Here is a 144,179-nt window from a genome sequence, read left to right on the forward strand (position 1 = left end):
AAGGGGATCACAAACAGATCGGAGAAGGTTATCATGCCGATGTACCGGGCCATGGTGCACCCTCACGTGGAATACTGCGTCCAGCACTGGTTGTTGTACATGAAGAAGGACACGGTACTACTCAAAAGGGTCCAGAGAAGAGCAACTAAGATAGTTAAGGGGTTGGAGGAGCTGCCCATACAGCGAAAGATTAGAGAAACTGGGCCTCTTCTCCCTCGAACAGAGGAGATTGAGAGGGGACATGATTGAAACATTCAAGGTACTGAAGGGAATAGACTAAGTAGATAAGGACAGGTTGTTCACCCTCTCCAAGATAGGGAGAACGAGAGGGCACTCTCTAAAGTTGAAAGGGGATAGATTCCGTACAAACGTAAGGAAGCTCTTCTTCACCCAGAGGGTGGTAGAAAACTGGAACACTCTTCTGGAGTCTGTTAAAGGAGAAAACACCCTCCAGGGATTCAAGATAAAGTTAGACAAGTTCCTGCTGAATCAGAATGTACGCAGGTAGGGCTAGTCTCAGTTAGGGCATTGGTATTTAACCAGAAGGCCGCCGCATGAGCGGACTTCTGGGCATGATGGACCATTGGTCTGATCCAGCAGTGGCAATTCTTATGTTCCCTTTTTACAGCATAATTTTTGAAAACAGTGTTGATAGGTTTATGAATGAGACTTGTATGCTGTGATTTTGTTTAGTGTTCTATGTATGTAATATTTGTAATCTGCTTTGGATAAATGCGGAATAGAAATAATAAACTATAAACCAGGGGTGTCCAATGTCGGTCCTCGAGGGCTGCAGTCCAGTCGGATTTTCAGGATTTCCCCAATGAATATACATGAGGTCTATTTGCATGCACTGCTTTCATTGTATGCTAATAGATCTCATGCATATTCATTGGGGAAATCCTGAAAACCCGACTGGATTGCGGCCCTCGAGGACTGACATTGGACACCCCTGCTATAAACTATTCAGTTTAGTTAAAATTTAATATACCACCCTTCAAGTCATGTACCATAGGGTCTGCAACTATTATAAAATAAATTAAAATCATCCGTGAATTAAGGGACCCTTTTACTAAAGGATACATATTAAGCCCTAATAAATGTTTGGGATTTTAAAAAAAACAAAAAAACATATGCTACCACAACACACATAAGCCTGCATAAACTATTTTTCAAAAATTCATTTGTAGACAGGTGTGTCATGGAAAAAGACTGGGCATAGAAACATTAATCAGCTAGCACATTCACTGAGTTAATGGTAAGTGTTCCTGTGTTCATTAAAAAAAAAGGTCCTGTTCACTAATGAGAAAATTAGCATGGGACCTGCAAAAACCAAATCCTAAATACTGCCACACTGAATCTGGACTTCACACATAGGTGCTAAACCTAGATCCCAATGTTCTGTGGTTAAAGGGTCCCTAAAAGAGAAAAATAATATTAGAGAAACCCAAGGGAAGCAGAAAGGTCACAATAATATCTAATTATAAAGAAAATTAGCAAACAACTAATAATAGGTAGATAGGTAAGATAGGGAATTAAGCTGCCTTGTAACTTCTGAGCAAGTATTCTTTTCCAGGTCTCATATATAAAGAGATTAAACACAATGGGGTAAATTAACCTGTCCTATCTAAAGTTTAAAGGATTAATAGATTAGATACTTTGTGGCCCAAGGGCCTTAATAGGTCATTGGAATGGCAACATTTTTATTAGTAGCCATTCTTTCAAATGTGGAACGTGCATTTGCCACGTTCCGATGATGTCAGCACGTTGCGACGGTAACTAGACTATATAAAGTTGTTGCTGCCATTTTGGCACTGTTTGAAAAGCTGTGACCGAATGCACTGATGTGAGTGTTGTACTATTTAAATTTTTAAAAAAACAACGTTTCTTTTTGGGGTTTTTTGAATGTGAATATATTTTTGTTTGTATTTATTTGTAGTGAGGATGTGTGTGGTAATGTCCAGGTGGCCCTGATGCAACGGATGTATGCAATTCCCGCGAAACGCTGGCCGCGTTGGCGAATGGACATGAATTGAAATTTTACTATTAAGACTCCGACAGTGAAGACTACTAAACAAATAAGATAAGTTTTTCTGGTCGAGTTTTTCAAATTTTGATATTACACACAGTATTTGATGTAGATTTTTTGAATAAGCATTACGTATTTAAAACCACATCTTAAATATTGAGTGGTGTAGGGTTTATATTATAAAATAGTGATTAAAAAATAGCACTTAAAAAATAGTTTTAAAGGCCAATGATTGGAGCAGGAGTATTTCTACTACACGGATTGTCTCAGTTTGTGACTGCATTGCTGTGCGTAGGCTCCATTTCTGAGGCCGTATAGGATGCCTTGATAGATGAAGGCTTGACAATACTGATGTGTATTGTTTGATATAGTGGTATTTCGCTATTATTTTTGTACCTATCTAAAGTTAGCCCAGTAGAAAAGGATAAACACATCGAAGTTATAATGAAATCAACCACAAGATGTCAGTATTGGTCTTTATGACAATCTGTGATGCACAAGACCTCCAAAACAAGAAGAAAAACTGTGGTCTCGATGTTCCTTGGTCATATGATTTATTAGAAATATAATTCACTCTTAATAACACTTTATTTCACACAAGCAGTTGCAATACAGAGCTACACAGACACAATTCCGGCATGTATTATTAGGTACCGATAGGCACTTTAACAGTGCTTTATTTTGCCATTTTAAATGACGTTTGTTACGTAGGCACTGGTAGGGCACCAATTAGTGTCTAAATTTAGCCGCCATTTCTAGAATGTCCCCCTTTGTGCCATGTGCCTACCAAGTTATGTGCATAACTTTCAACTAACTTTAATTAGGTGTTAATTGCCAATTATCAGTGTCAGTTAGACCAATTATGTTGTGCATTCAGATCAGCTAGGTGCACAGATGTAACTAAGCACACAACTTTACACGCAATATGCAGAATTTGAGGGTAAACAAATAAATGCAGATGCTTCAATTCCAAACAACAAAATAAAAATTTAAAAACAGCACTGAGTGACAAGAAAGACATATAAAAGGCTATTTTTCTGGTTCATAGTCATTCGCAAGCGGGACTTCGGCGTGCCGACATTACAGCGCAGACAAATCGGCGCAAGACCCCAGCGCGCTGCCTAAAAAGTTACTTTTAAAGAGCTCTGACGCGGGGTGTGAGTGGGGAAACCCCCCCCCCCCCCGATTTACTTCATATTCTTCACGCTGCCGTTGGGGGGGGGGGTTGGGGAGTTGGAACCCTCCATTATAGAGTAAACTTCACTTTTTCCTGATTTTTTTAGGAAAAAGTTGTTTTCTCTATTATGTGGGGGGTTGCACCCCCCACACTCCCCCCCTCCCCCAACAGCAGCGCGAAGAGTATGAAGTAAAGTGGGGGAGTTCCCACACACACACCCCATCGGAGCTCTTTAAAAGTAACTTTTTAGGCGGCACGCTGAGGTCTTGCGCTGATTTGTCTGCGCTGCAATGTTGGTGCGCCAAAGTCTCGTGCGCTTTTGGCCTGTCACCATTTTTCTCATGTTTCATATTGCTGACTAGTATATTACCATTGTCATTCCATAACATTGACCCCACCTCTTTTACTAAGCTGATGCGTTAAATGCTCCGACACCCAGAGGAATTGAATGGACGTCGGAGTACCTGATTGCTATTCAAAGTATTGTAAACCGCTTTAGGTGAATCTTCATGAAAAAGGTGGTTAATAAATCCAAATTAAATAAATAAGGGGTCCTTTTACTAAGACACGCTATGGGCGTATTAGTACGCGTTAGTGTTGAGCGAGCGCTAAATATTAGCACGCACTAAGACACACTAGTAAAAGGATCCCTAAATGTATACATTATTGCAAAGTAAACCATCATAAATAATAAAATAAGTTTGTCAATCTGGCAGATTTGTCAGGTCTGTCTATCACATAACTAGGGCGTCTTTTTTCAACATCAAGTGTATAGATCAAAGGACTCAGGCACTGTGCACACTGCAAATAAAATCAGTACAAAAAACTTATCCTTCCGGCTTCTTGATGTAGCATAGCGAAACACAGACTGTGTTAGAGCCGTGAACTGACCTTTTCAGATAAGTGGTCTACTGTTAAACAGCTTTTGTAGAGCCATAACATTTGCCACTCCAGTAGAAGCGAGAATCCTTGCTCCATGCAATGTGTTATGATTAAAATTCAAGCACCTTTTCAGCAACATTGTACCGCTGCTGTGGCGCCTTGCTGAAGAACTTATGAGCACATTTAAATATTTAAAAGCCTTTAAATGCTACATGATGATATTATTTGAGAAACTTGCCCAGTATTGATGAGAGGGAGGTCTTTTGTGTTTTGTTCTGTCACATAAATAGGGCACAAACTATAAAAGAACGAATAGCAAGGGAAAAAAAATGAACTTCATCAGTTACAGTCCTTAGCACAGATCAGCACAAACAGTTTTGTAGAAAGAAAAGAACAGGATTTTTACCGAAGTAGGCTGGGGAAAAGTAAATTAAAGAAATCACAAGTTTTGAACAATATTTTAAAATATCATTGAATAAAGTGTCTGCAAAAGGCATTGTGGAGTTTCTGATTTTTTTTACCTCTGCTATAATTACCAATATCTAATAAATATGCCAGTTAAAAGTCAAGGAAAACAAAAGAGGCGACCTCTGGTGCTCAATCCATTCTCCTTTTTTTGAAGCCATATGGTAACCTTATCCTTGCCCAATTTCAGGTATGAAGATTTACACCAATTAAAACCTGATGTAAACACCAGTCCCAGTAAAGATCCAGCAACTTTCTGGCACTCCTGGAGGATGATGCCAAACAGGACTGCCAGAAAGTTGCTGCGTTACTGCCGCCGGTTCTTTTTCCTCAAAGGTTCCTGAGGAAGGGGCACAGTTCCTTGAAACCCAGCTTGGTTGAACCTACATTACGAGGGGAAATTTTAAATTGAGAAACTGCTGGCGTTTGTGGACTCGGGCCTGCATATAAGCTAAGTCTAATATAGTGACTATTCCACCTTTCCTACAGTATGTCGGGTTGGATGTAGGTAGAAGCGCTGCTCTACTAAACTGTGTTTGTAGATTTCATGAAGGCACATTATTATTTTTACTCTATTAATCACTATTAAGCACACTCGGTGTGCTTGATGATGGTCTGTGGCTAAGAAGAGCAAGATGCTCACCTTAAAAGCTTGGCTTTGTTAAGCATTGAACTGGGCTTCTTAGAGCTTACAATCCCCACACTGAGGATACACTTCACCATTTCATACTTAAATTAAATATAATCATTGGTGTAGTGGTTACAATGCTCCTACCTATGTATAGGGCTTTGCTGCATTTGTTGGTGACTTTTAAGGACTTACAGCAGCTTGTGGTCTTTTGTTTTTTTGTATTGTTATAGTTCTCTGAACAGTGGCAAGGCTGGCTATTGGTGATAACCTGTAGGTATTAGGACTTTGCACCTTTTCCCTGCCACAACATATATAGAATTAGGACAAAAATAGGTGCACTATCAACATTTTTAGGTGCCCTTATAAATATCCCCATAGTACTGATCATCCCAACATACAACTTTTGAAAGAATAGGATTGCAATAATCAAGGAAGCTGCCTATCTGGAGCATCCTGCCTATGTGAGAACAGGAAGTCATACCAGAGAGAAGGCTTCCAGGGCAGGCTGACGGCAGCAGACTCACCTTTCTGCTGGATGACCCAGTGATCCAATTTTAGCCGAGCAGGAGGTAAGTGGGGTGCAGGGCAGACAGGTTAGGGCTTTAGACAATTTTTTCCCCAGACAGGGGAGAAATCAGTCCGGACACCTAAACAGTCCTCTAAAAAAAGGACATATCCGGACATCTGGTAACCCTACATTCACTCCCTCAACATTCAGGTGGTCTAACACCCAGAGTGGAATAACAGATGTCTTCCACAGATTTCAAGTATCTTATCATAACACGTACATCCTCTCAAACCTTGGAATCCATGAGAAGTTTCATATTATTCAGCTAACAACACCAGGGCTGCTTGGTAAGCCTTGCACTATCCAAAATCATTCCTAAGAAAATAAGAGCTGCTCCACTGAGTCAGATCAAGGGTAAATCTAGCTCAGTATCTTGTTTCCAACAATGATCAGGCCAGGTCACAAGTACCTGCAAGGTCCAAAAAGTTAGTTACCATACGGCTCCAGAAAAAGTAGGATGTCTCTATCCAGATGTTCTCTCTGACTAACTGCCTTTCCTGCCAAAATTCAAATTGGTGGACTGCCCTGTTCCCAATCAGGTCAGTGAATCCATATTTCCAAAGTCACATTGCAAACTTCAGAGCATACCCTGAAGAAAGCCACAGTATGGTGGCTGAAACATCAGTTTCTACCAGACAAAGATGCAGCAAGACCCGGAAACCTGCAACAAGCACAATGCCTGAGAGAACATCTAACTTAGCTCCATGGGGAGAACATCTTTAAACCATGGACTTTCACAACAAAATTCAAATTTCTGACCAACTGATTTTCCTGCCAAAATTCAAATTGGTGGACTGCCCTTATCCCAATCAGGTCAGTGAACCCACTATTTCCAAAGTCACACTGCAGATTTCAGAGCATACCCTGAAGAAAGCCACAGCATGGTGGCTGAAACGTCGGTTTCTACCAGAAAAAGACATAGTGAGACCTGGAAACTTGCAATAAGTAAAACCCAGATGTCTCAATCTGTCTTCCTTTTTTTTCTGGAGCCATATGGTAAATACCAAAAGTAGCAAAACTCCAGGCTACTTAACCTCAGGGATAAATAATGGCTTTCCCCAGGTCTACCTTAATAATGGTTTATAGGTGTTTTCACCAGAAGTTTGTCCAAACCCATTTTAAATCCAGCTACTATGGTGACTAGCACAACATCCCAGTGTTCCTAAGCTTCTGTACCTAATTCCCATAACGAAACCTCAGAATAGGGTTAAATCCTAGAAGAGACAGCCAGAAGGGAAAGTTCCATTTCCTTTAGACCAGTGTTCCACAAACCTTTTTTTTTTGCTCTGGCACATTAACGGAGCAAATGGTTTTCTGTGGCACACCCACAACCTCACCCCACTCTTCCCCCCAGCCCCATCCTACACAAAGCTTATCTCATTTTCACTGAGCTTGGGGCAGTGTCTGGAGGGCTTCCGAGCTTGCACAGATGTCAACACGATGTCATCGCACACATGCGTGCATGCATATGATGTCATCATGTTGATGTCATAATCTCAGTCAATACTCTGGCATTGGTAAACCATTCATAATACCACAACTATATCTCTCAATGCCACTCTCTCTTTTTAATAAATTGCTTTAATCAAACTATCAAATTACCTGATAGTTTGATTAAAGCAATTTATTAAGAAGAGAGAGTGGCATTGAGAGATATAGTTGTAGTATCATGTTGATGTCTGTACATGCTTGAAGGTCCTACAGACATGGCCCCGGGCTCAGGGAAAATGAGACAAGATTCGTGTTACCAGATGTTCAGAAAAACCCAAATATGTCTTATTTTTAGAGAGCTGTCTAGGCGCCCCAGAGGAATTTCCAAAACCCGGCAATTTGTCCGGGTTTTGGAAGACCCGAGCTCGAAGGCCGCCTCTGGAAGCAATTGCACATGCAAGACCGTCACCATGAAGACATCATACGCATGTGTGCACGCGTGTGACATCATTGCATCAATGTCTGTGCATGTGCAAAGGCTTCCAAACACGGCCTTCAAGCTCAGAGAGGTTCATATGGGGGCGGGGCTGGGGAGGACTGGGGTGGAGCCAGAAGCGGGACTGGGGGCCGAACAGGGCGGGCCAGGCATCCTCTTTTTTCAAAGATGAAATCTGGCAACCCTAGTGTGGGGAGCAGAGAAGAGGAGATGCACCAACGCTGGAAGTGACTCAATCCCTGGAGGCACACCCAGAATCTCACCACAGCATACAGTTTGTGATTCACTGTCTTAGGCTTATAGAAAAAACAGTCAAATGGATTGACTTGAGTAACAAAGTATACCCCATGAGTGGATAGGGCCATAAGTTTGCTCAAGGTACTACAAATGCTCAGAAGCAGTGCGGGTTGACTGCAAGGGAACAGCAGTGCAGAAGGAGGTTGCCTCTTATCAAGCCTGGAAGCCTGCCCAAGTCTTGCAAGAAGAGAGCATCTTGCATGGTAAAGTAAATGACTATGTTCCTCCCTTGTGCATGGACCTAGTTGCTCCCCCCCCCCCCCCATATGAGCTGCCCTTCAGCCCCGTGAAGCCTGATATCATTCACCACTCCTTCCCCAATCGAGCAGCATTCCAGCTCCATGGGGTCCAATATCCCTGGTGCTGGAGCCTGCCTCTATCCTACAACTTCCTATTACAATGTAGTTTGGAAGTTGTAGGACAGAGAAGGGCTTCTGGAGCAGGCTGAGAGCAGCCACTTTCAGTGCAGGGGGTGGAGCGCGTGGTGATACAGTGCTCCCCTGGGCTGGAAGGCTACTCGATTGAGGGGGGAGCAGGGAATGGGGAGCGATATCAGGCCCTGCAGAGCTAGAGGGCAGTTCGTTGGGGGGGGAGGCAATGCCTCCCTTCAGCCCTCAAACTATGCCCATACTTTGCATTTTTTGTTCTGGGCACATACATTATAATACACTAGTAATATATGATACATATTATAAGTTTTATGTCCATTGTTTCTAACTCCACTCAAAATTGCTAGTGACACTGACTTCACACTCACAGCCCTGCTAGGTATTCTAATAACATGAATTTTTTTAAATGTAGTGTCCTGTAGTAATCCATGTTCTTCAGGTTTTCCAACATAATTTGGAAATTAGTGTTGACACGGTAGATGTGCTTTAAGTCCTGAATGGCATTTTTCTAGTTTGAATCTACTTCATAATATGCCTGGTACTAAGAGGGTTTAAGCTGATATTACTTCGTTGGTGTGTCTAGAGATTGGCATAATATTGGCAATGCTGCAATTTTATATGACTGTGCTGTGCTGGTTACAGGGCACATGGAAACTGTAAGGGTGTGGATAATATAGAGGCAGAACCATACTCACACCATTCTCTGTAGGTTAGCCTTCTATGAGTACCATCACTTTTTTTTTTCTTGATTCCTAGAAAGAATTGAATCCTTCTGCGTGTTTCTGTCTTAGTTTGTGTTTAAAAGTTTTCTTAACTTGTTTTAAGATTTTATGTTTGTAACAGTTTTGTGAACCGTTTTGGTTTAAAACGGTACAGAAATTTTAAAATAAATAAATAAAAATAAAATAATTTTCCTAGAAACCCCCCCCCCCCCCAACACTGCCCCTGGACATACACATGAGACCTCCTTTATGAAATTGAAGTCAGTATTGAAAACTCACTCTACTTCAGTTAGGCCAGGGGTTCTCAAACTACAGCCCGCAGACTGGATACGGCCCTCCAAGGTCATTTACCCAGCCCCCGCTCGAGAATTTACTGCTCATGTTCCTAACCTGCTCCATTATGGCTTTCTCACTATAATGCTCTGGGCACATACATTATAACGCTCTGCATTTCTCACCGCTCCTCACTGCGTGCCACCAGTAATCCCCTCACGTGAGCTGTAAGGCCAGACACACAATGCTGACGTCAAGCTTCCACGCCGCATGACCCATTCGCTGAGTGTGTGGGCTGGTGTGCATAGCCCTGCTGCCACTGGGAGGGTTTCTTGGAAGTTTGGTATGGCTGGCAGGAAACTTTTGGCATTAGTGAGTTGCCAGATATTTGGGCTACTTGATTGCAGGGGCTTGGTAGTACTTCACCAAACGTTCCAAACTTCAGTATGCTGTTTCGGCTCTTTTTGTGAATTCCAAACCTCATTCTGGCGCTCCAGTAGCTTTACTCAGTATATTTCAAGCCTCATGTTGGTGCGACAATAGTTTCTTCCCGTCCTCCTTTCTCTGGAGCCTTATGGTAACCCTAGGTCAGGGGGACACGGTGATGTGATGCACTGGGGCCAAGGACATATTGGTTAAAATTGTTCTTCATTTTACATATTGTATTGTTCTTTCTGTGGGGGGGGGGGGTTGCACTACAAATAAAATACGTGCAGTGTGCATGGGAATTTGTTCATGGGGGGGGGGGGTTCAAACTATAGTCCGGCCCCCACCAATCTGAGGGACTGTGAACTGGCCCCCTGTTAAAAAAAGTTTGAGGACCCCTGAGTTAGGCCTTCTCTAACTAATGTCCTAGGCCCATGTGTTCCATCCAGCAAGATATCCAGCTTCGGTAACATCCCTTCAACCAGGGCAGGATTAACCAATAGGCCAAGTAGGCATGTGCCTAGGGCCCGAAGTTGTCAGGGGGACATGATGAAACAGAGGACTCGGTTTGTTTGTTTTTTCCCTTGGCAATGCGGGCCCCCCAGGAAAGATCAGCAGCGCTGCCCCCCCCATCCCCCCGGGAGATCGACAACACCGCCCTCCACCAGCATCACCATCAACCAACCTGAATAAGTGACGTCGGAGGGGGTGGACTGGAAGATGCAAAGAGTTGCTGCAAGGTCTCGCGATGACTACATCTGCCGGCTCTGCTCAGGGAAGAGGTAAGTGACATCAGAGGGGTTGGACCGGCAGATGCAGTCATCACGAGACCTTGCAGCAACTCTTTGCATCTGCCGGTCCACCCCCTCCGACATCACTTATTCAGTTTGGTTGATGGCGATGCTGGGGGAGGGCGGTGTTGTTGATCTCCCGGGGGGGGGCAGCGCTGCTGATCTTTCCGGGGGGGCAGCGCTGCCAATCTTTCCGGGGGGGGCGTTGCCAAGGAAAAAAAAAACACTGAGTCCTCTGTTTCTTCAGCAGGCCCCCTCTGACCTAGAAGGGTGGTGGAAGGAGAGAAAGGGGACAGGGTGATATGGAAGGGTGGTGGAAGGAGAGAAAGGGGCAGATGCTGATGGAATTGGTGTGCAGGGGAAGGGGGAGAGATATAAGGGGAAGGATACTGGATGGAATTGGGTTGGAGGGAAAGAAAGGGGCAGATGCTGATGGAAGTGGGGGGAAGGGAGAGGAGAGAGTGAAATTCCAGACCATGGGGGTGTGGATGTGGGAGAGGGAAGGGAAGGGAAGAAGAGGCGAGGAGAGAGATGCCAGACCATTGGAGGAGGGAATGGAAGAAGATGGATTCCAGACCAATGGGAGTGAAGGGAAAGATGGAAGGGTGAGGCATACAGTTTCTGGAAGTGGCACAGGACAGAAGATGAAAGGAAGAGAGTGACGAGAAGATGAGGAGAGCTGAAACCAGACAAGACAAAGGTTGAAAAAAATTTTCTATTTATTTATTTTTTTGCTTTAGGGGACATGCATTGCTGTTTCTGTGGTGTTTCATTGTATGCAGAGTCCAGCGTCATGGTGGTTTTATTTTAACCTTTGTCTATGTATTTCTATTTTATCCCCCCTTTTACAAAACTGTAGAGCATTTTTTTAGCACCAGCTGTGGCTAAAAACCATACTACAGTTTTGCAAAAGGGGGGAGAGGTTAGTTTGTGATTACTTATTCCATACTAAGCAAAGGTGTTTTCTGTGTTCTGTTTGTATGAAAGACATGGTTTTTTGTTAGCGTTGACTAGCCTTGTTTGGCGAAATGCATCAGGCATGGTTCTTGGGAGCACCTTGAATTAACCTGATTTGAATCTCCTTATTTTCTGCCAATCTTCTTTTGTTTCACGTTGGATTCTTTGGTGGACTGCTTGCCTTGTTGTTTCGTTGCAAATTAACATACATGGAGTGGAACGTACTAGAGGAGTTACAGATTTGGTTGTTTATATATACATATGGGTTACAGTTGGTTGATGTAGAATGAGGCAGTTGAGAGGCGTTGTAAACTTGATTATTAATATAGACTTATATTTCAGATAGTATTACTGCTCTACAAATATTTGAACACTTTCATATATGTCTGGAAAGGGTTCAGAGTTAAATTCCTGGGTAAGTAGGTGGGAAGGGAAAGAAGGGGGATTTGTTCAGAGATGTTTGGGGGTTGCATAGAAGAAAAACTGTGCACTGGTATACTAATCTTTGTTTGTTTTGAATTAAAAAAAAAAAAAAAAGAAATACAAGTGGAAATAAAGAAGTAAAGAAGAAAACAGATAAATGGGGCGGGACATGAATGGGGTAGGGGCGGGGCATGGGCAGGGTGGGGGCGTGGCAGGGCCAGGGGGGCCCAGTGTACTTGTGTGCCTATGGGCCCTCGAAGAATTAATCCTGCCCTGCCTCCAACTGCTTAATTCTATAATTTTATACTAATACTAGTCTTTAAGCCCGTTAAATTAACGGGTGCTAGAATAGATGTCTGTCTGTCTTTCTTTCTGTCTGTCTCTCTGGCTCCCTGTCTGTCATTCTTTCTCTCTCTCTATCCTTGGCTAGTATTTGTCTGGGGAGGGGGAGGTTTCTTTCTCTCTTTCTCTGCTGTCTGTCTGTGTTTATTCTATCTGTCTCCCTGGCCCCCTGTCTTTCTTTCTGTATGTCTCTCTGTCTTTCTCCCTGGCCCCCTGCCTACCTGTATTTATCTGTTGTTCCATGCCTGACTGTCTCTCCGTGGCCCCCTTCTGACTACCTACCCCCTCCCGAAAGCAAGCCCGTTACATTAATGGGTGCCCTGTGCAGCAGCATTAGCGTTTCCTCTACCCCCTTTCCCTTCCCGCGGTCCCGACTACAAAGCTGGTGATTCCAGCAGCGTGTGCAGCAGTCTTCACACACTGCTTCGGGCCCTTCTACTGCCCTGATTTACTCTGGCACGTCCCTGATGACATCATCAGAGACGCGGCAGAGCAAATCAGGGCAGAAGAAGGGCCCTAAGCAGCATGTGAAGACTACTGCACACACTGGAATCGCAATGTTCTTAGTCGTGTCCGCGGGAAGGGAAGAGAAGGGTGGGGTGGCAAAGGACTCGGGTCCCGGGTGGTGGGGTCAGTTTTTCGGTTCGTCCCGGGGGGGGAGAGGAGGCGCTCTTTGTACCCCAGTCCCGGCTTGTGGAGGCGATCGTCGGCTGGCTGGGAGCAGGCTTGTGGAGGCGATCGTCAGCGTGTAAAGAAACTTCCGTATTGTGAGGTGGAGAGCAGAGAAGCTTGTCTGGTGCGCATGCGCACTCGAGCTGTCACGACGGATCAGGGAACACGACTTTTGAGTGCGCATGCGCAGCCTAGCATTTTATTATATTAGATTTTTATATACTGTTTGTAACCTAGGCCTCCTTATATTATTTCAGGGTTTTTTCTTAGTCCAAAATCTTATTTTATATTGTAAACTGTTCAAATCTGCTTGGATTAACAATAAAGATGAAATACAAAATGTAAAACATGCATAGAGAAAGTTCATTTAAAAGCAAATGACTGTCGTTAGTGCTTGTTGCACTTTTTTACATCGGGGCAGGCAGTCCCGCTGCTGCCCGACCCAGCCAGCTGAGAGGGTCCTTGGAGAGGAGCCTTAAAACACCGGCACAGCAGAGAGGGAGCCTGTCGCTAGTGCTTGTTGCACTTTTGTACATCGGGGCAGGCAGTCCCGCTGCTGCCAGACCCAGCCAGCTGAGAGGGTCCTTGGAGAGGAGCCTTAAAACACCGGCACAGCCGCGGTACGCGGCCCGTGGTCGCGAGCCCCGGTCGCGAGCTGAAGGGGCTCAAAAGGGGCTTTGAGCCCCTTCGGAGCCTAAGAGGAGCAGGAAGCAGGGCTATCGAATCTTCAACATGGGTAAGAGGAAAGCTAATGCAATACCATCCTCTGGAACAACAGGCCCAATGGATCGCCATCTTGTGGTTCCTATCTTGCCACATATTGAGGAACAGGTAACTTTTAACATTCAAGCTGTCTCCTTATCTTCTGGGGAACCAACACCACCTCCTCAACCATCATATTCCTCACAGTTAGAAGAATCTCCTTCCCCTTTTAAGGAAGGAATAATTTCTTCTTCCCCTCAATCATCTTTACTATCTGGTCTGGAGGTTTCAGGACAATCCCTGGGGCAAACTAAAGAACTAACCCCAGTACAGATGATTACTGGGCAAAGCTCGGACACTCTCCCCAGGGATAAAGTGATCACTCTAAATGATGTTTGGCTTAGTATTAACAGAATAGAGTCATCTTTACAAAAAACCGTTTTGAACTTATGTCAATTTTCATCTGATGTAACTGTGAAAATTAAAGAACAAGATAATAATATTGGAGAAACAGCTGTGAAGGTTGAAAAGCTAGATCAGGTAGTAGGTAATTTACAAGCTAGTGCTGTTTCTAATATAAAGGATAGTATGATGATACATGCTAAATTAGAAAAAATGGAAAATGCTATCAGAGTTAAAAATCTTCGCCTGTTAAATTTTCCAATCACACATTACCTTTCTCCAATGGAGCTCTTGAGAATGTATTTGAGGGAGATATTACATTATACTAAAGTGGAGACCTTTGAGGTTGATAACCTATATTACATCTCAAGAGACTCCAAGGAAAAGGTAGATGAAGGTGGAATGGAGAGAATAGTGTCACCTGATAGTTTGAATGTATCACAATTTTTGGAGTCATCTAAAGACATAATTGATAAACGAGCAACTCTCCTCGTGACCTTTAAGACAGAGCTTGAAAAACAAGATATTTTGAAATTATATTTCCTGAAAAAACAAGAGATGTTTTGTGGTCAACGGGTGATAATTTTTCCAGATGTCTCTAGACAAACTCAGTTCAAGAGGAAACAGTTCCTTCAGCTAAAGCCAAAGGTTTTGGCAGTCGGAGCTACTTTCTTTTTGAAATTTCCATGTAAATGCTTGATTTCATATGGAAGTGATAAATATGTGTTTTTTGACCCAGTCCAGGTGGAAGATTTTATTAAAGAGAAACCTTTGCTGAAAGTTTATTTTTGGAGGATGATGTATAATATATATATAAAAGTCATTTGCCTGCTCCTAGATAGTAGACAGAAAGATTTGATTTGATGTTTTATTTTAAAATACTGGCGATCAGCAATAATGTGGACTAGGATATGGTTGATTAGTTTCATTATATATTATGTTGTTCCTTGTAGGGAATTTACATTTGTACTTTTTGTGTTCATTCATGCATGTTTGTTACTAAGGTATTGTAATGAATAATCCAATAAATAAAGAATAAAAAAATAAATAAAAGCAAATGTTCTAGACTTTTTAAAAAAACAGACTCCCAAGATCTTTTTCTTGGGTGGTGTCTCCTAATGTAAAACCAGCATTATGTACCTAATTAGGATTATTTTACCTGTATGTATCATTTTGCATTCCTCCACATTAAATTTCATCTGCCATTTGGACACATGGAGAGATATTTTGGAAAGAACGTCCAAGTCTAAATTGGGATGTCCCACTCATGACATCCCAAAAAAAATCATCCAATCTGGCAACCATTTTTGAACAGGAAAAATGCTGGGACTTCCTGTTCAAAAACATGAGAGAGAATGTACAAAAAAAAAGAACAGCCATTTTCCAAACTAAAACATCCAAATTATGAATGCCAAAAATAAATAAATAAAACAAACAGAGACAAGGACATCTGTCTGGCAGCATTTGTACAAAAATGGCCACAGAAATGTCTCTGGACAACCTCATGGTGAGTGAAGTGACACCCAGGTTCATATTGCACTGCAATTCTGTTGTTTTCAATGGTGAGCCATCCAGAGACAGAGAAATACCTACTACATAAAAACATAAGAATAGCCATACTTGGGGTCCAATAGGCATTATAAAAGAGAAAATATAATGATTGCATGAGATTAGTGGGCAGGGTAGGACGTTGAGAATGTTCCAACTGCTCAGATATCATTCAGTAATAGTGAATCTTAACTATATATAATAAGGGGAATTTTGTTGCCTGCATTGTGATCAATTTATTGGGTCTCCATAGGAACATAAGCACATAAGCATTGCCTCCGCTGGGTCAGACCAGAGGTCCATCATGCCCAGCAGTCCGCACACGCGGAGGCCCATCAGGTCCAGGACCTGTGCAGTAGTCCTCTATCCATACTCTTCTATCCCCTTTTCTTCAGAAAGTTGCCCAATCCCTTCTTGAACCCCACTACTAACTAGAAACGCCTTCACCGGATCAGACTTTAGATCCATCTATTTTGGCGACCCGCACACGCAGAGACCAAGCCAGGTGCTCCCAGATGGAGACCCTGATTACCCATATCCCTCAATGTGATTTGCAAGGAGGTGTGCATCCAACTCACGCTTGAAACCCAGAATGGTAGTCTCCGCCACCACCTCCTCTGGGAGAGCATTCCAAGCGTTCACCATTCACTGTGTGAAATAGAATTTCCTGACATTTGTCCTGAGCTTGCTGCCCCTCAGCCTCAGTCCATGACCTCTTGTCTGTGTCACTTTTGACAATGTGAACAACGGTGTTTCTTGCTCAATTTTATCGAATCCATTCAGTATTTTATAAGTCTCAATCATATCTCCTCGCAGTCTCCTCCTCCCGAGGGTGAACAGTCCCAGCCCTTCAAGTCGTTCTTTGTAGCTCAAATTTTCCATACCTTTTACTAGCTTCGTGGCTCGCCTCTGCACCCTTTCCAGCAGGGTTATATCCTTTTTTAGGTATGGAGACCAGTGTTGGACACAGTACTCCAAGTGTGGTCTGACCATTGCTCTGTAAAGCGGCATTATAACGGCCGCCGATCTACTCGTGATCCCCTTCTTTATCATACCTAACATTCTGTTTGCTTTCTTTGCCGCCGCCGCACATAGAGCCGACAGCTTCAGGTTCCTGTCTATCAGTACCCCCAGGTCCCTTTCTTGATCGGATTTGGCCAATGTTACACCTAACATTTTATATTCATGTTCCTTATTTTTCCTACCCAGGTGCATCACCTTGCATTTGTCTATGTTAAACCTCATTTGCCACTTTTCCGCCCATTCCTCCAGCTGATTTAGATCCTTCTGGAGATCTTCACTTTCTTTTTGTGACCTAACTGCCCGACATAGTTTTGTATCATCTGCAAACTTGATTATAATACTTGTTGTTTCCTCTTCAAGGTCATTTATGAAGATATTGAATAAGATGGGCCCAAGAACCGATCCCTGGGGCACGCCGCTAGTCACCTTCTCCCAGTCCGAGAATTTCCCATTTATGCTTACCCTCTGCAATCTATTCTCTAGCCATTTGCCTATCCATCTAAGTACGTCCCCTTCAGTTCCGTGGCTTAGTAGTTTCCTTATAAGCCTTGTGTGCGGGACCTTGTCGAATGTTTTCTGGAAGTCCAAGTAAATTATATCCACCGGGTCTCCGTTGTCGATTAGTTTGTTCACCTTCTCGAAAAATTGAAGTAAATTTGTCAAACATGACTTCCCCTTCCTGAAGCCATGCTGACTAGCTCTCATCAGGTCATGATTCTCCAGGTGTTGCACTATGCTATCCTTGATTAGTGCTTCAACCATCTTCCCAGGAACCGACGTAAGACTGACAGGTCTATAATTGCCTGGTTCTCCTCTCGATCCTTTTTTGAAGATTGGGATGACATTCGCTATCTTCCAGTCATCAGGTATTTGCCCGGTTCTAATTGACATGTTAGCTAGGGTTTGTAATAGTTCTCCAATTTCTACCTTTAGCTCCTTTAATACTCTCGGGTGAATTCCATCCGGTCCGGGGGATTTGTCACTTTTCAGTTTGTCAATCTGATAGTATATCATGTCCAATTCGCACTACTTATTCTCTGTTTATGGCTTCATATAACTATTATTCTTTATCCATTCTACATAGGTGCTTGTTGTTTTCCTGTTGCACCTATGCATATGTTTGTAGCATTTATACAATATGTTCTACTTATGTAATAATTTTACATAAAACTTTCAATAAAAAGAATAATGAAATGAGAATAGCCATACTGAGTCAGAACAATGGTCCATCTTGCCTAGTACAGTATCCTGTTTCCATAGCAGCCAATCCAGGTCACAAGTACCCGGCAAAAACCCAAATAGCAGCAACATTCCATGCTACCAATCCCAAGGCAAGCAATGGCTTCACCCATGTCTCTCTCAATAGCAGACTGTGGACTTTTCTTCTAGGCACATGCCCAAACCTTTTTTAAACCCAACTACACTAACCGCTGTTACCACAGCCTCAGTCAATGAGTTCCAGAGCTTAACTATTCTTTGAGTGAAAAAATATTTCTTCCTATTTGTTTTAAAGTATTTCCATGTAAATTCATTGGTCTTTGTACTTTTTGAAAGAGTAGAAAATCGATTCACTCTTACCCGTGCCACACCACTCTGGATTTTGTAGAACTCAATCATATCCCCCTCAGCCGTCTCTTTGTCAAGCCGAAGAGCCCTAACCTCTGTATCCTTTCCTCAGACAAGAAGAGTTCCATTCCTTTTATTGATCACTCTCTCCTCAAAAATGGATTTCCTGTCCTATTAACCCTCTTTCTTCCTCCCCTCTTAAAGTCAATCAATTTGTACCTTTGCTTAATCTTTGTAAACCGCATAGAACTTCACGGTATTGCGGTATATAAGCTGTTATTATTATTATTATTTATCATTTTGGTCACTTTTCTGTAAACTTTCTCTAATTCCGCTATACAGTATATTTTTTTGTTACGGTGACCAGAACTGTTTGCTTTTTTGGCAGCCACTACACATTGGGCAGAAGGTTTCAGCTTATTGTCTATGATGACACCTAGATCTTTTTCTTGGGTGCTGATTCCTATGGTAGGGTCCAGAGAATAGCGACTAAGACAGTTAAGGGGCTGGAGGAGTTGCCGTACAGTGAAAGATTAGAGAAACTGGGCCTTTTCTCCCTCGAACAGAGGAGATTGAGAGGGGACATGATTGAAACATTCAAGGTACTGAAGGGAATAGACTTAGTAGATAAGGACAGGTTGTTCACCCTCTCCAAGGTAGGGAGAACGAGAGGGCACTCTCTAAAATTGAAAGGGGATAGATTCCGTACGAACGTAAGGAAGTTCTTCATCCAGAGAGTGGTAGAAAACTGGAACGCTCTTCCGGAGTCTGTCATAGGGGAAAACACCCTGCAGAGATTCAAGACAAAGTTAGACAAGTTCCTGCTGAACCAGAAGGTACGCAGGTAGGGCTAGTCTTAGTTAGGGCACTGGTCTTTGACCAGAGGGCCGCTGCGTGAGCAGACTGCTAGGCACGATAGACCACTGGTCTGACCCAGCAGCGGCAATTCTTATGTTCTTACCATATGGCTCCAGAAAAAGGAGAACAAATTGAGACATCTGGGTTTACTTACATTGCTTTCAATAGATGTCTCAATCCGTCCTGCTTTTTTCTGGAGCCATATGGTAACCCTACCCTAAGATGAACCCTAGGATCTGGATCGAGAGTCATTGCCATGGATAATTCTTCTAAGATCCAAGCATCTTGAGTATTTCACTTTATCTGTACACCTTCCATTATTCCTTACCTTAAGATGCATGGAACAAAATTCTCATGAAAGCTCGCCTAAATTTTTTGTGGCACAATGGGTACAAAATGGGATTAACAGAGGAATTACTCCATAAAAGCCACGCTGCGATCTCATACCAAGAGTGATCCACACATATACATTGGCTGATTGCACTTATTAGGAAAAGCAGTCCATATGGTCCCCAGCAAATAAAATAGACACCCACAATTATTGCAAGAGACTTTGCAATTTGTTTATCCTTTTCAAGTTTAGAAAGATGAGAGGCATTCTGATTTTTGGTATTGCTTTGCTGCCTGATTGATTCTTTGGGTTTTCCAGTGAGTGAAGTCTGATTCTGAGTCTGCTCCATAGAAAATGGCTTCTGTTCCTCTGCCACATAATAAGAAGGTGATAAAGGGTCTTCTTCAGACAGATTTCTTTCTTTTATAAAGAAAACAGTTGCCTGATCCTTTTTTCTTGGCAAATTCAACATGTGTTTTTTGTGTCTTCGTTTTCTTATATTCCAGTAGATGCTTAAATTGAAGTATATGACACTGATAAATGGTAAATAAAAAAATAATACCAAACAGCTAATCATAATTTCCCAGGCATTTAAAAAATCATACACACATTGCTCAGGAACATTGCTGGTTCCACTATCCCATAATATCACTGGAATAAATGAATAAAGAAACGCTATGCCCCAGGCAGCCCCTATTTTGGGCAATGCATTTCTAGTCGCATTGTTCGTTCTTTGTAAGACCTTGTAGGCAACCTGCAAGGAAATAAAATGTTACTATCAGTGGAAGACACTTTAGGGCTCATAATCAAAACTGAAACATATCTAAAAACCCGCACAAGTCGGCAATTGGATGACCTACAAGAAGGTCGTCCAAGCGCTGATAAGCAAACCGACTTTCTGAACGTGTAGTGGGACTTTTTATGTCTCTGAATGCTGCTGTGCACCCAGAGCTGTGAAAACAAGTATAAGTGCCAAAAAAAAGTATCCAAAGTGACCAGATAACCACTGCAGAGACAAAGTAAAGACCCCCCCATACACTCCCCCAGTATTCACTGACCCCTACACACTCCCAAAATGAACAGAATTTAAAAAAGTACATACCTGTCTCCGGAACATCATCACCTGGTAGGGGGAAAGCCTAGTAGAGCTGCACACGTTTTCTTAGCCTGGGGGTGGGCTAGTGAACCATAGAGAGGAGGACCCAGGCCCATAAGGAGAGGAGAAAGATGTCAGACCACTAGATAGGGAGAGAGAGGGAGAAGATGCTGTACAGGGATGGAGAGGAAAGGGAGAGAGAGGGAGGAGATGGTACACATAGATAAAAGGGAAGAGAGGGGAAGGGAAGAGAGAAGGAGGAGATGGTGCACATGGATAGATGGGAAAGGAAGACAGTGGATACTGTAGATTTGAGAAAAAAAAATTGAAGAAAGTTGAATATTAAAAATTAATGCCAAAGATGAATGTAAGGCAGTGGTCCATTGTGCCCAGCAGTCTGCTCCCGCGGCAGCCCTTAGGTAAAGCACCAGAGCCCTAACTGAGTCTAGCCTTACCTGCATATGTTCTGGTCTAACAGGAACTTGTCTAACTTTGTCTTTAATCCCTGGAGGGTGTTTTCCCCTATGACAGCTTCCAGAAGAGCATTCCAGTTTTCCACCACTCTCTGGGTGAAAAAGAACTTCCTTACATTTGTACGGAATCTATCCCCTTTTAACTTTAGAGAGTGCCCTCTTGTTCTCCCTACCTTGGAGAGGGTGAACAACCTGTCTTTATCTACTAAGTCTATTCCCTTCATTATCTTGAACATTTCAATCATGTCCCCACTCAGTCTCTTTTTTTCAAGGGAGAAGAGGCCCAGTTTCTCTAATCTCTTGCTGTATGACAACTCCTCCAGCCCCTTAACCATTTTAGTCGCTCTTCTCTGGACCCTTTCGAGTAGTATCGTGTCCTTCTTCAAGTACTGTGACCAGTGCAGGACACAGTATTCCAGGTGGGGTCTCACCATGGCCCAGTACAGCGGCATAATAATCTACTCCAATCTGTTTATGATCCCCTTCTTAATCATTCCTAGCATTCTGTTCGCCCTTTTCACTGCCGCCGCACATTGCTTGGATGGCTTCATTGACTTGTCAACCAGAACTCCCAAGTCTCTTTCCTGGGGGGGTCTCTCCAAGTACTGCACCAGACATCCTGTATTTGTGTACAAGATTTGTGTTACTGACATGCATCACTTTACACTTATCCATGTTAAACTTCATTTGCCATGTCGCAGCCCATTTCTCGAGCGTGTTTATGTTCTGTTGCAGGTCATCACAATCCTCCTGCGTCTTCACTATTCTGAATAACTTCGCATCATCTGCAAATTTAATCACCTTGCTTGTCGTTTCAATTTCCAGGTCGTTTATATATATATATGTTGAAGAGCACGGGCCCAAGCACCGAAGCCTGCAACTCTCTACTGGTGACGCTTTTCCAGTTCAAGTATTGTCCATTTATCCCCACTCTCTGTTTTCTATCCGCCAACCAGTTTTTGATCCATATATTTCACCCTCAATCCCATGGCTTGCAATTTTTCAAAGTAGTCATTCATGCGGGACCTTGTCAAATGCCTTCTGAAAATCCAGATATACAATGTCGACCGGGTCACCTTTGTCTATCTGTCTGTTAACTCCCTCAAAGAAGTGCAGCAAGTTCGTCAAGCAAGATCTTCCTTTGCTGAAGCCGTGCTGGCTGGTCCTCATCAGATTGTGACCGTCAAGGTGGTCAACGATGCAGTCCTTTATCAGCGCCTCTACCATCTTTCCCGGTACCAAGGTTAGACTCACCGGCCTGTAGTTTCCTGGATCTCCCATCAAACCTATCATGAAGATTGGCGTAACATTCGCCACTTTCCAGTCTTCCGGAATCCTTCCCGATTGGATTGACAGATTGATTATTAGTTGAAGCAGTTCAGCTATAACCCCTTTCAGTTCCTTGATTACCCTCAGTTGGATGCCATCTGGTCCAGGGGATTTATCATTTTTAAGCCTGTCAATCTGCCAGCATACCTCTTCTAGATTGACCGCCAGCCCAGTCAGTTTCCCATCTTCATTTCCTAGGTACAGTCTGTCAGCTTCTGGTATGTTGCGTATATCCTCTTCTGTAAACACAGATGCAAAAAATGTGTTCAGTTTGTCGGCGATGGCTTTGTCCTCTTTCAGCACTCCCTTTATTCCATGGTCATCCAACAGCCCCACCACTTCCTTCGCGGGTCGTTTCCCCTTAATGTATCGAAAGAATGGCTTGAAGTTTTTCGCCTCCTTGGCAATTTTTTCCTCGTAGTCCTTTTGGCCCCTCATTATGGCATCTGCTTTGATGTTGCTTGCGCTTTTTCCATTTTTTGTCCACTTTTGACCTTTTCCATTTTTTAAACAAAGCCTTCTTGTCTTTGATTGCTTCTTTCACCGCTACAGTGAGCCACGCCGGAGAGAAAACAGCAGGAAGGAAATTCAACCAATGGTGGATTTGAGAATTTACATCTGCTGTCTATATTTTGCACTGTTCAGGAAGAAATGTATTTGTGTCTATTTCTCTGGTATATTTGTGTCTATTTTTCTGGTGTTATACTCCATGCAGAGTCTGGCATCTTAGGGTTTCAATTGTGTATATTAGTACTTTTAGTTTGTGGTCCTGTATTTGCATAGCATTTATCTGTTCTGCATATGTGACCAAGGCCAGGTGTTCTGGTAGGTATGAACGCCAAGAAGTGTTATTGGTGTTATGGCCCATATTTATCGGCTCTCCTTTACCCCTTTTAGACCCAAAACGGCCCTTGCTTAAAAATTAGCTAAGACCATTGCACTACTATTGCTACTATAGTGGCATACCAAAGGGGAGCGGCAGCCCACCCTGGGTGCAGCTCATCAGGAGTGCCCCAGTCCAGAGTTTGGTCTCTCCATGCTGCAGCCTACAAGTTTCAGGCCACCAGTTGCATTAATGAGCTAAACACACTGCCTTCGGCAGTCCCAGATGCTTTCGCTCTTTTGCAATGTCCTGCCTCTACAGGGACAGGAAGTTGAAACAGAGGGAAAGCTTCCGGGTCCACCAGCTCATTATCACTGCCGGCGTCCCGAAACTTACAAGTGGCAAAGAGAGAGGTATGAAAAATGTCACACCAGGTTGAAGGGAGGGAGGGAGAAAGCCACTAAATTGGAAGGGAGGTAGGAAGGTAGACCAGAAGGGAAGGAAGAGGAGAGAGAGATGCCAGACCATAGGGAAAGGAGGGAAGGTAAGCAAAGAAGAGGAGAGAGATAGAAGGGAAGGAGATAAAGATGCCAGACCATGGGGTTAGGTGAGATGGGGAAGGAAGAAGATGAGAGACATGCCAGAGGAGGGGGAGGAGGGGAGAGAAAGAGAAAGGAGAGAGAAAAATGAACAGAGGGGTGAAGCTGGAATTAATCATGTAAAAAGGAAAGAGGGGCGCAGGCTGAATGGAAGGGGAGAGGGTAGACAGTTTCTATGTTTCTTTTTTTTTTGCCAAATTTACATCTACTATGTTTATATTTTGCATCTACTATGTTTAGATTATGCATCCCTGTTTAAGTGGTGTTGCACTGTATGCAGAATCAGGCTTCCTGGCAGTTTAGTTTAACTTTTGTCTATAACTAGATCCTACTTTTCCCTCTCTTGGAAACCTTCTCTGATCTAACATTGTAACCCTTCTTCCATAACTCTTTTTGTAATCCGCTTTGAACCGAAAGGTAATGGCGGAATAGAAATCTGTAATGTAATATTTCTAATTTTAGTTTGTGATTACTTATTCCATTCTGGACGAGGGTGTATCTGTGCTATGCGTGAATGAAAAAGACATGGTTTTCTGTTAACATTGACTTTGCAGGATCATTCTGTACTAATCTGGTTTGTTTAGTTTTATAATGGGTGTGTTGACGTTCTAGTGCTCACTGCAGTGTTTAAGATGCTGCCTTTTCCTAGTTACACCCATGTAGTGTGACTCATGGATTATTACTAACATTAATTTTTTCATTTAAAGGAGGGGGGTGTTAAAACATGATCAGCCCCGGGTGTCAAATATACTAGGTAAACCATTGATAATCTTATTGAATTTGAAGTATAATTGGAATTTGTAACCTGTGGGAATGTGCATCTCTTCTCATATTTTACACAGTACAGAGGAATGCATTTCTATTTTTCCAGTTTTCTACTGCATAAAACATAGGCATTAGAACAGGAGAGGCCATAGGGGCCATGACCTTCCCAAAAATTACTGGCTAGAAATACCTTTTCCAAGGCTGCAGTAATATACCTAGGCAGACAGCACTCTCATGGGAGTGCCATCTTGCTGCTGGCCAGCGTACCTGATGGTTGTTTCTCTGCCGCGTCCCTTCCTAACATCTACTCCTTCCCAACACACACACACACTCCTGCCACCGCCGCCATGTGTCTACCTCAATTTTTTTCTAAAAACACAATACCACCCTGATGTCAGCCCCAGCATCTTCTCTCCATTATGGGCCGCCCTCTTTGACATCTTCCCGTTTCCGCTGGGGTGGGCCACAGTGAAGAGAAGACACCAGGGCCAACATCAAGGCAGTGAATGGCCATCTTATTCCTTGAAAAATACCTAAAAAGTCATTTTTCTGTCCTGGGGACAAAGCTACTGCCTGATGCTTCCAAGGACTTCTTTTCAGGGCAGGCCAAAGTCACAATGAGCTGCCCTCTGATACATTCTGAATCACAAACTCCCTCCTGAATTATACCCCTCATATATGAGCCCCCTCCAAAAGGGCCCCCCACCAATTCTAGGCCTTCCTCCCAAAGGCCTCTCCAATGCAAATGCCTCTCTTCCCAGAAGACCACCCAATTAAAGACCTCACACAGAAGCTCCACCCCCAATCAGCCAGTGTTTCCCCCATCCTTTCATGGCCCTCCACCCAGGTCTACCTTGAAATATCCCTGAGGTATAGTGGGGGCAGACATGATTAATCCAAATTACTGCTGCCCTTGCTGGTGCCAGGTTCAAAATTGCACCTAGGGGTCACTGGCAGCATTTTAAATTTGGAGCCAGCAAGGTAGGAGTGGCTGAAGATCATTCCTGCCTGGTCCCACCAGACCCTAGGGATATTTTAAGGAAGCCCAGTGGGTAGGGTTACCAGATGTTTGGATTTACCCCGGACATGTCCAGATGGCTTTTCAAATTCGGGCACTTTATCTGGGCTTTGAAAAGCTGGTGAGATCAGGGCCAGAGTTGGAGTGCATCTGCGCAGATACACTCCAGCCCCAGCCCACAGAGACGAGGTTTGTGTGGGGCTGGGTTTGGGGGCAGAACAGGGCAGACCCAGGGCTGAACAGGGCAGTCCTGGGACAGAACAAGGCGGGGTATGCATCCTCTTTTACCAGATGGAAACTCTAGTAACCCTACCAATGGGACTATAGAAGAATGGAGGAAATTTACTGATAAAAGACTGACCCCTCCCCTCCCCCCAGGCCTTCTGATTGAGGTCCTAAACTGGAGGAGTCTTAGGAAGGAGAGGATACAAACTGAAGGGGGCTTCATGAGCAGGGCCTTGAATAGCTGGACCTTTTGATTAGAAGGTACTTGAATTTGGAGAGGGGGCTACTCTTCGGGAGCTAATATATGGGGTGGACTTCAAGAAGTGGAAGCTTGTAATTGGGCAGGTATCAGGGGCAGCTCACTATAATTTTGACCATTTAGTAATTACCTTGTGCAACTTTGATAGAACAAAGAGTTGTCAGCCTGTTGGCGAATACCAATACTTTTAAAAAGATAAGCAAATTCCCTTTCAATGATTTCATACTGTTGTCTCTTTCTAAACATAACCTCTGTGTTTTTATTCACAGTCATCATCAGACACCACATTCGAAGAACACTGAAAGGTTGTCATGACTGAAGAAAACAAATATTGCGGCACTACAAAATAGAAATATTTGAGTGTTTTACGTTGTGGATATTCTCTGCTGCAACAAAATTTTTTTTTTTTAACTATTTAGATCGTCATACAGATGAGTGGGCTAACCTATTATTCACACCTGAGGTGGCTGACCCAGTTTTCCATTGGCAAATAAAGATATCCCATTCAGTCAAGTGCAAAAATCTGCAAAACGTGTTGGCATTTAGTCTAGTCCACTTGTTCACTGATAAATATTGATGTTTTAATGCACTACTAGAGCCACAAAAGCTGCAAATCTGCAAAATTGAGTGTTAGCCCATTTGTCCATAGTAGCATCAATTTTGCAGTTGCAATTATTAGGCAATAAAATCATCTAGAAGGTGATGTCATTCATGCAGCATTAGTGTTAATACTTACAGCCTTAGTCACAGATAAAAAACGATCGTGGCTGATGAGCACAATGCTGTACACTGAAGATACGCACAAAGTCGAATCCATGATTAACCAAAATTTACAAGCAACCGTTCCAGCAGTCCATCTTCCAGTTAGCGTGTAAGGTATACTCCAAGAAATAGAGAAGAATCCTTTAAAAAAAATGGCATAGTGTTATTGCTTTCCCCTTTATATATTATAAATCCATTTTTATATAGACCAATGTTCAAGTTGGGATATTCACCGAGGCTCATTTTCAAAGCACTATGGTGACAATGCAAGGGTGATTTGTGGTAATATACAATGGCACCATCAGTGGCGTAGCAGGGGTGAGTGACGCCCCTCCCCCAGCCGCGCGCGTGCACCCCTTCCCTCGTACCTCTTCATTTTCCCCTGCATGAGCAGCACTACGAACTTGCTGCCCGCATTGTGTCAGCTATCTCTCTGATGCCACTTTCTAGGCGCCAGGCCCAGAAGTGATGTCAAAGAGAGGCGACGTTGACCATCTCGCAACCATTTTCAAACAGGAAAAACATCTGATTTTCTGTTTGACTATATGTGATAAGGACGTTCTTGTGCTGAAAACATCCAAAATGAACAGCCATTTTCCCAAATGAAACATCCAAAATACGAATACCAGAAAAGCAGGCGCAAAAACTTCTGCATGGCATTATTTGTTCAAATATCCTTGCAGAGCAGAGGGGCAGTACAGTGGACTTAAACAATGAGACCCAGGTACAAATCCCACTTTAATTCCTTTATATGTCATTGTGAGTAGAGAGCTGCACGGGAACGGGGATGACGGGAATCCCGCGGGACCCGCGGGGATCCCGCGGGTTCCCCCTTTGGGTCACGGGGATCCCGTGGGGACGCCCCCTAGGGTCGCGGGGATCCCGTGGGGACGCCCCCTAAGGTCGCGGGGATCCCGTGGGGACGCCTCCGAGGGTCGCGGGGTTCCTGCGGGGTTGGATCGCAGCGGGGTTGGTCGAGCCGCGAGGGTAGTCTCCTTCTCCTTACCTGCCCTGTCGCAGCACACATCCGAACGGAAATCTTCCCGATGTCAGCGCTGACGTCGGAGGGAGGGCTTAAGCAAAGCCCTCCCTTCCTCCGACGTCAGCGCTGACATCAGGAAGACTTCCGGTCGGCTGTGTGCGGCAGGGCAGGTAGGAAGAAGGCAATGGCGTACGAAAGAGGGGGGATGGGGCGGAACGCCCCTGAGAATGTGCACAGCCGGTCAGATCCCCCGATCGACCGACAACAGGCCCGGCCGACAAATCTCCCTGCCCTGTAGCCGCGAATCTAAATTACCTCTTACAGCAGCTTCACTACTCCAGCTGCTGTAAGAAGGTAATTTAGATTCGCGGCTACAGGACAGGGAGATTTGTCCGACCGGGCCTGTTCTGTTGTCGGTCCGGTGCAAAAGCGCCACAAAGGTGGAGGCAGGGAGGGAGGAAAGGTGGAGTGGAGAAGAAAAGACGCTTAAGGGGGGAGAAGGCCGCTGAAAGCACTGGGGAAGACAAAGGGGTGGAAGAGAACGCTGAAAGGACATGGGGTAAACGGGAGGAAGGGGGGGGGGGGGAAGGACCCTGAAAGCACTGGGGAAGACAAAGGGGTGGAAAAGAACGCTGAAAGGAAATGGGGTAAACGGGAGAAAGGGGGGGGGAAGGACCCTGAAAGCACTGGGGAAGACAAAGAGGTGGAGAATGCCACTGAAAGGACATGGGGAAGACAGAGGGGGGAGAAGGCCGCTGAAAGGACATGGGGAAGGCAGAGAGGGGAGAAGGATGCTGCCTGACAGGACATGGGAAAGATGTTGGGGGAGAAGGACACTGAAAGGAAATGGTGAAGAGGGAATGGGAAGAAGACGCTGGCAGGGAAGAAGACAGAGGTGCCAGACTATGGGGGGAGCGGAGGGAAAAAGATGGGTGCCAGACCAATTTGGGAGGGGGGAGAAAGGGAGAGGCACAGTAACAGAGCAAATGGAAGACACAGAGAGAAGAGAGGCAGTGGATGGAAGGAATTGAATGAGAACATGAAGAAAGCAGAAACCAGGCAATAAAGGTAGGAAAAAAATTCTTTTTTTTGCTTAAGGATAAAGTAGTATATTAGTTGTGTTGATAAAAATTTATAAACATTAGAGGCTCTGGTAGAAACCCGTTTACAAAGTATGTATTCTTCCCAATTAATATTTCCAAATTAATAAAGTCTTTTTGCTTATTTTTAAATGGGTTTCTACCAGAGCCTTTAATTCAGTAGCATAATTAAATGAAATAACTATTTCTGTAGTTTATAGTGACGGGCGGGGACGTAGGGGATTCCTCGCGGGGACGGGCGGGGACGGAGGGGATTCCTCGCGGGGACGGGTGGGGACGGAGGGAATTCCTCGCGGGGACGGGTGGGGACGGAGAGATTCCTCGCGGGGACGGGTGGGGACGGAGGGATTCCTGGTGGGGACGGGTGGGACTTTGGCGGGGACGGGTGGGGACGGGTGGGATTTCTGTCCCCGCGCAACTCTCTAATTGTGAGCCCTCCAGGAACAGATAAAATGTTTCAGTACCTAAAGGTATAATACCACAATAGCCACCATGCTTGCAGGTGTCATAAATTCAGCTAGCACATGTTCCAGGAGGGCTCACGTATTTCTACAGAAATAAAAGACTTAACTTGGGAATTACACTTGGATCCCATTGTTTAAAGTCCACAGTACCAGCAGGGAATGTGTGGTGCAGTGGTTAGAGCTACAAACCTCCGCACCCTGAGATTGTGGGTTCAAATCCCACACTGCTCCTTGTAACCCTGGGCAAGTCATTTAATCCCCATTGCCTCAGGTACATTAGAAAGAGTGGGAGCCCACTGGGACAGTTAGGAAAAAATGCTTGAGTACCTGAATAATTTATAATCTGCATAGAATTGTAGGATATGCAGAATACAGTGGTGCCTCGCATAACGAACGCCTCGCACAGCGAACGCTGCACACAACGAACTTCATGTCTTGATTCATACAACGAACTTCGTTTCACACAACGAAGTCGCCCGAGCTTCCACAATCGCTGCCGATGTATTGAATCCTTCCGCGCACGCACTGCAGGCAGTCATTAGTCACTGCGCTTAACGCGTTTCACATAACGAACTTTTCGCATAACAAACTTGCTCCTGGAACGAATTAAGTTTGTTGTGTGAGGCACCACTGTATAAATTATTAGAAATCAAATCAACTACTAGGCTACTGTTTACTGCTTTATTAGGAATGGCCATATTATCTAGAGCCGTCATAGAGCCTGGGATCCACTTTCACTTCTTAGGGGTTGTCAGGGGATTAGTAACCACTGGGAGATTAAAGAAGGATCATGCCTTCAACCCTCCAGTGGTCACCTGCTCAATCAGGGTACTTTTTTGTACCCTGGATGTGATTGAAACAGGTGTAGATAAAAGCATCCTTCTTTATTACCCTAAGCATTACCCTGGACATTATCACTGAAAGTCGTTCTAATTTTGGGACCGCCCTAGTCCCACCCAAAGCATGCCTCCAACATGCCACCATGTTATCTGAACAAACTGTGATGCAAAACATCCAGATTCTGTCTTTCAAAAATCATGAACTGGATATTTTTATCAGATGTATATATTTTGGCCATTTGGAGACATATAGGGGTCCTTTTACTAAGGCATGCTAACCTATTTAAAATGCACTAGCACGTGCTAAATGCTAAGGCGCCCATAGAATATAATGGGCGCCTTAGCATTTAACATGCAGTAAGGCCCGGATTCTGTATAGGATGCCCGGGAGGGGCGACCTATACAGAATCTGGCCTACACTAACCCCGATTCTGTAACCAGCGTCCATGTTACAGACGCCGGTTACAGAATCGGGTTAGAGTAGACGTGATAGGTATAGCGGCTCCAGCCACCTGTCCCCCACCCACCCCCGATTGCTGGCAGGAGGGTACCCAACCCTTCCTGCAGGAACGCCGCCCACTCGACACCCCTGATTGCCGACTGGAGGGTGCCCAACCCCTCCTGCCGGAGGACGCCCCCCCAGACACCCTTGCGCTAACGCTCCCCCCCCTGCTGTGCTAACACTCCCTGATGACCCTCTATAATCTCCCACCCAAAACTAACCTTCCAGCCGGCAGGCCCGCTTCGTCGAAATGAGGTGGGCCCGCCCCATCCCTGCTAAGCCTAAGGCTCTATGAGCCTGGACCAATTAGACATTAGGCTTATCGGGTTCGCCCATCCCCACTAAGCCTAAGGCCTGATTGGCCCAGGCTCTAGGGGCCTGGGCCAATCAGGCCTTAGGCTTAGTGGGGATGGACGGACCCACTATGCTTAAGGCCTGATTGGCCCAGGGTCTAGAAGCCTGGACCAATCAGGCCTTAGGCTTAGCGGGGATAGGCCGGTAAGAAGTGGGCCCGCCTCGTTTCGATGAGGCCAACAATTAGAGGTTAGTTGGGGGGAGGTTAGGGGGGTCATCTGGGAGTGTTAGCACAGTGGGGAGGGGGCGTTAGTTTGGGGGGGTCCAGAGGGGGGCGTTCTCCAGCAGGAGGGGTTGGGCACCCTCCTGCTGGCGATCGGGGGTGTCGGATGGGCGGCCTTCTGGCAGGAGGGGTTGGGCACCCTGCTGCTGGCGATTGGGGGTGTAAGGTGGGTGGTGTTCCAGCAGGAGGGGTTGGGCACCCTCCTGCCTGCGATCGAGGTGGGGGGACAGGCGGCCGCAGCCACTATACTTATCGCGGCAGGGAGATCCCTTGCTGCGATAAGTATAACGGCCGTGTCTACTTACAATGTAGGCTAGCATTTTGCTTACCTACATTGTAAGCATCTCTTCCTCTACTAAGGAGATGCGTAGGGCTGCCTAGGTTCGCCTAAGGCCCTTAGGCAAGCTTAGGCGGTCTTGCGGGCCTCCCTGGGCTCCCGGAGGTGCCTTCAATATAGGCGGCCTGCCCGGGGAGCATTTTTTAAAAAAATGTGCATCCCGATTGGCTGATTAGACAGCTGTAGAACACCTACTGCTGCCTAAAATCGGGATGCACTTTGCAGAATCAGGGCCTAAATCTGTTAGCGCACCTTAGTACATGGACCCCATAGTCTATTTTAGTTATCCGTGCATTTGTAATGTGTGAATTCACATATCCACAGTTATATCAATTGCAACCTATATTCCTCATTTACACTGCCATGTTTGTATATTTATGGACAGGCACTCTCTTTATTTTCACTTTCACCTCACGGTCAGGCTTTGCTTCCAGATATGGCCCCCAAATGTCCAGAGAATGAATTACAGGTACTTCAAGCATTGTCCCATACAGGAATCTAACCCTATTCTTCCAATAGGATCCACTGTTCACTTTTCATGGTTTTGAGGCGCAAGGTGTACTGCTGGAACCTAACCTCTATTTTCCCATAGACTCAGCATTTCTTTATTTGTGATTTTGTGGTTCGAACCATACTACCACGAATAACGAGGACAGACTGTAAGAACATAAGAGTTGCTATATTGAGACAGACCAAAGGTCCATCAAAGCCTGTAACCTGTTTTCATCAGTGGACAACCCAGATCACAAGTACCTGGCAAAATCACAAGGAGTGATCCTGTCACTCCTCTATTAAAAGAAGCACATTGGTTACCCATAAACTATAGAATCACGTATAAAATAGCACTACTTACATACAAAACATTAATGAATAAAGCTCCTGTATTTTTAGAAAGACTTCTGATCCCTTACATTCCAAGAAGATCTTTTAAGATCCAAGGAGAAATCTCTCCTCTCAGTCCCTTCACTAAGATTCATTTATATGAGGAGGGACATGATCTTCTCTATTATGTCACCTTAAACTTGGAAATCGCTTCTAATTTATATTAGGGAAGAAAAATCACTTAGTAAGTTCAAAGGTCTCTTAAAAAGATGGCTCTGTAAGGATGCTTCAACTGAGCTGCTTGAATTCTATAAAACTTAAACTCCCTACAGTTGACTAAAATCCTCTAAATGAAAATTAAGTAGGTAACTATTCCCATCCTACTGTTTTAACTTCTATGTTCATTTTATTTGTTTATGAATTGTAATTAAACCTGTCTTCCTTCTGTGTCCCGTAGTGTCATAGTTTTAACAATTGTGTGGCTTTTATGTTTTTTATTTTTTACCATGACTATATTATTATTTGTAAATCGCATTGCATTATTATATTGCGATCTAATCAAATTTTTAAATAAACTTGAAACTTAAACTTATCCTAGGAATAAGCAATGATATCTGCAATTCCATCTTAATAATGACTTATGTACTTTTCTTTTAGGAAATGATCTACACCTTTTTTTAAACCCTGCTAAGCTAACTGCTTTCACCACATTCTCCAGCAACGAATTCCAGAGTTTAATTACATATTTAGTGAATAAATATTTTTTCCTTTTTGTTTTAAATCTACTACTTAGAAGCTTCATCGTATGCCCCCTAGCCTAGTATTTCTGAAAAGAGAAAACAAGCAATTCACATCTATCTGTTCCACTCCACTCAGTATTTTATAGAAACATAGAAACATGACAGCAGATAAAGGCCAAATGGCCCATCTAGTCTGCCCATCCGCAGTAACCATTTTTTCTTTCTATCTCTGAGAGATCCTCCTTCAGGTTCATCCCATGATTTTCTTTCATTGCTCACCTGAGTTATTCCTAAAATGAGACATGTCCTACCAATGTTAAGGGAAATACCCTATATTTCATTTTCTCTTATTTCTCTGCTCCTTTATATCCAAGCCTCTTTTCTACTTCTACACATATTCCTCTTCTCCTTTCCATGTCAAATGTTTTCTAACATCAAGAGACTAAGAACAGTTTAGCTCCACTATTCCAAAGAAACTTTCTGACATCTTCCTTGACCAATATCTTTTTCCCATCCCCACCTCCTCATTAGCCCAGGCCCATCCCTGGCTATGCCCCTGGTTTATCTTAGGGCAGGATGCACAACACTCCAACAATAGGGTAAAAAATACCGTGTTGGGAGCAATTTTTTACAGGGCTAGGCACAAACAAATAATATACATGGGGTAGCCCTGTAAAAGAGGGGAGGAACTGTGCCTGGCACCTGTTCAGAAGAGCTCCTCCTCATGCATGCAGCCCCCTTTCTCCTCCTCTACCCAGCTGATAGTAGATCTGGAGCTGCCTTCAGCTGACAGCTGGCAGAAAGGAGAGCAGCGGCTGCTGGCTCAGCTGATTTGCAACTACCCCTGCCGGCTCCAGAGCCGCAATCAGCTGATAGGGGCTTCCCCTGCCGGCTCTAGAGTAAAATAAACAGCCCAAACATTTATGGAGCTTAACCATTCCTCACCTTTAATCGTATACACAGACTCTTAATAATCTTATAGTCTGACATTAAAATCGCTTTAGAAGTTGAATCACCTGTTACTAACTGTTCGGATGAACTTACCTTGGATATTATAATTCTCAGATCTCAGCACCCCTGCTTTATTCTTTCGAATTGTCCTCCTAAACTTATTGACACTATGTTTGTGACTGCCCTTATGCATATATTAAAGAATTGGAAATCCTCTTCATCATTGGATTATACTTTTTGGTGGAAATCTTTGTGCATGTATCATAAATTTGAATCATATGCTTATGAGAAGAAAAATATTGCTCGACTATCCATGAACATGACACTATGCAACTCGCCTTGGAAATTCTTAGACTCCTATGTTAGTTCTGTTTCATAGACACTCCTGTCTTTCTCTCTTTCTCTTTCTCTCTCTCTTTCTCTTCTTCTCTTTACTTTCTCTTTTCTCTCCTTCTTTCTTTCTTTACTGTTTTCTCATAAGCAGTCCAAGTACTTTGGTTCTCTTAGAAGATTTCAAACCTAATTACAATTGATTGTAGTTACTGCTGTGTTACACTAAATGTTATTAGTTTCGAGATCCCAGTGTCTTACATATATCTGAATATATATTTGGACTGTATCTTTTCATAAAACTTAATAAAAAATATTGAACTAAAAAAAAAAAGAAGTTGAATCACCCGCCCATTGCCTGATCCAAAGCATACGATGGGTGGAGATATAATCAGAGTCATGGGGAAAGTCTGTCAGAGTTAAGGTTACCAGACGCCAAGATTTCCCAGGACACGTCCTCTTTTTGAGGACATGTCCGGGGTCTGGAAGGCTTTTTAAAACCTGGCACTTTATCCGGGTTTTGAAAAGCCTCCTCTCAATTTCCCCCTGCCTGACCATAGCAGGCAGCGGGAGGCGGAGCTAGGGTGGGAGGGTGGGTCTCGGGTGTCCAGATTTTACAATCATAAAATCTGGCAACCCTAATCAGAGTGCATCCACCACATAGACTCTGAGTCACTATCTTAGCTTGTGTCGGCAGGAAAAGACTGTCAGGCTCTGATTTCGTAGCCTAGAATGACAGACACACGCCTTATAGACCTCTATCATATCTCCCCTGAGCCATCTTTTCTCCAGACTGAAGAACCGCTTTAGCCTGTCCTCATAGGGAAATCCCATCTGCTTTGAAAATGAGCATCAATGCCACTTCACAGAACAATGGTCAGACCACACTTAGAATACTGTGTCCAACACTGGTCTCCATACCTTATGAAGGATAAAATTCTGTTGGAGAGGGTGCAGAGGCGAGCCACGAAACTAGTCAAAGGCATGGAGAATTTAAGCTACAAGGAACGCCTCGGAAAACTGGGACTGTTCACCCTCGAAAAGAGAAGACTGCGTGGGGATCTGATAGAGACTTTTAAAATATTAAAAGGATTTGACCAAATTGACCAGGAAGCAACATTACTGACATTTTCAGATGTGAACGGACAAGAGGTCATAGCCTGAAACTGAATAGCAGCAGGTTCAGGACAAATGTCATGAGTTCTGTTTCACACAAAGAGTGGTAGGCGCTTGGAATGCTCTCCCGGAGGAGGTGGTGGCAGAGAATACTGTGCTGGGTTTCAAAAGCAAGTTGGATGCACACCTTCTTGCAAATCATATTGAGGGATACGGGAAATCCGGGTCTCCAACAAGGAGCACCTAAATGGGCCTCCGCGTGTGCGGATCGCCGGACTAGATGGACCTTGGTCTGATCCGGTGAAGGCGTTTCTTATGTTCTTAATGATTCTAAAGGTGCAGAAAACAAATATATGTAACTGCCTTGTACAAATAAAACAAAAGTATTCCATAAGTAACTAGGAGAGAGAAACTCCAATATACAAGGGTTCTTCAAAAAGTTTTTGCACTTTCATATTTTCACGCTCAACCAAAAACGTTCTTTTCTGATGACAGTAAGAAGCTAGTAGGACACTGGAAAAAATATATCGCAAAACAGGGTGATTATGTGGAAAAGTGATATAATTTGCTTTTGAGATACTTAATAAATAGAGTTTAAAAAATAAAAGTGTGGAAACTGGGCTTCTCAAGTTAATCAACAGGCAAATATTCAGAGGGACTTATCTGGGTAAGAAAGACTACCTAGATAAGTTCCGTTGACCAGCTCGTATTCAGCTTTTAGTTGCATTTATCTGGATAGCGCCACTGAATAGCTGGGCAGACCACTACAGCACTATCCAATTAGTGCTGGGATGATCTGAGGAAGAATTGGGAAGGACATGACAGTTTTGCAGGTGTTGCCAATATTCCATGCTGAAGCATGGATAACTAACTGGGCAAATAGGCCCGCACAAAATTCAGTTAGAGGTAGTTTCACGTTTATTTTATTTGATATACCGCTTATAAAGCCTAAGCGGTTTCCATAAAAGTCATGTATTATACAATAATAACTTAATATGGGTAATAGCTGCCAGAGTTAATTTTTTGTAAAAATTGGAATTCATGGCATACAAAGATCAGCATTTCACAACCTTGGCATCACTAAAACAAATTATCATATTAATGTTTTAACTTACCCACAAGAATGTCGCAGACCGCTAAGTTTAAAAGAAAGTAACAGCTGTGATTTCTGAGGTTCTTGTCCACAACAAAAGCTAGAATGACTAGTGTATTCCCTAGCACCGTTATTAAACTCAACATGGACATAAGGAAACCTAAAATTATAACGATGCTGATTTTGAAGGGTAGATCTTGGTCTTTTCCTCCAGAGATAGAGAAGTTTGTCAAGATTGCAACCGTAAGGTTCACATTGCTGTGAATGACGAACTCCATATTGATAAGCGTAGCAGAGAAGCGACGTGTTCAGTGAGGTTACCCTCTCTTGTCTTCTCTTCTAGTAAAAGATTGTTTAAATAGCATCCAGACACCTGCGTTCAGTGATTAGACTGAACTAAAAAAAAAAAAAACACTTTCATATTCTCATCGGCATGTTCCCTGGCTCCTTAGTTTCAGAGGTGTTAATAATCCCATTCTCACTTAAACCATATAGAATACTGTTGTTGAATCATTTCCAATATCTTATGCTTGTTTGTATCCTTGATGTTTAAGCTTTCCCAGACTGCACCTCCTTTCCCCTTTGGTTTTATTTAAATTATTTTTAATGGTATCCTGCAACTGGCTAATTATGAGTTTATTTTTATTTCCAAGTTGTATTATATTTCTTTCAATTCTTCCCCAGTGACAAACTAGTTCAAACCCACGCTTCTCCTTGTGACCTTGGGCAAGTCACTTAATCCCCCCATTGTCCCAGGTACATTAGGTAGATTGTGAGCCCGCCGGGACAGAGAGGGAAAACTGCTTGAGTACCTGAATAAATGCATGTAAACCGTTCTGGGAGAATGGTATAAAAAATTAAATAAATAAAAGTGTAACTAAGGTGGTACAAGATCTATCTAAAGGGACTGATTTCCTCTAGGAGCATTATTGGTGAAAGATTTGGATAAAATTGGTGTATTTAGAGTTATTTCTCTAAGAAGGAATACTTCTTTTTGTGCTCACAAAGCACATATTTTCTCAGATTAGGAGGAATCAGTTTTTGCAGTTAAAAGCTTATATGTTGTCATTGGTGCTTCCTCGCTTTTACATTTTCTGCGCAAATTACGTATCAGGGCACAAATTAGGTATACGAAACTCTCTTAATGGGAGGCTTTTCTGTTTCATAATTGCAAGGTGTACAGGCCCAATCCTAGAAACAAACTTTAACCAGTTGCTGGCCCTAGACTGGAAGCACCGCTGTGGGGTTTTAGCAGAAGGGGAGGGAGACAGTGGCAGCACTGAGGATTGTTTGGTTTTGAAAAAGGATTTGTAGTGGGGATTGGAGAGGCATTGAGAATGTGTGGAGGACCGACTGTGGCATCAGCAGGAGCTAGCTCACTCAGCTTTGCTGTGCCTCATGAGACTGTCACAGCAATTTCCTTATGGTTCTGTCATTCATCAAGTGAGAATTGCTTCCTTGCGCTGGGTTTTGTCACTGGCCTCAGGACTGGGGCTAGGCCTGCTCTGCATATTGACATGCAGTTAGTCAGGGCTGAATGTGAGCTTCACATGTAACCCCCTGTAGTGGTTGAAGGGGCTGGAATTGCTGGCATGATGGGAGGGGCCATGTCTGAGGGCTGAAATGGGCTGTCACTTCTGATAAAAGTGCTTTGGGGCCTTCTGCTTCCTTTTTGCGATTGGCTATTGGTTCAGGTGTGCTTTACCACCTGTGTTGGGTCCTGCTATTTGGCAAGGACCTAGATGACCTGATGGCCAGTGTGGAAAACTGTTCCCCCAAGTCCTTACCAGACATCAGACCCTGAACGACCCAGAGTTCAGGACAGGGCAATTTTTGACACTCCCAAAGATTTTGTGCATATATGGGAGACCAAACAATGCAGAGACCCCTTCGTGGACCACATCAGAGATTAAGCAGAGGCAGGATACAGCAAGCCTCAGGCTTCTGTACCTCACCAGCCCCTAAGAAAGCACAATGATACCAGAACAAGGGCTGTGCTCCCCCAGAGAGTGGGCAGATTGTTGGCATTTTAGTTATTGTCTCAGCTTGGTGCAGACCACTGGGTTTTGGATGTTGTCCGGGAGAGGTATAAAATTGAGTTCTGTGCCCCCCTACCAGACCACTTTGTAAATTCTCTGGCCAGCCAGCTGACGAGAGGCCTCAAAGTTGGGCTATGGTACAAAGGCTACAGGCTCTTCAGGCAGTAGAGCTGATCCTGGACACAGAATCATGCTCGGGCAGATACTCCATATATTTCATTGTGCCAAAGAAAGACTCTGACAATTGGAGGCTAATTCTGGACCTCAAGGGGGTGATCATTAGCGAAGACATGAAGACTGCCAATCAAGTGGAGAAGGCTTCATCAAAGGCAAGACAAATGATGGGTTGTATCTGTAGAAGTTTTATCAGCCGGAAGCCCGAAGTTATAATGCCGTTGTACATATCCATGGTGAGGCCTCATCTGGAATATTGTGTATAATTCTGGAGGCCACATTACCAAAAAGATGTGCTGAGAGTTGAGTCGGTTCAACGAATGGCCACCAGGATGGTCTCGGGACTCAAAGACCTCCCATATGAGGAAAGGCTGAATAAATTGCAGCTATACTCACTCGAGGAACATAGAGAGAAAGGAGACATGATAGAGACATTTAAATATATCACGGGCTGTATTGAGGTGGAGGATGATATCTTCTTTCTTAAAGATCCCTCGGCCACAAGAGGGTATCCGCTGAAAATCAGGGGTGGGAAATTTCATGGCAACACCAGGAAGTTCTTCTTCACCGAAAGGGTGGTCGATCGTTGGAATGAACTTCCATTTCAGGTGATTGAGGCCAGCAGCGTGACAGATTTTAAAAGGAAATGGGATACACATGTGGGATCTCTAGAGGGGTAACAATGGAAATGGGATACACATGTGGTATCTCTAGGGGGTAAAATCAAGGGGGTGGGGTCGTTAGAGTGGGCAGACTTGATGGGCCATGGCCCTTTTCTGCCGTCATCTTCTATGTTTCTATGTTTCTAATGTGGCACTGAAGGTACCACACTTCCACATAGAGACCATGCAGTCGCTCATAGCAGCAGTGGCACCAGGGGAATGTTTCCCCTCCCTCGATTTGATGGAGCCTATCTTCACATTCCCATCTTCCAGCCCACAGTAGGTACTTGTGATATCATGTTCTGGAGCAACTCTTCCAGTTCTTCACACTCCCACGTTGGCCTGGCCACAGCACTTCACACCTTTACCAAGGTGATGGTGGTGGCAGTGCACCTCCGCAAAGCTGGGATTCAGGTGCAGCCATATTTGGATGATTGGCCCATCAGAACTTCATCCAAGGAAGAAGGTGAGCTGGTGGTTTCGAGAGTGGCGCAATTCCTCAAAGACTTAGGCTGGATAGTCAACTTCAAGAAAGCTGGAACCGACTCAGCACCTGGAGCACCTGAGAGTCTTGTTCAACATGGCCATGGGCCAAGTGTTTCTTTCAGAGCCATGCAGACTGAAGCTCCAGAAGCAGATTTTGGAGCTACTACAGAAGCCAGCTCTCACAGCGTGGCATTATCTTCAGGTGCTGGGGTCTATGGTGGCAACAATAGAGGTAGTTTCATGGATCAGAGCGCACATGAGACCCTTCCAAGACTTCTTTCTCACTGGTACCCTCAGACGGACTTGCTACATCAGCTGCTCAGCTGGCTGCCTACAACGAAGAGCAGCCTGTGGTGGTAGCTGCAGACAGCTGACCTTTCTAGGGGCATGCCTCTTCGCATCTCCTCCTGGGAGATACTAACAACTGATGCCAGCCTTTACAGTTGGAAGGTTCATTGCAATAGATGCTCAGCAAAAGTGGTCCATAAATCGCCTAGAGCTCAGAACCATTCATCTAGCACTTCTGGCACTTGAAAAATATCTGTAAGGCAAGGCAGTAAAAATCTTTTCAGACAATGTAACAGCAGTAGCATATGTCAACATATGTCAATAGGCAAGGAGACACCAGAAGTGCCCAATTGCACCTAGAAGATCAGCTCTTCTTCCGGTGGACAAAAGCTCTCCTGCAGGCTCTCTCAACCGGGCATGTGGCAGGAGTGGAAAATGCGCAGGCTGACTTTCTCAGGTGGCAGTCTCTTGACCTGAAGGAATAGTCACTGTCTCCACAGGTGTTCGATGTCATAGTTCAGCGGTGGGGGCCGCCACAGATGGAACTGATGGCCTCAGCAGTGAACACCAAGACGCCTCACTTTTACAGCCCCAGATACGAGCTTGGAAGAGAAGGATTGGATGTGTTAGTCCCATCATGGCTGGAGAATGAGTTCTTGTACGTGTTTCCCCCATTCCCCATGATTGGTGAAATCATCCACAGGATTGTGATCCATCCCATATTGGTTGATCTGGTAGCACTCAATTGGCCTTGCAGACCATGGTATGCAGACCTAGTCTGTCTCCAGAGGGACTAAGGCCACAGACTGCTGGTCCAAGTGGATATTCTCACTCAAGACTGGTTCCTATAGAAAATCCAGAACACTTTGTGCTTATGACATGGCTCTTGAGTGGGCAGCCCTGACAATCAAGAGTTATTCAGATGTGGTCATTGCATTGCTCAGAGCTAAGAAGCCATCTACGATAGCAGCCTATGCCAAGGCCTGGAACTCTTTTCAGTGCTGGTGTACGGTGAAGGATATAGAGGGTGGCACGTCAATCGCACACAGGTCATTGGAGCGCCGACAATTGCACATCAACACCTGCACGTAGGGAAATTGCATGCCATCATTTCCAGTGCTTTTACGGCTTACTGGCTTACTGGTAGCGTTATGTGGGGGGGAACCCCCCACTATACTTATAAATGCTCGCGCTCCCGCTGGGGGTGTGTGGAGAGGGAACCCCCACTCCACTACACTGAAAACTCCCGAACAGCAAGAGAACCTAGGTTTTCAGTGTATTGGGGGTTCCCCTCCCAATCCCCCCCCCCCAACGGAAGCATGACTAGTTACAAGTGTACTGGGAGGGTTCCACCCCCCACCCCCTTAGAATGCTACCGGCAAACTGGAAATGGCAGCACGCAATTGTTCTCGCTTTAGTTACGGAACCATATAGAGCACTTGCAAGCTCCATTTTCGGTAGTCCTGGACTTTTTTGCAGGAAGGGCTTCAAAAGGATCTCTAAATTCTCTGAAAATGCAGATAGGAGGACTTTCTTTTTTCCTGTTTCCAAGCTCGGGGGGCAAGTGGCTCCTTGTCCCCTCACCCAGATGTTGCCTGGTTCATTAAAGGGGCTCTGTGGTTGTGCCCTCTGGTACCTTCCCCTTTCCCTTCCTGGAACCTTAACATTGTGTTATAGGGTCCATATAAGCCCTTAGAGGAGGTTGCTCTTTTGGATCTTACAGTTAAGAATGAGAATTTGTGGAGCGGAGCAACTATCATGGAGAAAAGCATGATAATTTTGATACTACTACTACTACTAATAATAATAACTTTATTTTTTCTATACCGCCATAATCTTGCGACATCTAGGCGGTACACAGTGAAGAGAGCTGTACAATCAGCGAATTACAGTGTACAAATAGGGAAAGATGTCACTGAGCAGTCAGTGATTATAGAGTACAGAATAGTAAGAATTATAATATTTGTATGTTACAATATAATATTAACATGTGACAGTGAAGGAGGCTGGATAGCCAACGAATTTCAGAGTACAGTTCGTGAGGAAATCACTGAACGTTCAGTGAATACAGGTACAATTAGAGAGACTACACAGTATCAACATGATGAGTATTAGGTTTAAAAAAGGAGGGAGTTGTCTAACTAGGTAATAAATCTATTGAACAGAGCGGTCTTAATTTCTTTCCGGAAAGCGCCGTAGGTCGATCTGGCTTTATCAATGAAGTTGCCTAACCAGGATTGCTGTCTACCAGCTTGAAACTTAAAAGTTCTGTCCAGAAAGGTCCTGTATTTGCAATCAGTGATCTTCGGATAGGAGTAAAATATGTGCTTTATAAGAAAATATAATAATGTGTTTTATAAAGTTTATAGCATAGCTGGCCTACCCAGTGAGGTGTTCCTAGTGTGGTGGTGGCAGCGTGTCAATGTGTTGAGAGGAAGAGGTGGTCTGGGAAATTCTGCTGAGCAAACTCCGGGCCCATTTCCACCCCCCAGTTAGTCCACTCCATTCAACTGGTTCACACACTAAGTGGGTCTTTGGGTGTTGTTTTGGAATTTCTTCCAGTGGTTTATCAGTATCTCCTTCTGGTCCAAGGAAGGAAACTTTGTTGTCCTTAGCATTGACCTACAGAATATGTTTGTAACAGCGCTGCTTGTGTGGCATTAGGCTATGTAGTGATCGAAAGAAAAAAACAGACCTTTGCACATTTTTGCATTATATGGTAGGTGTATGAGGAGATTCACATTTCCTGCACAGCTAAGTCCATGTGAAGTTACCTTGTGCTGTATTTGACATCTAGCAAGGTCTCTGTTTGAAAGGAAAGATCTAAACTTAAAAATGAAGTGGCCAGAAGTTATGGTAAAAGCAGATAGTGTAGCTGGTTTTAAGAAAGATTTGGACAAATTCCTGGAGGAAAAGTCCATAATCTGTTATTAAGACATGGGGGAAGTGTCTGCTTGCCCTGGATCGGTAGCATGGAATGTTGCTACTCTTTGGGTTTTGACCAGGTATTAGTGTCCAGGATTGGCTACCATGAGAATGGGCTACTGGGCATGATGGACCATTGGTCTGACCCAGTTAGGCTATTCTTATGTTATGTTCTCATCTGTAGGGGCCTTTGTTTTCACTTCTTATTTTAATGTATTTTTTTTCTGGGAACTTATCAGTGTTTTTTATAATGGGAACAAAAATGGAAGAGAATTAATGTGTGTGGGATGAGGGGGTAACTAATTTCTTCAGCTAAATAATTCAATCCACCTCAAACAGACATAGGAGAACTCGCACACCATTCACACACCCTCCAACCAAAAACGTCAAAAGAAAAAACTGTTCGACAACCTCCTAGCCATTCGAGCCGCAACACTCGACCCCCAACTCTACAACCTATTGACCTCGACCACAGACTGCAAAACCTTCAAAAAGAAATAAAAACCCTTCTATTCAAAAAACACATAAAACCGAACTAACACAATCAGAACTGTCCCAAGCATCACCTGCAACTACTCCATATGTACTTCTGATGTCATGACAATTCAGACATAATTTATGTTATGTTATGTTTGGAATATAAGAAAATTTTCACTGCCTGTTTCTATTCTGACCATTTTTTCCGTTTCATGGTCATTACAAAAAATATTTTTTTACATAGGGGGGGTGTCAAAAAATGATGGGCCCCGGATGCCACATACCCTAGGTACGCCACTGAGAGAGGATAAGCTCAGGAGTAATCTTAGAAAACATTTTTTTTACAGAAAAAGTGGTAAATGCATGGAATTGTTTCCCAGTAGAGAGGTGGAGAAAAAGACAGTGTCTGAATTCAAGAAAGCATGGGGCAGGCACGTGGAATCTCAGAACATAGTGGATGCTGTGGATGGGCAGACTAAATAGGCCTTTTGACCTGTATCTACCATCATGTTTCTAAGTTTCGTAACTATGCTACTGCAGGAAGATATACTTACATGGGTGGTATAGTCTTCCTAGCATGGTCAGTAACAGGAATTATATAGTATATTGTCTAAGCAGTAATATTGCTTTTTAAAAAAAGTTTTTTTTTAATGATAAAATAATTTCTAAATAATATACTAGTTCATCTCCCTTTCCATGCTGAAAACATGTGCAAAATGTAAAAAAAAAAAAATCAGTCACTTTGCCTACGGAACTATCATATTGGGTCTACGGAACTATCAAATTCAAAAGTGTGATTAGAAGCATAGAATTGTTCTTGTATAGGATAGAATCTTTAGGAATGCTTTCTTAATTTTCTTATGGCATAAAGGATATAAAACAGGATTAATGGAGGAATTTATCCATAAGAGCCACAATGTAATATCATACCAGTATGGTTCTAAGCAAAACCCTTGGCAAAATCCACGGATACTCTTAAGGAGTGTGTATGGTGCCCAGCAAATACCATATATGCACACAAGAATTGTAAGATACCTTGCGATTTTATTATCTCTTTTTAATTTTACATATTGCATGGTATTCAAAGGCACATCCGCACTCTTTTTTCTAATATTTGGAGAGTTGTTTGTTTCTGTTTTGGCTAAGTCATTCAACCTTCTTCCCACCACAACTGAATTAGAAGAATGAGATATTGCGGATACAAACACTTGTCCTTCAGCTGTAAAGCAAGAAATGTGGGCATCATTGTTTCTGCTCTCATCCTTTTCTTTTCCACAGGCAGCAGGGATGCTTTCATTTGTAGTAACACTTTGCTGGCTCTTCAATCTGTTTTTGTTTCGCTTTCTGATATTTGAATAGATGCGTAGATTGAAATAGAGAACACAAAGGAACGGAGAATAGAAATCAAGAATGGACGTTGTGAGCAAGAAATTCCAGGCATTGTCAAATTCATAGGTACATACACCCTCGGGAACTCTACTCTCTCCTACAAAACCCTCCCAAAATTCAATTGCTGGCCCATAGAGAAGGTAGGAGAGGATCCACAAAACCGCTATTCTTAAAAGGGTATAACATGACGCTTTCTTTGTTCCTTGTTGCATCCTGTAGGTGACCTAAAAGAGAACAGTGATGAGATTATTAATGAGGGCTGTCACATTCATACTTCAAAGCTCCTTCAGTGCCTTTAATAAGTACTGAATATTAAATGCACAAAAGGAAACAACACAGAATTAACTCACAGTCAGCATTCCCTCTAAACTGTTCAGGACACAGCCTGTGCTCCTGCCCATCAGTGTGCTACGGTAATTTTCTGGTTTCCATCAATCAGGTAAACGAGCAGGTTCTTCTGAACTTTGAGGAGACCTACCTACCTACCTACCCTGCAAGATTGCTGCAGCACACAACAGTAGGAACAAGGGAGAGAACATTGCGCACAATTACAGAAAATGAGAAACTGATTCATTCTATGTACTGTTAATCTCTAAAACAGTGTTTCTCAACTCGGTCCTGGAGTACCCCCTTGCCAGTCAAGTTTTCAAGATATCCACAATGAATCTGCATGAAAGACATGTACATATAATGGAGGCAGTGTATGCAAATCAAGTTTATGTACATTCAATGTGGAGATCCTGAAAACCTGACTGGCAAGGGGGTATTCCAGGACCAAGTTGAGAAACACTACTCTAAAATGTGGCAATTTGGAAAGGAAAACAAGTTGGAAAATGCACAGTTACAATGGGTCAAAATGGTGCATTTTACCTCCTTTTTTGACAGACTCGTACATGTTTGTGTAGAGGACTTGGTAGAAAAGATGTAGTAAATTGCATCTCTGTAGAGTGGCACATGGTGTTGTAGGGGTGATTCTTGACTAACACTTAAGGCCTCACACCTAAGGTTAGGCCTCACTCATGTCAAACAAGCCTGAATCATCTTTCCTCATGAACCATCGTTGCTGCCTGATGCATTCTGGATGTGTTTACAAGAACTGTGTGTTTCCAGTCAAGGACATCTGCCTTTTCATATATGCCCAGCTCCTGTGAACCTGGAGGAGTTATGAACTATGTTATGATCTGTGTTTCTGTGCTTATCATCTATGGCGCCTTCCAAGGCCTCTGCACAAGAAAAGACTATTCATTTTTGCTGTTCTACTTGGATTGGTCCTGGAGGGTCATCTGACACGACCTAAGGAGAAATATGTTTGTGGGGATTTAGACTATGTTTGGAAGTGAGGGAGCTTGGATCTAAACTTAGGTTTCTCTGGACCCTACACTGTAACAATAAGAACTGATAAAAGTTACCTCTTGTGACCTGCTCTCGGACGAGAGTGAAGACGCAGAACTGTCTTTTAAACAGATCTGGTTTCTATCACAAAAGGAACTCTAGCTAATATATATTACAGCTTTTTCCAATGACAAGTGGACTTTTCTGACCAGAAGACGTTCTATCATCTGCTACGCTGAGGAAACAGAAGAATTCCATCTCCCGGATCTGCTGAGGCATAATCTAAAGGGTGAGAAAAGGAATTATCTCTTCTTTCAGCTGGGCTAGATAGAATTGTATTGGTTACGGATAGGAATGTTAGGTCCCCTTGGTGATAAGCTATAATAGATTGCTGCTATTATAAGGACTTAGTATTGTAAGGAATTATACTTGTATGTAAGAATTAGTCATATTTACTAATTTACTTAGTGATTACTGCGTAATAATTGTGTGCTGAAATATATGTATGTATTCAGATATATTGTGAACAATAATTAGGTGGAGGAGCATAATCAAAAAAAACCATCTAAGTCCCTTTTTGGCCTAAGTCCTTAAACGTTCAAAGCAGAAGCAGGGAAAGTGTCTATAACCAAAACAAACGTCCTTGTTTTGATTATGGCCTGCCTCTGCTAAACGCCCAGATCACCACTACGTCTACAAGTACACCCCAACGACATCTACACTTTTTGCCCATAATGAACCAAAAAACTGCCTAAGCCCCAAACGTCCAAAAGAAGGGCTTTCAGGCGAAGGAGGAGCCAGTCCTTCGCCTAAAAGCTGGATTCTGTAACCGGTGTCTGTCAAAAACAAACACCAGTTACAGAATCCCCACACACACACACAACGATCCAGGCAGGAGGGTGCTCAAGCCCTCCTGCCACGTCGAACCGCAAATCCCCCCCCCCCCCCCCGACAACACCGGGGCAAGAGGGAGCCCAAGCCCCCTTGCCCCGTTGAACCGCGACCCCCCCCCCCCCCCGCCAACATCGGGGCAACAGGGAGCCCAAGCCCTCTTGTCCCGTGGCAGCCGCGGCACCCCCGACGATATTGGAGCAAGAGGGAGCCCAAGCCCTCTTGCCCTGGCAATCGTGCCTCCCCCCCGACTCGATATGGCCAGGAGGGAGCCCAAGCCCTCCTGGCCCCTGTGACCCCCCACCATCTAACACAACGGGCCAGGAGAGAGCCCAAGCTCTCCTGGCCCCGGCGACCCCCCCCCCCCCCCCCCCCAACGATACAATGGGCCAGGAGAGAGATCAACCTCTCCTGGCCCCGGCGACCCCCCCCCCCCCCACCTACATGAACGGGCCAGGAGGGAGCCCAAGCCCTCTTGGTCCCCCCACCCCCTACTACAATACAGGCAGGAGGGATCCCAGGCCCTCCTGCCCTCGACACAACCCCTCTCCCCCAACGACCACCCCCCCAGAACCCCCGATCGCCCCCCCCCACTGACCCGCGACCCCCCCCAGGCCGACCCCACGACCCCTCCACCCCCACCCCCCTTCCCTGTACCTTTAATGTTGGCCAAACGGACGGGTGCCAAGCCCGCCCTTCCGGCAGGCCAGCCGGGTCCAGAATGGGGCAGGATTGGCCCAGGCGGCAGAAACCCCACCCACATGTGGGGCCTGAGGCGCCTGGGCCAATTTAGGACACTTTTTAGACATTTGTTTTTTTTTATTATGAACCCCTTACTATTTACTGCTGGCTTGTGAATTATATTTTCATATCTATAATAAAATATTTCATATAGCATTGGTTTCTGTACTCGTATAAGTTGGCAAAAATCCAAATCCTTGGGAGCAGTTATGGGATATCCTAGAAATGAGATTTGCATGTGACTTGTTTATGTTGCATTAATTAGTTATACCCATAAATCTGCCTACAGTGTGAAGACCGGGCTGTATGTACTGTATATGTGTCTGTGTGGGAGGGGAGATTTGAGTGTGTCCACAGGATGGCTTAGGCTGTAAGAGTGAGGGTGTTTGTGTGGAGGGAATAAGTGAGAAAGAGAATTATGTGGGAAGGACATGCAGATTATGGGGGTGGGAGAGAGAATACGGGGAAATGAAAGCAAAAGATATAAGGTCCTTTTATCAAGCCACATAAGTGGGGTTAGCGTGTCGGACATTTCATCACGCGCTAAACACCGTGTCCAGCTAAAAAACTAACGCCTGCTCAATACATGCATTAGCGGCTAGCGCAGCAGGTGGTTTAACGCGCGGTATTACGCATGTTAAACCCCTATCGCAGCTTGATAAAAGGACCCCATAATGTGGCTGGTTTAGAAACATAGAAATAGACGTCAGATAAGGGCCACGGCCCATCAAGACTGCCCACCCCAATAACCCTCCCCTACCTTTCTCTGTGAAGAGATCCCACGTGATGATCCCATTTTGTCTTAAAATCAGGCACGCTGCTGGCCTCGATTACCTGTAGTGGAAGATTATTCCAGCGATCAACCACCCTTTCGGTGAAGAAGTATTTCCTGGTGTCACCGTGTAGTTTCCCGCCCCTGATTTTCCACGGATGCCCTCTTGTTGCCGTGGGGCCTTTGAAAAAGAAGATATCCTCTTCCATCTCGATACAGCCCGTGAGATATTTGAACGTCTCGATCATGTCTCCCCTCTCTCTTCGTTCCTCGAGTGAGTATAGGTACAATTTTTTCAGCCATTCCTCATACGGGAGATCCTTGAGTACCGAGACCATCCAGGTTGCCATTCGCTGGAATGACTCAAGTCTCAGCACATCTTTGCGGTAATACGGCCTCCAGAATTGTACACAGTATTCCAGATGGGGTCTCACCATGGATCTATACAATGGCATAATGACTTCGGGCTTACGGCTGACGAAACTCCTATGTATACAACCTATGATTTATCTAGCCTTAGATGAAGCTTTCTCCACTTGCTTGGCAGTCTTCATGTCCTCACTGATGATCACCCCTAAGTCACGTTCTGCTACAGTCCTCGCTAGGATCTCACCATTAAGTCTTGCATGGATTTTGGCTGCCAAGGTGCATGACTTTACATTTTTCGGTATTGAAACTTAGTTGCCAGGTCCTGGACCAGTGCTCCAGTAGGAGTAGGTCGTGCACCATACTGTCGGGCATTGAGTTTCGCTCTGGCACTGTGCTTTTGTCTGTTGTGTTCTTGCCTACTACATTGCATAGTTTGGCGTCATCGGCGAATAGCACTATTTTACCTCGAAGCCCCTCAGCCTAGTCACTTATGAAGATGTTGAATAGGATCGGGCCCAAGAAGTAGGTATGTGTGACTACAAGGGGGTGTATATGGGGGCTATGTGTGAGAGATGTGAAAGGAAACTGCTATAGGGTATGAAAAGAGGGTATGATTTGGAAGATACCGGTGAGGATGTGAAGAGAGTGAGAATGTATTGGAAATTGGAGTGTAAGTTTCCATTATGCTTACATAGGGATAAGCAGTGTTTAAAGTAATGAAAGTTATATACTTACAGCTTTAGTAACTGAGAAATATCGGTCATAACTGAGGAACAGAATGCTATAGACTGAAGCTAGGCATACAGTAGAATCCAAAGTGAGCCAAAATTTACAGACACCCCTTCCAATAGTCCATCTTCCAGTTAGTGTGTAAGGTATGTACCAAGGCACAGAGAAGGAACCTTTACAACAAATAAAATATGTTTTATTTTTGCAAACAAGAGCTCGTACATCAGCTGAAATATTAGAGCATAACAAGAATATGGTGTACTGCACTTTTGCGTGCTTTAGAATGTGCATGGAGTTAAATACTAACATGATGAAACCTTCATAGTGGGATCCTATCCTTCTGTGACCATTGATCTTAACATGACTTGAACTCAGAACCCAAATGCTTTATATTCCCAGCACTGGAAATATTAATACTAGTGAAGACTCATGAAAATCCCACCTTCTTTGCTTGTATAAAGCTTCTAGTGATTTAGGAATGACTCAGAAAATAGCAACCAGGTCTACATTAAAATGATAAGCCAGGACTCCAAAGGTTCACCCAAATGTGGACCATATTCAGAAAGGACTTTTTCCCATTCTGAGACTGCAGGGAAAAATCTTTATTGGAAAAAAAAGCCCAATTTCTGAGCAGTTCTAAGGCCTGAGAAAATCTCAAGAAACTGAAATAGTTGCATTCCAGAGGTTTTAGGAGAGAAACTCTAATGCAAAGGGTTCTAATAGTCCTGTCCCCTTACTGGTGAGGCGTAGCTCTACAGACCCATAGCCCTGTCAGAAAGAAGTTGATTTAGTTTTTCAGATGATTCACAATGGAAAATATCTATGATTTAGTGAATTCAGAGTCCAAAGTCATCTGGAAATCTGAAGATAGAAGGATTGAAGTAGCCATAAGCAGCTCTATGAAGGAATCTTTTACTGATTTCTAGTAAAAGGTAGTATTTCCCATCCTCCTTGTTCCAGTGGTGACTGCAAACCAATCTGCTGAGAAAAGTGGAGTGGTTCAAACTCCTGGATATGTGGGTTGTACTGTAGAGGAGGTTCTGTAACACAATAACTGTAAAAATAATTTCTTCTAAGTCTAGCTGAAGAAGAAAAATCACTGGCTTGAGAAGATTCTCATTCTAGTGCAAAGCTGACCTAGATTATCAAAGGAGAAGGAGGAACAAGTTTGGATTCAGATACCAACAAAGGAAGTCAATAGCCTTTAAGGTTTCTAAAAAGTATTCTAGTGGGAGTTTGAAATCCAGAGGAAAACCTTTGCTACTGATTGCTGATAAACTATATTTCTGTGAAAAGATCCATATTTTGTCAATGACATATTAGAGAATGACACAGGCACAAATTTGTTCCTGTCCCCACAGGAACTCAATTTTCCTGTCCCATTCCCACAAGTTTTGTTGCTGTCCCTGCCCCATTCCTGTAAACTCTGCTTTAACCGCACAAGTCTCGAACACTTATGATTTTAAAGTGTTTGAGGTTGTGCAGATGAGGACAGAGCTTGCAGGAATAGGGCATGGACAGGAAAATAATTCGCAAGGACAGAGAAAAATTTGTCCCCATGTTATTCTCTAATTAGCATTTTAGAAGAACCCCATTAAAGTTTTATTTTTCAAACAAACCAAAATCTGTGTCTCTTACTTTTTGGAGGTTGAGAAAATATCCAGAGGTCTAAGGACCCTGTGGTCAGTATTCCCACCTATCTGAAGAACCTAGGATTCCTAGGAGGTGCATCATGGTCCTTGCTATGTCCCTCTGTCAGAGCAGAGAATGAAGCAGGTTTTATACATACATAGGAATAGACATACAAGGGTGGTTTGAAAGCTGGGTATAAAAGCAAGTTAAACAAATTAGTCTCCATCGAGAGCTATACAAAATAGGGGTCTCATCTTATATTTGGGTCAGCGCACACCACCCCTCTCCCTGACTTGTTGCAGGACTCCATCGGTCTGAAGTATGACCTGATGGGCTGGGACAGGAAGGATCCCTCCCATCTCCTGTCCCGGCCAACTCTGACAATTTTTTAACCTCCCTCCCGCCTCCCTCCATGTACCTTTTTGAATCCCTGGTGGTCCAGCAGTGTACTGGGTAGGAGCGAGCTTTCCATGCTTCTGCGCCACACTGAGCCCCTCTGAATGGCTGCTGCAGGTTCTTGTGGTCCAGTGGTGTACCAGACAGGAGTGAGCTTTTTGCACTCCTGTCCAGCGCAAAGACATTCATTAAATGGCTGCCACCAGTTCTCGCAGGACTCGTGAGAACTGGTAGCAGTCATTCAGGGAGCGGCTCAGGGCTGAGCAGGAGCACAAAAAGTTTGATCATACCCGGTATACCACTGGGCCGTGAGAACTCGAGGCATCCATTCAGGGAGGGGCTTAGCATGAGGCAGGAGCACAGAACACTTGCTCCTGCCCGGTACACTGCTGGACCACCAGGGATTCAAAAAGGTACACGGGGGGAGGTGAGAGTGAGGTAAAAAAATTGTCAAACTCAGCCAGGACAGGAGACGGGAGGGATGCCTCCTGTCCCGGCCTACCACTAGACCACCAGGTCATATGGCAGGCTCAGTGGAGATTGGAGGCCTGCAGGACATTGGGAAAGAAAGGGGACAGTGTACAGGGAAGAGAGGTGGGACTGGGTGCAGAGCCTGGCAGGGAGCACCTGGCAGGACAGAGAGTGAGGGGGGCTGGGTGCAAATCCTGGTAGGGCAGGGCACATGAATATTTTTTTTAAAACCTTGGCTTATATTTGAGTCAACCTTTTTCCTCTTTTTTTGGGGGGAAGGGCACCTCAACTTTTATTTGGATCGTCTTATATTCGAGTATATACAATACATTGTTTAACATACTTTTATAGCAAATTTTTCAAACTACCTTCATATCTGTCATTGAATTCTACCTGCTATTTCAAATCATTATAAAACAAATCAACCATAAAGTCCAAAACAAAAGTAACATGCTTCAGTGAACGAATGGAAAAATAGACATTTACAGATATTTCTTAATGGTGAGCTGTAACAACTTACCAACAAGCAGATCACAGACAGCCAGATTTAAAAGAAAATAATAGCTGTGTTTTCTGAGATTCTTGTCAACTAGAAATGCCAGAATAACAAGCATATTTCCAAGTACTGTAGCTAATCCCACCAGAGACATCAGCACAGTAAGAACTATTACAGTGCCAAACGAGTATCTGGAAATAATGCCTTCAATGAGGAGTGAATCTGTGTCTTCTGTATCAGAGAGTGAAGCGTTTCCAAGGAGCATTGATATGGCACTGATATTAAGGTACATATTAGTACTGGTCATTTGCCTGACCCTGTTGTTTCTAAAATGTGTACGGTGAGAACTCTGCAGTACTATGTGCTGCTCTTCTTGTGAAACAACTCTATTTAATAGATAGTAATAGGGGTGCCCAGGGAATTTATGCAACCCTGTAAGGCTGAAGTGCAGAGTGATGATATTCCCATTTGACAATGTTTTTACTTCAGTTTTCTTTCTGTGTATCTCAACTTCCCATGTTAAAAAGAATAATTATAATTGTGTCTTCAAATTATTGAAATTGCACTATATTTTCCTTCAGCAAATGCATGTTACAAAATTTTTTTAGATAGGACCTTAGCATTCCAAGCAGGATTAATGAATTTACGTTTGAATCTTCTTGTTTCTCCATTTCTATCAATTTCGAAAAGATCTTAAAACCTACTTATTTAAACAATATCATATAAATTATTGATTTTTATATTATCATGAAGTTATAATGTACTTTTAATCTTTTTATCTATACTTATTTTAGTTTATATTGTGGGGTTTTTATTCATTAGTTTTAATGCTTGTATTAGTTACTTAGAATTTTATTATGTATGATGTTATTATTATATTGTATGCTGAGTACCTATTGTGTAAACTGCTATGAACTGCTGGTTAGGCGGTATATAAAAATAAATTATTATTATTATATTTTAGAGAGAAATTAATGCGAGCAAAACTATTTTAGCAATATTCACTGGAGCTAAACATACGTTATCAATGAATTCCATTGATGTTAATAACCTTGAACAGTGGCGTAGCAAGTGTGGTGGTACCCCCCTCCCCAGCCCTCTTCTCTGCTCCCCACCCCTACACGCTCCTTCCCTGCCTTCCCCTCCCCCCTGTCACACTTGCATGCTGCTTCCCTTCCCCCATATCTCTGGAATATTTCTGGTGCAAGCAGCAACCCCCAACCTGCTGTCTGTGCTCTTAACTGTATGGCCAGGGCCTTCTTATCCATTTGCTGCTTTTCTCTCCTTCTTCACTTTCTGCCCTACATCCATCTTTCAAAATAGAACAAAACACAAAAGACCCCACCCCCCCTCTCATCAATACTGGGCAAGTTTCTCAAATAATAACATCATGTAACATTTAAAGGCTTTTAAATATTTAAATGTGCTCATAAGCTCTTCAGCAAGGCGCCACAGCAGCGGTACAATGTTGCTGAAAAGGTGCTTGAATTTTAATCATAACACATTGCATGGAGCAAGGATTCTCGCTTCTACTGGAGTGGCAATGTTATGGCTCTACAAAAGCTGTTTAACAGTAGACCACTTATCTGAAAAGGTCAGTTCACGGCTCTAACACAGTCTGTGTTTCGCTATGCTACATCAGGAAGCCGGAAGGATAAGTTTTTTATATTGATTTTATTTGCAGTGTGCAGTGCCTGAATCCTTTGATCTACACACTTGAGAACACACTGAATTGTTACAGTACAAGTGGGTTGTGCAGTCCCTCATAGAATCAGTCTATTCTCAGTCTACAGCTGGTAGAGTGGTAATCCTGTGCATTCTTCTAAATTTAGACCTTAGCAGAGTCTATTGGAAAGGTTAGGCAGTGGCCTTTTTTTGTCTATCCCTATTTCTGGTCCAACTGAGCTGGGGGTCCTGCGGGAACATTACCACCTTGGGGGTATCACACTCAGTCGAGTCCCTCCCCTCACCTTCCCATTTATTCAATTGTACACCTTGCCATAGTCAGGCAAAGACTACAGTTTTGGGTGCCTGTGGGGTCTGCTCCTTTTAACTTTAAAAACCCCCAGTCCTGAGGCAGTGCTTTCTCTCTGTGCCGGTTCCATTCAGCTGCTGGTTTCATTATGCCTGCCTCGTGCTTAATATGAGCACTTCTCTCAAGCAGATGAAGTGTGGAGTATGTACCTGCCAAGGAATTAATGCGTTCGGCCTTTGTTGTTTTTGCTTGTGGCTGGAAGGGGAACCCTCGTTAGCTTCAGAGCTGGCCGGCTCAAGGATTTCCCCCAACAGCCAAGATGGGTGCATCAGCAGTGGGCAGGCCCATGGTTCCCTAACCACCGACAATGCTGGGAATTCTCCAGCCATCAAGGCTCCTGGCCGGGGGGGCTGGGGAGAGAGGAGACCAGGTTTCCCTTACCACCAAAGGTACATTGGGCTTTTCTGGGGATTCCTTTACTGCGGCTTTGTTTTCTCAGGCCTCAGGGTTGCTTTTTTTGGTGGGAAACCACCATTTTGGCTGAGTCTTCTCAGGAGCTCCCACCAAGATTGGAAGGGCAGGAACAGGTCTTGCAGGCCGCTTCCTCTGCTGGAGAGTGTGATTCTGTCCTGCCCATGGTATTTCCCCCCGGATTTTGTTCTCAACATGTACAAAGCATATTGCATGCACATGGCTGGTGGCCCTGTCCCCTCCAGTGGCTTCGGCCTCATCTGGAAGGATCTTCTTTGTTGGTGCCTGTGACTCCTCCGCCTAAGTGTTTTGTGGGAGGACAATGTGATCCTAGAATATGTTTTGTTTCCTGGTAAGGACCTGGGTCTCTCTGGGGTCCTGAAGGACCCTTGGGGGGAGGAGAGGGGACAATGTGGGTGTCTGAGCTGCCCGCAGGAGAGGATTCATCTATAGGGCGCATTTTTCTCCGGATAGTTTCTACACTTTTTTGATCTCGCTGTTTATTGACATCTTAGGCTTATGTGCACATATGGTGCCTCTATGGAGCCTTGTTTTCCAATTTTGATTTTTTTAATTTATTCATTCAGTTTTCAATACCGTTCTCCCAGGAGAGCTCAGAACGGTTTACATGAGTTTATTCAGGTACTCAAGCATTTTTCCCTGTCTGTCCTGGAGAGCTCACAATCTATCTAATGTACCTGGGGTAATTGGGGGATTAAGTGACTTGCCTAAGGTCACAAGGAGCAGCATGGGTTTGAACCCACAACCTCAGGGTGCTGAGGCTGTAGCTATAACCACTGTGCCACACACTTAGGTGGTCATTCCCTTGCGTGTGTCTCTGCCACACATCTTGGAGTTTGGCAGGATGGCCTGGAGTGTGGCCTTCCTTGGTCCTCCCTGAGGGTTCAAGTGGCAGCCTTGTCTTCTTTTAAAAATTACAAGGGGCATATGGTTAGATGTATATCTGGCACCCTTTATTGAAGGTCACAGAATACTAGGATTAGGGGGCATTTAAAACAAACCAGAGAAAATATTTCTTCACACAACATGTAAATAAACTCTGTAATTCATTGTCAGAGAGTGTGGTGAAATCAGTTAGCTTAGCAGGGTTTTAAAAAGGTTTGGATAAATTCCTTAAGGGAAGTCCATAGGTCATTATTGAGATGGCTTGGGGGAATCCACTGCTTATTCCTAGGATAACCAGCATAAAATCTGTTTTACTACTTGGGATCTAGCTAGGTACCGGTACTTGGGACCTGGGTTTATAAGGATATAGTGTACAATAATCTACTGCTATTTCTCTGCTCTTGAGCACAATAATTCCAACCATCAACAACTTCACATTAACTTTATTATCCATGGTCCTGGAAGAATGGCTTGAGTTCCGAGCATTAATTACCCACTAATTATTGTATTCTAAAGAGGATTAATTAAACAACTCATGCATTATCCAGCGTGTGACTTGGACAACTTGAGTATGTGATATCTCATTTAGTTTAGACAGTTTAGACATTTATCTCTCTCCAAGGATTCTGTAATTGGAAAATTAGCAGGCAACTGAGTTCAAAGTGATTTTTTTTTCCATTGTTATTTTTCTTTTACTTTCAGTCATACATGAGCCGTTGTCCTTGTATTATATTTCAAAGTCTGTGATTCAATTGGAATGGAGGGGTGCCTTAGTAGCTAACAAAATGGTTTTTTCAACCAGGATTCAAATCCTGCTTCCGCACTGACACTTTGTGACCTTAGACAACTCATTTCACCCTTTATTGCCTCAGATACAATTAAATTGTAAACTAATAGAGGTAGGGAAATAAATCTCTGTACCCAAAGACACTATATACATGGCCTTGAGTTAAAATTTCAATAAAGCATATATGAAATCCAAGTTAATCACAATTATTTTTTATTTCAATTTTTACTATGATTCAGGACTTTGCAAGCTGCGGTACTTGACAAATATACAGTAACAAATGTATAGGTGAGGAAGCCTTAACTGAACGTATGTTTCAAGTCAAGGGCTTTCTATTCCACCACATCATGCATTCTGAGTAGATTATGATAAAACATTTGAACATAAGAATTGTCATACTGGGACAGGCCGAAGGTCCATCAAGTCCAGCATATTATTTACCACAGTGGCCAACCCAGGTCCTAAGTACCTAGCAAGATCCCAAGGTGTAAAACAGATTTTGTGCTGCTTATCCTAAGAACATAAGAATAGCCTTACCGGGTCAGACCAATGGTCCATCAAACCCAGTAGCCAATTCTCAGGTTCTAACTGATTTCACTACCTTCTCCAGCAATGAATTCCAGATTTTAATTACACTTAAGTGAAGAAATATTTTTTCTAGTTTGTTTTAAATGTACTACTTAGTAGCTTCATCGCATGCCTCCTAGTTTTAGTTAATAAATCCCCTAAAGTAGACCCTAGCATTTGGTAACTATGATTGGATTATTTTCCCAATGTGCATCACTTTGCATTTGTCCACATTAAATTTCATCTGCCATTTATAAATATATTAAATAGCACCGGTCCCAGTACACATCTCCCTCTGTGATAGGGGATTAACAGAGCCGTGAATAACGTGGTGGGAGATCTGGCCTGTTCCTGAAGAAGAGGCAAAACATGGTGAAGAAAGTGCTGGGAATCAGTGATTTTCTCTATAAACACTCTGTAAAGCGATTTTTCTCTATGCAAGCTGATGTAATTTGGGGGGAGGAGCTAGCAAGCTAAAAACCGCAAATAATCAAAACCGTGATTGCTGAAACCGCAAATATGGAGGGAGAAGTGTACAGATTCCTATGGCACTCCACTATTCACCCTCCTCCACTGAGGAAAATGGCCACAGTATGAAAGGTTTTTCTAGGATCAATGAAAGACAATGGAACCTATAAATCACAGACACTTAAAGAGATTGTGCCTGTGTAAGCTGCTGAGATCAATTTTAGCAAGAGAAAAAGGGTTATCCTAGATATGAGAGACCTTTCCATGAGGGTTTAAAATATTACATGTACATTGGAGATATACAAATAAAACACCATTTTAAAGCACTGCTAATGTGGGTGGCCATGATAAAAATGTGAATCACTTTCATTTTGTTTTGAATGTATTGTAGTGTTGGCACTGTGTAAATACATCTGTTTTAGTCACCCCCGTTAGTGACCCCCTGATGAAGTCATATGGAATGTTGAAACCGGTCCCATCAAGGAGTGCTTTGCTTTAAGGAGTGCCTTATTAATTCAGATAAATGTGGTTTTCTATTTATGAGCATTAATTGAAGAAACATTTGTCAGTAAAAAACTGTTTTGAAGATGTATTGAAAAATTAAATGTGCACACTTTGAATTGTTAAAGATATATACTGCCCTTCCAGCAAAATCAAATCAAAGCTATAAGAATAAACATAACACATATTACAAATAAACTTAAAAAAAATAATAATCAAAGTACCATATAATTAACATACCACAGCCTGGACTGCATGAATCTAATCATGAACACAAGAATGCTAGTGTGAAAATGTGGGGGTTTTAATAATTTCTCATACAAAACTTTGAGTCTGGACTTATTAAAGTAGGTTTTCATGACAAATGATACCTCATTTATAAATAAATGGGGCAAGAAATTATCCTCTTTCAAGAAGATAGTTGACAAAACCAGCAAGTGAAACCATCCATCAGAATGGCCAAGCTGGCAATAGTGAAACACAAAATAAAACCAAATCACAGTTTTCATAAAAATAAAAAAAAATACTTTTCAAACAAGAATATTCAGCTAGGACAGTTCCTTTAAAGATTTGCAACGCATTATCCACTTCAGATGAAAAACTTCACTACTGGGTTTTAGCTGCTTGTAACTGCTTGCGCTGCAGGTGGTCTCTGAGGTTTACTCAGGCACTGTGATGGCTTCATATAGGTAAGTACTTCAAAAAGAAAGTTGTCCCTTTTCCTTCTTGTTGAAGAGGTGAATGTGGTCTGGCTTACACAAGTGAGAGAAAAGTTTACACATTAGCATTCAAGTACAAAAACAAATAACTGTCAATCTTCTTGGTCTGACTTTATGACTCTCAAAACTTCTCCCCAGACCCACATTCACAATAGCTCACACCTGGCTAAGATTACTGCCAACCTGAGCAGTAGGTACAACACCCCCTCCTCCTCTAAAAGAAAAACCTCACAGCCAGAAAATGCAGTAAAAGAAAAAACTCAAAACACTGACAAGCAGAGCAACCTCAATCTTCTGCCATTCCCTCAGGTTTCTTCAGTGTTAATTCTTAGTCCTTTTTTTAGGGGAAAAGAAGAAAAAACAAAACTCCCCAAAAACCAGCTTCTTTGCTTCCTCCTACAGAAGCTTATGCTTCTCAGCCCAGCTCAAACAAACAGGCAAAGAAAAAGAAAAAACCCCATACAGTTCAGAGATTTAAATTTTTCACGGACCCACATCCGAAAATTCTGGCCTCCTCTGACACACAGGTCCTATCCATTGCTTCCCAACCTGGTATTTCCCTGGAGGTTTGAAGTAAAGCCATTCCTTCCTCAAACATTTCCACTTGTTGGCCCAACCAACCATGGCTCAGCAGGGCACTGCTCTGCTCCCTTGGCTCCAGCTTCCACTTGCTCCTCCCCCCACCCCTTGCTGTTTCAAGCCCTGCACTTTATGCTTGGGATAGCCATGCCCGCAGCACCTTCCTGGGGACCGCCTTAAATTAACAGGCTTCTCTTTAAAAGCAGTAAACCTTGTTGGCTCAGAAATAAACCCTTCCTATGGTGTACTTTGTGTGTGGCTACGCGACCAGTCCCTGTCCTGTTCTGCCTTACTGTCTGGGGTGTAGCCAGCTGACTCCTGACTATGGCTACTGGCCTTGTCAGCTCTTCTGGTAAGGGAATGTAAGTTCTTGATGCTGTATTCTCTTGGGAGTAAGCCAGCACTGGTGCTGGCTGGGTTGGTCACAATGCACATACATGAAGGAGAGGAACAGGGGGGAGGGGCAGAAAGGAGGAGGGTTGCATGCCCTTAGGAAGACTTCTGCCTCTCTCTTTCTCTCTTTATATCTCTCTCTATTTCTCATTCTCTTTCTCTTCCTTTATATTTCTCTCTCTTTCTCTTATCCCTCCTGCTTCTCTGTCTTCTTCTATTCCTTTTATAAGCAGTTCCAGATACTCTGGATCCTTCTCATTAATCTAGTTTTATTCAAATGATTGTAGATACGAATATTTGATACATGATTTTTATTATGATCTATATGTTTGAACTGCTTTCTGTTTATAATTCCTATAATATTCAATAAAATCATTGAACTAAAAAAAAAAAAAAAAAAGGAAGACCACACACCCCCAACACCTTTCTTACTATGCCACTTTCTGTGCACCATACAGTATATGAATTCAAATAAGAACCAACTTAATACAAGCTCTTCAGCTGCTCAGTATTGGTCAAGCTTCTCATGGTATTATGATGTATTAATATTTTGCTATTGAGATCTTTGTATTATTTCCTGTACAGCAGATAAGTGGCATATAGCCTAATAAGTTACAGAATTTTTTCTTTTTCTCACAATTACATCTTTATACATTTGTATATTTATGTTCCAGTTCTTTTACAAACACAGAATCATGGGGGAGCATTATTATCTTTTGAATTTATAGTTTTTCAGCAGGCATGTGAAAAGGATTTTTTGTATGTGGAATCATGCTTTCCCCATCTCAATTGAGGGTATTCTGAATTGTTTGCAACACACCTGGAATGAATTTGGAAAACCTTTAATGCACATTCTAGGTATTCCTAGACTTAGCCTACTTTCACATCACAGGTTTTGGATCTCTTTATATGATTTTATATCCAAGATGGACATTAGGATATAGACTTTGGCTCCTTTTACTAAGGTTTGTTAGGGCCTTAACATGCGGAATACCGTGCGCTAAATTGCTGCGCGTGCTAGACCTTAACGCCAGCATTGAGCTGGCGTTATTCTAGAAGTTTACTGCACGGTTTAGCGCACGGTAATTTTGTGTGTGCGCTAAAAACACTAGTGCACCTTAGTAAAAGGAGCCCTTTGTTTTTAGTTTTTATTATTTGTACAATAAAGTAACTGGTTGAATATCCAACATCTCATTTGTACTTTCATTCTAGAGAAGGGGTGTCCAACCTGAGGGCCGCATGCGGCCCCATGAAGTATTTTGTGCGGCCCCGGTCATGCAGTGTTTTCCTTTGCTGCCCCCGGGTGTTTACCATCTTGCCGGCTCCCTCTTGTGTCTTGCTGCAGCGTTTGAAAGTTTGTGCGGCCCCAGAAACTTTTTTTTCGGCCAATGCAGCCCAGTGAAGCCAAAAGGTTGGACATCCCTGTTCTAGAGTGAAAACAACATCATTCTGATATTTGTTCACAGTTTGTTAATAACAACCATTATGCATAGTCATCACTGTATGTCAAATTGCTGGGTTTTTGAGAGATGAGCAGCTACAAACTTGCTAACACTTCTGATCTTTTAGCATTAGATATCCCATTCACAGATGTCACAGATACAATTGGGGTTTTTTAAGAGAGCTAGTTAAGTCATAAAATATCATTCAGAATACTTCCAAGGCCAGCTGGGACTGCCAGGTAAAGGTATGTGTCTAGCCATTAATCAGTGGTGACACCTAGTGGTCAGACTGAAGGTCTGCGTTAACTTGGTTCTGGAGGGTGCTGCAGTGTATGTTGCCCCTGACCAAGGACTATTATGGCTTGTGGCCTGAGTCTGATGGGGTATATACAAATAGGAGGAAAATACAGGTAGTTGTAAACAAAAGCTCATGTCATCCTAACACAATAGTGGTTGGATTTTATTTGTGCTGGAAGATCAGAGAGGCCAAACTGCTTTATGAAAATGGCATAGGGCTAAAAGCGCACCACCTAATTGAGCTCTGTAAAGCTCATTCTTAACTGGATCTAGCAGGGTTCTGTGCATATGTGTGGTAATTCTATTACATGGGCGCCTACATTTAGGCAACATAGACATGCAGGAACCATTAGACTGTCAACATGTAGGTGTAACTATACACATATTTTTGATAGCATATAGTTCTTGTAGGTGGGTGTACAGCTATGCCAGCTTTGTCTGATGCAAGTGCTTGTGCGTGCATGAATATATTTGTACTGATATTCTATAAAGGAGCATCTAGATAAGCACATACTGTATAGTCATAATCCCAAAACAGTACTTGATCTTCTCATAAGAATATGTACCCTCTTCCCACCCCCCACCCTTTTTTTTTTTTTTATTAAACTGTGATAGTGGTTATTAGCGCAGGGAACGGCAGTGAATGCTCCTCACTGCTCCCGAAACTCTATGAGCGTTGGGAGCAGCGTGCAGCATTCAGTGCAGCTCCCAACGCTAATAACCACTATCACGGTCTATTAAAAGGGGGGTTAGTGAAAAGTGTTGTTTCCCTGTAAATCTGAAGTGGTGTCATGTACAGACATCACTATGAGAACCTAGCTCACTTCATCTGCCTTTTGGTTTTTTCAGATATGCGTCTTTAAGCTCTTTTATTTATTTATTTATTTATTTCACTTTTATATCCTGTCCTATCCAGGAGCTCAGAACGGGTCACAGTAGTACATTCATAGTGTTTGGGGTGTAAGGGTAGTGGTACATTCTATATTATAGGGAAGAAACAATACAATCATAATGTTTTAGAGCAGTGGTCTCAAACTCGTGGCATGGGGGTCACAGGCGGCCCACCAGGTACTATTTTGAGGCCCTCGGTATGTTTATCATAATCATAAAGTAAAATAAAACAGTTTCTTGATCATATGTCTCTTTAGTTATAAATTACAATATTATTATTAAGACTTAGCCAAAAGGAAAGATTTATAAAGAGTTTTACCTCATGCAAAATTGTCATTTCTTTAATAAGACATTAACTATTTTTTTCTGAGGCCTTCCAAGTATCTAGAAAACCAAAATGTGGCCTTGCAAAGGGTTTGAGTTTGAGACCATTGTTTTAGAGGTACATGGTTAAGAGAAGTAAGTAAGAGAAGTCTCCAATGAATTGATTGACCCCTGGTGCAGGTGTTTGATGCTGAAACACTTCCTGTGTTGAGTGCATCAATAAACTACTTCTGATTATCCTTCACTTGATGGCTCTTGGTGCTCTTTTAATTTTGTCTTATACTTACATAACATTTGGAGCTTATAAAAGAATGATTTGAGGTTTCATTGTGAGCTTGGAGTACAGAACAATTCTTAAGAAACTTTTGCCACAAAAGGTATTAGGTTAGTTCACTCACAGGATGCTACTTAAGCTAATATCTTTAAGGGTTTTATTTAATATCATTGCCTCAGTCTTCTCCATAGTAAATCCAGCTGCATAAAAAGCAGTCCTACCTTTGGTCGCTTAGATATGTGGATACCAGCAGTCACTGGGGTCCTGCCTACACAAACATTCACCCCCCCACCCCACCCCCAACATGACCGAGCCCACCCTCAAACCTTTCCACCATTAAAAATACCCTCCTCTCTGACACCAACCCTCCTAATTTCTGATTTCCCCCCCCCAACAACATAATACAAATTCCTTCCTCCCCATCCTTCAATACTGACCACCCCCCCCCCCCATGATTTCAATTCTCCTGATACCAAGCCCCCTCTCTACTCCCATACTCGCTCCTGCCCCTAGCGACTGCAGCTTTATGGATGGCTGACCTTTAATGGCAGTATCACAAGACTACCACTAGAGTCACAGGTGCCATTTTAAAGCCACTAGGCAGGAGTAAGTGGAGTTCCCTCATGCCCTGGAGACCCTCTTAACCACCAGGGATGTAAAGGTAGGCCCGGGGCCTACTGACACATGGGATGGCTTGATATCAGGTGAATCAGAATTGGGGGGGGGTGATGAATATTAGCTAGAACCTGCATAAATCCAGGTGCCAAACTAATTTAGCTGGTGATGATCAACATTTAAAAAATAATGCTGACTGCCACCAGCTGAATAGTATGTTTACAGTCTTTCTATCAGTACCCTAGTACAAGAGGCATTTAGTATGCATGTCAAAATTCTGGATTTTTTCTGCCATACTTTGAGCAAGGGCAAAATCCTGATTTTGATGACATAATGGGCCCTATTTTAAGACTATGGGAGGCAGCCTGACTACCTCCTTCAGCAATCCTGGATATTCAATGCCGAGGCCAAATCCGGCCACCAGTATTGAATTTCCAGGGCAAAGTTCACTTCCTCGGACATAGTTAGCCAAGGTGATATTCATCGGCTGGCCAGCTAAGGCAAAGCAGTGAAAGATAGACCTGCTTTTCAGGTGGTTCTATCTAGGCGCTAGCCTTAGCCAGCCAGCCAGCAAATAAATATTGGTAGTGACTGGCTATGTTACGCAACATAGCCAGTCGCCAGTCACTCCCGTGAGCCAGATATTCAGTGGGAGATAGCCAGTTTTTGCTACTGAACATTGGTGTATAGTTGGTTAAGTGGTACATAGATGGACGGAAGCCATTCTCAGACAGCTAAGTGCCATTGAATATCAGCCAAAATATGTCTTCTTTCTGAAAGTATAAAGAAAGGCAAAATGATTGGAAATGCACCAAAAATATACAATTTTACTTATAATAGGAGAGCTTTTTTTGCAACAAAACGGAGTACAGAGGCTGCTGAATAGGATGACTGTACATGCTCAGAGTGTGGTGCAGTGGTTAAAGCTAGGGGTCCAGCACACTGATGTTGTGGGTTCAAATCCACACTGCTCCTTGTGAGCCTGGGCAAGTTACTTAATCCCCCCATTGCCCCAGGTACATTAGATAGATTGTGAGCCCACCAGGACAGACAGGGAAAATTGCTTGAGTACCTGAATAAATTCATGTAAACTGTTCTGAGCTCTTAGAGAGGATTTCTATACCCACACCATTGGATAATGTCACTCACTTGTGGTCCTGACACAGCCCATCATGATGACAGGAAAAAAAAAAGAGAGATCTGAGGACAAAGACTGAAAGTGGCCACAACCATTTTTCCTTTTCATGCATTTTATTTTATTTCAAATTTTTACAGATGCAGAAAACAAGTAATCATTTGAGACATCTTTCTTAGATAAAGACTAAGAGGTCGCTACTATAGAGCAAGCTTAATATATGTCAACAAAGAGTTATATAAATTATTTCATATAGACCTGTGATCATAAGAACATAAGAATAGCCTTACTGGGTCAGACCAATGGTCCGTCAAGCCAAGTAGCCCATTCTCACGGTAGCCAATCCAGGACACTAGTACCTGGCCCAAATCTAAAGAGTAGTAACATTCCATGCCACTCTTTCCTCAAAGCTGTGTGGGAGTCCTCTACCTACAGGGTGGTTGATCGCTGGAATAGTCTTCCACTACATGTGATCGAGGCCAGCAGCGTGCCTGATTTTAAGGCCAGATGGGATCGTCACGTGGGATCTATTCACAGGGCAAAGGAAGAGGAGGGATCTATTCACAGGGCAATGGTAGGGGAGGGACATTAGGGTGGGCAGACTGGATGGGCCTTGGCCCTTATCTGCCGTCTATTTCTGTTTCTAGGTTACAGACCTATCAGTAGGGGGTGCTGTTTCACTATCACATTTTTCAATAACAAGGGACAAGCAAGTTTTGCAAGACACTAGGGAACCTGTCCCTACTGATTGAAAACACAATATTGAAGCACCACCCCTCATAGGCAGCAACACAGTTTGAGGGTCTCCATACAGCTTGGAGGGATCAGTGCTTCATCCAGTTTATCCCAAATAGCCCTGTTGTCCTTGAATTGCATGCATTAGAATGTAGCCCTGCATCTCTTAGGACAATCAGAATTATAACTCCATGTGTCCAAGGGGGCAAAATTAATACAATAATAGCCACCATTAATCTGAACCATATCTGAAATGATAACATTGGAATAGCTTCCATTTACTTGTCTCCTTTTGTTATGCCATACAATCCCTTCCTTTATTTTCATTCTTGCTAATGTGAGTGTCATTAAAACTATTAAATTTCAGTAACAATGGAATTGTCTGTAGCAGATAAAGTTTTTAAATATATTTTTAAAGGCTGGGTAACAAAGAGGATAGAGAAATGGATTAATTGATGAATTGAGCCTAAGGAAGCATGTTGCAATTTCATACCACACTGGTTGAATGCACTTCAAGTTACAGAATTCACGGATGATCACAAGCAATGATAGTGGTGACCAACAGATGCAAAATATGGTTATTATTAGTAAGAGGGATTTTGCCATTTTCATATCCCTTGATAGCTTAGAAGATTGGGAGGTTGTATTATTGTTTGCAATGGTACACATTTCTCCGGATGTCTTCAGAAAGTCATGACAGTCTCCTTTATTCTGTGCAGGAAAAAGTTGGCTATTTGTCACTTTGACATTAGAATTCTCACACAAAATTGAACTTGACTCTATCTGTTGTGCTTCTGTATCACTATATGAGGCCTTGTAGACTTCTACACCATCAGTCTTTACATAGAAAATTCCTGCTGTTGACTCTTCATCTCTGGTCTGCATTTGGGTTTTATCTACATTACTTGTTTTACTCTTTTTATGTTTACTGATGGTGAAATATATATTGAAATTGAAATAAATAATGATAGTGAAAGGCACAAAGAAATCTATAGAGCAAGCAAAGAAGCGGAAATATCTGTTGTAGAGGAATTCAGGAGTACATTGCCCATCTGGAATAACACTGAAGCCCACTATAATGTCCCAACATGAAACAGCCGGTGCATATATAAGGACTGCCAAGATCCATACTGTGAGCATCTTTATAAATGCTTGCTTGGTGATGCCTTGCTGGGCTCTATATGCAAACTACAGTAAAATAAAATAAAACAAAAGGTGAAATATTTTTATATGTCATAGAAATAAAGGTATGCAATCACAAACTAGTTATTTGACTGATTTCAATTGGTACTTACAATCTGAAAAATTTACAGTGATACAATTGTGCTGATAAAAATATTAGAATTGATCAAGGGGCTTATTTTCATAACAGAAAAAACATCCAAAAAGTGTTAGATGGATATTTTTCTTCACCAAAACGTCCCAATTGCTATTTAAGAATCCCAGTTTGTAGATGGTTTTCTATACATTCATCTTCAGTGCATCTAAATCTCTAGTGGGCGTGTTGTGATTTTTGACATTTTTCTGCACATCCAGAGCAAAATTTGGACATTTGAGGCTAAACTTGTTTCAATAACAAATAAGTGCCAAAAAGGTGCCCAAACTCAGCAGTGACCATTGGAGGGATGAAGGTATGACACCCGTACACTCTCCCAGTGGTCACTGAACCCCCTCCCACTCCCAAAAATGTATATGAAACAATACATAAGCAAAAGAAAAATCCAACAGGAACTGCAGCAAACCAAGCAGCAAAGCAAAAAAAACAAAAACTACTGCAGACTATGTACAAGATGCAGGCACTGTTTATTTCAAACTTTAATGGTATATACAACCTTATTACCAAACCAGGGATCCGACACGGTTCATATTTCGGACAACACGCCTTCTTCAGGGGTCGTTTTTTTACTGCATTCGCAACGTTTTTTTATAACCCAGCACTACTTTTCTTTGGGCACTCGTTTGTTCCTTTTAACGCTGTTTGTCATAACACCTTATCTATCATGGACCCCTGAAAAAGGCGTGTTGTCTGAAACACAGACCGTGTCGGGTCCCTGGTTTGGTAATAAGGTTGTATATACCATTAAAGTTTGAAATAAACAGTGCCTGCATTTTGTACATAGTCTGCAGTTGTTTTTGGTTGTTTTGGGGTTTTTTTTTTGCTATGAAACAATACATACCAACCAGTACATACCAGCCTGTATGACAGCATCAGATGTTATAGCCTATCCTATTAGAGCAGTAAGCAGATTCTTGGAGTAGCCTATTGGCAGTGGCGTAGTAAGGGGGGGTGGCGGGGAGCAGTCCACGAGGGGGAAAGGCCACCATTTTGAAGAGGCAACCCTTCAAGCCAGAAAGAGTGGTTATCCTTCCTGCCTGATTTTTGACAAAAGGAGTGGGGGGTGTTGGGGATAGAGGTTTCTGGAACTCAGGGGGGTCTGATCTGAAACCCCCCCCTCAGCCCACTAGACTACCAGGATTTTGTGGGAAGGTGAGGGGTGATCGGAAGGCGGTGGCACTTGGTGTCAGGGGGGGATATCAGGGGGTCCTGGTTTTGGCTGCAGGGGAGGGGGTGCATGCGGTGGGGGGCATGGAAATGCACTTCCACCCAGTTTCCCCTACCTTTGCTATGCCACTGCCTAGTGGTCACTATAGTGGACTGTAGAGATGGGTACTCAGACCCATATCCCTTTATAACTAGAACACTTGTGGTAGAACATGTGAGCTCTCCAAAACCTACTGTACATCTGTACCTACATTTAGGTGACACTGACAGTCATAAGGGCTATTGGTATGATATAGTTAGGTCCAGTAGGATTTAGGTGGGTTTTAGAGGGCTCACCATAAAATATAAGGAGGTTATATGAGATGCGTACCTGGAACGGTTTATGTGAAGTTCATGGCAGTATCCACTGCTCTGCTGTTTTGAGGGTTTTTTTTTTACTTTTAGCTTCTTAATTGTTTTACAAATACATGGAAAATATGGTCCAGACAGCTACCTTTGTTATTCACCAGTCTCTCCTGCACGGCACGGGTTGCAGCAGCTTCAAGCAAGAGGGACTGGGCATCCCTCCTGCTGCAATTGTTATGTGGGTGGGGGGGGGACAGGTTGCCTGGGCCATTGAGCTGATTGCAGGAGCCGCATTCAACTCAGCGACCCGATCCAGAACATATACCTGTTTTGAGTCAAAACATATAAGTTCCGTCCAGGCAACCTGTCAAACTTTTCAATTATGGCTGCCGGATGACTAAGTCTAGGTTGGCCCACATCCTGCCCTACTCACTCCTCCAAAAACACCCCTTTTTTGCTCTGGGCACACAGAGGCAGTGAAAAGGCCTAAGCTGGTTTTAGATACATCTATAAACCTGTTCGATTATATTGGTACTTGGACGACCTGTTGTTTTGATTGTCCAAGTGCCGATTTAGGTGGGTTTTTAGACATTTGTTGTTTTGTTTTGGGTTTTTTACAATAAATTATGTACCTCATAATGTATAAATTTCAAATGACCCAACACGGGCTGTGTTTCAGCAAAATAAAAATGCCTTCCTCAGGGTCTTAAGGGGTCCTTGGCTATTTTGAATATAAAAATTACAAAAAATCCAAGTAGTTAAGAGGCTACAAACAGCACAGCTCACAAGACTCCAATGTAGGCTGGTGTTTGTAGCCTCTTAACTACTTGGATTTTTTGTAACTTTTATGTTTTTATATTTAAGACAGCCAAGGACTCCATAAGACCCCTGACAAAGGCATTTTTATTTTGCCAAAATATGGCCCATGTTGAGTCATTTGTATTTTATACATTATTTGGCTTTTATCTTGTGGGTCACTTGTGACTGTATACACCTTTTTGTGTTTAAGTTATTTGAATGCTTATTAAACTACAAACTGGTACATTCTATCTTCTGTTCCACAATATTTTTGTTGTTTTGCTGCTTCATTTCCTTTGTGGAACCTTTTGGTGCTATTTGGATTTTGTTTGTTTGCGATAAACCAGTCTAGCCATAAATTAAAGTTTGCAATATTAAAGAGAATGCAATGTAAAGTGAGACCACCTGGGGGATTACTGTACTGCAAAAGGAGAAAACATTTTCTTTCATTCCTTTTCCTTTGTATTTTGTATTACATTTTTTTGTTTTGGAGTTTTTGTTTTGCTTTTGGTCCGCTATAGCAAAATGATAAACACTCTTATATAAAGTCTGTTTCAGATTCCTGCTACTTCTTGAGTATGTTAGAACAAGCTTACTCTGTAAAATATAGAGAAACTTCCATGAATATGTCCAATCAGTGTCTATAGATGGTTTTTCTTCAGTAAGGAAAGTTATGAAGCTAACTTTGCTTTTAGGAGAAATTCAGCAAAATGGGTTGATAACTTATTCCTTGAATTTGTTGTCTAAATGAAATAACAAAGAAAATTTCAAGTTAACAGTACATATCCCTTATTTACCTACCGCATCTGTGACAGACAGAAAACGATCATGGCTGACGAGCACAAGACTTAATACGGAAGACCAACAGGCTGCATAATCTATAGCTAGCCAAAGTTTGCAGAGTCCTCGTCCCAGTATCCATTTTCCATTTAGCACATAGGTTATATATATGGGTAAAGAGATGGCTCCTTAAAAATAGACATTGATGGAAAACAATATGCCATTTTAATCCTTGTGCATTTATACATTCATGAAAATGCATATTTTGATGTATTTTTCCACATTCCTCTTGGAAAGGTTTAAAGTAAATGAGTTAGCCTTCCTCTACAACAGTGGTCTCAAACTCAAACCCTTTGCAGGGCCACATTTTGGATTTGTAGGTACTTGGAGGGCCGCAGAAAAAATAATTAATGTCTTATTAAAGAAATGACAATTTTGCATGAGGTTAAACTCTTTATAGTTTATAAAACTTTCCTTTAATAGTTAAAAGGAAAAATATATAAACTATACAAAATTGTCATTTCTTTAATAAGACATTAACTATTTTTTCTGCGACCCTCCAAGTACTCTATTTTTTCTGCAGCACTCACATTTAAAGTTTAATATCTTTTCTTTCTCAAAACTGGCACATTACAATCACTAAACTGAAAATAAAATCATTTTCCTACCATTGTTTGGTAATTTCATCAGTCTCTGGTTGCACTTTATTCTTCTGACTGTGCATCCAATACTTCTTCCCTTCTTTCAGCCTCCTGTATGCTTCCTCTCCTCCAGACCTCATTCCCTCCCCCAACTTTTTCTTTCTTTCTCTATGTCTGTCTTTCTCTGATTCTGTGTCCCATTTTTTGCTTTGTTTCTAGCTCCCTGTCCCCCCGCCCCTTCTTTCTTTCTTCCATCCTGCCCTCCCCATGCCACCGCCACTGGGAAATAGGCTGCTGCTGCTGCCGCCGCCATCGGGAACAGGCCGAGATCTCTCTGCTTCTCTTCTCCACGGGGCCAATTCTAACATCAGAAAGGACGTTCCGGGGAGCAAGGCAGTGATTGGCTAGCCAGAACGTCCTCTTGACGTCAGAATTGACGTCGGGTGGAAGAGAAGCAGGGAAATCAAAGAACATGGTGCCGGACTGTTCCCCGATGGCAGTGGTGAGAAGGGAAGGGAAGCAGGTTGGGCACCACTGATCTAGATGAGCCGCGAACCGCACTCTAGGGAGAACAGTGGACCGCCCCTCCCCCCTTGGTATGCCACTGGAGCAGCAGCGTGTCTGGCCGGTTCTTCCGTGGATAGCGCAAGGAGCTGCCAACCCGCGGCTTTGAACGGAACAAGCCGGCCAGACACGCTACTGCTCCAAAACAAAGAGAATGATCGCATTCAGACCGCGGGCCGCAAATAAAACTTGAAGAGCCACAGCGGCCCGTGGGACGCATGTTTGAGACCGCTGCTCTACAATGTGTTGTATCATTTTTCCTATTGTAAGGGCCAGACTCTGTATAGGACACCCAGTCACAACAGCTGCCTAAGCGGCTATTGAGAATCGCACCCACATGTCCTATATAGCAGTGTTTTTCAACCTTTTTTGGGCAAAGGCACACTTGTTTCATGAAAAAAATCACGAGGCACACCACCATTAGAAAATGTTAAAAAATTTAACTCTCTGCTTATATTGACTATATATAAAGTAAATCTCTTGAATAGGAATCAAATAAACACAAAGAAAGTATTTTATAATTACTTTATTACGAAATAAAAATTATAAAAATTATAAAATACTTTATTCAGTGCGAAACCTGGGCCTGTTTGGCTGAACACAAAGCTGATATTCTGGCTGGAATCGAAGAAAGACACACACGTAGCTCTTCGTCAACAGCTCTCAGTCTCTCTCTGTATTTGGTTTTTATAGCATACAAAAATAGACAAATATACCCTCCATCCTTTTTATTAAACCACAATAGCAGTTTTTAGCGCAGGGAGCTGCACTGAATGTCCAGCGCTGCTCTTGACGCTCATAGGCTCCCTGCGCTAAAAACCACTATTGCGGTTTAGTAAAAGGTGACCATATTGTAAAATATAGACAGCAGATATAAATTCAGAACTGTGCATAGTAAGTGAAGGGAAGTTTTCATCTCTGGGAATTTACCCAGTTAACTATTAAGTTATTTGGGCAAATTCCTTTGAAAACTGTGGTAATACTGCCTCCACTTTGCTAAATTTAAAATCAAATCATTTTTCCTACCTTGTCTGGTGATTTCTGGTTGCACTTTCTTCTTCTGACTGTGCATCCAATCTTTCTTCCCTTCTATCAGCCTGTATGCTTTCTCTCCTCCACACCTCATTCCCTCCCCCAACTTTTTCTTCCTCTCTCCCTGACCTTTCTTTCTTTTTTTCTGTTTCTCTTCTTTCCTTCTGTTTCCCTGCCTGCCCCCTTTCTTTCTTTCTCCCTGCCGTTCCCCAAGCCACTGCCACTGCCGCTGCCGCTACCATCGGGGAACAGGACCCACCAATGGATAACAGGCCCCAAAGCCGACGCGGACGCATGCTCTCCCTGACGTCAATTGTGCAATCGGAGAGGAAGTTCCGCCCAGCCAGGCAGCGATTGGCTGGCCCGAACTTCCTCTCCGACTGTAGAATTGACGTCGGGGAGAAGAAGACTTATCGGCTCCATAGATTAGATCGCCAAGACAAAGTGAGTCCTGGGTGATCGACTCACTTTGCCTTGGCGAGCTACTGGCGCCCCTGCCTCGGGCCCCCTGTCAGCTCCGGGCCCGGCGGCCCTGCGGCACACCAGGCAACATCTCGCGGCACACTAGTGTGCCGCGGAACACCGGTTGAAAAACACTGCTATATAGAATTGCATCTGTCCTGATAGACAGACGCCTAACCCCATCTAACCACCCCGATTCTCTAACCAGTGTCCATTTCACAGGTGCCAATTACAGAATCGCGTTGCCGCTGAGCTGATCACCACAAGGGAATCTCCCTGCGGCAATCAGTTTAGCAGCCTTAGCCGTGGCAGGGAACCCATCCCCTCTGCGAAGTTGGCTGGCAGGAGGGATGCCTACTCCCTCCTGCTGGAACCCCCGAAGCCCTCCCCCCCTGAATGTCCATGGCAGGAGGAGTGCCCAGTTCCTCCTGCCACCCCCCCCCCCCCCCCGAGACATCCCCCGGCAGGAGGGATGCCCACTCCCCCCTACCGCTGGCTCCATCATCCCCGAAGCCCCCCCCAACAGTCCCTGACTCCACCCCACAATCCACAACTCCACCCCTGACACTCCCCGATACTCCCCGACACCTAGGAATAAGCATTGCATTTTTACTGCAAGTTCTGTGATGCAGAGAGCCACACACTTGACCAAGCATCAGTTTTGTCAGGACAATGTTGAAGGGAAGACAGGTCAAAGTTAGAAGGATTTGGGGATGATACCAACAAGATATTGTCCGCATAGATATAAAAGTTTGTAGCTGTGGATTGGATCAGTGATGGTAGGGAAGAAAAATATTAAAAAGAGATGGGAAAAGTAAAGAGCCTTGTGGAACACCTCATTTGAGAGGAAGCAGAGAGGACTGAGAGTTGGGAAGTGTATCAGTGGAAGTACATCCATTCAAGAAAGAACCAAATAGAATGTTAGGAATTATCAGAAAAGGAATGGAAAACAAAGATGAAAATGTTATAATGCCCTTGTATCGTTCTATGGTATGGCCACACCTCACACACTATGTGCAATTCTAGTCCCCTTATCTCAAAAAAGATATACAGGACTTAGAAAAGGTACAGACAAGGGTGACAAAAGTGATAAAAGGGATGGGACAACTTCCCTATGAAGAAAGGCTAAAGTGGCTAGGACTCTTCAGCCTGGAGAAGAGACAGTTCAGGGGTGATATGATAGAGGTCTATAAAATAGTGAGTGGAGTGGAAAGGGTAGATGTGAATCGCTTGTTCACACTGTCCAAAAATACTAGGACTAGGGGGACATGTGATGAAGCTATTAAGTAGTAGATTTAAAACAAACTGGAGAAAATATTTCTTCACACAAAGTGTAATTAAACTCTGGAATTTGTTGCCAGAGAATGTGGTGAAATCAGTTAGCTTAGCGGAGTTTTAAAAAGGTTATTTCCTAAAAGAGAAATCCATAGGCCATTATTGCGATGGCTTGGGGAAATCCATTGTTTATTCCTGGGATGAGCAGCATAAAATCTGTTTTACTACATGGGATCTAGCTAGGTACTTGGGACCTGTGTTGGACACTGTTGGAAACAGGATACTGGGTTTAATGGACCTTAAGTCTGTCCCAGTAAGGCAATTCTTATGTTCTTTAAGTAGTTAGTCCTCCCTTAATGTGGGCTAGATGGAAGCAGTTTATGATGTAAAGATTTTCTTTTTTTGATCTTATTGAGATTGTAAAATTCCATTCCTTACTGTTCTAGATGTAGAACTGTTGTAAAAATTATAAATAACAAAAATTTTAAAAAAAGAATTATTCCCTGGATCTATAAAGAAGCCTTACACAGGAAATGACAGGCTATACACAGGAAATGAAGACGGGAAACTGACAAGGTTGATGGTCAGTCTAGAAGAGGTATGTAGGAAGATTGATAGGCTTAAAAATTATAAATCCCCGGGACCGGATGGCATCCATCCTAGGATAATCAAGGAACTGAAAGGGGAAAGATGGTATAGGCGCTGATAAAGGACCGTGTCATTGATCACCTTGACAGACACAATCTGATGAGGACCAGCCAGCACGGCTTCAGCAAAGAAAGATCTTGCTTGATGAACTTGCTGCACTTCTTCAATGGAGTAAACAGGCAGATAGACAAGGGTGACCCGGTCGACATTGTATATCTGGATTTTCAGAAGGCGTTCAACAAGGTCCTACATGAACGACTACTTTGAAAAATTGCAAGCCATGGAATTGAGGGTGAAATACACACGTGGATTAAAAACTGGTTGGTAGATAGGAAACAGAGAGTGGGGGTAAATGGACAATATTTGGACTGGAAAAGTGTCATGAGTGGAGTGCCACAAGGATCGGTGCTTGGACCCGTGCTCTTCAATATATTTATAAACGACCTGGAAATTGGTGCGACAAGCGAGGTGATAAATTTGCAGATGATACGAAGTTATTCAGAGTAGTAAAGACACAGAAGGATTGCGAAGACCTGCAACGTGACATAAACACGCTCGAGAAATGGGCTGCGACATGGCAAATGAGGTTTAATGTAGATAAGTGTAAGGTGATGTATGTAGGTAAGAAAAATTTTATACACGAATACAGGATGTTCATGCGGTACTCAGAAAGACCCCCCAGGAAAAAGACTTGGGAGTACTGGTCGACAAGTCAATGAAGCCGTCTACACAATGTGCGGCGGCGGCGAAAAGAGCGAACATAATGCTAGGAATGATTAAGAAGGAGATCACAAACAGATCGGAGAAGGTTATCATGCCGCTGTACCGGGCCATGGTACGCCCCCACCTGGAATACTGCATCCAGCACTGGTCGCCGTACTTGAAGAAGGACACAGTACTACTCGAAAGGATCCAGAGAAGAGCGACTAAAATGGTTAAGGGGCTGGAGGAGTTGCCTTATAATGAGAGACTAGAGAAACTGGGCCTCTTCTCCCTTGAAAACATGATTGAAACATTCAAGATAATGAAGGGAATAGACTTAGTAGATAAAAACAGGTTGTTCACCCTCACCAAGGTAGAGAGAACAAGAGGGCACTCTCTAAAGTTAAAAGGGGATAGATTCCATACAAACGTAAGGAAGTTCTTCTTCACTCAGAGAGTGGTAGAAAACTGGAACGCTCTTCCAGAGGCTGTTATAGGGGAAAACACCCTCCAGGGATTCAAGACAAAGTTATACAAGTTCCTGCTGAACCAGAACGTACACAGGTAAGGCTAGACTCAGTTAGGGCACTGGTCTTTGTCCTAAAGGCCGCCGCGTGAGCAGACTGCTGGGCACGATGGACCACTGGTCTGACCCAACAGCAGCGATTCTTATGTTCTTATGTTCTTTGAAGAAGGAGAGAGTGACTAACCAAGTCAAAAGTGGCACTCAGATCCAAGGAAATAAGAAGAGTGAAATTACTCCTATCAAGTGATATGTGAAGGTCATTCAAGACTGCAGTGGTTACTTGTTACTTTTAAAAGTAACATCAGCGGTATGTACTATTACTTTTCTTACCCTTTCCTTCAATTTCTTTCCTTTGACAATTGGCATTCTTTCCTCTCAGATTTAGGTTTATTGTCTATTCATCACTGCTTTGTTATCTCCCCAGGATAGATGGTAATAAGCAATAAACCATAACATATTACTTACCCCCTCTTTTATTAAGGTGCGCTAAGCGTTTTAGTGTGCGTTTATCATGCGCCAAATCAACGCGTGCGTGCTAAATGCATCCATAGGATAACATGCACGCGTTGGCTTTTAGTGCATTTAGCATGCGCTAATATTTAGCATGCGCTAAAAAGCATAGCGCACCTTAGTAAAAGAGGGGGTTAGTTATATATTACAGTACTTGCTCTACTCTGCTTATGCCATATCAATGACAGGCATAAGTTGGCACATCTTGAGGGTCCCTTTACTAAGGCACGCTAACCGTTGTAGCGCATGCTAAACACTAATGCGCCCATAAACTATAATGGATGCGTTAGCGTTTAGTGTGCACTAAAACGGCTAGCGTGCCTTAGTAAAAGGACCCCTTAGTGTGACAAGTGAACACACATAACTGGAAGACATGCCCATAGACCACCCATTTTCTGTTCATGTCTGCAGTCTCCTTAAAGTTACATAGAAACATAGAAATAGACGGCAGATAAGGGCCACGGCCCATCAAGTCTGCCTACTCCAGGTGCTACATTATAGAATAATGCCTAGTGCAGATAAGCACCTGTCAAGTAATGGCAGCTTTGATGTGTGCATGTGGTGCATACCTCTAGAACAGGGTGTCCAACCTTTTGGCTTTCCTGGGCCGCATTGGCCGAAAAAAATGTTTCTGGGGCCGCACAAATGCGCAAACGCTGCAGCAAGACAGAGGAGGGAGCCGGCAAGACCCAGAGGCAGCAGAGAAAAATACTGCATTGCCCTCGACCGGGGCCGCACAAAATACTTCACGGGGCCGCAGGTTGGACACCCCTGCTCTAGAACCACCAAAATAAACCAAAATGACACTGGATATAATTTCTTTTCTCTTTTTTCTCTATTTATAGATGGAGACAAGCCTCAGAATATTGAGTATTAGATTTTCATCCATTCAGGCTTGAACCCATCCTCTAGAAGCCGGTTTATAAATTTGCCCCAATTGAGCTTTCAGAAAAATTAAAATATTAGCCAACCTTTTTCCCCCATCCCCACCCTCTATATTTAAACACCATGATCAGCAATGACTTCAGACTGTGACTGCACTATTTATACTTGGATATCTGAGTATTAAGGCTGCACTCTACCCTGGACCACCCTGATACTATCCAGATAGTGCTGGGTGAGTCTTTGAAGATTTTCAGCAACTTTATCCCGATAAAGGTCCATCAAGCTCAGTATCCTGTTTCCAACAGTGGTCAATCCAGGTCACAAGTACCTGGCAAGATCCCAAACGAGCAAAACAGATTTTATACTGCTTATCCTAGAAATAAGCACTGGATTTTCCCAAGTCCATATTAATAATGGCTTATGGACTTTTCTTTTAGGAAATATCCAAACCTTTTTAAAACTCTGCTAAGCTAACTGCTTTTACCACATTCTCTCGCTACAAATTCAAGTTTAATTACACATTGAGTGAAGAAATAATTTCTCCAGTTTGTTTTAAATTTATTCATTAATAGCTTCATTGCATGCCACCCTAGTCCTAGTATTTTTGGAGAGTATACAAGCACTCCACTCAACTCAGTATTTTATAGACTTTTATCAATGTTCCCTCAGTGGATTCTTCTCCAAGCTGAAGAGCCCTAGTTTTTTTTAGTCTTTCTTGATAGGAAAGTCATCCTATTTCCTTTATCATTTTCATTGCTCTTATACCTTTTCTAATTCTGCTGTATCTTTTTTGAGAAGTGGTAAACAGAATTGCACACCAAAGTATCCAAAGTGCAGTCACACCATGCAGCAATACAAAGGCATTATAATAGGGATACCATATGGCTCCAGAAAAAGGTAGGACAGATTGAACATCAGGTTTTTACTTCCATTGAAAGCAATGGAAGTAAAACCCGAATGTCTTAATCCGTCCTCCTTTTTCTGGAGCCATATGGTAACCCTACATTATAATATTTTCATCTTTGGTTTCCATTCCTTATCTTATCTGCACACCACCATCTTGACGCCTCCTTCTTTTCCATCTTTAAAGTGGTATCATTATTTGTGTGCAAATAATAATGATATGTGACATTTATCCTTTGGTGAAAGTTAGCATTTTTAACCCTTAATCAGATCCTTTAGCTCAAGGCTTCCCAAACCTGTTGTGGGGACTCTGCAGCTAATCGGGTGTTCAGGGCATGACATCAATTTGCACGCATTGGAAACATCAAGCTTCAGCGGATTCTCAGCAGGTATCTGCTTTCTCACTAATGGCTCACATTATATTTCATGAGTTTGTAAATCTCACTCTTAAATTAATTTCAATTATAGAATAATCTCTTCCTCCACCCTCAAAACCCCTGGAGAGTTTCACTGACAATCTGCTGTTGTTATGCAATGTGAGTATAGCAAGCAATATTCCTGGAGATTTTTTTAAAAATTTTGTTTCTTCTGAATAAAATAGAATTGAATAGATGACTGTGAGGTCCTTTTATTAAGGTGTGCTAATGGATTTAGTGCGCGCTAAATGCTGAGACATCCATATCCCTGTGGGCATCATAGCATTTAGCGCGCACTCATCTTTAGCGCGCGCTAAATCCGTTAGCGCACCTTAATAAAAGGACCCCACATTTAAGATTTGAAAGTGAGCGCCCTGAGCTCCAGCTTTGAGAAACACATGGAAGCAGCCAGCTATGGGCAAATGCAAGTAGTAGCACAAGTTAAAATGATGTACGTGAATTTTCTTTTAACTGCTGTGTGCTGCATGTTCTTAAGGAGGTAAAAGGAAGAGCAAATTGGCCAGCACTGCACTTTCTCTCCTTTTTATTGCTTTCCTCCTCTTTGTGATTACTTTAGACTCTCACTTTGAAGCTTGATTTTTAAGGTACACTGCCATGTCGATTTGTTGTCCACTTTTAATATATTTCAGGACTGAAAACACTGCTCCATACAAAGGACATACTCACGTTCTGCATTTTTACCCATATGCTTTATAGATTTGGTCGTTCCTTTGCCTACAAGAGCATTTTAATACACATTTCTCTGTACAGTATTTCTTTTTAGCACCCTTGCTGTTTGTATTTATGCATTATATTGATATGTATTATGTTTTCTAGTGTTTCTGCAGTTCATCTGTATGAATGCATCTATACCTGCTTATAGTGGTATGTCTTTCATCTTCCAGGTGTTTGCAAGTTCATATATTCTTTTATTATTATTATTATTATTATTATTAGCACATTGTTATTTTTATTTTCTTATAATTTGTCTGTTCTTATTGTTTAATATGCATACATTGAAATTCAGATCTGTATAAAATAGGTATTATCTTGAATGTTCAACATAGATGTACTGTTATAAAGTTACTTCCACAATGGACTAGGGCAGAGGTGTCCAAAGTCCCTCCTCGAGGGCCGAATCCATTCGGGTTTTGGGGATTTCCCCAATGAATATGCATTGAAAGCAGTACATGCACATAGATCTCATGCATATTCATTGGGGGAAATCCCGAAAACCCGACTGGATTCGGCCCTCGAGGAGGGACTTTGGACACCCCTGGACTAGGGGGTGCTCCAGAATCTACTTGAGAAACACCGATATTGAAAGGATTATTTATCTTTAATACAGTTTTATCATCATTATTATTCCTGTAAGTTTTAGGATAAAGTAAAAGCAAGCTGTTAGTTTAATGGTATTGGAACTTACCGACTAGAAAGTCACCAATTGCGAGATTAAGAAGCAAAAGGTTGCTGTGCTTTTTAAGCTTTCTGTCTACTTTAAAAGCAAAAATAACAAATCCATTTCCCAGGACTGTAATTCCAACTGTCAGCATCAGAAAAATGGAGACAATCAGCCGTATGCTGCTTGAGAAATCTTCCCAAAGACCTTTGCTGACCCTGGAAAGATTAGAACTCAGCATCTTATACAAGACAAAGTCATTTCAGTACTGAACAAATCTCATATTACTTCTGGTTGTGCTCAAGGATCACTTGCTTCTCTTGTTTATTGTGCTATTTCATTGGTGACCTGATGAAGAGAGGATAAGTCAAAAGCATATTACAGATGTATTTAGTTAGTTTCATAAAAGGTATCACTGACTCTTATTTCTTGTTTATTGCAGAGACATATCTATGTCATCAGAAGACTATCATACTGCTTCGGTGCAAGAAAAATTGTATATGATGTTTTCCAAAAGCCTGCAGTGGGATAAGGTAGTTTTCAATGTAAAAGTGAAGATAGAGGCGAGTCCAGCAATATTTGAAGCTCCAGTGGAATAATGGATTGCAGCTGCTTCTCTTCCACATCTACTGATATATATAGGAGGCAGAGGAGGAGGCGACTCCAGAAGTACCATCAGGTGAAACAATGCTAATTAAGTCGGTTTTGCATTTCTGAGCTATGGGTACAACCATAATTATCTGGCAATAGCTAAACTAATTTGATTACTGTTTAGAGGAAGAAAGTATTTTAAAATAAGCAAAGATTTAACAGCTGACAATTGTAAGTACACTGAAAGACGTAAATATCCTTTCATTGACGAATCATGTCTTCAATTCTGGCACCAAAAAAGAAATCCAATGTATAGTGCATTATAGAATACAATCAGTTGTGCACGTTGCATAGTACAGTGTTTCTCAACTCAGTCCTGGAGTACCCCCTTGCCTGTCAGATTTTCAGGATATCCTCAGTGAATATGCATGAAAGAAATTTGCATATAACGAAGGCAGTGTATGCAAATCAAGTTTGTGCATATTCACTGTGGATATCCTGAAAACCTGACTTGTAATGGGGTACTTCAGGAATGAGCTGAGAAACACTGGCATAGCGTACATAGGTACACCAACTTATACCAACCATCGAGCTGTCATAAGTGGGTTGACATGCCAGCATGGCTTTGCACTCCCCTTCTGGCACTAAGTTATAGAATTGCCCCCTTAATCTTTATACCACAAGTGCCCCATGACATTGGGGAGCTGGGGCAGGCTCAAGATGGCAGCAGGTGTACTGACTGACGTCTCATTACCTTTAAGGCCTCACTGTTGGCAAAAGACAGGGAAATCTTGGCCCTATTCCTCAAATTACACAGCTACTCCCGTATATGGACCTAAAGATCGTTTTCTGGAGCTTAGAGAAGCTCAACGACAAAAATCTGGGGAGTTGCAACAGCTTGGAGTTTCTTCCGATAAAGGAGGACTCCGTGATCATGGACCTCACCCTCAACCTGGATTGGCGAACACCCCTACTGCAGCCAGGAACTTCATCGCCTGCAGGCGTGAGTGCTGATGCTGTTCTTGTTTGACAAAGGGGAGCTTTTCATTTGGGAGAGATCAGTCTGTAGTCTATGCACTGCTAAAGTATAAGCATGTACATTGTCATTTACCATGTGTTATGTAAAAGCAGGTCAGCATGTGCACTATACTTCTGTTCAAACACTGTAGCACATATACAGGCAGTCCCCTTGTTACAGACGCCTGACTTAAGTATGACTCATACTTAAGAACGAGGTTGTGGCTTCATTTGATTTCACTGAGCAGTATTTCCAGAAGCAGACTCCACTTCTCCAGCAGCAGATTCAGCATGATCACATTGAGAACAGCGTGTGGATGGGCATGCTGTATAATCTCATGAGGAAGAAGAAGAGATGGGATTAATTTTTGTTCAAAAATATACCCCCCTCGAATCCAGGATCAATTCTTTAATCTGAAAACATTGGCATGTGGCCAGAATGGCCCTTTCAGAGTTAGTTGAAACTCCCATGTTCTCTTACAAACGCACCAGAAACATTGGTGAAATGGTGAAAGACAACTTATACACTCCTAGAAATCAAAATATTTGTGGCAGATGCCAATGGTGTACATCTGCCATGACAGGGGAGTGCTGGGTTCATCCAAACACCGGAAAAAATGTTACACCTAAGAAATGACAGATTGTGATTCAACATATGTAATCTACCTGATTCATTGTCCCTGTAATAAAATCTACATTGGATGCACGATGTGATCAATTAAAGTGCGTCTCAATGAACACAAATCTAGGGTGCGTACAGAACAGGATACTGCTCCGGTAGTAAAATACTGGCAATTGATGGGTCACACTTGGTTTGACATTAGATGGAGAATAATAGATCTTGTCTCAGTCGGGTGGGAGCGAGGTAATTTTCAGAAAGCATTAGCATTAAAAGAACAAAAATGTTTACAATACTTTGTTAATGGTTTCCACACATCCTGAAACTTCTTAAAATATCCCCGTTGTAATGCAATAAACCTTTCCATTTTATAGATATGGCATAAAGAATTCCACCAGAAGTTGTAATTTAATCTCCTCCAATTATATGTAATTATTTGTAATTTGCTGAATGGCAACACTAGTCATTATAAATAGTAATTTATTATTATTCGCAGAAATCTGACTTTTTGCTCTCATTTCCATGCCAAATATCACAGTATCATAGGATAATGCCACTGGGTTATCTATTAAATTATTAATTATTGTATTAATTAAAGTATTGTAAAGATTAATTTGAAATTGTTTCCCTTATATTTATCAACTTAAGGTGTAGGGAGGGGGAATTTTATTATTATATGTTTTATATGATAATGGAATATATGGATGGGAGGGATGGAAAAGGTGAAGGGATAAGAATTTATGAAATGTATCGATTGTTTGCAAGTGATATATTTATTGTTAATGTGAATGAATATATTTAACATTTAATGTAATTTTGAAAATGAATAAAGAATTTTTTTTTAAAAAAAAAAGAACAAAAATGTATATTCCATTTGAAGTCTTTAATGCCTGATGGTCTAAACCAGGGGTAGGGAACTCCAGTCCTTGAGAGCCGTATTCCAGTCGGGTTTTCAGGATTTCCCCAATGAATATGCATTGAAAGCAGTGCATGCAAATTGATCTCATGCATATTCATTGGGGAAATCCTGAAAACCCGATTGGAATACAGCTCTCGAGGACCGGAGTTCCCTACTCCTGGTCTAAACGAAGAAATCGAATGGCTATCGATCATTTGATTCTGTCATCTCTATAATACTTCTGTATAACATCAGCTGTGTAAATTGTGCAGGTGAATAAGCTGATGTGCTAGTGCAAGTGCGGCATTTACAACAGAATATCAGCTGAGAAGATCGTGTGGGTGCACGAGCTGCTTCACTGAATGTCAGCTACTCTTTCCCCATTGGTCATGATTATGACGTTGCACGAGGCACGTCAGTATTGCGTCAACTCAGCTGTAATAAAATGGTCTCAAATTACAAACCGCGGCCATGTTTGACTCTGGATGAAGGCCCCCTCAATGGGAAAGTGTGTGAATACTTTTATCTCTCTCTCTCTCTTTTAATATTTTAGGCAGGAATAATTTTTTAGGCAGGAAAAGTTTAGAAGGATATATTAAGTTTAGAAGGATATATTAAGACTGTTTCATGCTATCTCTGAGGCACAACATTCAGTAATTAGAAGCTATGATATTAAGATCTCTGTGTTTATGTTTCTAGCTCCCCTCGTCTCTGAAGAAAGTTTCGTTTGAAACATGCATATTGGGAGAGGTAGCTTTGATGAGATTTGAAATAAAAAGTGGAAAAAGAAAGATTAAATCAATACTTAAAGCTAAGTGGCTTAAATTCATAATTGATTCAAATGGATTTTTATATGAGTAACTGCATTATTAAGATGGATTGATATATGAAGATAAAGATAAAAAAGATGAAAAATGATAGCTAGATTCTTTCAAGTTTCAAGTTTATTGGCATTTGATGAATCGCTTATCACAATATCTAAGCGATGTACATAGTAAAAGCCACCAGATGGTGGTTTAACATACAGTTTAAGCAGGTTAGACATAGAACAAACAGTTTACTAATAATATTATTAAAATTGACAGAAAGAGTCAAAGTAACATAAATAAAGTTAAAAATTGTTAAAAATCTAGACAGACATGAATTAGTAGGGAGGAAGGGGAAAAGTTACAATGTCATTATTTGTTGAAATTTTACATAAAAGGGGAAAAACAATAAGGAGGGAAGGGATTTAATAAAATTTTGTCAAATTATTATATGATGTAGGAAATTTTAGTATGTCATTTTATGTATCAAATGCATCTTGAAATAGAAAAGTTTTTAACATTTTCTTAAAAGAAATGAGGTCTTTTTCGCTTCTAATAAAATTTGGTAAGGAATTCCATAACGTAGGGGCCATAACGGAGAATATGTCATTTCTTCTTGTGCCAATGATTTTCAAAGAAGGGATTGATAATAAATTCCAGGAGGATGATCGTAGAGAACGTGTAGAGTTATATGGAATTATCATTGTAGATATAAATTGAGGTTCATTGAAGAGTATTGTTTTATAAACCAAAAATATAATTTTAAAAGTGATTCGGTGAGAAACGGGAAAGCCAGTGTGATTTGATCAATAATGGGGTGACATGATCGTATTTTCTTGCTTTATGAATTAATTTTATTGCGGTGTTTTGAATTATTTGGAGTTGTCTTTTTTCTTTCTGAGTTGTGTTAATTAGGAGGGAGTTACAATAATCAATTTTTGAAATGATTAGAGAATGAACCAGAATATTAATTGATTTGGGTTCTAAAAAGGTAGAAATCAAACGAATAAGACGTAGTCTGTAAAAGCAAGATTTTACTATTTCACTGATATGGCTATGAAATGATAAATCTACGTCAATTGTTACTCCAAGAATTTTCAGTTTGGGTACAGATTCTAGAGGAGTATTATTTAGGGTGAATGGTATATTTGGTATTAAGTTTCCTTTCCAAGTGAAAAGCATTGTTTTTGATTTTTGAATGTTCAAAGCTAGTTTATTACAGCTTAACCAATTTTTTATGAGTTCTAGTTTGTCATTGATGGCTTTTATTTCTTCATCTTTTTCTGGATTGAAGGGGTGTATAAGTTGGATATCGTCTGCGTAAGAGAATGTTGTGAAACCTAGTGATTGTGAAATAGTAAGAAGAGGAGATAGAAAGAAGTTAAATAGAAGAGGTGATAGTATTGATCCTTGTGGTACCCCATAGGTTGAAGAATAGTTTGAAGAGTAGGCGCCATTGAATTTAACTCGGGAGATGCGGTCTGATAAGAAAGAAGTTAACCATTTTAGAACTTGGCCTTCAATGCCTAATGATTGCATACGATTTAATAGGAGTTCGTGATCAATAGTATCGAATGCGGCCGATAGATCTAACGAGAAAAGAGCTACAGATTTATGGTGGTCTAAATAATAGTGGATATTCGTTACGAGACCAATCAGTGAGTATTCGGTGCTATGATGTTTTCGAAATCCGGTTTGGTTGGGGTGAAGAGCGTTCGAGGATTCGACAAACTCTGAAAGTTTCAATAAAAAGTGGACTGATGAAGAGTTTAGCAGTTGGAAGGATTCAGTACCCAATTGCAATCTGAAGGTCCATACAAAAATTTTCTTACATGTGTAGCTACTAAATGCCAGGTAGTCTACATATAGCTATAAGAGTGCAGTATTTTAGTACTCTTGGGAAAATAATATGTGATTAGTACTACATAATTTTCAGAGTGATATAGTACCTTAGAAGGAACACTGGCCCTTTTGTCAACTGGGAACAGAGGTAAGCAGCAAGAATCTTAAAATCTACAAGTTCTGAGTTACATACAAATCTGACTTAAGAAAGGCTTTAAAAACGTAGCTCATTCTTAACCCGGGGACTGCCTGTATTCTAATATTAGCAATGCTGCATGTGAATTAGTTTGTAGATGGCTGTCCTCTATATATTGTGTTGCGCATACCTGCTGAAACCTACAGTATAATTTCACACTTGCCCTGGAGCAGGAATTAAAATTTTTGCAAACATGGTGCAACTCAAAGGGCTCCTTTTATCAAGGTGCGCTACGGGGATTAGCGCATTGGACATTTCATCACGCGCTAACCCCCACGGCACACCAAAAAACTAACGCCTCGTCAATGGAGGCGTTAGCGACTAGCACGGCAGGTGGTTGAACACGCGGTATTCCGCGCGTTAACCGCCTACCGCAGCTTGATAAAAGGAGCCCAAAGTCTCACATGCTAACTAGCATAAGTGAAAGGGTTGTTTAACATGGGGGATTTCATCTATCAGAAAGCTGTTGATAAATTATTATACTCTATTGCCAGTAGAGTCTTAGGGCTCCTTGTACTAAGGTGTGCTAGCGTTTTTAGTGCACACTCGAAATTACCGCGCGCTACACCATACGTTACGCTTCTAGAATAATGGCAGCTCAATGCTGGCGTTAAGGTCTAGCGCGCATTATTTCGTGCATTGAGGCCCTAATACACCTTAGTAAAAGGAGCCCTTAGTGTTCTATAACAGTGTTTCTCAACTTCTTCAAGCCAAGTATCTCCTAAGTCTAACAAATATCAACAGAGTACCCCCTCCCAGGCTCCGCCCTTGACCCCACCTCCATAATAATAGTACTAATTGTAATGCAATACCTTTCATCCATTTTTCATATACACAATATAATCTTAATACATAATGGTAACCACAAAATTTAAAAAACACAAAGCACACTGTACGCACAGAAAATGTTAATTATCATTTACTGTATATTCTTTTTTTTCCCAAAGAGATCAAGGCAGATGACTTTAAAATATGCAACATCAACTCAGTAACTATAGAAAAAATAGACAAATATAGTGTCAAACCCCTGGTGGTGAAAGGTGGTACTACAGTTGGTGCATTTTAAATTAATTATTGTCACAGGTTTTTGAGTTTCCCAGTTAAAATTTCACCAGCCAGCGTGTTGTACAAGAAAGATATATTTATTTTTACTAGTTGTTAAAATTTCAAAGTAACAAACATGCAAAAATATTACCATACAAAAAAATTATATTAAAATAAGATTTCATATTAGATGAGAATACTAACAGATTTCAAACAATGTCAGAAATTATTCTCTCTCAGTTTCTTCAAACCCAGATTATTTTTAAAAGAATCTGTGACCTGGGTCAGTGTGCACATTTTTTAAAAAAATTGATTTCAGTCATTTAGGGCTCCTTTTACTAAGGTGCGCTATTGTTTTTAGCGCATGCACAAGATTAGCGTGCACTATAGCACACACTAGCTGAAAAATTACCGCCTGCTTAAAAGGAGGCGGTAGCGGCTAGCGTGCACGGCATTTTAGTGTGCACTATTCCGTGCGTTAAGGCCCTAACGCACCTTTGTAAAAGGAGCCCTTAGCTTTCTCCTCTTCCCAGAGCTTTCTTGAAAGTTGGGCGCCTTTGTCTTTGCCTTCTGGTCACCACGGTCAGGAACCTCCAGCACTGATCTCAGCAGCACACCTACTACCCTATTTGTACCAAATTAATAAAACAAATCTACTTCCCTAACAATATGTAATTCAGAGTATCCTGGCATTTTCTAAAATGTCTATGTGAGGGTTGCTTCAACATAACTGAATAAATAGCTAGCCCAAGAAATAAAATTTAACAAAAACAGTCCCTGACTTTCCCACCCAGAAGCCCAAATCATAACTTCCTCCCAACTGACTCTCTTCAGCAACTGCAGCATCTAGAATGTTTACACCCTGGTTACCAGGGCGACCAGCAAGTGCATGGCTGCATAGAATAACTTTATCACCCCTTTACAATAGTGCAAAATAGAGACAGCAGATATAAATTCTCAAAACGGACACATTTCGATCACTAAATTGAAAATAAAATCATGTGCAGACATCAATGTGATGATATCACACATATGTGTGTGACATCATGTCAACATCCGTGCTCAGAGACCCTCTAGGTACAGCCCTGAACTCAGGGAAGACAACATGAGGTTTGCGTGGGGGCGGAGAGGAAAAGAGGCTCCAGTGCCAGCAGTGACAGACTCGTGCACACATCATGTGTTCTTGAATCCCTGGCCTGGGGGAGGGATTTCTGAATGCTATTGATATGATCCAATCAGATTGTAGGTGGGCGGGTCTGGGAAATTCTGAACAATGTGATGACATTTGTCTCAGCTGATCGGGCTCCCTGCCTTATTTAAAATCAAAGTAAAAACGCCGCCACCATTTCTGAAGATTCAGTGGTCACAGATACTGGCGGTTTACTTGTCAGGTAGATGAAGGAGAGTTGTGATTTGAATAAAGTTAAAATTATAACTCTGTTGATCGAATGTAGAGCATATTTATACAAATAAGGTTGTTTTCCTAGGGGTCAAGCCTTGAAAAAGCTGCTCACGCGAAACATGTCATCACCAGAATTCCTAGCGAGATCACTAAGCTTTAAGTTAAGTATTTGTTAAGCACTTACTTATAACAAAAAGTAAAGTAAATTGATGAAAACAAAAAAAATTGCAATAAATCTATGCTCTTGAAATCAGTTTAAACTATAGATCTAGTGACGAATAGGCACATAAAGCTTAGGGCAGTGAGATGTATTGAGCCCTACGTGGTGTCGCTGAGGATCTGGAAAATAGCTACTAGGGATGTTATGATGACAGCTAAAAAGTTAAGACTGTCTCTATTTCTATTGTTATTGCTACACTTCCCTTGAAAAGCATATATAAATTAGTGCATTACTAGCTTGAATCCCTGGTGGCACACTCAGAATCTCTTTGTGGCACAGTTTGCAATACACTGGTGAAAAATGACTCTATAGCATGAAAGCGTGGTAGGTCCTCTATGTCCTACACTTCCACTACACTTGGCTAGCCTATTGCTTATAAGGCTATAGTTTGGACCCAACACCTACAACTTACTCTCTTCTCTCCTCTATGGCCTTGTTGGCATGCACAACATACATTAAGTTTGGGTCTAGCTATGCTAGAAATGTGTGGTAGAGTGGGGCAGTAACTTCTAAATGTGGCAGACCTACATGCTTCACAATAGAATGATGAATGTCTGGCAGCTCATTGAAACTAAGAGGCATATCATTGAAACGTCAAGAAAAGTGTGGAATAACTTGTAAGTTTCATGGCTCCACATCATTCTCTTCTTGGTTGGTCTGAGATCTTTTCAGCGACCTCTCATACATATAGCCTCTGTCTCACTCTGGGATCCTACAGTGGGGTTCATTAATCAATTTCTTTAAGATTAGCACCCATCACTTGTGTGGGGAAAGGCAAGGAAAAAAAGACACAGTGTGGAACAAACAAGCAAGCAACTCTGGTGGACAAAGACTTTCCTGATGTTTTAGCATGTGTTGTACAAAGTGAATAAAAGGGCATATGCTTACCAGAACAATGGAAATGTGTGTGTGAAGGTAAGTGCTGACTAGTGCTGCCCGATTCAGAAAGAAAAATTTCGATTCGATTCAGCCTATTGAATCGATTTTTTGATTCAATTTTCCTGCCCAATTGGGTGTTTTTTTCAAACATCCTGGTGGGTTTATTGTATAGCCTCTTCACCCCCTTTGCCTTCTCCTAACCACAATGGTGCTATGGTGTAAACAGAATAAACAAACAAAAAGGAATTTTCCTCTCTCGTTAAATCCTAGCTCACATTTGCAGTCTAACACCAGCTCTGGCAGGATACATGTTTCAAATCTGACGTATTGTAATCATAAAACAGAAAATAAAATTATTTTTTCTATCTTTTGTTGTCTGGTCATTATTCAAATCTTGTTGGACTCAAGCTCTGGTTGTCTTCTGATAACTTGCTTGCCAGGGTCTCCTTCTTTCTTCTTGCTAACCATCCATCTGCCATCTATGAACTCCCCTTCCATTTCCCTCCCCTCCCCCAGAGGTCTGGCATCTTTCCCTTTTTTCGCCTCCATCCACCTTTTCTCAACTACCCTTTCATCCAGCATCTCTCCCTCCTTCCCCACCACCCCAGGGTCCACCATCTCTCCCTTTCTTTTCCCAACTACACTCCTATCTAGTATCTCTCCCTTTCTGTGCCTTCCCTCCCTAAATCTCATTGTTCACCATCTCTCTCCATCTTCTGTTTTTAAACCCATTATTTCTTCCCCCCTAAAGTCCATCATATGCATGTCTCTTTGAACCCCCTTCCCTCCCTCCCTCCGTGTACTTCTACACCATGGCCCCCCTCCCCTGAAGGTCTGTCCCATCCTGAAGGCCTGCACCCCACTCCCGAAGGCCTGCCTGTCCCCCTTGAAGGCCTGCACAACCCCCCCCCCAAGGCCTGTTCCACCCCAAAGGCAACTGCGCATACCCCCTCCCCATACCGGAAGGCCTGCGTGTTCCCCCTGGCCTCCCACACACCATTTGCCTAATATAAGCAGCCTGCAGAGAAGATTGCGGTGCTAGTGATCTTTGCAAACTGCCATAGGTCTTCGGAGCTGTTTCCTCTGCCGCAGTCCCACCCCTCCTCTGACAAGATCGCTGCAGAGGAAACAGCTCTGAAGACCTATGGCAGTTTGCAAAGATCACTAGCACCGTGATTTTCTCTGCGGGTGCTCATATTAGGTAAATGGTGCATGGGAGGCCATGGGGGAAGCCGGACACCAGCACTTTCCGACTGACCCTCCCCCCTCACCGAAGTGCAGCAGTGGCTGCCCATCAAGAGCAGCGCTGCCGCTCCTGCTTTAGGGGGCAAGGGGGGAGGATCAGTTACCGAATTGGGAAGCTGATTTTTTTGTTGTTTTAAATCAATTCGAATCGATTCACCCAAAGTGAATTGGTGAACTGATTTGAATCGTGAATTGGGCAGCACTAGTGCTGACCTAGCAGCCATGTGATTTGACTACTCTCAAATTTGTCATGTATTCCTGAGTGAATTACTATGTAGGCCTCATGACAACAGCTTGGAAAACTCAGGAAGATATCAGTGATGAGACCTATGGCAAAAACAGAGGTCCATTTTTTCTTTAAGCATTCCAGCCCATTTCAGACTATCAGCATGTTAGGGTAAAGGCCTTTCTGTTGTAGTAGCTAGCCTCTCTCCCTCATGATGGTCTGATGATTGTGCGTGTGCAATCAATTACTTTTAACACTGAAGGAAAATGAGCCATCTTATAGTAACGAGTCATCGTTTGCTATTCTTACAGCACATCCTGAGGGAAAACAATATAGCATGGTGTGGGTGGGAAAAGGCCTCAGATATTCAGTAATGCCAGTGGTGGCCACCAGAGTGGATTGGAAGATGTCAGTGCCTAAAAAGAAACATTGGCATACATTTTCCATACTGTGGTTGGCTGGAGCTGAAATTCTAGTTGCTGGCATAGGTGTAGAATGGTTTCCATGTCAAAGCAGAACCTGAACATGCATTCTTTGGCACTGAGGTTCAGAAACTTGGTTGTAGCATGTATATACTCTGATAAGGGTTTCTCCTTCTGGACCTTCTTTGCAGAATGTGGCTCTGGAGCATAAATGTATAGAAAATCCAATTATTCAAGTCATTCATTCAGATCCCTGAAGTCCAGCACCACTATCTCCTGCCTCTGTGCTCCCCGTGATCCCATCATGCACACAAGCATAGATAGACATGTAAAAATGGTAGGACTTACATGTAAACACATGGAAAACTCAATTTTGGAAAGCAGATGTGTAAATCTGTACTGTGTGTGTAGATTGCAAAGGAAAATGGTGTAAGCAGGGCTTGATATTTCAGAAAGGAAATCTACATGTATGCCCCAATACGTCAACCTCAGGATTTACAAAAGCTCCTTCACATGTGTATGTTTTTAAATAGTGCTTGTTTTCCCAGCCCTATATAAGAAAGACTAGGGGGTTTCTTCTCTTAGCCCCTCTCTCCACCCCCCATTGCTAAATTCTACATCCAGACTATAAATAAATAAGAATTATGGCATCTATTGTAAATTAATAGTATATCTTTGAGAGGTTTGTAAAATATCAAGTATACTGATGTGAAAATACATTTATTTATTTTGTACAATTTAATATATCACTTTACAACTAAATATATCAAAATAGTTTACAGTCCAAAATTGTTCCAGATATATAAAAAATTAAAAGCAAAAATAAAATCAAAATATAATACTCAATGAGGGGCATTTTCGATAGTACATCTTAAGTCCAATTTTGGATGTTTCCTGCAAGACGTCCAAAAGTCAGGTCGGGGAAACGTCCATTCCATTTTCAAAACTACTAGAGGCCCAATTATTTTTTTTATTTTTGACAATGACCTATTTGGGTGTATTGGTAGTCAGAACATCCAAACTTAGGACGCCTGCTGTAGTAGGGCTTTCCCATACTAGGTGCTGCTGTTCTAGAATCACGTATGTACTGTTTCATTAAGATCATTAGGGGGTGAGAGGTGTTCAGTGATAACTGGGGGAGTGTTGGAGATCATTACTTAATCCCTCCAGTGGTCATCTGGTCAGTTTAGGTACTTTTTTAGCACTTAGATGCTTTTTAAACAGGACTAGTTCCAGACATTTGAGTTATTATCACCACAAGATGTCCAAATGTAAGCATATCCAAAGCCCCCATAACACACCTCCAATACCCTCCCTCGAACTTTGGATGCACAGTAACTAAGACGCCTAATAAGATATCCAAGAAGTCGGCTTCAAAAATGGCACCTGGACATCTTGTCAGGTAAGACGTCCAAGTGCCACTTCATGGGGCTCATAATAATAAAAAAAAGTCTAAAAACCGGCCTAAACCAATAATCGAAATGGGTTTTAGACGTACCTAAAAATGACTTAGGCCTTTTTAGTGCTGCTGTACGACCAGAGCTAAAAGGGGCGTTTTAGGAGGAGTGGTGAGGGCAGGATGTGGGATGATCTAAACTTAGTCGTACTGCAAGTATAACCAAAAGTTTAACGTGGCTACCAGGACGGAAGTTGAACATTGTGACTTAGGCCATGTAAAACCAGGTCTAAGTGGCAAACAGGTATCCAAAGTGACCATATAAGTGCTGCAGACACAAAGTATAGACTCCCACACACTGCCCCAGTGATCACTGACCTCCCACACCACCATAAAAATCAGAATAAAAATGTACATACCAGCCTCCAGAACATCAGCACCTGGCATGGCAAAGTCTAGTACAGCAGCACAGAGGTGGCTTAAGTAGTGTGTGTGGGGAGGGGGGGGGGCTAGTGAACCATAGAGAGGACCCAGACCCATAAGCCACTCTAACCAATGCATTTATGGTGGAACATGTGTGCCCCCCAAAACCTCCCCAAACCCTATTGTACTGCCCTATTGTGCAGCCATGAGGACTTTTGGGGTTGTAGACAAGTGGGTATAGTAGGTTTTGGGAGGTTCACCATGACCTATAATGGAGTTGTAGTGAGATGTGTATATGGCACTCTTTTTGTGAAGTTCACAGCAGTGCCCTGTAAGGTGCCCCACTACTGTGTTGCCACATTTGGGTATCCAGTCCATCACTTTGCTGGCCCCTCACACATCCAAAAGGTCTTGTTCTAGCCATTTCTGACTTGGAGGAATTTTTTGACAAAAATGGGGTATAAAGACAAATGACTTAGCGGTCTGGGAGATCAAACGGCTGGACGTACAGTTAGATGATTCTCAAAAAATATATATATTTTGGATGTATTTTTTGAGAATGGACTTTAGGCACTGCTGACTTTGGGTGACTAGCAACTGAAGTCCAAAAGGGACTTAGACGTTTCTTTCGATTATGCCACTCCATGTCATTTATGGACATCTTTCATTTTTGAAAATAAACCCCAATAGGTTAGGGAATGTCTGTTTCACAACAAATCTTCGCCAAAAACCTATGCAAATAAAACAGTGACACATAAGAACATAAGAATTGCCGCTGCTGGGTCAGACTAGTGGTCCATCGTGCCCAGCAGTCCGCTCCCGCAGCGGCCTTAGGTCAAAGACCAGTGCCCCGAGACCAGCCCTACCTGCGTACATTCCAATTCAGCAGGAACTTATCTAACTTTGTCTTGAATCCCTGGAGGGTGTTTTCCCCTATAATAGCCTCCGGAAGAGCGTTCCAGTTTTCCACCACTCTCTGGGTGAAAAAGAACTTCCTTACGTTTGTACGGAATCTATCCCCTTTTAACTTTAGAGAGCGCTCTCTCGTTCTCCTTACCTTGGAGAGAGTGAACAACCTGTCTTTATCTACTAAGACACAATAAGTAACTTGTTCCACTAGAACCACTCACCAAAAATTGTACTAATCTAAAAATCTGTTGGAAAAGCCATGTTTTCAAAAACATTTTAAATTGGACAATTGAAGATTCAAGCCTCAGATCAAACAGCATGTTAGCATGTATATATGTAAGTTGCCAAGGCTCTTCCATTTAATATTTCAACATGTATCTGTGTAAAATGGCTGCTCCTGTTTCAGGTACCAGCAAATAAATGTATTTTACAAAAGGCTCTATGTTGACTGATACTTTTCTAAAATTCTACTGTAATTATAAATATTTTAATACTGTGCATGTTTTATTTATTTATTTTGATGTATATCCTATCCTCCCAGAGTGCTCAGGGCAGGTCACATGAGAACATATATAGTTTCAAAAACAAAGGGCAGCCTATCTAGAACTCATAAGGGCATACATAGTTTCAGTAAGAGGAGAGAAGCATCTTTACGACACATGGAGGAAGAGAAAAACAGATGACAATCAGGCGGCATACATGAATGATCATGGTGATACTTGCATAAAGAGACAGTTGATATATAGGTCTTTGGATCACATGTGAGTGTCAGGTCTGTGGTTGAGTCATTGGAAGAGGAAGATTTTTATTGCTTTTCTGAAGACTTTCCAGAGACCTGATCTACGTGGGCAGCAAGTTCCATAGTATGGAGAGGAAGTGAGTATAGGAACGCTTGTGTACTATTTCCAGTAGGAGGGATCTTCGGGGGGGGGGGGGGGGGTATTCTGAGCAAAGGGAATAGCTTGGTTTATATGGCCCACTTAGATTGTGACCAAAATCTAGGCACATAAAATTTTTTATTTTGAATAATCATAATACAGCTGTATACAGTATATCACCACTCAGTGAGTATCAAATTCCAAGCCCATCAATAGGTTTTCTTGGAGCCTCAGAACACCACTCCAGGCTCACACAGTTCACAGCCCTAAGCTTTATATGATGATGAAAAAAACAGCACATTTGGTCTGTGTCTTACCTTTCTCCACATCAGCATATATGATGATTACATTGATTAAAGAATATTTGCATATTCTCCATTTACATGAGGTTCTTTTACAGAGCCCTGTTTGCTTTTAAATGGGGTAAGACGATTGGACAAATGATGGCCGCGAAGACCTCCAATAGGTAGGAGTGATGTATCACATACCATCTGTGGGATGTGCCAGTGGTGTAAGATGTCCATCACTGGACACCAATGGCAGGATCCCCAGATGAAAAGAATTATTAAAGCAAAACATACTACAAATTGTGTGACATCATTGGTGATCTATATTATTGTATGCCCCTGTCAATTAGTATATGTGGGGCGGACTAAACAGTCTAATCAGACTAGGTTAAACAAGAATAAGTCTAGAATACACACAAATAATCTAATGGCCCCTTTAGTACAATATTGGGTTGATAATGCACATTCAATTGATAAGATAAAATGGAGAATAATTGACCATTTTGACATAGGGAGGGTAATGTTGAACAACATCTAAACTATACTGAACAACGATGGATATATGATTTGAAAACAGTGAAACCGTTGGGTCTTAATGTTGAACTAGAATGGGCATCTCTCCTATGAATCTGGCGGGGGAGGGGGGGAAGGAAGGAAGGAGTGTTTCTCTTTTTTAAAACTGAAAGTTTTCTCTAAACTGAAAGTTAATGTAAAAGGAATGATACCAAATTGTAGTATTGTATGGCACGGGAAGTTACAAAAAAATTTTGTTAAAAACTTGCTGATAACCATTTAATAATAATAATAACTTTATTCTTGTATACAGTTTGTGGGGTCAGCTGAGTTTTACGTTAGGGGATTTAAACAATCAGGTTGAACGCCGCCACCATCTTTGATAGAACTGGTCTGTGAAGCTGGCGGGAAGTTAAATGGGTATGTACACACTGTTTGGGTGGGGTACCTTTATATATTTTCAAACATTTGAAACATTTAATATTTTATTGCAATGATCTCACCTTGAAAAAGCTCCGGTGAAACATGTCGGTGGCCTGAAATGATCCCGATACTTTGAGACCACACATTAAGCTAAGTACTGTACTACCTTAAAACAGCTTTAAAATGAAATTAGGCACTGTTTGAACTTTAAAAATATTTACTATTTAAAAATTAAAGTTCATATTTAAAAAGTATATTTGGAACCTGTGAGGAACATACACATAAAGCTTAGGGCTGTGAACTGTATGAGCCCGGAGTAGTGTTCTGAGGCTCCTAGAAAACCTATTGATTGGCTTGGAATTTGGTACTCACTGAGTGGTGATATACTTTATACAGCCACTTAGATTGTGTGCATAAGCGGGATATAAATTTGATAAATATAATGTCAACTCTGACCTCTACATTCTTTCTAACCTGGACCTGCACATGTTGAGAGATTTTTAGATTTGTACTGATGATAGCTATTTGGGTAACTAACCCCCTCTTCTACGAAACCGCATTAGCGATTTTTAGCACAGAAAGCTGCGCTGCTCCCGACGCTCATTGAGTTCCTATGAGCGTTGGTGCAGCATGGGCCATTCAGTGCGGCTCCCCATGCTAGAAACTGCTAGCGCAGTTTCGTAGAAGAGGGGGTAAGAGATAACATACTTGAACTAATGTGTTAATCCCAAGATTATTTTTCTTCAGGATATATTGTTTCTACCTAAAGAAACATGCTGCTCTGCACTCACTAACTCTCCAGTTCGTTGTAAATGTTTCCCTGGTCCCTGGATCTCTAATGACTAAAGTGGCAACATTTCTGTAATAAGCTTTGAGAATTGAAAACTTTTCCTTAGAGTGGATATCATATAATATTTTTAATTTAGGTAATCTTCTTAAAACACTCAGGGAGTCAATTTTTAAACCATCTGGGCTTGTTTTTCTTACTCTTAATTGCGATAATTGAGTTCCACTTTGGAATTTAGATACAGTGATGTGAACTGTGTCAATAATTACAAGTTATACTAATATACTTTATGTCTACATTCAGTGTTGTTACATTTTGTCTGAGGGAAGGTTTTGCAGTGTAAGTTTCAGAAAAGCCTTTTTAGAGTCCTTCTCATTACAGTCATGCTCACTGACAGTATAAGATACTATAAATGTCATAGGTATTGGTAGCCACCTAAGAAACAGCCACCGGATCACATGTCACACACATGTAGGTGCTGTTCATAGAATCACGGCTGTTTTTTAAAACAGGCGCCTTAAATGTAGGCCAGCATTTTAAAAGCCTACATTTAAGATGCCAAATTGCCAATCTCACGCCTAAGGAGGCACATTGGGACACCTAAGTATGCCACTTCTGGTGCAAACCACACCCCTACCAGCTTTAGATGTCCCTCTGTGCTGCCGTAGAATGGCGCCTTCCATTTGTCAGTTAGGCAGTGTGTAGGGTGCCTAGCACTGCCTAACTGCAGCATGTCATTTACAGAATTTGAACTAGGGTGATCATTTCAATTACTCACCAAGGGGTCTTTTTACATAGCTACCATAGAAAGTGGTCTTAACAAATCCTTACTTGGGTCTTTCCCAAGCGCAAAAACCATTTCTACCAAAGCAAGAAAAAGGCTGATTTTCCATATTAATAGTCATGTGCTAAAGTTAATAAAGTATCTACAGGCAAATTCACTAGCCATCTTACACACAGGGACATTCCTGTATATACACCACAATTCTTTATAATTTTTTAGGACCATCAGAGGTGAATCATCCACAAATTTTTATGAAAATTTATTTCACCTTAAACTCATCAACAGTTCCAATTTTTAAAGAATGGAACTGTTGATGAGTTTAAGGTGAAATAAATTTCCATAAAAATTTGTAATATCAATATTTCTTCAATAACCTATTTAGAAAGCTTTTTTACTTAACTTTAGTTAACATCAAACGTCAGGGAAATGATTGTCGACATGTATCCTTGGCCAAGAATAGTGGGAGCTGAGGCCAATTCCAGACAGACCTGAATGGTCTGTTCCACAAATGGAGAGATACAAAGAGTGGTCATATCCAGCATGGGGCAATGGAGGCCAATGCCAAACAGACTTATATGGTCTGTGTCCCACACATGATGCGAGACAAAGACGAGTGGCCAAATCCAGCATGGGGGAACAGAATGTAGGGTCCCTGCAATGCATTCATTTGACATCTGCTTGGAAAAGAGCCTTTTTGTATGCAGGCACATTTCATTGGAATACTTTGCCCAAGGAAATTTAAGAATTACAATACATTACATTTCGTAAGATGTTGAAAATATGGCTCTTCTCTTCTTTCTATTATGAATCATTAAATGTCATTGTTAATAGACTGTTCTGTCAATATTTTTACATTAATAATTGTTTATGAAATAAATTATAGGTTATGAATTGATTGTAAACTACTCTTAAACAATGTATATAAGGCAATATATAAAGTAACTGAATTGAACAGAATCACCCTAGAACTAGCTGGATAGTGCCAAGTTGGTCCCAGGGTATAGCCCAAGCAAAGTCAAAACAAATCCATATAGTGGGGATATTCTGAGCTGGCATTCTGAGCTGGCTGAACTGAGATCCTAAGTTATCAGTATAATTATGTGGCTGTTGGTGTTTAATATTGCCATCATCTGAATAATAGCAGTGCTCAGCATCATGTCCAGATATTCAACACCAATATCTGGAGAGCTGCCTAATCCATATATCTAAGGTATATGTTTAAACGCTAGGAACTCAAAGGCCTTGAGCATGCGCAGATGCTCAAGGCCCAGCAAAAAGGACTGCAGATCTTTGGGCACCGGCACCAGCATGTCCTGTGCGTTGGTGCCGGTGCCGGGTGCCAGATGGAGGGTAAGCGAAGTGTTCGGGTGGGTGGTGTGTGCCGTATTGCGGCATGGGGGGGGGGGGTGCCAGATCGCGGGTGAGACGCTCATACATCGAGGCAAGCTCGGTTTGCGAGGCACTAATTTTGCGAATGTTTTGGACTTTAGCAAAGCATTCGATAGCGTACCACACTGCAGGTTGCTAAGCAAGATGAGTTCTATAGGATTGGGCGAGACATTGACGAAATGGGTTGGGAACTGGCTTGGAGGTAGGCTTCAAATGGTAATGGTGAACGGCACCTCCTCTAAAACGATGGAAGTGATCAGTGGAGTGCCCCAAGGCTCGGTCTTGGGCCCGATCCTATTCAATATCTTTATAAGAGACTTAGCAGAAGGGCTCCGAGGTAAAATAACATTATTCGCCGATGACGCCAAATTAAGCAATGTAGTGGGCAAAAGCACAACGGACAAACACTCAATGCCCGACAACATGATGCACGATCTACTCTTACTGGAGCGCTGGTCTAGGACCTGGCAACTCAGCTTCAATGCCAAAAAATGCAAAGTTATGCACCTGGGTAGCCAAAATCCATGCAGGACTTATACCCTTAATGGCGAAATCCTAACAAGAACGGTAGCAGAGCGAGACTTAGGGGTGATCGTCAGCGAGGACATGAAGGCTGCCAATCAAGTAGAGCAAGCTTCATCCAAGGCAAGACAAATCATGGGCTGCATACGAAGGGGTTTCGTCAGCAGTAAGCCGGAGGTCATTATGCCATTGTATAGATCCATGGTGAGGCCCCACCTGGAATACTGTGTGCAATTCTGGAGGCCACATTATCGCAAGGATGTGCTGAGACTGGAGTCGGTCCAGAGAATGGCCACCCAGATGGTCTCGGGACTCAAGGATCTCCCGTACAAAGAACGGTTAGAAAAATTAAAGCTATACTCGCTCAAGGAGCGCAGAGAGAGGGGAGACATGATCGAGACGTTCAAGTATCTCACGGGCCGCATCGAGGCAGAGGAAGATATCTTCTTCTTCAAGGGTCCCACGGCAACAAGAGGGCATCCATGGAAAATCAAGGGCGGGAAACTTCGAGGTGACACCAGGAAGTTCTTTTTTACGGAAAGGGTGGTTGATCGCTGGAATAGTCTTCCACTTCAGGTGATTCAGCAGCGTGCCTGATTTTAAGGCCAAATGGGATCAACACGTGGGATCTATTCACAGGGTAAAGGTAGGGGAGGGTCATTAGGGTGAGCAGACTGGATGGGCCGTGGCCCTTATCTACCGTTTATTTCTATATTCTATGTTTCTATGTCTTGCAAAACACTCGCAAACCAGTGCACTCGTAAACCGAGGTACCACTGTACATTTCTTTGTAATCTATCAGTCCTGGGTGGGGGAGTTATTAAGGCACATTAATGTAAGTTATGCAGATGTGTTAATGCACACTGGTATGTGAATTCAAATTAAATGAATACAGTACTTAGTAAATTGTCTGCATTGAGAATAATGGGGGCTTCTGCTATTAAACATGCATTAAATCTTCTTAATAGATATTAATGTGCCTCAATGTGCATTAACCATAGAAAGACTGTAACCACAAAAAGGCAGTATATGAAATCCCATCCCCCTTTAACTGGTTAACACATTTGTAAATAGATCTAAGTTAGTAAATATGGGCCATTGGCAATAATGGAGCTTGCATTAAATAATATGTTAAATCATTTTAATGCGCATTAATACATGTTAGTTAATCCAGCTCTAAGGGTTCTATTACTAATCAGTTAACACAAAGGTTTACACCTGAAGCAGTGGGGGGGTGACATGACTGGCCAAGGTCTGAACGAACTTCAATGACAGGAGTGTGATTTGAACCCACTGATTCTCAATTTGCTGCTCTGTTACTCTTAAAAATAATTATCTCTTCTATGTCTTAGTTATTGTGTAATAAGTAATTACAGTAGATTGTAATAAAATATTGAAAAATAATACACCAGGATGGAGCAAAGGTGAATATAGGTCTGCAATGAAAGTCGTTGAAACAATATATTCTGCAAATAAATTATATCTTGTCCATATCCACCATTAAAAGTAAGAATGGATGTAATTCTAAAAAGTTGGTTAATTGAAAAATAGAGTAAAGCAACTTAAAATCATTTTAAATTCAATAGATCATCTGCAAAAAAAGGGAATAGGAATTACAGTTCCATCAACCATGGCCTTTTCTGTTTGTTTGAGTTTCTGTATCCAAAAAATAATTAGCAGAGAAATCCCTTTCAAAGTTAATTCTGCTCAGAATCTAATTGCCAGGTAACTTACCAATTATGTCAGAGCAGAGTCCAGTAACAGCAGGAAAACAGGATGTCACATATAGTCTCATGAGACACCAAAAGCAGCGAGAAAAACAGGTCTGCCTTGTTTAATTCTCTATACAGATCTGCACTGCTCCAAAGGGAAATAGGGCAGAGTAAGTTCCAAGGTGTTTATTGTGATAAAATGTTATTATCTAGTCAAACATTATAAAACCTGATTTTCAGCAAACTAATTAATTCCAGGCATAGAAATGTGCACTGAGTATTATAAGAATATAAGAGTTTCCCTACATAGTCAGACCCTCTGTAACCAAGTATCCTGTTTCCAAAAGTGGCCAAGCAAGGCCACAAGTGTACCTGGCAGAGTTCCACAAAGTGGCAAGATTCCATGTAACTTTACCCCAAGGATAGGCAGTAGCTTTCACCAGGTCTACCTTAATAATGGTTTATGGACTTATTATAGCCTATATAAACATAGGTTTGCCTGAACTGAGTAGAGGCATTCCAAGAGCAGGTTGAGTAGTAACAGTTACTTTGTTACAGTTTTCAGTATTTTCACACGGTACATGGGCTTGACATGACACTGGGGTTTGTGCACATCTGAGAAGCTGAAAAGTATGCTATCGGTAGTTTCACTACCAGCAGGGCCTCCCAAGGCGGACAGGTTTCAGCGGAATTGTCAGTCTAATGATGTACCACTCATCTGGGCAGTAGATGGGTAATGTTGGAAGCAGAGGATTGCATTTGATGCAACAACATCGAATGTATACTGCACAGAACAAAGGTCCGGCAATCTACTTCTGTATTCTGCCAAGAAAACTTGATGATGATGAGACAAAGAATTGACATATAGTGCTGGAAAATGGTCCCCTAGGTCATAAGGCACTCACCATACTGCTAGGGAAGAGCTGACTCTCTCCCAGAGTATGCCCAGTGTTTATGAAGCTGACAGATCAAAGCCGCCAGGACATCCTGATGCTGATGTTGCTGGACAGAAAAGGGAGATCAGAAGCTATAAAAATATGCTCAACACAGGAACATGGAACATAAAAAGCATGAATCAAGTAAAACTGGAAATTGTTAAAGATCAAATGGAAAAAACCAAAATCAATTTGATAGGGATCAGTAAGTTCGGGGCTATTTTCAATCAAATGAGAATTGGATCTGCTACGCTGGTCATTAAACACACAGGAAAAATGGTGTGGCATTCATCCTTAATAATAAGCTTTCAAAGATGGTACTAAAGTACAATGCTATCAGTGATAAGAGTCATGCTGCAGGGAAAGCCGATCAATGTCACCTTGATTCAAATATATGCTCCAATGACAGACGCAGAAGATGAGGATATAGAATTGTTCTATGAACAACTTCAAAATGTAATAGATCAAAGGCCGAAACAAGATCTACTTATCATTATGGGGAACTTCAATGAAAAAGTAGGAAGTACATTTTAAGATGCAGTAGTTGGAAAGCACGGCAAAGGAGAAAGAAATGAAGCTAGTGATAAGTTAGTACAGTTTTGCAAAACAGTCAATCATGAATATTAATTTCCAACACCACAAACATTGCCAGTACATGGACAGAGATGGAAATCTGTAGTTTTCACTGCAAGAACTAAACCAGGAGCTGATTGGGAAGTGATAATGAGCTTTTGACATGCAAGATCAAGGTGAAGCTTTACAAGAAGATCATTAAAAACCTCCTAAAATACAACACTGAAAACATTCCATCAGACTATTGGATAAAATTAAACAGGTTTGACTGTTTGAAACAGGAGATAGAGAGCCCGAAAAGTTATGTAATTACATCAAAACTGTAATTAGTGATGAAGCTAAAATAAAACACTCCACAAGAAAAAGAAAGCCAAGAAATCACCTTGGATCTCAGAAAAAACCAGAAAAGTAACAGAAGAAAGAAGACAAGCAAAACTATCCAGTGATAGAAAAAAAATTATCACAAATGAACCGAGTGTTTCAACATCAAGTTTGGCAAGACAAAAAATGATATCTCAAGGATATTTGTCAGAAAATTGAAGCAGAACATGTAAATGGAAAAACCAGATTAGCTTTTCAGATTAAGAGATTGAGGCAGAAATTCCAACCTTGACTGGGGATGCTTAAAGATGCTAATGGAATGATATTGAATGATCCAGAAAGCATTAAAAAGAGATGGAAAGAATATGAGGATGTGTATTTAACAAATTCACCCAACTCAGATGAAACAATGTGAGAAACTTGATTGCATCACACAAGAGAAAGAGTGAATTTGAAGCATCTCTAGTGCCAAATAGAGTGCAGTGTACGCTGAACAGTCATTTGCAAGTTCAAGCAATTGAACTATAACGCAAGCTGCTCTGGAAGATCTAATTCTTGACTTCATTATTCAAAATATGCAGCCTTTAGGACTTGAGCATGAGTAATTGGACGCCAGCGCACTCATTAAGCTGCAGTTACCAATTAAGCTGCTAGCTTTCACTCAAATATATGGAAATCACACATAACGCAAGGTTTACCAAAATAATTATTTATTGCTTTTATTTTTCCATCATGGAACTCAAAAGGCTAGTTGCGTTAGCGGGAGGTCATTATAGTTGCCAAAATGCTGGCCTTCTGATAACAATCTCAGCTCGATAATGTATTGCTTCCCAATATATACCTTCAGTCCAGTTTGACATCATTGGCTGTCAGCCAATCCACTAAGAGAGGCTGTCCTGAAATTTGGACACAGAAAATTCCTTTACAAGTTTAAAAGTTTCAGAAATCATATTTGTTTGTTTACATTCATCCTTGAATATACATTAACATTTTATAACATATCCAATATTCTTTTTGTCCTTCTTAAAACTTATATTAAGAGAACCTGCATTTGTTAAAAAGTGCTGAGAAATTCTCGGTTCTCCCTGTCAGCACAGTCAAGAAGGAGGGGCTGTTTCCCCTTCTCCCTGAAACTTGACAGCTTCATGTTACACCTACACAGTCCTAAATGTGGGCTACCAATGCCCCCCTTCCTATGCTGAAAACTGGTACAGCAGTTTCTGACTCTAATTATTTCCAGATATTACCTTAGGATTTTTCCATAGTGTTCCTTATATAAAACATTTCACTTTAAGTACCCCTTCTTTTACAAATCATTCATATCACCACATATCACACATTCGGGGCCCCCAAACATTCATAGTTTCACACATTATATATCATTCATATTTAATGCATGTTATATCTCAGTTTGGGATACGTAACCAGCCTAAGGCACATCTGGTATCAATTAGAACCACGAGACTAAAAGCGGGAAAAACCTGAACAAAGACTAGGGATATAGGCTGAACACAAAATGGAGTAAAGCCAAGCAGAAGACACAGAAAAACAGAGATGGAGTTACATTACATTACATTAGTGATTTTTATTCCGCTTGTACCTTGCGGTTCAAAGCGGATTACATAAGAAGAGAGCTGGACATTTCCAGGAGGGTACATGACATTGGAGAATACAGATTGAGGGTATAGACTTAATAACAGAATGAGTGTGTAGACATAATAACATTGGAAGATAAATCAGGTTACATTACATTACATATCAAATAGTCTGTTTCCATACGTTGGTAGGTAATCGGTTTCGGTAGGATGAATTAGGTTCCAGGTATTTTTTTTTTTTTGGTCGATTGAGGGTATGGTGCCAGGGAGTGAGCAAAACCTGGTCGGTGTATGTGGAAGAGGAGAGGGAGGAGTTCATGTATATCCTGATTTCCTCTATGATCTAGCTTAATAGCAAAGTACATAAAAAGAATATTATTATGCTTTTTCCTAATATTAATCTGTAGTGTGTGTTTTTCTGGCCTTGGCTACATCCATATTCAGATTTTTATTCACCAACTTTTCGTATGCTTCTATTGGGCTTGGCCTTAACTAACAGATATGCTTGTATCTAACTAGAGTTACCCAGGCATTTTGTAGAAAAACTCCACAAAATACTGCACTATCATGTCCTGACGTCCATTCCATTACCGTCCCATAGACATCGCCCCCACTGGCCATGAGCCACTATTCCTCAGACTACAGAATCACCAGAATTTCAAGATTAGATTGTGGGTATTCTTCCAAATTGGACCGTTGTGAGTTAAAAAAAACCTGCTATGCAATGGATTGATAAATGCTTTGAAGAAATGAGGAACTGGATTCAGGAACTGGAACATCAACAATTTTTTGCTATTAGAGCAGATTGTTGGTCTATTTAGCACAGATTCTTCCTTGGGGTTACAGTCCACTGAATACAGCAGATAAAGATGCAAAGAAGATAAGCTGCTTTGGCATGTCATCACCAACAAGGATCCCATACATACAATGTTATTGCAGTTGTGTTAGAATCGATCCATTCTGAATTCCACCTCCAGGATAAAATCAAACTACTGGCAAGGGTTCCAATTTCTGCAAAGCTTTTCAACAATTTTCCAAATCTCTACAACATGCTGATCAAATTACATGAAATGGAAGCAAGTCAGCAGAACCTGATGAATATGAAGATGACCTGGAATTTTATAATTTGCATGATATTTTATCAGCAGCAGCAGCTGGTTATTTCTATTTACCACTACATTAGCACTGTGTTTGTCATTCCTGAAATCTGGTGAAAGTTATGCTAAAGAAGCAGAATCTGATTTGGCTATATCGTTCCATTTTTACCAAATATCAAACGTTATAGAACAAACAGTCATGAAATGTGATGTCTGTTAAGGTTATTGAGCAAGTGTTTGGCCTTCATTTTGTTATTCCTAACCAGACTCGCTGGATCTCCATCTACATCTCTATGGAACGACTTAACTGTCTAATTGCAGAAAAAGGTATCAATATCAATTCATGAATTTATTCTGCAATTAGATGCTGCCGAATCTTGTCAATCACAGAATATATCTCTGCAATCAACCCTCGACACAAACTTTGGATATTTTTCTTTTAAGTGCAACATATTATACAATCATATTACACTATAAAAGCACTTAAAATCAATCAAATTGTAATCTATGACAATTAAATATATCACTCCCCCCCATATTCATATTCAAAAATTGCACTCAAATTAAAGAATTTTTCAATGTGACACTAAAGTATTCATGACCACTCTGATATTGCTGGCTGAGAAATTATACACTTTTGAGAAAAACAACACACTTCAGATTTGTCAGCCGTTAGTAAGTGGGAGTGTGTGTCCAGTGGTTAGAGCTACAGCCTTGGCACCCTGTGTACGTGTTTGTGAGGGCATAGTTTGGGCAGAGCAGAATTTTAACATATGTATTTTATAAAATACTCAGGTAAAATACATATACACATTTAGACAGGTGTAAATCTATGTGTCAGCATATACATATTATTGGGACATCTATGTTGCTTTATTAAAATAGGATTAAAAGGCCAGATTCTATAAATGGCACCTAACTTGGTAGGCGCCTAGCAAAGCGGCACCTATTGTATGTCAATCAAAGTTAAGCACCATTTGTAGAATAGCACTTAGTGTTGCCTAAAGTGATGTAGGCGCTGCTGGTAAACGTCATAATATTATGCACCAGTATATTAAAGCCAGGGTTTTTTGCCCTAATATACCAGCACCTACCATAGATGCCTACCAGCGCCCAAGTCAATCCATGCCCAAACACCTTCCTTCCTTCCAGACGCTGGTAGGCACCAACAGGTGCCTTAGTATAAATGTCTACCAGCTAGTTAATTTTTTTAATTGCTTTTTAATAGGTGCCAGATTAGTAGGTGTCTTGATCTAAGTGCCTACCAGTAGCTGCCTTTTATAGAATCATGGCCAAAACAGACAACTATTTGAAACTCTTATACAGGAACATTTTTATAAAATTACCCCCTAAAGGAAGAGGCTACCTTACACTTCAAAATCCCTCTCCACAATTATTATTAGAAAATACTGGGATCATCCACTCTTATCTATTTCTGAAGGTTGAAATGAGGAAAAAAAGTTCAGAAGCAGATAAAACTTAGTTTGCTTTATTAACATAAGTTCACATTCATATATAAGATCAGCCAGTTTTATAATTCAAGAATTGTACACAGTACATTCAGGGCTCCTTTTACAAAGCCGCACTAGCGGTTTTAACGCACGCACCGGATTAGCGCACGCTAGCCGGAAATCTACCGCCTGCTCAAAAGGAGGCGGTAGTGGCTAGCGCGTGCAGCAATTTAGCACGCGCTATTCCGCGCGTTAAGGCCCTAGCGCAGCTTTGTAAAAGGAGCCCTTAGTTAAATAAATATTGATATTTAATTTCCTCTGGACACTAAGGAGGAAGTAAAACTGAAACAAATGCAGAATTAGAGGCAAGAAAATCCTCAAATTTCAAGTTCAAGGAAAATACATTTTCTTTTGTGTTAAATTTTAAACTTTTATTCAGATTACTTAATCTGAAATATCATACTTCATTTTAGTATGATTTTTCTGCTTCAGTTCCTGTGTGTGTGTGTGTGTGGGGGGGGGTAATGCAGCATTTATGCTTTTCTCTTTTATAAGCAATAGAGCTTTATTTTTCTGTTCTATTATGTATTCAATTCTAATCAAAACAAAGTACATATACACTTGAGCTCATAAAACCTAGACATTTTTGCATAAAATAGTTCTCACGTGGCTCAGTCTCTTGGATATCTAGATTGCTACAATTTCACTGCTGTCAATTAAAATAAACCTTTGTAAACCTGGTTATGTGCCATTCTTCTGGCAGATCCTGTATACTAGTATATTAAAATAAATTCTTACTGCTATGGTACTGTCACATGTGTAACTGAATCACTACAAGTAAACTCCTACAAAACATTTGAGGGGGCCTAGTAATTCAAACCCTCCTCACACTTTTCCTTCACTTACCTCTACATATTCCATCTCTGTCCCTTCCCTGGAAACCTTTCATCTTTGCCTCCCTTACTCCCCCAGGCAATCTCTTTCCTTTCCCTCTTTTTCCCCATCTCACACTTTTTCTCTTTTCCCTCTCTTGCTCTCACAGTCCTTTTAAAGCTAGCTAAGTCTCATACTTCAGCTCCTTTTATGGCACTCTTTGGCTCCAGCTCACACCTTCCAAGGAGAAATGCTGCAGTGGGATATACGGTAACTGTTCTCTGGATTTGCCAGGACCTCTCCATTTAAACTGTGTGCATGGCGAGGGGGGCAAATGATGGGGGCAGAATCTAGAAGTGCTACCTTACTCCTCGACCATTTTCACCACCATAGCAAGGAACACAAGTACCAAGTGCTGACAGACCTCTTACCAGCCCCTATTTTACATATCACTTTTGGGGCTCCATCTCTTTAATTACCCATCCCTGAAATCATGTCTTTACAAGAAGTTCCTAGACAAAATGTTATCATTCCAGGCAGCCAAACTGAACACATGGCTCGCACAACCCATTCTCGAGGCCACTTCTTACGCCGACTTCAGAAAATCACTGAAGACCCGTCTCTTTAACAAATTCTAATTCCCAATTCTTGCCCAATCCCCCTCAGCTATCCTCATCCCAATCCCCAATTCTCTTGATTTTAGATTAACTCATCCTTCTTCCCATTTGTAAAGGTATTCCACCCAAATTGTTTCCCCCTGCACCCCAATCTCCGACTAGATACTTCCTTTTGATTCAAACCATTTTGGTTCTCTTCCATTTGCAATTTGTATCCCAGAAAGTACTTTTTCTGTTCCCCTTACATCTCAAACACTCATTGTATGTAACTTGTTGTAAACCGCTTTGAACTTATGGTATAGCGGTATATAAGAAATAAAATTATTATTATTATCTATGCCTTTATCAGTCATGTATTCCCTTTAACAAGCCAGCAGCCAGTATGCAGCTCCTAGGTACTGATATACTGTGCACTGCACCAGTGGTGCCACTGGGAAGTTCACAAAATTAATCAAAAAAAGTAATATTAATAAAAGGAGAAGAAGATCTCATAGCTTAGGGAAGTAAGGATTATATAGAGGAAGAATACAATTGGGTGAAGCCATATGCTGTTTAGAACATCTCTTTTGGCTTGGTTGCTGATTGTACCTCTCGTGATTGGTTCATTCAATAAAAATATATTCAAAAAAAAAAAAAAAAAAAGAACATCCAGGTATTAATCTTCACTTCTGAGTTTTGAAAAAGATGATTCAGTTCTGATGTCTAATGGGAGTTTGTTCCATAAAAAAAGGACCAGCATAAGAAAAAGCAGAGTGTGATGTGCGGCATCAAGGTGTAGACATTTATGCAAGGAGAAATGCAGCAAGGCTTGCTGGAAAGAGGGAAGATGGTGGCCATCAAGAGTATAGAATCAGAAGCCTTGAAAAGTAATCCGATGCCAAGGGAAGTAAGACTTTTGGAAACTAGAATTAGAATCTTAAACTTGATCCTGTCTGAGAGAGGTAACCAGTGCTCAATGCAAAGAAGAGTAGTAGCATGACTGAAACATGGAGCATTGTGAAGGAATTTAACTGCTGCTGTCTGAGCACTAACCAGGTAATAACTTCCAGAGCTATAACGTTGCAATTGGTTGGAATATACTGATTCTCATAATGACCTCACTAAAGTGACCAGGGTCATTTGTAGAATTTAGTGACCTCAGCCAGTTATACATTAAATAAGATCATCATCATAATTTCAGACCAATCCAAAGTGAGTTTACTATTCAGAAAGAACAGAATTATAATGTCTGTGGGTCTGACTGTTCATTTCATTGGAGGATCTGACTGAGAAATATTATGTTTTTGTTTCTCTGATTCTTTTCATGATATCTTATACAGAGACAAATTGTTCTGAGATTCTTTCAGCTGGATACTTAGGGCTCCTTTTACGAAGGTGCATTAGGGCCCTAATGCATGGAATAGCTAAAATGCCCCGCATGCTAGCTGCTACCACCTCCTTTTGAACAGGCAGTAGATTTTCAGCTAGCGCGCACTAATCCAGTGCGTGTGCTAAAACCACTAGCGTACCTTCGTAAAAGGAGCCCTTAATGGCATTAGTAGAGCAAATATGCAGCTAAGATTCTGTACTTCCCAAATATTGCATCCTAGTGCAGTGGTTCCCAACCCTGTCCTGGAGGAACACCAGGCCAATCGGGTTTTCAGGCTAGCCCTAATGAATATGCATGAGAGAGATTTGCATATGATGGAAGTGATAGGCATGCAAATTTGCTTCATGCATATTCATTAGAGCTAGCCTGAAAACCCAATTGGCCTGGTGTTCCTCCAGGACAGGGTTGGGAATCACTGTCCTAGTGTGATAGGTTGCCATCCTTTTGGGGGTATAAAGAGTCAGGGGAATTAGGGAATGTGGAGGAAGTAGTTTGCTGGTGGAGAGGGGATCAGAGGACATCATGTTATACTGAGGAGGGGGAACGAGATATGATGGGAATGGGGAGTTGTGTTTTAAAGTGTAGATGGCAGTTAAATAAGAGGGTATGGCATGGAATGTTTATCACAATATGGTTAGAAGTTCAAGGGAAAATATACTGTGGAGTTGATTGATGTACGGAATGAGGGGGTTACGTTTTTGTATTTCTTGACAATATAAGTTGCAAGAAGGAGGTTTTTTCCACTTGAAAAACTGTTAAAAATAAAGATTTTAAAAATGTGCTTTTAAGCATTCAGTGATAAGATTCTTTAATAACACGAGTCAGTTCAGCACCATAATAACAGAACTCCATGTTCTTGGCAAATGCTCTCAATTGCCTTAGAGTTCATTAAGCTACTTTAGATTACAGCTTGCTGAACCTGTGTAAGAGACACAAGAATTAAAGACCCTGTTTTAGTCCTACCTGGCTGTTAAGCTACAAATTGTAATTGCTGTTGCCCTCAAATGCCTTTGACATCATCATCTAAAGATAGTTTCCCTTCTGTCGAAGCAGGCCCCCTGCAGCCTGTTATACTGCAAGACTCTTGGGCCTTCTATCTACTGTCAAGCAAAGTCCCCTTTGCATTTCCCAGCACTACCTGAACCTTTGCCCCAGCACTAACTGCAGCCTATCTACCCTTACTGCCCTTTCATCAATCTGGCTCAAGAGAAGACATTGTCTGGCAATGTTCAACCCCCTAAAAATTAATCTCAGCTGTTCTGGTATAACTACTCCCAATGAGCACAAAGTGGCACCTTTGTGGGCCTCCTGATCAAAACAAACTTGTTTGCCCTGTTGCCTGATGGAATCCTATACTGCCTCCAAAATTACTGAGCCCTTCACTTGTGACTGCTGGGCCTATGCTTTTAAAGAAAAAGTTGAATTAAATGTAAAATTTAGTCAGACTACAATGATAGAAATGTGTAGCACCCATATCAATACACTATCTAAAGTGTATTAGGCTATCATGGCTACCTAAAACATGGTAAAGGCATACAGTGCTTCTTCATGTAGTTTCAAATATAATATTCTTTTGTAGAAGTGGCATTTCTAGACCAACTTTCACTGGCAATTTTTGATAATCATTTCTAACCCACCTGCAGCTATGACAGGAGGTCTGTGAAGGAAACAATCTCCAAAACTACCTTTTAATACCAGGCTGCATGATTTTGTTGCCCAGTTCCTCATCAGGAACTGGGCAACAAAATACCTCATTTCTATCATATACCCTAAACCAGGTTTCTTGATTCTGGAATGCTGCCTCTGACCAACTGGGATGGCTATTACAAAACTCTCATATAATATTTCCCACAATCAATGTTCGGGCCTCTTATCTTTTTTCACTCTTCTATTTTTTCCCATTTGCTTAGTAGGTTCCACCTAAAAGAAAAACACATCAAAATACTCGTAAACTTTACAGACTTTCTACAGAATATATTTTAATTACTGCAAACATTCTATTAAGAAAGATTACAGTAAAGGTGAACAGATGTTAGCTTGGATAGAAAGATTAGCTTCTTACCTCATTAATCTTCTTTCTGGTATACAGACACTCCATTCCTGAACTAGTGAGTAGTCAACCTCTTCTCACAAGAACTCTTGTAGGGAGCTTCATTTGTATTCTTTTGCTCCACCTCTCATCCCTCTGGGCAGTCCCTCAGTTCATATCAAAGCAGATGGTCAGCCCTGGAAAGGAAATAAAATAGGGAGGGGTATGGGGACACTCACTAAGAAATATATCTGTTCTGCTCATATCATTAAAAATATAATAAATAACCAAAATTAAACATTTGCAATACATTTACAAGGTGAAACAAGTCACCAACAAGCAGACATGAACTCATGTTTCGCCCACAACAGGCTGTTTCAAGGCAATTCCCCCTATGAAAAAAGCTTGTAAAAATAAAAAGATTTTAGTTTAGACACATCATACTAAGTAATTCTATACTTTGTGAAGTATACCTTACTAAAGGCTCTCTCTCAAACTGCATTCATCATGCTTATTTTTAAAGGCTTCTCAACATTGTGGTCATGTGATTAATTTATCCAATGATCTTGCCTGACTCATCACATGACCGCAATGTTGAGAAGCCTTTAAAAATATGCCGCAGCCATGTTTGCATAAGCACGATGAATGTAGTTGAGAGAGCCATCACTAAGGTGGCACCAATTATGATTCAGGTTAACACTGTACTAGAGAGCTGCACGGGAACGACGGGAATCCCGCGGGACCGGCGGGCATCCCGCGGGTTCCCCCTTCGGGTCACGGGGATCCCGTGGGGACACCCCCTAGGGTCGCAGGAATCCCGTGGGGATGCCCCCTAGGGTCGCGGGGATCCCGTGGGGACGCCCCCTAGGGTCGCGGGGTTCCTGCGGGGCTGGATGTACTAAGTCGCGCGGCTTTTCTCCCTACCTGCTCTGCTAGCAGCACAGAGCCGAACGGAAGTCTTCCCGACGTCAGCGCTGACATCGGAGGGGTCCCTTAAACAAAGCCCTCCCTCCCTCCGACGTCAGCGCTGACATCGGGAAGACTTCCGTTCAGCTCTGTGCTGCAGGCAGGGCAGGTAGAAGGAGAGTAGAGTAGCCTTGCGGCTCGAGTAGCTATCAAGGGAGGGGGCGATCCGCCCCGGTGCAGCACAGCCGGCCAGGTCCCTTACTTTTGTGGTGCTTCCCCGACCGACCGACAACAGCCCCGGTCCGACAAACCTCCCTGCCCTTAACCGCGAATCTAAATTACCTTCTTAAAGCAGCTGTAAGAAGGAAATTTATATTTGCGGTTAAGGGCAGGGAGGTTTGTCGGACCGGGGCTGTTGTCGGTCGGTCGGTCGGTCGGGAAGCGCCACAAAAGTAAGGGGACCTGGCCGGCTGTGCTGCACCCGGGGCGGGGAGAGAAGGAGGGGGGAGAAGGACGCTGAATGCACTGGGGAAGACAAAGGGGTGGAGGACGCTGAAAGGCCATGGGGAAGACGGGGGAGGGGGGGAGAAGGACGCTGAAAGCACATGGGGAAGACAAAGGGGTGGAGAAGGACGCTGAAAGGACATGGGGAAGACGGGGGTGGGTGGGTGGAGAAGGACGCTGAAAGGCCATGGGGAAGACAGAGAGGGAGAAGGACGCTGAAAGGGCATGGGGAAGACAGAGGGGGGAGTAGGACACTGAAAGGACATGGGGAAGACGGAGGGGGGAGAAGGACACTGAAAGCACATGTGGAAGACAGAGGGGGGAGAAGGACGCTGAAAGGAAATGGGGAAGAGAGAGTGGAGAGAAGACGCTGGCAGGGAAGAAGACAGAGATGCCAGACTATGGGGGAGCGGAGGGAAGAAGATGGGTGCCAGACCAATTTGGAAGGGGGGAGAAAGGGAGAGGCACAGTAACAGAGCAAATGGAAGACGAAGAAGGAAGAGAGACAGTGGATGGAAGGAACTGAATGAGAACATGAGGAAAGCAGAAACCAGGTAACAAAGGTAGGAAAAGAATTCTATTGCTTTTTTTTTTTTTTTTTTTTGCTTCAGGATAAAGTAGTATATTAGTTGTGTTGATAAAAATTTATAAACAAAAGAGGCTCTGGTAGAAACCCGTTTACAAAGTATGTATTCTTCCCAATTAATATTTCCAAATTAATAAAGTCTTTTTGCTTATTTGTAAATGGGTTTCTACCAGAGCCTTTAATTCAGTAGCATAATTAAATGAAATAACTATTTCTGAAGTTTATAGGGAAGGGCGGGGACGGAAGGGATTCCTCACAGGGATGGGTGGGGACGGAGGGATTCCTCACGGGGACGGGTGGGATTCCTCTCGGGGACGGGTGAGACTTTGGCGGGGACGGGTGGGATTTCTGTCCCCGCGCAACTCTCTACACTGTACTTCTGAAATCAAAGAAAGTTTTATGAAGGCATAACATTTCTTCTATGACAGTCCTAGTATAATTATTAAGATCTTACAGCTGAATTTATGTAGTTCTCTTCTACTAGTATGTTTCGGGCACTGTTGTTGATGTGTTTGAAGCGATCTGGTCCAAGCAGAATACCTCCATACCAGCGGGAGACTATCACCATGACATTGCATACATCCAAAATCTGCTCCAGTAACAAAATGATATATAGTATTACTATGCATGTTGAAGAGTCAAACTTCATGGATCCCACACCATTCATAAGTACAACCAAGAACAATTTAGCAGGTGCTGAACAAGCCCTATGTAATGGCAGACATACAGTGCATTAATATAATCTAATTGTGAAGAAACAAAGATAAACCGGGAAGGGGTGTCATTTTGAAGAGGTGGGAGTGAATGAGCATCCCTCCTGCTGATCTTCTGCATGGGGTATAGAGGACACTGTTGGAGGAGCATTCATGCTTGAGAATCGCCCAGAGAGGTCATTTTAATGTTAATGACTTCGTTATACTACATTTACACACTATAATCTGAGGCTACTAAAAATCACAGAAAAGACCACAGTGAGCTGTTTTAACAATCGGGTGGTAAAATACATGCATTTAACAATGGTTTAGCACCATCGCTAAATATAAGGTGACTTTTGAGAATCCAGCTTTCAGTCAAAATCCTGATTTGCTACACCCTTACTGGGCTTTGCTATCCTGTAATGGCATCACCATTATAGTCTTGTTTTCTTGAACATCCTCGCCTCCTCTTGTATTTTACATTTAATTTAATTTTAACACATCTTCCTCTTTCCCTTCTTTTTTATTATCAATGTAATATATGAACTACTATAGTATGGTCATCTCACTAATATTTCATGTAGAATGAAGATTTTCTTGCTCCTTTAAACCCTTAAGCTTAAAGCATGTTCCTCTATATACCTGCATAAGATGAAGGAGACGTCTACCTGCTGCTGTCTCACCATCATCTTCACAATCTTGTAAGAATGCTAGTTTATCTTCACAATATATCCTAGAAACAAACACAATAGAATTACAGTGATATGAAAAGAGTCTTTTGCCCCCTCCCCGATTTCCCCTTTTACTGCATAAATATCACACTGAATGGTTTCTGATCTTTAAACAAAAAGTAAGAAATCCTTGTTCCTTAAGTAAACAATGAACTAATTTAAAAACTGTGTTATGGTGTTTACTCAGGTTCCTTTTGTTTAATATTATATTTTATTAAAAGATTAGAAACCATTCAGTGTGAAATATATGCAATGTCACAGGAAAGTCCGGGGGGAGGGGGGGGAAGGGCAGCATAATCATTACTGTTACAAAAACACAAAACACTTAGCTCTAGGGCTGTGGAGTTGGAAGCAATTTTAAGAGGTGATGGAGTTGGTAAAAATGTAGATTGACTGCAGTTTCAAAATAAAAATTTACAACATTAGAATATATGGTAAATTTATCATTTTATATCCTTAACCCTTACTTTGTATTTAAAGTACTGGTAAATATAAAGACTTTTATGAAGTAAATCTTGGACTGTTACTATGAAAATCTATGGATATCTTTAATTTGTGGATGGATTTACATACCGTGTTTCCCAGAAAATAAGACAGTGTCTTATATTAATTTTGTGTCCAAAAAACGCACTAAGGCTTATTTTTGGGATAGGTCTTATTTTTTTTTCATGTACAATGATCAACTCTCCCTTCCTCTCCTTCACCCCAAATCTTCCTCTTTCCTTTCTCTCCCCCACATGTGCAGCATCTTTCCTCTCCCCCCCCCTCACCCATCCCCTTGTGTCTTCCCTCTGCAGCATCTTTCTATCTCTCCATCCCATCCCCCTGTGCAGCAGAACCCTTGCACAGCATCTTTCTATCCCTCCCTCCCATCCCTCATGCAGCAGAACCATTGCAGTTTTTATCCCTCCCTTCCTTCTGTGCAGAACTCTTGAGCAAGCATCTTTCTATCCCTCCCTCCCATTCCCTCCGCAAAGCTGGCCCTCCCATCTTTCCATCTCTACTGCCCATCCAAACCCCGCCGCCCCTCCCACCGCAGAGATCGACATACCTCTCTCCTGCCGGGGCCTTCCCTGTGCCGTGTTGCTAATGACATCAGTGATGCGGCAGAGTGAATCACCGGTGGGAGAAGATTGTGAACCAGCCTGTTTAGAGTGCTGCCAGCGCTGTAGTTAGAAGGAAGGTATGTCGGTCTCTGCGGTGGAAGGGTCGGCGGGGTTCGGATGGGAGGGAGAGATGGAAAGATGGGAGGGTCAGCGGGGGTTCGGTTGCGCGGCGGGGGGAAGCGCTGCTGTCGGCGACATTTGGGTTAGGCTTCCATGGTCGATATAACTAGGGCTTATTTTGGGGGTAGGGCTTATATGAAGACCTACCCCAAAAATCATGCTAAGGCTTATTTTTGGGGTAGGTCTTATTTTCAGGGAAACACAGTAGTAACATAGTAAATAACGGCAGATAAAGATCCAAATGGTCCATCCAATCTGCCTAACCGTACACGCTCTATAAATTAATAATTTAATTTAAATGGTCCTTTTTCTTAGATATTTCTGGGCCAGAAACCCAGAGCTCTGCCCGGTAGTGTGCTTAGGTTCTATCTACTGGAGTCTCCATCAAAGCTCACTGCAGCCCATCTAAACCATCCCAGCCATCGAAACCCTCTCCAGCCCATCCTCAACTGAATGGCCATATATGAGACACAGACCGTTCAAGTCTGCCCAGTATTGGCCTTAGCTCCTTTAATATATACCCATTATTTTCTGATTAGAGATCCTCCGTGTTCATCCCATGGTTGTTTGAACTGCCACTGTTTTCCTCTCCACCACCTCCCTTGGGAGCACATTCCAGGCATCAACCACCCTTTCCGTAAAGAAGAACTTTCTAACATTACTCTAAAATCTACCACCACTCAACCTTAAATTATGCCCTTTGGTTTTACCATTTTCTTTTCTCTGGAAAATATTTTTTCTATGTTAATACCTTTCAAGGATTTGAACATCTGAATCATATCTCCTCTGTCCCACCTTTCCTCTAGGATATACATATTCAGGGCTTCCAGTCTCTCCTCATGTCTTTTGGTGCAAATCTCCTACCATTTTTGTCACCTTTCTCTGGACCGCGTCAAGTCTTCTTATGCTATTTGCCAGATACTGTCTCCAAAATTGAACACAATACTCCAAGTAGGGCCTCACCAATGACCTGTACAGGGGCATCAACACTTTCTTTCTTCTACTGGTTATGCCTCTCTCTATGCAGCCTAGAATCCACTGCCTTGCCACAATGTTTCTTTGCCTTTAGATCTTCGGACACTATCATCTCAAGATCCCTCTCCCCATCCATGTATATCAGCCTCTCACCTCCCAGCACATATGGCTCCTTCTGCTTTCTAATCCCCAAATGCATTACTCTGCACTTCTTTGCATTGAATTTTAGTTGCCAGACATTAGACCATTCCTCTAACTTTTGCAGATCCTTTTTCATGTTTTACACTCCCTCCTTGGTGTCTACTCTGTTACAAATCTTGGTATCATTCACAAAAAGGCAAATCTTTCCTTCTAACCCTTCGGCAATGTCACTCACAAACATATTGAACAGGATCAGCCCATTTACCTCTAAACTTGCAAGGTAGAATAGTGCTATATAAAATGGTGCTGTTTCCTGATTGGCTTTATGTCCTTCAAACAATGGCCAATTCTTTTCCAAGTTGTTGTTATTAAGAAATTTAATACCAGTCTTAGGATATTCTATGGGAGGGGCCTTAGGCATCTAAGTCAATCAGAGCTCTAAGCCCCTCCCTGGTGCATCCTAGAATGCACCGGGAAGGGGAAGCCCGCCATTTTGGAGTGACGGGTCAGCCAGAGGGTATGAGAATCCTTCCGGAGAACATTCAACTGAAAGGAACCAGGGGGGTTTGAGTTAGGGGTGCGGGGTGGGAGGCCTGAGCCTTGGGGGGGGAGACAAGAGATTTTTTAGATATATTAGTGATAGGAAGAAGTGCAACAGTGGCATTGTGAGACTCACAGGTGAAGGGGATATGTTGAAGCTGATTTAAAAAAAGACTGAATTGCTTAACAAATATTTCTGTTCTGTGTTCATGGCTGAAGTGCCAGGAGCGAGACCACAGAAGACAAACATGAATAGGGATGGAAGAGTGATAGACCCTGATTGATTTTCAGAGGATTGTGTTCATGAGGAGCTAGCTAAAATAAAGGTAGACAAAGTGATGGGGTCGGAAGATGTACATCAGAGGGTGCTGAAGGAACTTAGGGAAGTTCTGGTGGCTTCACTGACTGACCTTTTCAATGAGTTACTAGAGTCAGACTGGAGAAGGGCGGATGTGGTCTCTTTCCACAAAAGTGGGTAAGAAAGAAGTAGGGAATTACAGGCTGGTAAGTCTGACTTCTGTGGTAAGCAAATTAATGGAAACATTTTTAAAACAGAGAATGGTGAAGTTTCTGGAATCCTGTGGATTACAGGACCTGAGGCAACATGGATTCACTAGAGGTAGGTCTTGTCAGACAAATTTGATCAATTTCTTTGACTGGGTGACCAGAGAACTGGATAGAGGGAGTACACTAGATGTGGTGTATTTAGATTTTAGCAAAGCCTTTGACAGTGTTCCACACAGACGTCTAATAAATAAACTGAGTGCCCTCGGGATGGGTCCCAAAGTGACGTGCTGGGTCAAGAACTGGTTGAGTGGAAGGTGACAGTGGGTAGTGATCAATGGAGATCACACTGAGGAAAGGGATGTTACCAGTGGTGTGCCTCAAGGTTCTGTTCTTGGGTCTATTCTTTTTAACATTTTTATAAACTATATTACTGAAGGGCTGTCGGGTCTGATTTGCCTCTTTGCTGATGATACCAAAATCTGCAATAGAGTAGACACCCAGGATGGTGTGAATAACATGAAGAAAGACCTGGCGAAGCTTGAAGAATGGTCTGAAATTTGGCAGCTAAAATTTAATGCTAAGAAATGCAAGGTCATGCATTTGGGCTGCAAAATCTTGAGGGAACAGTACACTTTAGAGGGTGAAGAACTTATGTGCACGACGGAAGAATGGGACTTGGTGTGATTGTATGTGATGATCTTAAAATGGCCAAACAGGTTGAAAAGGTGATGGCGAAAGCAAGAAGGATGATACAGTGCATAGGGAGAGGTATTAGGTTTGGACAAGCAATTAGGTTTGGACAAGTTCCTGGAGAAAAACTCCATAATCTGCTAGCGAGATAGATATGGGGGATGCCACTGCTTGCCCTCGGATTGGTAGTATGGAGCGTTGCTTCTATTTAGGTTTCTTCCAGATACTTGTGACCTGGATTGGCTACTGTTGGAAACAGGATACTGGGCTAGATGGACCAGTGGTCTGATCCAGTTTCATTCTTCAAAATATTTGCTTATGTTCTTAAAAATATTTGCTTTTCAAGCCTAATTTAAACACCCAGCCACTCATGCTTTCAGGACATCCACAATGAATAGGCATGAAATAGATTTGAATGCAAGGGAGGCAGTGCAAACAGATCTATCTCATTAATATTTATTTTGGATAGCCTGAAAACCAGCTTTCTTAGGCTTCTTTGGCTGGTGTCACGATTGTTGCAGTTGTCCAAGTCTCGCTGCAAGACGCAGACAACTGCAACAATCACTCTGAAAACTTGACTGCCAGGCTGCATCCTGAGGACTTGGTTCAGAACTACTGCTGTAGGGTTTAAACATATGTACGTCTTTAAATCAAAAGTCATCACTTTTCAAGATTTACTGCCCGGGGAGGTGTAATAAGGGCACGGGTACATATTTACATATTTGGTGAGAATGTTCTGATATCAGACTGTTTTGGTTACACGCCACCACTACTTTGACCTCTTGGATACAAAATCCAGTTCAATATTTACCTCAGAGCTGTCTTTTGGGACTGCACAATGTATGATCTATGCCTTGGCGGACCCAGCTGGTTCGTATGGGTTTGGCGGCTGCTAAATGTCTGATTGCTTGGTCATGAAAGCGCAGTTTAGCACCGACAGGAGAGGACTGGCTTCTTCAGTTATGCAAGTTGGTGCAAATAGAGCGACTTGCTGCTAAGCATGTGGGCTATTATGCACACCAGGAGTGGACTTGGAAGAAAAGTTTTTCGTTTCCTTTGATTCAAAACTTGGCTGAGATGTGGGGAATGCTTGGGGAGAGGGAGAGAGCGGGGAAATGGAGTTGTATGGAAGTGTTGAAGAACAAACAATTTGCTCACTTTTTGCAATAATGGGGGGAGAGGGTAGGGGAAGTGGTTCTTGATGTGCTATAGGGGTAGGGTTTTGGTTTTTGGGGGTTATGTGATGGGGTGATGTTCCTTCCCTAGTCAGGATTTTCCTGTATTAGGTAGTGATTGAGGGGGTACTGGAGCATCATGCTTTCTCCGTTGTATTGTGCGTTGTGATTGTATTATTTTGAAAAACTTTAATAAAAATTTTAAATATTTAAAAAAAAAAAATTTACTGTCCATTCATCACTCACCTGTAAGCATAGATGTTATGGGTAGCACTTGCTATTTTCTTATTCTCATACAATTTATTAAGGACCATTTTTACCTTAGTAAAAAGTACAAAAATAAATCATTACATTCTTCCTAGGCAGTATTTTTTATGCTTGCCAAATTAAAATACATAATCAGCAAGAAGGTTTATTCTGTATGTATTGCTACTACCACTATTTATTATTTCTTTAGTGCTACCAGATGCATGAAGCTGTACATTAAACATGCAAGAGACGGTCCCTGCTCAAAAGAGCTTACAATTTAATTATGACAAACACACTGGACAAAAATGGTAAATCAGTATCTGCTGATTATGTAGGGAAAAACAAAGAGATGAAGAGGTAGAAAGGATATTATCACAAGACTTGCTCTAGCAATCTGCTAGTCTGGATCTGTTAACTAAATATTTCCCCATAGTAGATGGGATTTTTGTGGTTCCCAACTTTGACTGCTGCCAATGAAAAAAGAGCTGTCTTCTCAACAGCACTATGATATACAATAACACTTTCACTCTTGTTGATGCATAAATGTTAAGTTTGATAAAACAAAACAGCACAAGCTCTGCAATACATCCAAAATGAAGGGAAAAGCCTCAGACAAGGGCCCTCCCACCTCCACTGAAAAAGTGGTACGGATTCAGGTGGTTTAGCAATCACCTCATCGGCAAAAAACCTTCATTAGAATCTCAATTGAGAAAGACTCTGTGCTTTGTTTGTTAAGGACATAAAAGAAAAAAATCAACTTATCCTTCCGCTGATCGGTAGACCGACGGTGGCCAGCGTTTCACAAATATGCCGCCTCAGGGTGTGACCTGACTAATCAGACTTCAAAGACAGGACGTTAAATGCATCCTAAGATGCAGGAGTCTTTGAAGTCTGATCGGTCAGGTCACACCCTGAGGCAGCATATTTGTGAAACGCTGGCCACCGTCGGTCTACCGATCAGCGGAAGGATAAATTTATTTTTTTCTTCTATCTTTTATGACCTTAACAAACACAGCACAGAGTCTTTTTCAATTGAGATTCTAATGAAGGTTTTTTGCCGATGAGGTGATTGCTAAACCACCTGAATCCGTACCACTTTTTCAGTGGAGGTGGGAGGGCCCTTGTCTGAGGCTTTTCCCTTCATTTTGGATGTATTGCAGAGCTTGTGCTGTTTTGTTTTATCAAACTTGACATTTATGCATTAACCACAGTGAAAGTGTTACTGTATATCTTATTGGCCTTTTCATTATATCTGAGTTATTTGGGTTCTCAATAGCACTATATAGCTGTCAGCTTGACCCGTGCAGCACAGAACTCTCATGCTGATTTCATGAAACTTAACACTGCAGGACCATAAGAACTGCCGCTACTGGGTCAGACCAGTGGTCTATCGTGCCCAGCAATCCACTCACGCAGCGGCTCCCTGGTCAAAGACCACTGCAGTATTCCCATACTACACCACTCTAACTCATAGAGTAGCAAAATGTCAACATGGCAGCAAATCCTGTTTCAGAAGCAAAGGCAAACAAGAGAAGGAACAAATCCCACAGTACCAAACAGCAAAACCACAAATATTTATTCTTTGGTGACTGGATATGGCTGCGTTTTGGAAAGATGCGCTTACGTTAGGGTCAGATATCTGTCTTTTCTTCAAGAAAGGAAGAATTAACAGTGATCACTAAAACATTAAACATGGACTCCTTTGCTCCAAATTGCTGAGCTAAATGTACTGGCAGCAAAACAAACCTGCTTAGGATGTATCACAGGAGCCAGGTGAGCCTGAAAAGTACTCCTGCGATCTGTGATTGGTTCACCATGCTTAACTGGTGGAAGCTCTTCATCTATTAATTTAAACAAAAACCTTTTAGATGTATACACAAGATGAAGATTACCATAGCTCTACAGCTGCTGACACTGCACTTAGAATGGAAACAGTTTAAACTATTTAATCTTTAGAAATCTTTAAACCAGTGTTCTTCAATGCAAAGCCCAGGGACAATGGCAACTCCTGAACATCTCTAAGGTAACCCTCATCATCATTCTGGGTTTTTTGTTTGTGTTAAATACATTTTTATTGACCATTTTGATTGAAATATAGAAAAAGAAAGAAAACTTATAACAGCTCCACACAGGAGCAAAATTGCAAATACCAAAAAGAAATATACAAAACAGAAAAATCTGTGCCTTAATTTATCACACTGTCCTACCTTCCCTCCCTCCCCCCTCAAACAAAATACAGAACATATACTTCTTACAGTACAAGTCAGTGGATATTCTAGCAGGAGAAACATAATTATTACACCACCAAATCTCATTCATTTCGATTATTAGTTCAGTCACTCATACTAGGAATATTGAACGACTGCAATATTTTAAAATATTTGGAGGTCTCCAAAAGAATTTTTATTGACTTAGACTGATACAAAGCACTGCAGTTTGTCTAGACCACATGTGTCAAACACAAGGCCCGTGGGCTGAATCTGGCCCGCCTGGCCGTTTTATGTGGCCCACAGCACTGCTCCCAGAACGTCCCCTTCTCACAGCCCAGCATGTCTTCCCTCCCGCACCGGTCCAATGTTGCCGTCACACTGAAAATTCTGTCAGCTTCGGCAGTGATTCAGCAACGTTGAACGTGGCTCCCCTTCCAGCTTTCCATCTGAGGTGGTCCACCCAGGCGTAAACAGGAACTTACATCATTGGAGACAGACCACACAGACGGAAAGCATGGATAACGTTGCTGGATCACTGCCGAGGCTGGCAGATTTTTCAGCATGACAGTGGCATCAGACCGGTGTGGGAGGGGAAGTTCAGGGAGCACTGCTGCAGGCCACTTTTTCAGTGTGACAGCGACATCGCAGAGAGAAGAGGAGGACATGCTGGGCAGAGGAAGCCTCCTGGACTAACTGGTTCTTTGGGGGGGTTTTGTTTTTTCAAGTAGGAAGGGGGAGGGTATTAAAAGCAGTGCCAGATTGGGCATGGGGGGAGAGCTTATGGGGCCAGAACAGAGGGCAAAGAGAAGATAGTTAGGGGATACTTGGCTTGAAAAGGTTGAGAAACACTGATATAAGGTGTTTCTTGTCTCTGTCAATATTGTGCAATGGTGACATCTAGTGGATAGATTTACGATTTATACTGCATGTTCTTATGCAAAGGTTGCTGCTCAGAGATACCCAAACTGCGTGTTGGGACTTCAAATGGGGTTACAAAACCTGCTTTTGGGGTCATGACCAAAGTGGTCTCCCCCATAGGCACATCATTATTCAGCATCTCTGGGAAGGAGGGGGCATAAGCAATTTTATTTGGATGCAATTGCAAAGTTGTGAGGTCACTAGCACACAAAGATTGGGAAGCACTGGAATAGGTGAATTGGAAGGGTATATAAAAAAGGGCACAGAAGTAAAAAGCAATAGCAGAAGATGGACCTATAGCAAAATGGTATTCCTGATGCAGATTTCTTCAGACATGGTATTATATCAGATATGTTGCATACATTATAGGATATAGCTGCAGTATCGAATAGGACACACTGGATTTAAGATGAATAAATTTTGAAATGATCTTTTGCAAATCTTCATATGTATTTGAAATAAGTAAATCTGTTTAATCACACCTATGAGAGAAGATTTTTTTTTCTCAAATATTTTTTTATTGAATATGTATACAAACAATAAACAATTCAAGAAACATTTCCACAAAAGCAAAATGCATAAAATAATACATCAGAAACAGTCACCCCAAAAGCAATAAACATAAACAAAAAATTACAGGACAAAAACCACCCCACCCCACCCTCCCCCCTCCCTCCGAAAAACAAAACCTCTCCCCAAAACAACAGAAGGAAGTGCAATCCGATAGACAACCACAAACTACGGGAGAGTGTCCTTCCAGGCAATATAGGGATCGCAGATCTTATAAAAAGGGGCCAGACAATTCGATTGGATAGCTGTCAATTTAGTCATCAAAAATATATAATCCAATTACAAGAGAAGATATTTTAATTAAATAGGATACTCTATCAAAAGTGATGAAGAAGACCAAGGATGACAACAGTGTGGTGAATGTAAATCAGTGAATCTACTCTGTTTAGTTGGCATTATCCCACTTTTGAAAATCTTTTTAAATACAATTGCTCAGTAGGAGAGTTTTTCAATGGTATTTTATAAAGACAACAAAGGTGCCTATGAGCTTTTATAAAATGGGAGGGTGGGCATTGTCAAAAGGACATCCAAGTCAGAATAGAGACATCCAGCACATGAATCCAAAATGGACATCCATCTTACAACTGTTTTCCAACAAGAAATAAGTCAGGATTTCCTATTTGGAAATATGTGAGATAGACATCCAACATGAACAACCATTTTACGAACTAGAATATTATATCATTTATTACCGTAAATACTCAAAACATAAACCGGGATTGGGGGGGGTCCCAGTTTATATTTGAGCCAGCGTTCACCTACCCCCTTCCAGACTTATTGCAGACCTCTGCTGGGCCACCAGGCTTTGTACCCTGTCTCTCCTCCCTCCCTGCCCTGTCCATTTTATCTCCTCTGCTGCTGGAATCCCTGGTGGTTCAGAGGGGTAGCAAGCAGGAGCAAGCTTTCTGCGTTCCTGTCCCGCTGCTAAACCAGTTGATTGCTGCCATGAGTTCCTGCTTCAGACGCTGAGCAGTATGGCAGCCGACCCCTAAGGCCCTTTGAGTTCTCTGTGTGGTGTCTCTCCTGAAGGAACTTGGTTGGTCTCGGAGAAAATATGCATTTAAATTTCAGCATGTTCAACTTTTGTTTAGCAGAAATGAAAAAAGCTAGTAGCTCACCTTCAAACATAATAAAATCTGACATTTTCATCAGATTGTGCTGGAAACACTGGGGATCAGTGAAAAATTCATCTTTTTCATCTACTTCAGTCTCCTCAGTTATCTTCTGGATATCTAATGTGAGAAAGAGAAATTGTTCAATTAAGTAACCATGCTTCCAACAAAACACGTGGAGGGACATTCTTGCAAGAACATCCAAGTCAAAATTGGGATGTCTTGCTCGTAACATTAAAAAAAAACCCATCCATCTCACTGCCATTTTTAAACAGGAAAACATTGGGGTTTCCTTTTTGAAAATACATGAGAACATCCAAAATGAACACCCATTTCCAAAATAAAACATCAAAATTCATGAAACCCCCCCCCCCTAAAAAACAGGGATAAGGACATCTGTCTGGAAGCATTTGTACAAGAATGGCCACACAGATGTCCCTGCAGAACAAAGGTGGTCAGTTCAATGGTCTTTAATCCAGGGCACCTAGGTTCATATTCCATTGCAACTCCCTCCAGAGACAGGGAAATACCTACTTTACCTGAACATGCACCATCTAAATAGCCTCAGGCTTGCAGGTGTCTAATATTAAGGTACAGTATTTCTCTAATTGTGGAGCACTCCCAACTTAAAGTTGTTTTTTTTAAAAAGAGAGTTGAAGTTGGATTTGAACCTGGTCTCTTGGTTTACAGTCCACTGCACTGACCCTTTAAAACTGCTTGCCTTTGTGCTCAGAATGCTGATAAAGCACAGTTACTTACCGTAACAGGTGTTATCCAGGGACAGCAGGCAGATATTCTTGACTGATGGGTGACGGCACCGACGGAGCCCCGGTACGGACAATTTTAGAGTGATTGCACTCTAAGAACTTGGAAAGTTCTAGTAGGCCGCACCGCGCACGCGCGAGTGCCTTCCCGCCCGACAGAGGCGCGCGGTCCCCAGTTAGGATAAGCCAGCTAAGAAGCCAATCCGGGGAGGTGGGTGGGACGCAAGAATATCTGCCTGCTGTCCCTGGATAACACCTGTTACGGTAAGTAACTGTGCTTTATCCCAGGACAAGGAGGCAGCATATTCTTGACTGATGGGTGACCTCCAAGCTAACAAAAAGAGGGATGGAGGGAAGGTTGGCCATTAGGAAAACAAATTTTGCAAAACAGATTGGCCGAAATGTCCATCCCGTCTGGAGAATGCATTCAGACAATAGTGAGATGTAAAAGTATGAACTGAGGACCAAGTAGCAGCCTTGCAGATTTCCTCAATAGGAGTGGAACGGAGGAAAGCTACAGATGCTGCCATAGCTCGAACTCTATGGGCCGTGACAGAACCTTCCAGTGTCAGTCCGGTCTGAGCATAACAGAATGAAATGCACGCTGCAAGCCAATTAGACAACGTACGTTTAGAAACAGGACGTCCCAATTTATTCGGATCAAAGGACAGAAAGAGTTGGGGAGTTGATCTGTGGGGCTTAGTACGCTCTAAATAGTAAGCTAGAGCCCGCTTACAGTCCAAAGTATGCAGAGCCTGTTCTCCAGAATGAGAGTGAGGTTTCGGAAAGAAGACAGGCAGAACAATGGATTGGTTGAGATGGAATTCAGAGACAACCTTAGGGAGAAACTTTGGATGTGTACGCAGAACCACCTTGTCATGATGAAAGACTGTAAAAGGTGGATCCGCAACTAGTGCATGTAGCTCACTGACCCTCCTGGCAGAGGTTAGAGCAATAAGGAAGACCACTTTCCAAGTGAGAAACTTGAAAGGAGTCGTAGCCAAAGGTTCAAACGGAGGCTTCATTAAGGCAGAGAGAACCACATTGAGATCCCAGACTACAGGGGGTGATTTAATAGGTGGTTTCACATTGAAAAGACCCCGCATGAATCTGGAAACCAAGGGATGAGCTGAAAGGAGTTTCCCATGAACTGGCTCATGAAAAGCAGCAATAGCACTGAGGTGGACTCTGATGGAAGTAGACTTGAGACCAGAGTCAGACAAAGAAAGAAGGTAATCCAACAAGGTCTCCACTGCAAGGGACATAGGATTATGATGATGAAGAAGATACCAGGAAGAAAATCTTGTCCACTTCTGATGGTAACATTGCAGAGTTGCAGGTTTCCTGGAGGCATTCAGAATAGAACGAATGGGCTGAGACAACAAAGTATCATCCGAAGTCAGCCCGAGAGATACCAAGCTGTCAGGTGCAGAGACTGGAGGTTGGGATGCAGAAGGGTCTCCTGATGTTGTGTAAGCAGAGAAGGAAACAATGGAAGAAGAATAGGCTCCCTGGAACTGAGTTGAAGTAGAAGGGAGAACCAATGTTGCCTGGGCCACCGTGGAGCGATGAGAATCATGGTGGCCTGTTCCCTCTTGAGCTTGAACAAGGTTCGCAACATTAGAGGTAGCGGAGGGAAAGCATACAGGAACAGATTGGACCAATCCAGGAGAAATGCATCCGTTGCCAGACGGTGAGGAGAGTAGAGTCTGGAGCAGAAGAGGGGCAGCTGGTGATTGTGAGGAGCTGCAGAGAGGTCTATCTGAGGAGTGCCCCACTGAGCGAAGATGGACTGTAGAGTTAAAGGATCGAGTGTCCACTCGTGAGGCTGGAGAATTCTGCTGAGTTTGTCTGCCAAGGAATTCTGTTCTCCCTGAATGTAGATAGCCTTCAGGAATAGTTGGTGATCTGTGGCCCAAGCCCAAATCTTCTGGGCTTCTTGGCACAAGAGGCGAGAGCCTGTCCCACCCTGCTTGTTGATGTAGTACATTGCAACTTGATTGTCTGTGCACAGCAGGAGGACTTGAGGAAAGAGAAGATGTTGGAAGGCCTTGAGGGCATAAAACATCGCTCTGAGTTCCAAGAAATTGATGTGATGTTTCATTTCCTGGGCTGTCCAAAGACCTTGAGTTTGGAATTCGCTCAAATGAGCTCCCCAGGCGTAAGGGGAGGCGTCAGTGGTGATGATAAGTTGATGAGGAGGTAGATGGAACAGAAGACCTCTGGAGAGATTTGAGGATATCAACCACCATTGTAGAGACTGACGAAGAGATGATGTCACAGATATGTGTCGTGAGCAAGGATCCGTCGCTTGGGACCACTGGGTAGCCAGGGTCCATTGAGGAGTGCGCAGGTGAAGACGTGCGAAGGGTGTGACATGAACTGTGGAGGCCATGTGACCCAATAGTATCATCATTTGCTTGGCAGAGATGGAACATTGCGGAAGCACCTGCTGACATAGAGATTGAAGAGTTTGAAGACGGTTGGACAGAAGGAACGCTCTCATGAGGACTGTGTCCAGCACCGCTCCAATGAATTGAAGTCTGAGTGGGGAGGGGATGAGATGAGATTTGGGTAGATTGATCTCGAACCCCAGAATTTGCAGAAACAGGATGGTCTGGGTGGTGGCCTGAAGTACTGTCTGAGATGAATTGGCCTTTATCAACCAATCGTCCAGGTAAGGAAAGACCTGAAGATGGTGGGAACGTAGAAAGGCAGCCACCACAATCAGACATTTGGTAAACACTCTTGGAGAGGAGGCAAGACCGAAGGGTAGCACCTTGTACTGGTAATGACAACGATTGATCATGAAGCGTAGGTACTGTCTGGAGGCCAGATTGACTGGTATGTGAGTGTATGCTTCTTTGAGATCGAGGGAACATAGCCAGTCGCCTTGATTGAGAAGAGGATAAAGAGTGGCTAGAGAAAGCATTCTGAATTTCTCTTTGACCAAGCACTTGTTGAGATCGCGAAGATCTAAAATGGGTCTGAGATCTCCTGTTTTTTTGGGGACTAGAAAATAACGGGAGTAGAATCCTTGCCCCTTTTGATCTAGAGGAACTTCCTCTATGGCGTTCAGAAGGAGGAGGGATTGAACCTCTTGAAGAAGGAGGGAAGACTGAGGAGTGTTCAAAGCAGACTCTTTTGGTAGACCTTGGGCAGGAAGAGTCTGAAAGTTGAGAGAATAGCCGTGGCGGATGATGTTGAGGACCCACTGATCCGAGGTGATGGTTTCCCAACGGCTTATGAAATGAGTAAGGCGTCCTCCTATAGGCAGTGGAAGATGGGCAGATGGAGGGATACTGGCTATGTCCTGGAGAACCAGGTCAAAAGGGTTGTGAGGATTTTTGTGGAGGAGGAGGCTTCACCTGTTGTTGCTGCTGTGCTGGTCTAGTGTTTTGCCTCTGTTGTTGCCTCTGACGCCTGGGTTGTTGAGGTACCGGTGGCAAAGGACGAGCCACAAATCGACGTTGGTAGGCCGATTGCTGACGAAAAGGCCTGGTAGGTGGGGTCTTCTTTTTTGTTTTGAGGAGAGTATCCCACCTAGTTTCATGAGCTGAGAGCTTTTGGGTAGTGGAGTCCATGGATTCTCCAAACAGCTCATCCCCCAGGCAAGGTGCATTAACCAGTCGATCCTGATGATTGACATCAAGTTCTGAAACTCTGAGCCATGCCAGTCGGCGCATGGCCACCGACATAGCCGTGGCCCGAGAGGTTAGCTCAAAGGTGTCATAGATCGACCTGACCATGAACTTACGAAGTTGTAAGATGGATGAAGAAGTTTGGCGAAAGGCAGATCTTTTACGGTCAGGGAGGTACTTCTCAAAAGCAGTCAGATTTTGTATGAGATGCTTGAGATAGAATGAGAAATGGAAAGCGTAATTCCCTGACCTGTTGGCCAACATCGCATTCTGGTACAACCTCTTGCCAAATTTGTCCATGGCTTTACCTTCTCTGCCAGGAGGGACTGAGGCGTACACACTAGCTCCCGTGGATTTCTTTAGAGTGGATTCCACTAATAGAGACTCAGGTGGGAGCTGTGGTTTGTCAAACCCAGGAATCGGGATGACTTTATATAAAGAATCTAACTTGCGGGGGGCTCCTGGGACGGTCAAAGGTGTCTCTAAATTCTTGTAAAAAGTCTCTCTCAAAATGTCATGGAGAGGTAATTTGAGATATTCCCTTGGAGGCTGGTCAAAATCCAGTGCATCAAGAAAAGCTTTGGATTTCTTTGACTCAGCCTCCAAGGGAATAGAGAGTCACACATCTCTTTCAAAAAAGATGAGAAAGAGGTTACATCTGGTTTAGAGGATGGGTCTAAAGCAGAAGGATCCTCATCACCAGATGAACATTCCCCTTCAGAGAGAAGAGGGTCCTCCGAGTCACCCCACAGATCAGGATCCCTAACCTGAAAACTGCGGTCTCGAGATTCCGGTGTGGAGGGTTCCAGGTGTCGGGATTTGCGTGCCGACTTACCTGACCTCATAGACACGGTACCGGGAGATGTTAAGGGCTGCATCGGTGCCGAAGTTTGAACAGCCTGGTGTTGAGCTCTCGGTTCCGGTGCGAGGACTGGCATGGAGACCGAGGAAGCAGAATGTACCGGTACCGACAAAGTGGATGCCGATAGAAGGGGCTGCTCCACTGTCGGTACCGGTGGCTCAGACCGGACCGGGACCGGAAGGCTCGGTGTCAAAAGTGCAGGAAGGAGTTGTTGCAACTGCTCCTTAAGCTGCACCTGCAGGACAGCAGCAATCCGCTCGTCCAGCGAAGGCACCGGTACCGCCTTTTTCTTCTGCGGTACCTGCGGTGCCGCTCTACGCCCCGAGGATGAGGAACCCGAGGTCGAGGGGCTCACCTCTATTGGGGCGGAGCGCTTCCGTGGGCGCCTCGAGGTCGGCAGGACTGGGCTCGCTGCTACTGAGACCGGAGGACGCTCCAACGGGGAAGGCTTCTTAGCCGGCTTACCTGAGGGATGCGACGCCGACGCGGTATCGCGCGGTGTCGACGAGGTGGGTGCCGACTGAGACGGGGCCGATGTCGGTGCCGGTGCCGCAGAATCAGACATCTCGGCACCAAATAATAACCGCTGTTGGATCTGCCGGTTTTTCAGAGTTCTCTTTTTTAAAGTCGCACAGCGGGTGCAGGTAGACGCTCGATGGTCAGGACCAAGACACTGTAGACACCAGTTGTGCGGGTCAGTGAGTGAAATTGGTCGTGCACACCGCTGGCACTTCTTAAACCCGGGTTGAGGGGGCATGAAGGTAAAAACGGCTTCTGCCAAATCGAAGGCCGAGGCCTCGATGGTGGCAACAGGCCCCGCCGGGGCAAAACTGAAAGAATTGAAAAAAAAAAACAAAGTTTTTTTTTTTTTTTTAAAATAAAGAAAAGAAAAGAAAATGAAGGAAACAATATTTCCTTAAGGGTTTACGCGAGCGGGAAGGCGATACCAAAAAAGTCTTTCAACAGCCGTTGAAAGAAACGGGTCTTCTTAGCTCCGCGGAAACTAAGAAACTGGGGACCGCGCGCCTCTGTTGGGCGGGAAGGCACTCGCGCGTGCGCGGTGCGGCCTACTAGAACTTTCCAAGTTCTTAGAGTGTAATCACTCTAAAATTGTCCGTACCGGGGCTCCGTCGGTGCCGTCACCCATCAGTCAAGAATATGCTGCCTGCTTGTCCTGGGATAATAATATAAATAAGTACATAAAACATGGATGGTGGAGGTAAACCAATGAGGAGGCTAGCTACATTAAGCCTGAACTAAAATGAAATAGTAAGTTCAGGTGTAGCCGCTGAGGTTTTTCCTCCATTATCAAGAACTATGCTCACATTAGTGATCAAAGATCGTGAAGTAAAATTAATAAGAATTTCTTACAATCTGATATTGAGAAAGACATGGGGGGAAGCCACTGCTTGCTCTGTATTGGTAGCACAAAAAATAAAGTCACCACATACATCAATATGCTTAGTAAGCTTATTTCTTACTTAGAACTCTGCTCAGAGACATGAAGGCTGATTACTCGGCCTCACCTACCAATCTACCAAGATTGGTAGGTGAGGCCGAGTAATCAGCCTTCATGTCTCTGAGCAGAGTTCTAAGTAAGAAATAAGCTTACTAAGCATATTGATGTATGTGGTGACTTTATTTTTTGTGCTACCGATTTCTTTAGTCACTCAATAGTAACCTTATTGTGTAAGAGTTACCCCTGCACATTTTGTTTTGACTTAGTCTGCTCTGTATTGGTAGCATGGAATATTGCTACACCTTGGGTTTTGGCCAGGTACTAGTGACCTGGATTGGCCACCGTGAGAACGGGCTACTGGGCTTGATGGACCATTGGTCTGACCCAGTAAGGCTATTCTTATGTTCTTATATTTGTCCTGAAGCTGTTGATATAGACTGATGCTTGAATAATATAAACATAACATAAAATTTTATTTATATGCTGCTATACACCTAGTACTTGAAGTCATCAGGAAGCCTAGTTTCCCTTTCCAGTGTCACTTTCAGGGGAAATGAGGGAAGGGGACAGCAACCACTGAGGGATTCATGAGGGGTCATGCTTTAATCCCTCCAGTGGTCAGTTGCTCATACAGAGCACCTTTTTGTATCCTAGACACAATTGAAATAGGTCTAAAAACATCCTCCTTTGTAGACTTAGACATTTCTTCCTGTTCAGACATTTTTGAGTCCACCTTAGTCCCACATTAAACATGCCCACTATATGCCCCCTTGCTATTTGGGCACACTGCAGACCAGGACATCCAAATTCTGCTGTTCTAAAACTGCAATTTGGACATTTTAGGCAGATGAACATTTTGGGGCATTTTGAGCCCCTTTGTCACATACTTTCAAATAAGATCCACCAATCTGTGATACACTTCTCCCTCCGAATCTGCGGTTTCAGTATCCGCAGATTCGGTTATTCGCGATTTTGGGGGGAGGGGGAAGAAAAGAAACGCTGCATCCCAGACCTCCCCAGACCTTACCTGGTGGTCTAGCGGGCTTTTGGGGCAGGAGCTACCAGAATCGCAGACGTCAAGTACACTGGGGAATCCATCTGGGTAAACCTGGCCAGAGGAAACAACAAATGCCTGTATCTTGGTGTGGTATACAGACCCCCAAGACAACAGGAAGACAAGGACATAGAATTAATCAAAGATATAGAGAACATCACCTTGCGTGGGGACACAGTACTGTTAAGGGACTTCAACTTGCCCGATGCAGACTGGAACATACTTTCCGCTACAACCCAGCGGCAGCAAAAGGCTATTAACCTCCATAAAAGGAGTACGACTCAAACAAATGGTACTGGAGCCCACCAGGGATCAGGCGATACTGGACCTGGTACTTACCAACGGAGAAAGCGTCTCAGAGGTTTCGGTAAGCGATACGCTAGCCTCCAGCGATCACAACATGGTATGGTTCAACCTCAGGAAAGGTTTCACTAGATCAAACACAGCAACAAAGGTCCTCAACTTTCGGGGCACTGACTTCAAGCGCATGGGAGATTTCTTCCATCGGGAGCTGCAAAAACAAAGCTGAAACCGATAATGTAGAGGCTATGTGGTCAACCTTGAAATCTACCCTACACGAAGCAACAAACCGCTATATAAAAACAGTAAGCAAACTACGGAGAAACAATAAACCCCAGTGGTTCACTGCGGAGATCTCAGACCTCGTTAAAGAAAAGAAAAAAGCTTTTATTTCCTGCAAACGATCAGGAAAAAGGGAGGCAAAAGAAGACTATCTGGCCAGGTCTAAAGCTGTCAAAACAGCAGTCAGAGAGGCCAAACTTCGAATAGAAGAGAATCTAGCAAAGAACATTAAGAAGGGGGATAAATCCTTTTTCAGGTATATTAGCGACAGAAAAAGAAACACAGATGGGATAGTATGCCTTAGGAAACCAGACAGGAATTATGTAGAATCGGATTCTGATAAAGCAGAACTACTAAATGAATACTTCTCCTCGGTCTTTACATGCGAGGCGCCGGGGTCCGGTCCACAGTTGCAGGCAAGGCAAAGCTCGGAAGACCCGTTTCAGAACTTTGAGTTTACACCCAGCAGCGTCTACTGTGAGCTATCAAGACTCCAAGTAAACAAAGCCATTGGACTGGACAATCTTCACCCCAGGGTGCTTAGAGAGTTGTGTGATGTCCTGGCGGAACCGTTATCCATGCTCTTCAATCTTTCCCTGAGTACAGGAAGGGTCCCGTTGGACTGGAAGACAGCTAACATCATTCCACTCCACAAAAAAAGTTGCAGGACGGAGGCTGCGAACTACAGACCGGTGAGTCTCACATCAATAGTGAGTAAACTCATGGAAACACTAATAAAGCAAAAGTTAGACACGATCCTGAACGAGGAGAATCTACGGGATCCCCATCAACATAGATTTACAAAGGGAAGGTCCTGCCAATCCAATTTAATCAGCTTCTTTGATTGGGTAACAAGAAAGCTGGATATAGTGGAGTCCCTGGACATCGTGTACTTGGACTCAGCAAGGCCTTTGATAGCGTACCACACTGCAGGTTATTGAGCAAGATGAATTCGATGGGATTAGGAGAAACATTAACTGCATGGGTCAATGACTGGCTAAGCAGCAGACTTCAGAGGGTGGTGGTTAATGGTATCCTCTCCGAATCATCAAAGGTAACCAGTGGAGTGCCACAGGGCTAAGTCTTGGGCCCAATCCTCTTTAACATATTCATAGGAGACCTGACTCAGGGGCTTCAAGGTAAAATAACATTATTCGCCGATGACGCCAAACTATGCAACATAGTAAGTAAAGGCATTTTGCCTGACAGTATGACGCAGGACCTACTCTTACTGGAAAATTGGTCCTCAACTTGGCAGCTAAGCTTCAATGCTAAAAAATGTAAGGTCGTGCACCTTGGCAGCAGAAATCCGTGCAGAACTTACACCCTAAATGGGGAGACCTTAGCTAGGACTACAGCAGAACGTGATCTAGGAGTGATCATAAGTGAAGATATGAAAACTGCCAATCAAGTGGAGAAGGCTTCTTCCAAGGCTAGACAAATGTTGGGTTGTATCCGCAGAAGTTTCGTCAGCCAGAAGCCTGAAGTCATAATGCCATTATACAGATCCATGGTGAGACCTCATCTGGAATATTGTGTGCAATTCTGGAAGCCACATTACCAAAAAGATGTGATGAGAGTTGAGTCGGTTCAACGAATGGCCACCAGGATGGTCTCGGGACTCAAGGATCTCCCATATGGGGAAAGGCTGAGTAAATTGCAACTATACTCATTTGAGGAACGTAGAGAGAGAGGAGACATGATTGAGACGTTTAAATATATCACGGGCCGCATCGAGGTGGAAGATGATATCTTCTTTCTTAAAGGGCCCATGGCCACAAGAGGGCATCCGCTGAAAATCAGGGGTGGGAAATTTCATGGTGATACCAGGAAGTATTTCTTCACTAATAGGGTGGTTGATCATTGGAATGAACTTCCACTGCAGGTGATTGAGACCAGTAGCGTGCCAGATTTTAAGAAAAAATGGGATAGGCATTTGGGATCTCTTGGGGGGTGAAGTTAGGGGGTGGGTCATTAGAGTGGGCAGACTTGATGGGCCGAGGCCCTTTTCTGCCATCATTTTCTATGTTTCTATGAGCGATCTTCCTACGCTCCTGCAGATCACTCATACAAAATGTCGTAGTCTCGACAGGAACCTCTGCCTGGTGTGCAGGCATAGGTTGGTTAACCTGTGCCTTGCTGTGTAAACCGCTGGATAATTTTCTCCCTTTGCTGACCTCTCACACTGAGGACACCCCGTTTCACAACAATTTTTATGATTTAATTTATATCACAATCACGTGGTTTTCTGATCAAGTGCTGAGATATCAGGTTGAACCCTTCAGAGAACCTACTGACTTTTACCGCTTTTTTGTGTGTCTTTTGAAGTATCTTCAGCAGTGTTTTTTTGGAGAAACTGTATTGTGCACATAACTAACTGGGCAAGTAGAACCTCTTGAACAGCTGTCTTAACTTTGCCCAGTTAGCTATATGGGTATGACATTGAATATCGGCCATACCTCATAACTTCTAGGTATCACCACTGACCCAACTATCTGGGTCTAAATTAGTCAGCAGCACTGACCACCATCAGTTTAATTGATAAAGTATGCATATTATCATGTATATTTCACTTATCATGTATATTTCACTTCAAGCTGCATATAGAATATATGTTTTTCTTTTATGTTTTCCTTTACTTCTTAGATTTTAGTTCTTCATAGAACATACAATTTCTTTCCACCTCTCTTTTTGTCAAGCTGTGCTAGAGGATTTTAGCACAGGCTGGCAAGGTAAGTGCTCCAATGTTCATATGAATTCTATGAGCATCGGAGCATTTATCGCACAGGCCCGCGCTAAAAATCTCTAGCGCAGCTTAATAAAATAGGCCGTAAAATAGTTTAGTAAATACTCATTTTTTTTTTTTTTATGAAGATGTACATTTCTGAATTCTCAAAAATACTTTCATTACAATTAGAGAGATCCATACAAAAATCCATCCATTCTCCAAACTACCTGCATCAGCAGACTCTGATTTTGAAGTCAGAAATTCTCGTATCTTCTCCACCCACTGATAAAGAATACTGTCACCAAGGTTCTGCCTAGAAAACGCACAAGACAACAGTAAGTTAAATCCTACAAAGCAAAGTGTATGAAAAATAGAAACAAAGAATGAAGTTACCTTCAACTGGATCACAAAAGAAAAAGGTCATAGCTGCCTTTATCCAAGGCGGAGTATAAAAACACATACATAAGTATAAAGCATATCAATCAATAAAGAACAACAAAAATGGGTCAAAATAAACACAAACTCAAAAATCACAGATTATAATCAGTACAGAAGGCAGTCCTAGTCTTACATCAGTTCCAGGACCCTGCATAAGCCAACTGAAACAAGTAACTTTCAACAGTGTCATAAAGACGACAGTGTCTCACTCCTGTGTAAATCAACAAAAGCATTCGGTTCTGCTCACATTGGCCAGCCACAAAAAAGGCATTTTTCCTTGTCTTATCAAGCCTTAGCCACCACAGATCAAGAAAAAATAGTCCACATGAAGTCCTTGTGGGAGCAGAAGGTTGCAAGGTACTATGAAAATAAAATGAAAAAGCATGATACAATTCTAAATGAATCAAAAACCAATTTAAATTTAATGTGAGAGGCCACAGGAAGCTAGTGCAGCTTAACAAGATATGGTGTTATGTATTCAGATCTGGAAATCCCTTACAAAGGCCGTGCAGCAGAAATTTGCACAACATTTAGGAATTGAATATAAGAAGCAGGTAATCACAAATAGGCAATATTACAATAGCCAATCCCAAAGACTGCCAACAGCCTTAAAGTCTGACATCGATAGGAACATATACAATAATTACAATTTAAAGTAAGAACTCTAATCACTGCTTGTAATTGCAGTCTAAAAAAGAATTGAGAATCTAAAGTAACCCCTGATGAGGAAACTTAATCACAGTCCGACAGACAGACCCCCTCTTTTACAAAGGTGCACTAAGCTTTTTAGCGCACGCTAAATATTAGCACACTCTAAATACGTGCTAAATATTAACATATGCATGTTATCCTATGGACAAGTTAGCAGTTAGCGCATGTATTGATTTAGCTTGTGCTAAATCCACGCTAAAACGCTTAGCACGCCTTTGTAAAAGAGACTTCTGAAGGCATATCAGAAACCTGGCCCATGATCTGTCTTCGAAACATTCAACAATAACTCTGTCAACTATCCTCTGAAAAAAAGCTATCATAGTAGGTACAGATAACTCAAATAAGAGCAAAAACTGAATATCCTCGTATGTGTCTTTATAAAGCAGCCTCAAAATAATAATAATAATAATAATTTTTATATACCCGTGAGTTCAAGGCGGTTCACAACAGTTAAGCATAGTATAAACAATGCAAATCATTTGAGATTCGACAAATTAAGTGCATACAATATAAAAGAAATACATAGGGGGTCACGTGATGGCTGGTTCCTGAGCGGACGTCCGTACACCGAGCTCCGCTCTGCTTCCCCTGACTTCCTCCCCTCCCGGCGCACTCCTGACCAGCACCAGCTCGAAAATATGCGGCGCAGCCGTTGCTAGGTGCAGAGAACCAGCGGAGGGCTGAACACGCGGCTTGCGCGCCTCGGCGGAGGAGTATGCCGCCAGCGATTTCACGGCCGACACAGTCCTTGGGGAGCCCGGCACACAAGATGGCGGGGGACCACGTGCTGGCTGGTGAGCTTCAGGATTGAGATTCCCTCTGCCTCCCTTGCATGCATTCGACTTACTCCCTTCCCGGTGTGCTTTTGATCGGCCCCTGTAAGACCCTTGACGGCGCAGTTGTTGCTAAGCGCGGGGAACCGGCCGGGGGCTGAGCACCACCAAGACTTGCCTTCTCCAGCGGCGGAGTATGCCGCCAAAGGTTTCGCGGCCGACAAAGACCTCTGGGAGCCCGGCGAGCAAGATGGCGGAGACCCAAACAGACGCCGTGACGGCCCACTCCCCGGACGAGGTGATGCAGGTCTCCATGAGGCACCTTTCGCAGCTGCTTGATGAAAAACTGGCCAAGCTGCATGCCTCTATGGATGACCTTAAAGATACCCTGGTGGGGCAGGCTGCACAACTGCAACAAGTAGAGGAGCGAATATCAGCTCAAGAAGACAGGGCTGGCATAGCTGATGGCAGGCTTGCTTCTCTGGAAGCCCGGGTTTCCCAGCTGGAGGAGAAAGTGGAAGATCAGGAGAACCGGGCTCGCAGAAAAAATCTTAGATTTATTGGAATACCAGAGACTGTACAAGATTCTGAGCTTAAGCACTTGATTGAACATTGGCTGCCCAAGGAGCTCGGCTTCCCGGAAGGTGAAGGACCTGTGGTAGTGGAGCGTGTTCATCGTGTGGGGCACCGGCGTGACTCGGATGGTAATAACAGACCTCGAGCTGTGCTGGCCCGCTTCCACAACTATGCTGTTAAGGCCCGCTTACTTGATCTGTTTAAGAGGGCGCGACATCTGCTATACGAGGGCGCCAAGCTACTGATATTTCAGGATTTCTCTACTAAAGTGGCGGAGCTGAGAAGAACCTTCACGCCTTACTGCTCTCAACTGGTTTCCAGAGGAATTCGATTTGCCTTTCTCTACCCGGCTAAGGTGCGCTTGACCCACGACGCTTGACCCACGAGAACCGCACTTTTACGGTATCTAAGGCAGAGGAGCTGAAGCGCTTCATTGAGAGTCTCCCTGCTCAGTAATGAGCTTGTTCTTCAGGGGGCATCCCTGCCAGAGGATTAGGAGAATTTTGCTTTGGGGGTGAGCCTTCGGGCCTACCACGCTTTCTCATGGACTCATCTAGGACGAGGACTATTCTTGCCTGTTTGGACTACTTTGCTGCCCTTTGGATGGAGCTTATTGGCTTGGATATAGCTGCGCTGCCACCGGATACGTGCTGAGGGGACTTTGGCGGTTTGCTGGCAAGATACTTGGGGAGGGGATGCTCCTACCCCTTTCAGCCGGCTTTTGAGCAGGATTGGACTTCTGATAACTATATTCTGAATCCCTCTTTGAACTGCCCAGGAGAGCTGGCTGCCTTGTTTTGTTGTGCGGGGCTGGCTGTCTTGGATCTTTTTTTACTATTTTGTGACCCTCTGTGTTTGGTCTTTATGTCCGGGGGCTGGGATGTTTTCCTGTCCTCTGTTCTCCACTGTTTTATCTTATGTTGGTTTGGTCATGGCTGCGACCGGTACTTGTGGCGGGAGTTGCGTGGGGGGGGGGGTTGGGGGAGGGTGCGGGGGGAGTGTGAGCATCTGTGTTTGAGTGCGGTGGGTGTTGGTGGCATGGGGGTGTGGTCGCCAGTGTGGATGGGGGACGAGGTGGTGGGTTTGCTGGAGGGGAGGGGGGTGGGTTATTTTGTCTGTAGGGGGGGGGTTTGTTTGAAGATGTTGACAGTTGAGTTGGTGGGTAGTTTGGGGTATGGATTGCATCCTAGGAATCTGGCTCAGTCTGAATTCTTGTCTGAGTGGACGGAGCGCCGGCTCGGCTGGGAGGCTGGTGCTGCCGTCCCGTATGATCTTTGGTCTTTTTTGTGTATTTTGGATATATCTGGTTATTATGCCGGGGGTTAAGATTGCTAGCTTTAATGTAGATGGGTTGCACTCTCCTGTTAAGCGTAGTAAGGTGCTTCAGTACTGTAGGAAACTACAGGTGGATGTCTTGCTTCTTCAAGAGACACACCTCAACGCGTCTGAGCATGCTAAGCTCCGCAGAGATTGGGTGGGTGAGCTTGTCTTTGCTTCCTTTAATAACAGACAGAGGGGTGTAGCTGTGCTTTTCCACAAGAAACATACTTGTACTATGCACAAATTGATCTCGGACCCTGAGGGCCGGTATGTAATCTGGGCAGGGGTGTTTCAGGGAACGAAATATGTTTTTTGCTCTATATATGCCCCTAATGTGTATTCTCACCGTTTTTTCTCTGTTTTAGTTGCTGCCCTTGCTCCCTTTTCCGAGTACCAACTGGTGCTCGGTGGGGATTTCAATATTACAGCTGACCCCCTAATTGACTGCAAGCCTCCCAGGCCTCGTTTACCTCAAGGGGAACACAAGGGGATCAATTTTGTCACTTCGCAGTTGGGCCTTGTGGACCTTTGGCGCACGCTCCATCCAGACGAATCCGATTTTACTTTTTACTCCCCAGTGCATAAAGCACACAGCAGATTGGATTATTTGCTAGTTGCCCCACCCCTTTTGTCTGGAGTCCGGAGAGTGATGATTGAGGATGGAGTACTTTCCGATCATCACATGGTCTGGATGGAGCTTCTTGATCACCAGGCGCCCCAGAGGACCTTGTCGGGCTGGAGAATGAATCCCACTTTGTATGAGGATAAAGATTTTCGCACTTTCTTGGTAAACCAATGGGATTCTTATCTAGCCGATAACTCCTCTTCTGATATTTCCGAGGTGGTATACTTGGAGGCTAGTAAAGCTGTTCTAAGGGGTAAAATTATAGCTTACACCTCCCATAAGCGGAAGGTACAGGATAAGGCACTGCTGGATCTGTCCCGTCAGTTGGGCCAGGTGCGGGGGGAGCTGCATAGAAAGAGTTCCATAGCCCTCAAGAGTCCATACATGGAGCTGCGACGTCAAATTAATGATTTGCTAGCGCAGAGGGCCCTAAGGGATATTCAGATGTATAAATACCGTTTGCATAGGTGGGGAAACAAAGCGGGGAAGTTGTTGGCCTCTTTGGTTAACCACAGGGCCCGCAGGCAACATATTCCCAAAATCTGGGCTCCTGATGGCTCTGAGGCAACTTCGCCCGAGGCTATTCAACAGAGCTTTGTACAGTTTTATCAGGCTCTATATGATCGGGGGAGCTGTGACACTGAGCAGAGAGCAGAGTTTTTTCGCGGCCTTCCCCTTCCTGAGCTGTCCCAGGAACAGAGAGATGCACTTAATGCGCCAGTGCAGGGCATTGAGATCCAGAGAGCCATACGGGCTTTAAAGCTTGCGAAAGCTCCTGGCCCGGATGGACTGGGCCCCGAATACTACAAATTGCTGGGGGAGAAGATTATTGGTCCCTTTCAGGCTTTATGTCAGGCCATGTGTGAGGGGGGTTTGTCTCCACATCGGCTTACTCATGCTCATATTGTTGTATTACCGAAACCTGGAAGGGCGGAAGACCAGCTGGGGTCCTATCGGCCTATATCCCTGTTGAATCAGGACATTAAGCTCTTCGCGGCCATTATGGCTACACGACTCGGCAAGGTCTTGCCCGGTCTGGTTCACCCGGACCAGGCCGGGTTTGTCCCAGGGCGGTATTCTTCTGCTAATGTTTTGCGAGCCCTATCTGTGCTTCAGAACCCGGCACTGCTACAGAAACACCAGGGTCAGGAAAATGCCCTTATTGTCAGCCTGGATGCGGAAAAGGCATTTGATAAAGTTCTCTGGGATTATCTATTCTGGATTTTACCACAGATGGGTATCATGGGGAGCTTTCTGGCCGGGGTTCGTTCACTATATGAGCAGCCGACTGCACAGATCTTGGTGAATGGGGCGCTCACCTCCTCCTTTTCCCTAGCTCGAGGCACGCGTCAGGGATGTCCGCTCTCTCCTATGCTGTTCGTATTGGCCCTTGAACCCCTAGCGATTAAGATCAGGCACACTACAAAACTGCGGGGTATACATCTGGGGACGCAAGAATTTAAAATCAATCTGTTTGCTGATGATATGCTTATATTTTTGGGGGATGTTATTACGGGAGTGCCTGCACTAATACAGATTATCCAACAATTTGGCATGTTTTCCGGTCTGAGTATTAATTTTGAGAAGTCGGAAGCTTTGGCGGTCCACTCGCACTGTGTGGCTCATCATGACCCTTCTTTCCCATTAAAATGGTCTGGGGGCACGCTTAAATACCTGGGAGTGTTTTTGCATGCGGACTCTCGGGTGGTATATAGAAAAAATGTGCTAGACAAACTAGATGCGGTTGGAGCGCTTTGCAAGCGGTGGATGGACTTTCCGATTTCTTTTCTCGGTCGCGTTGCTCTTTTTAAGATGGTCCTTTTGCCAAAGTTGCTCTATCCTTTGCAGATGGTGCCTCTGTGGGTCACATGTAGAGATATTAGGAAATATAAAGGCATTGTTTCATCTTTCATATGGCGCTCTAAACGGGCGCGAATTGGTTACCTAAAGCTCATTAGAGAGCGGTCTCAGGGAGGGGTAAATCTCCCGGATCTTCGTCTCTATAACGTGGCGGCTTTGCTTCGCTGGGTGCACGAACTCTACACGGGTGAGACTAAGTTTGCCCCGCGGGGATTTTGGTCCATGTTGGCGGACCCGGTATCAGTGTTCAATCTCTTGAGACCCGGGGCTGGCGCTTGTGCTTCCTTGTTGCGACCTTTGCGGACCGCTTGGGGTTGGTGGCGCAGAGAAGTGGGGGGCTCGTCGGGCCCCTCCCCTTTCTTGGAGTTCGTGGCTAATCCTGCTTTCCCTGCGGGTACACATGTCTTCTTTGTGCGGGCTA

The 144,179-nt window shown here is 42.7% G+C and overlaps 4 protein-coding genes and 1 long non-coding RNA gene across 8 annotated transcripts in view; all 5 read right to left on the bottom strand.

The window, feature by feature from the left end:
* Nucleotides 1-1,339: 1,339 nt before the first annotated feature.
* Nucleotides 1,340-36,749, bottom strand: LOC117354834 (histamine H3 receptor-like). The gene is made up of 5 exons (XM_033932805.1): nucleotides 36,626-36,749; nucleotides 32,409-32,430; nucleotides 26,725-26,869; nucleotides 19,518-20,155; nucleotides 1,340-1,418 (listed from the first exon to the last, which is right to left on the bottom strand). Exons 1-5 carry the CDS (start codon nucleotides 36,747-36,749, stop codon nucleotides 1,340-1,342), a joined length of 1,008 nt encoding a protein of 335 aa, XP_033788696.1.
* A 3,725-nt stretch (nucleotides 36,750-40,474) lies between these two features.
* Nucleotides 40,475-53,164, bottom strand: LOC117354835 (histamine H3 receptor-like). Its single transcript, XM_033932806.1, has 4 exons — nucleotides 52,897-53,164; nucleotides 49,884-50,050; nucleotides 44,690-45,267; nucleotides 40,475-40,505 (listed from the first exon to the last, which is right to left on the bottom strand). The coding sequence occupies exons 1-4, from the start codon at nucleotides 53,162-53,164 to the stop codon at nucleotides 40,475-40,477; spliced, it is 1,044 nt and encodes a 347-aa protein (XP_033788697.1).
* A 5,663-nt stretch (nucleotides 53,165-58,827) lies between these two features.
* On the bottom strand, nucleotides 58,828-59,940 carry LOC117355314. The gene is made up of 2 exons (XR_004538338.1): nucleotides 59,816-59,940; nucleotides 58,828-59,299 (listed from the first exon to the last, which is right to left on the bottom strand). It is a non-coding gene; the product is annotated as an uncharacterized LOC117355314 (long non-coding RNA).
* Nucleotides 59,941-64,815: 4,875 nt separating this feature from the next.
* Nucleotides 64,816-80,581, bottom strand: LOC117354836 (histamine H3 receptor-like). Its single transcript, XM_033932807.1, has 4 exons — nucleotides 80,368-80,581; nucleotides 70,399-70,565; nucleotides 66,933-67,139; nucleotides 64,816-64,854 (listed from the first exon to the last, which is right to left on the bottom strand). Exons 1-4 carry the CDS (start codon nucleotides 80,579-80,581, stop codon nucleotides 64,816-64,818), a joined length of 627 nt encoding a protein of 208 aa, XP_033788698.1.
* Nucleotides 80,582-104,287: 23,706 nt separating this feature from the next.
* Nucleotides 104,288-144,179, bottom strand: part of IMPACT (impact RWD domain protein) — a 66,637-nt gene continuing 26,745 nt past the window's right edge. For 3 of the 4 annotated variants that reach the window (XM_033933850.1, XM_033933853.1, XM_033933852.1), the window contains 7 exons: nucleotides 137,683-137,768; nucleotides 126,372-126,485; nucleotides 123,302-123,396; nucleotides 121,553-121,626; nucleotides 115,964-116,054; nucleotides 115,081-115,215; nucleotides 110,976-112,521 (listed from right to left, as the gene is read on the bottom strand). In XM_033933850.1, the coding sequence (XP_033789741.1) occupies nucleotides 112,456-112,521; nucleotides 115,081-115,215; nucleotides 115,964-116,054; nucleotides 121,553-121,626; nucleotides 123,302-123,396; nucleotides 126,372-126,485; nucleotides 137,683-137,768 (661 nt within the window). In that variant the 3' untranslated portion in view covers nucleotides 110,976-112,455. Of the gene's footprint in view, nucleotides 104,496-110,975; nucleotides 112,522-115,080; nucleotides 115,216-115,963; nucleotides 116,055-121,552; nucleotides 121,627-123,301; nucleotides 123,397-126,371; nucleotides 126,486-137,682; nucleotides 137,769-144,179 lie in introns of those variants that run through there. The other variant, XM_033933851.1, reaches the window with a different exon arrangement.

Source organism: Geotrypetes seraphini, chromosome 2 (genome assembly GCF_902459505.1).
Source record: "Geotrypetes seraphini chromosome 2, aGeoSer1.1, whole genome shotgun sequence".
Classification (NCBI taxonomy): Eukaryota; Metazoa; Chordata; class Amphibia; order Gymnophiona; family Dermophiidae; genus Geotrypetes; species Geotrypetes seraphini.

Excerpts from the sequence above, each read along its gene's own strand:
- LOC117354834 (XM_033932805.1), bottom strand. The coding sequence starts at position 36,749 with ATGTTGAGTTTAATAACGGTGCTAGGGAATACACTAGTCATTCTAGCT. Across the intron at positions 26,870-32,408 it reads GCTTTATTCATTAATGTTTT|TATACCTTACACGCTAACTG; the intron begins GTATGTAAGTAG and ends TATTTCTTGGAG. Across the intron at positions 1,419-19,517 it reads ATATGTGTGGATCACTCTTG|GGACCCTTTAACCACAGAAC; the intron begins GTATGAGATCGC and ends TTTCTCTTTTAG.
- LOC117354836 (XM_033932807.1), bottom strand. The coding sequence starts at position 80,581 with ATGCTGAGTTCTAATCTTTCCAGGGTCAGCAAAGGTCTTTGGGAAGAT. Across the intron at positions 67,140-70,398 it reads TTCTGTCTGTCACAGATGCG|TTTGCATATAGAGCCCAGCA; the intron begins GTAGGTAAATAA and ends ATTTTACTGTAG. Across the intron at positions 64,855-66,932 it reads CTTGCTCTATAGATTTCTTT|AAAGAAGACATATTTTGGCT; the intron begins GTGCCTTTCACT and ends TTATACTTTCAG.
- LOC117354835 (XM_033932806.1), bottom strand. The coding sequence starts at position 53,164 with ATGTACCTTAATATCAGTGCCATATCAATGCTCCTTGGAAACGCTTCA. Across the intron at positions 50,051-52,896 it reads TGTCTGTGATCTGCTTGTTG|GTTCCTTCTCTGTGCCTTGG; the intron begins GTAAGTTGTTAC and ends TTTGTTGTAAAG. Across the intron at positions 45,268-49,883 it reads ATTTCTCAGTTACTAAAGCT|GTCACCTACAGGATGCAACA; the intron begins GTAAGTATATAA and ends GTTCTCTTTTAG.